Genomic DNA, 144,179 nt, shown 5'->3' with positions numbered 1-144,179 from the left:
ACTTGACAGGGTAAGAAAAAGAATAGTGCAGCCAATTCATATGGAAGCGCTTCTGTGACATATGTCCCCAAGTAGGACAGGAGACGAAAGTTCCAGTCTCCTTCTGACATGAACTTCATTTAGGGTCTGGAGTAAATCAAGACTGAAGTGCACATATTTATTAACCACTTGCTGTGGGTGAAGCACTCTGCTTGCTAAGTGCTAGAAGAAATGATAATAATAAAAAAACATCTAACGTATACATTATGTTTATCAGATTAGAAAACATTTTCTCATATCAGCTCATTCAGTCCCCATAATGTTCTTGAAAAGCAGATAAACTGATCACTGTTCTGCAGAAAACTGAGGTCATAAGAGGCTATGTGATATGTCCATGGTTACTCACCGAGTACCCAGCGGGGCCAAGACTTTAAGAGGATATGGTGATTCTATATTTATTACCCTTTCCAGGATGTGATGAACTGGTAAATGAACAATGTATAACAGAATCAATATATGCAGATGATAAAGGAAGGAAAAGATCGTGCAGTCTGATCGTGGGGTCTGGTTAGGCTTCTGGGATTCGGGCCGGGTTTAGAAGACTAGCCTGCCCACTGAGTGTGTCTGAGAGCCGCGGGCTGAGGGGCTGAGCAGCAGGGCTCCTCAAGGGCACTGAGACCTTCCTTCCATCTGAAGAGCAGGTTGGAAAGTCCTTGAGGCTTCGCATCCCCTGGACACTGCATCCTACAGATGAGCCAGGAGATGCTGTGATTATGCCCTTCCCACAGAGGAAGACCTGAGGCAGCAGGTCATCCAGAGCTGCACAGGTGGAGCCACCTGAGGCCCCTCCAGAATTCTGCCTCCCAAGCCATACTGCTACTTGCTGCATTTTCTTTCAGAAGTCCCAGGGCCTTAGTGATGCAGCCATGTTAAATACATGTTCTCCTTGTCCCTATGGAAGACTCTCCCAGGACACACTGCCTCTTGTACACCCAGCCAACATGTCTAATGGGAGGGGTAATGACTGTAGAAGGGGTAAGGGCTTAAAGTCAAATCCTTTGTGGCCATTTGATAACATAGCCATAAATTCTTTGACACTCATTCCATGGAGAGTGGGGTCTATGTAATATGGGACTGAGTTGTGACTGCTTCAACCAGTAGAGAGGAAGTGATGCTAGGTGACTTGTTAGGTCAGAAGAAACCTTGCAGCTCCTGCCTTGGTCCTTAGGAATGCTTGGTCTCCAACAGTCCCTCTTGGGACACTCCCTCCAGAAACCAAACACTCGTTGGGATAAGCCCGAGCTACATGCGGAGGCCACGTGTAGGTGCTCTTGGCAATAGTTCCGGCGAAACGAGCCTTCCAGATATGCCCCCAACCCAGAAGCACCTACAGTCATTGGAGTCTTTGGTGAAGTAGAGACAAGCCATCCCCCTGCCCTGTCCAAAGACCTGACCCACAGACTCTGTGAGCAGAGAATGAATGGAGGTCATTTTACAGCACTAGAAAATGATTTGGGGATGGTTTGTTACACAGCAAAAGAAAAACTGATGTCTCACCACTCGGTACTGACTGTGTGACTTTGGGAAAAATAGTTATCCTTTTTAAAGAGCCCTCTCTATATAATATTGATTTTAAAATAAAATTCTTCTTCACGTGATGTTGTCAGGAGTAAATGAGACAGAGAGTGTGGATCACTCGGCACAGTGCACATTACGGGGCCCGATGTTATGCGTGTGAGTTTCCATGTGAGGTGGAAAAGAGGCTTCAGTTTGTCCTGACAGGTGCACTGCATCTTCCCTCTCATCAGACAACCTCCCAGGGCTCAGACTACACAGGTTAGACCTTCCAAGCCCGCTTCCTCTCAGCCTCACTGCAGCTGATTGCCTGGTGGGATGAATGGACCCAGGGCAGAATGGAGGTTTTTTCATGTGTGACACCCTTCTTCTCTATGGAGAGTCTGATCTCGACAACTGTGGGGAGGGGGCTCCACACGGTGGCCTTTGCTGCAGCCCACCTGGCTCCCACAGCGACTCAGTGCAGGGTGGACGCCCACATTCATTATAATGACCAAGTAGGGGAGCTTTGGTGCCTCTTCAGCCAACACTTCTCTCCACGTTGAATCCTGCGTGAGTCTCATGATCAAAGTTCCAATATGTCAGGCATAAATGCACACAGAGTGTCACAGAACTAAGAAATAATTGTATGGGTCTCTTCCCTCCTGAGGGACCAGCATGAGGAAAGCCCTTTCAAGACGAGAGGAGTTTCCAAGCATCCTAGGAGGTGATAATTAACTTTCGGCCACCACAGGTCTGAGCCTATGAGAGAAGAGGGGAAGGGGAGCCCCGCTCCCTGTGTGACCAGATGGAACACCGCCACGCCCGCTACGAGAGAACACAGCTCACAATTCTTGAATGCAGTGCTGACGCATCCCACGCGCAAGTCTCTCACTCTTAGGGAAAAAAAAAATTAAACTTTTCTAAATCAGACTGATAACTAAATCAGAGATACTTTTTCTCCAAGACCAAAAAGAAAAAGCAAGAAACTGCAACTAAGAAGGGCCTGAGTCTGCATCTCCATGGTGACCGGCTTAATGCTGGGCTCTTCTGCTGTAGGATCAGGGTTAGAAGGTAGGGGGTTCCTTCCAAGAGACTGCTGCTCCTCCTGGAATGACGAAGGGCTGAGGAAGAGGTCCAGTTGTTCCCGTGGATCCAGTTACAGCAGCTTCATTACCAGAGTCAACTTCAACTTAACAAATGTTTATTAAGCAATTACTATGTGTTAGGCACTGCTCTGGAAGCTGGAAACAACTGAGTGGAACAAGCGCCGACTCTCAAAGACCTTACAGTCTAGAAATGGGACAGGCTGGAAGGGGTAAAGAGGAGAGGGCCATTGAAAGTCCTTGGCCTTGGGAGGGGTCCTCAGGAATGACCGGAGTCTTATTCCGCATTTTATTTTATTTTTTAATTTTTTTTATTTAATACAATTTTTTGAAGGTTACACTCCATTTACAGTTATTACAAAATATTGGCTCTCTTCCCCGTGTTGTATAGTACGTCCTTGTAACCTACCTCACACCCAGTAGTTTGTACCTCCCACTGCCCCACCTCTATTTATTCCACATTTTAGATGAAAAGTTTCTTGGCTCTGAGTTTCTGAATTTCCACAGATCCCAGTGTAGTGACATTCTACTCATGCCTGTAGCCTACCAGTTTCAAAATACCTCGTCTACACTAGTCATTTCTTAGAGCCCTTTTCAGAAATTTTCCACATGATTAATGTTCCATTTAAAAACCTCCGCTTTGCATAGGCTTGCGGTAGATGCCACAGAGCTGTAGCTGTCAGTGGGTCACGCTGTGTGATAAATTAGCCAAAACGGAGCTCTCGAAACACTGTCACTTTCCTCCATTAATGCAAGAGCCTCGGAGAGTCCCTGCATCGTTGCCGCTCCAGATTATACCGGAGATCAACAACAGGGCTCTGTGTACAGAGAATTCTGATCAGAGACCTACTGCTTGCTACCTCCATGGGTCAGTTATGTTGTTTCGGGATGTGGTGCCTCAGTGTCTCCATCTCTCAAACAAAAACATAAAAATCCCACTCCTTCCATTAAAAAATTCTCTCAAGACAACACCGTATAGCAGAGGTCCCCAACCCCCGGGCCGCTTAGCGGTACCGGTGGCCGCACGGCAGGAGGTGAGCGGCAGGAGAGCGAGCGAAGCTTCATCTGCTGCTCTCCATTGCTCCCCATCGCTCGCATTACCGCCTGAACCATCCCCCATCCCCAACCTACCCCCACCCCCCGCCAGTCTGTGGAAAAATTATCTTCCACGAAACTGGTCCCTGGTGCCAAAAAGGTTGGGGACCACTGTCGTGTAGGGTTCCAAGCACCGGGCAGAAGGTAGGAAAACATAGGGGTTTCCTCCCACCCCTATTCCTACTTGGCAGGATAATTGACCTCTCTGGCCACTATTTTCTTCTATATAAAAGGGAAGGTCTCTTAACTATTCTACTCTCTATGAATTTATAGGTGTGGAATGTGTACCTATTTTTGAGTTGAGGTCTTGTGTATTTTTTCAGAGTTGTTTTATAGGCATTGTAGTAAGTCCTTCCATTTAACACCTTAAAGAAAATTATGTTTGCAAAACATTCTGATAACATGTTTATAATTAGATGCACTTGTGAACACAATATGATCACAGCACTGAGACAAGATAATTTCTCCACTATTTCAATAATAGGAAACAATTATTTCCTATAGCACTAAAAAGTACAGTTTTATATCTCAAAATGCAAGTGCTTTAATGGACTAAAACAGATTGTCGCCCCTTGGACTCTACTACACATGTTAAATTATTATTATTCTGATTATCACACCATGATTATCATGTATTCCATTTAGCACTGTGGATTGTATTTGCTAAGTAGTTCTAGATCATTTATTACTTATCCACTCAGTGGTTCTTACACGGCACCTGAGCAAAGGTTAAGGACAAAATGTAAGCCTTTAGTCTAAATAGATTTAATTTTCAGTATTCAAAGCTGAGCCTCAGTCTGGCTGAACAGAGCTGGCATGGCTTAATTCCTTTTGTCACAGTCCCCCTGGATAATAATTCCTTAATTGCTTCTTAGATGGAAATATTAATCATGGGGCAGCCTTTAATAAGACCAAAACTATGGTGTTCTTTATCCCCAAAGGTTAACGGGGAAAAAAAATTATTCTTCTCTTCCTTTCTTCTCTTTCCTGATGCACAGCTTATGTGACACCGATCAGTTTGCCATTTGAATTCTACTTAAGCAAATGTGTCATCCTCAGAAATTCTGAGTTCCCTGAGCAAGGGAATGGTGTCTGATTCATGTCAGGATTTGCCACAGAATCTACATTCAATAAGTGAAATAGCCTGACTCTGTACAAACACAACTGATTCAAGTAAATTCGGGAAATTGCCTTAGCAATTGTGTCACTGCCTCTGTTTGATTGTGTGATAGTTGGTCAGTTTCATGGTTGGTCAGTAGGTCGTTTTGGGAAGAGAGAGAGGGGCTTAGGAAAGCTAATCACTCAATATAAATAATAATTAAACCTCAACCACGTGGTGGATTCTGTGCTCTGCACTGGCGATGTTTCCTGCACTCCAGGAACTCACAGTGTGCTGAGCAAGATAGACTTACAAAAAGATAGGGTGACAATTAACTTATCTATTAAACTATTAAACACTATATTAGAGGTAGAAACGCTGTGTTTGACCTGCAGATATTGCCCAGAATGGCTCTCTTGGTTTGACAAGTGTGTGAAGAGTGTACATTCATTGTCCCAGTGTAATGGTGTAAGAAACCCTTTTGTGAGCCTATCCAGCCTGTAGATGCTTAAGACCTCAGGTGTGAGAAGTTTGTTCACAGAGGAGGGAAGCAAATCTACTTGCATAATTGAGGTGAAAGTAAGACGGGTACCACACACAGAGACCTTTCAGGCAGAACTACGTCACGGTTCTTGGTTAAACATGGAAAGCAGCAGTCTGATCTACTATTGAGTTTAAGTTGGAGAAAGAAGATCTGTGACAGGGTTTTGTATGTTGCAGAGATTTCATTGAAACACAGGAAACACAGTTTTGGAGAAACTGATTTAGAGAATTATCTAAATAAAACAACTAATGTGAATTGCTGGGCAGGGGTAGGTCCTATAACACAGAAGTAAGAGATCAAGGTATGAAAGGAGGCAGCTGAAAGGAAAACAAAAGACAGCCAGGAGAGAGAAAATGTGTGTATGTATGGGGGAGGGAGGGGGGGAGTATGTGTATGTATGTATGTGTTAGAATTTAATATTCAACAAATATAAGAAGGGAAGAACTTGTCAAAACTTTGTGTTGGTTATGAATTTGGGAAAAAAATTAACTTTGAGTTTCTCCTTAAACCATATACTCAATAAACTTCTAAATGAATTACAGAGCTACATATTAAGATATTAAATTCCAATTATAGAAAAATTAGACTATAAAATTGAATATAAAGAATGTAAATTTAGAAGTAATAGAAGAAATCACAAAGAATAGATCATCAGACTTCATTACATACAATTAAAGTTTCTGCATAGTAAAAGAACCCAAAATAAAAAGGCAGATGAGAAAAGAAATGCTTCTGTAAATATGTTTTTAGAAAAAACAAAGAGGTAATGATTTTACTCTGTGAAGAACAAAGGAATATCAATTTTTAAAAGGAAAATAATTAAATAGTAGATGAATGCATAAAATATTCTCAATAAGATAAAAGGTATTTTATCACTATTCCACTGCTCTTTATTTTTATTAAATAACATTTAACAATGATTACTGCCTGGAATTATGTGAAGTGTTGAACATACATTGTTCTGAGACTTTCTTCTAAAAACTACTTGATAATGGATTTAATTCCCAAGAAATGATAAAAATAAAAAATCAGATATGAAAACTGCAGGGGTGATTATTTAATCTATTTGAATATGGAACTAAAACTAAACGGTTATGGAATTTAAAGACCAGAATGCAAATGTTATAAACCTTAACCAAGTAAAAGTAATAACATTACAAACAAAAATTAAGATGTGAAGACAATGGAGATGGGAAAAAATGAAAAGTGCTAGTTTTCTTTTTTATGCCCTGTAGTTTAAAGGATGTAATTTTAAAAGCTTAACTCCTACCTGTTAATATTTTATAAGCTGTTTCTTCTTAATTTCAGAAGGATCTTTTGGGAAAGGAACAATGGCATGTGATAAAGAAACATGTATCTGAAATTCAGTTCTTTCTTCTGTAATATTGAAGGAAAATTAATTTTAATGTTTTTAATCTAAAGATGGCAGCTTAAGAAGAGACCTCTGCTTTTCTCTACTCTTAAGAGTTATAGGACAGGCAGACAGGACAGGGTCTTCTCACAGGCAGCAAGCTGTCAGGGCAGCCCTTTCTGAAGAACAGTCTTCAAACAAAGGAATATATGGCATGGGGAAATTTTATGTAAAGCTGGAATTTTAAATTATTGAAGTGGCTAAAATAAACCCAGTAGTTCGAGAATAAAAGTAGGAGGTGAAGGAGAGGAATAGGAAAATAAAAGGGAAGGGAAAATTAATATTTCTTTTAAAATACAAAAGGGAGAAAGCAGTAGAGAAACATAAAGGCATATCAGACCTTCCTAATTAAAACAGGGGAATAGGAGAATAAAAATATATTATATCAACTCAGCAGAAATAAAGACCAGGAAAGAGAGGAAAGAGTGAAAGTAAATAATGGTAAACTTTAAATAAAATGAACAAGAATAAAATCAAGGCTAACACATATTATCCAGAATTTCCAAATCAATGAACAGCCTACTAGACTGTGTTAAAAAGAACACTTTATTCTGCGTTTTTTACAAAAAGGTACATTTTTACAAAAAGGTACATCTAGGGTAGAGTGACAAATGCTGAAAATGAGGGAGACACATAGAATACCAGCAAATGAAAATAAGCAAGCAAGCAGACCAAAAAAAAAAAAAAAGCAATAGCAATAGTCTCGATATCAGGCAAATCTCAAAAATTAAGGTCAAAAACATTTAACAGGGTAGATGGTGTGATGATAAAAGATATAATGAATGATGGCATTATGATAGTCATATACACTTTATACCAAATAACATAGCAGCCAAATAAAATTTCCTGTAATACAATGTAACTCGAGGCAAATACAATTTGAGTTTAAAATATGAATGCACTTTTAAAATTTTATAGATCAAGTTGGCAAAACATAACAAAGAATGAAGATTTAATTTAGGATATCAGCATTTATTGATTACTTGGTTGATTAACTCCATTCTTATAGGCAAGGAACTTTTCTAATATAATATTGATTACATCTTTAGCCAAGGAAAAAGCTTTGTCACATTCAAATATCTACAAGCTGCAGTCTGACCATGATTCAATTGTATTAAAAATCAACAATGACCCTTTTTCCCCCTTTTATTGCCCCTCCCCTCTTCCCTCTCCCCACTGGTAACAACTAGTTTGTTCTCTATATCTGTGAGTCTGCTTCTTTTTTATTTTATTCACTAGTTTGTTGTGTTTTTCAGATTCCACATATAAGTGATATCATACAGTATTTGTCTTTTTCTCTCTGACTTATTTCACTTAGCATAATGCCCTTCGAGTCCATCCATGTTGCTGCAAATGGCAGGACTTCATTCTTTTTTATGGCTGAGAAGAATTCCATTGTGTGTGTGTGTGTGTGTGTGTGTGTGTGTGTATCTTTATCCATTCAACTGTTGATGGACACATAGGTTGCTTCCATACCTTGGCAGTTGTAAATAGTGCTGCTGTGAACATTGAAGTGCAGATATCTTTTTGAAATATTGCTTTTGTTTTTTTCAGATATATGCCCAAGAGTGGAATTGCTGGGTCATATGATAGTTCTATTTTTAGTTTTTTGAGAAACCTCCATGCTGTTTTCCACAATGGCTGCACCAATTTACATTCCCACCAAAAGTGTACGAGGATTCCCTTTTCTCCACATCCTCACCAACATTTGTTATTTGTGTTCTTTTTGATGATAGCCATTCTGCTAGGTATAAGGTGATATCTCATTGTGATTTTTGATTTGCATTTCCCTGATGATTAGCAATATTGAGCATCTTTTAATGTTCCTGTTGGGTTATTATGGATTATATGAAATCAGGTGTGCGAAACTTTTGAAAATTGTAACGCACTATAGAATTTAAAGAATCATTCATTCAATAAAAAAAGTCAAAAAAATCACCAATGAAAATATTAAAAAATAGAGTTCTTAAAAATTAAGAAAGTCAGGCTAAATTAAAAAGGAAATCCAAATCAAAATTACAAATTATTTTTAAAAGAATGCAAAGAAGAACAGAACTCAATTGAACTGATGTGAGAGATAGTATTGTTTGATGCTGAGACAGACAGCCTGGAGCTGTGTGATTCTGGAAACACTACGTAACCTCTCTGTGCCTCAGGGTTCTCACCACTGCAAAATAGTGATAATAACAGCACTGCCCCAGAGGGATGTGGTGAAGGTTGAATAAGAATGCACATAAAACACCTAGAAGTCGGGCACATAATAAGGGTTCTTGAATGGTTTGTATCTAGTTGTCTTTATTCCTTCCTCTACTTACCTTCTTCCCTCATTCCTCTCCTTCCTCATTTTTTAAATTCTCTAAATGTGTTTCTATTACCTTTGTAATAAAAAATACGTTAAAATGTCTACTGGAGCTATTTCATGGCAAATGACATTATTAATGAAAGTCAAAGGAAAAAGACTTCAACTGAATAAGAAATATAATCATTCCTTAGGTCAGCATATTCTGATATTCATCCTCCTTTCTGCTGGTGGAGGTGTGTCTGAGTGGGGAGAGGGTGCAACTCAACACAGAACTATTTGATTTTGCCTATTGTAGACAGAAAAAATGACCCAGTTTCTGAGAAGGCTGTCTACTGGGACCTACCATAATTTCTACGAGGAGAGCTACAGTCTCCTTTGTCTCAGGGAGAGATGTAGCAGGATGGAAAACAAAGATGTAAGACTTACAGCCTTTTATTTCCAAAAGTCTAGTTTCAAAAGAAGGAAGAGAAGATACTGGTGTGGACTTTTCCCCAAACCTCTTGTGACCACCCCCAAACAGGAAACAGAGTCTGCAGAAGATGAACAGTGAGAGAGAAAGAAAGAGAGTGAGGGAGAACATGATCTGTGGGTCCCAAGACAGGAAGCATCCAGGCAGCATGTTCAGCAGCTGAGAAGATCCCAAAAAGAATTGTCTTGGGGCACACCAAGGCAGGGGCCAGAGTGGGCAGTGCCCAAGAGGACCCTATGCCCCAAGGGGCACATAGGTGTAAGGCAGAATGCAGGATCCAGAGGCCATGCCAAATGGAAAGGTCAGTATCCAGCAGTACCTGACCTCTAAGGACAGGGCATGTGAGGACCAGGTGGGCACCCATTACCGGACATTGGTCCTATGGAAGCCCTGGGATTTTGACACTATCTTGAGTGTCAGGAAACTCCAGGAAAGAGTGATATCAAAGCTTCCCAGTGGCCCAGCAGAACAAAGGCTCAAAATAAAAATTCATTTGGAAAATAAAGTATCGCTAATACTTTCTTGCACACCTGAGTTTATAGTGAAACTTACACCTGCCACATTACTCTTCCCTGCCTTCAAGGCAAACCCCTTGCCAAATCGTGGGCCCATGTGACATGCTACCTAGTCCTGATGTGAACTCTCCTCTGGGGTCCACAGTCAGCACTTCCTCAACAGGGATAATGGCTGGGTGGAAAAGGTGGGGCTTTCTCTCTAGCGTGTTTTGCAGCCCCTTCTAGGAGACAGACCTTGGAGGTTTATGATCGGTTTTGTTGCTCTGTGCTGTAATGTAAGACCACCACTGAGATCCTTCCATTTTCCTCCCCTTCCCCTTCTCCCACTTTACAGATGAGGAAATTGAGGATGAGCATAGCAATAACACCCCAAGGCCACACAGCTAGATAAAGTGGAGCTGTAGTTGCCCAGTGGGGCTCATGAATGAAGAGTCTTCTCTCTTCCCAGGGCAAGGCAAGATGTGCCTTCTCACACCCCTGGGAACTCAGCCTGCCTCACCCTCCCAGGAGCTGAGGTCACCAGCCCACAACACACCCTAGACTGCTGCATGGAACACTGCCCCGAAGACATGACTCCAAGCCCTTAATATGTTCAGGTCTTACTGCTGGTCCCCTGAGAGTAACCTGTTTGTTGCATTAAGCACAGCTCATGAGATGCAATCACAAAGAACCTTTCCCTCTCTCTCTTTTCTGTACACTATCATATCCTCTGAGCTGTCCTAGGGCTTGAAATATAGATTGTACTCAATATATTTTCACTGACACTGATTCTATTGATTTGTAATTATTACATTAACATGATAACGCAATAATTAGATTCACAATAGCATCTACAGTTTGTTATACAAAGCACTTTGTGTATGTCACCTCCAACCCAATGACCGTCTACAGGCATCATCACGGATGCTATACAGATGAGAACACCAAGACCCAAGGTTGCACAGCAAGCAGGATTTTGAATCCGCACTCTGTCTGAAAGCAAATCAAGACCTCACTGTACAAAATGGTGATTGCGTTCCCCTCACTAAAATCGTCTAATGCCCTTTAAATTTACTCCATGGGATTAGTTTTTTTCATCTGCCCCTAGGATTAATTTCCAGGACTTCCCTAGTTATTTCTGGTTATTCTAAAGTCCTGTAGTCATTTGAAGTCACAAAGCTCAGTCTTGACTATGAAATTAGAAGGTCTGACTCTGTGTAATAATCAACACTTCAATCTTAATTTGAAAATAAGATTTACCCGCTTCCTCGGCTAGGGTTTCCCACAGTTACAAAGCTTCTGTCTTCCTGCTCAACTCTTTTACCACTTGTTACCTGCTGTTTCTTCTAACTTTTTAACATTTTGAATATGGAAACTTCCAAGCTCACACAAATGTCAGAGTAGTATGATCAATCCATTACTCACCTTCAACAATTATCACCTCACCATCCCATGGCCAATCTTGTTGCAACTATAGCCCCACCCACCATTATCTGGCAGATGTGACAGCCCCACCCCCAGCGTTGGCCAATGGAGAAGCTTAAGGGAGGAGGAAAAGGTCTTACCTGAGTATCAGGTAAGCTCTTTTGTATTCTCTGGGCCTGGCAAGTGTTTGAAGCAGATATTTTCTTTTTTTCTTTTTTTTTTTTAATTAATTAATTTATTTATTTATGGCTGTGTTGGGTCTTCATTTCTGTGCGAGGGCTTTTCTCTAGTTGCGGCGAGCGGGGGCCACTCTTCATCGCGGTGCGCCGGCCTTTCACTGTCGCGGCCTCCCTTGTTGCGGAGCACAGGCTCCAGACGCGCAGGCTCAGTAGTTGTGGCTCACGGGCCTAGTTTCTCCGCGACACGTGGGATCTTCCCGGACCAGGGCTCGAACCCGTGTCCCCTGCATTGGCAGGCAGATTCTCAACCACTGCGCCACCAGGGAAGCCTGATATTTTCTTTAATGGGGGAGATTTGGTGGGTTCTCTAGAGAGTCCTGTAGGTATCTCCCTTGCTGCTCCCTGGATGTGAACAGACACATCTCTGTTTTGGTGAGTGGCTTAACCAGGAATCCGGTGGTCCATCCATCTCTAGGGATTTTTTCTGCTGAGGTCTCATCAGCCCTGCAGGCAACCCTATTACACGGGAATGAAGATGACCCAGACCCTCTCCCTCATCTCAGAGACTTCATCTGCTCAGTGGAAAACACTCAGGCCACCCTTGCCCTAATAAATTCCGGAAGCACAGGCAAGTGTCAGCCTGATCACCTCTCCTTCAGCTGGTCCATCCTGCTGCAAGCTTCTCTCCCATCCTTTAGGTTTTTCAGTGGGACTCTTACTAAGGTCACAGAGTAGTTCCATAGAAGTACCTCTTGTTATTCTTCATGTGAGGAACATAAATCAGTGTTGCTCAGAGTGTGGTCCTGGCAAACTAGATACAGAGTTTGTGCTGGATTGTAAATCAATGCACTGCTTCCTTCATCAAGAAAGTCTTGCTATTTAAAAAAAAATGTCAGCCAAACTAACAATCGACTATAGCAATGTACTCGATTTACTTTCTGGTTCAAGTTCCTTATGTCGTTATAGACTGCGAACAAACGGCTCATGGACTGGCTTGAACAGTTCTTGGCCATTTACTTTGGAATTTATCCACAGTGGAAGCATTGGAATAAAGCATTTGTTGTTGCTGCCAAAATCTGTTCCTCAATCAAAACTGAGGCAGGAAGAATCCTGTTAACAATCCTGAGGTGTATAAGAAAAGATCAAGGACTTGGACCTACACAGATAAATTACAAAGATCCAGATTCTAGAAAGATTTCATAGGCGTGGTTCCTGGTCTTGAGCTCCTGTTCCTCTGAGGTGGTCACTTGCAAATCCTGTGAAGTCATCTATTTCCAGTTTACAGCTAAAACAGACCACACAGCCACGTCCCTGGTTCTTACCTCTTCAGAGCGAGCGGGCCTGATTTCCAGCCTCAAGTGCTGTCTGCAGCCTTTCTCTCACCTAAGAGGCTACTTTGCTCTTCCAGCACAACAACAAATGACTGAGGGCTTCATATATAGATATTCTGTCTCACACTCTCCTGAAGGAGATCACTGTGAGATGCACATCCTGCAGTGGTGCTCAGAGTTTCCCAGTAAGGCACAGGCAAGCATTCACCACATCCTGAGAGCACAGGCAAACATTCGCCACATCCTGAGGGCTCTTCAAAGGGAAGATCCTTCCAGCTGCAACTTCTGGAAGGAAGCTCGCCAAGGAGCCTGTGATGCTGGCGCAGCTTGGCAACCAGGAAGCTCTGAGAGGAACATCGCGGGCAAGGTGTTGCCTTTGCTTGCCTGCCCTGTATCTGTTCCATCAACATGAAGGGCGTACTACAGGCAGAGGACCATCAGAAGCCAGACTGGGAGAGATCTGTCCCTCGGGTCATCATCATCTTTCCGAAAGGATTCAAAGTGGACAGTTAGAAACTGCTTACCCAGCTCTTCCTGGACCACCCACTTGGGCTTCCTATAATCCAAGATCCAGATCATTCATTGCTGACCAACAGTTCCAAAGAGCGTCGGAATTCTGGCTCTCACACCCCACCTTGCTGAGGCGATGAGTCACTCCACGGTGCGGGGACTGACCACGCTCTTCTACCCTCTGCTGAGTCTGGTCTCCCCCTCAGTGTGCCTGCCAGGTGCCAGGGGCTCCTGAGTGTCCTACTCAGGTGGGCAGCACAGGATTCAAGCGCTGTGTGCAAAGGCGACGAGGCAGAGGCCGTGAGTTAGAAAACTCATGATCTAGTGGGGAGACTGGTGAGAAGACAATCACAGGCAAATGTGGTTTCAAGGTTTCATGTCAGAACTTTAACTCTGCCAAGAAGGGACAGACCTCAGAAAATAAAACATAAAATGAAGCTAGGTGAGTTACCTTGGGAAAACCATTTCTTCTTTCTGAGCTTTCCATTTTCTCACCTTGAAAATTCAAACTCTAATCTTCTTCAGGGCGGGGGGTGGTGGGGTTTGAGGACTTAGTGAGCTGAGTTGTGAAAACATTTTGTAAAATGCAGAGTATGATAAAAGGAAAGGAGTGGGGTGATATTTGAATAAATGATATGCTCATATTCTGTCATTCTCATTACATGTTAATGGTTATACTAACTATATAACATTATCCTAACATTATATATTAAATTAATCACAAACCATGTCCAGTCTCTCAGTAAATCCTGCCAGTGATGACTTTGAAATATATCCAGAATCCCTCCATTTCTCGCCACTCCTGCTGGACATCCCTGGCCTCTCTGGTCCAAGCCTCCAGCCACGGCCTCCTCACTCTTTCCTCCCGCTGCCCAACATCATCAACCTTTTATCAACAGGCAGTTTTTTAAATTGTGGTAAAATAGCAGATGGTTCTTCCTAAACATAAATCAACCGTGTCACTCTGCTACGGGAACCCCAGTGATGCCCCCCAAGTCCTAGCAGGGCCGCCTGGTCCTGTATCACTGGTCCCTGCTCCCCTGTGACTACATCTCCCACCTCTCTGCCCTCTGCTCCCTCCGCTGCAGCACATTCATGCCTCAGAGTGCTTGCACTCGAATCTGCTGCCTGGAATGCTTTCCTCCAGAGAGCTAAGAGCTCACACACCTTTACCTCCTTCAGGATTCCTCTCAAACACCAGAGGCACTGCCCAAGCCCTGGTGTGAAAAGCATATTGCCAGCAGCACCCTGCTCCACGTCCTGTACCCGTGCCCTCCTTCATTTTTCTCCATTGCACTTACACCGTCCCACATGTTAGGTATCCGTCCGTTTTCCTAGAGCCTGCCTCCCCAACTAGACTGTCATCTCCTCGAAGGCATAGAAGTCTCCTTTGTTCACCTGAAGGGTGAGTGGTCCACAGCAGTTACCTAATACATGGCTGTGTGAATGAGTGCATGAACGACTGAATGACAAATTGATCAGTCAATCAAGTAGCCCACAATATACTCTCCATACCCCACAGAGTGTTTAGAACAGTCATAGGGGAAAATGGATACCGTGCACTTTGTAAAGTGAGGCTGATTCAGGCAGAAGCGCTGGAATGACCCAGGGAATCACAGTCTCACACAGTCTTACAGTGTGTCAGAAATAACTTCACCCAAACTGGAACCTTTATTCTTCTTCGCCTAGATGCTTAGACCTTGGCCTTCATTTTTTTTTCAAGCATCCTGAATGGCCGAGCTCCACGGTCCCTTCTGCTCCCACAAGGACTCCGCAACAGCAGGAATCCAGCTCCCCACCTCTCTGCTCTATTTATACTCCTTGATCCCTCTGTATGAAAGTTAAAGTCCTCAGAAGCTGAGAGAGGCACAAATGTGCAGATATCACTATTGATTTTTCCCCCCTGGGAGGGACGAAGCTGCCAAGTTGTATGGCTGCAAAGCAGCCGAAATGGCCTGGCAGGGGTCCCAGTCCCCTCCACCCCCCCCCCCCCGCACCCCCCCGCCACACACGGTTCTTCTCTGATCCCCACCTCCCACCACCGAAACCTACAAGACCCCTGTTTCTCCCGCCTGTGCTGTGGACCTTCCAGACCCAGAAGCCATCACAGCTGCGGTTAACGAGCCCAGCAGTTGGTTTCTGCCATTTTTATGTTTAGGCCCAAAGAGAAAATGAAAGCAAATAAAATTCAGGCCACTGCTGTTGATCTCCAGTCATTTCTGAATATTGCTACGGCAACCAACCGGGCCTTTGCAGCCACTCCATCCTTCCTCCCCACACCCTCCTCCACCTGACTGTGTGGCCCAGGAGCCAGGCCATCCAGACGGCATCAGCACAGTGTCCTGTCATGAAAAGGCTTCTGTCCACGGCTTTGGAGGAAAGAACCACCCAGGATCCAGGGCCAGGCAATCAGCTCTGTCCATGTGGCCCATTCCCTGACAGGCCAGCCCCACAGCCAGGCTGGGTCCTAAGATGACACACGGAGGGAGGCTGAGCAAGGAACCGATTGCTGTTAAACACTGTTGAAAATACAGGGAGAAGGAAAGGAAAGAGACCTACCTGCAGCATCTCAAGAGGTTTTACAGCCTGGACTTCCCCTGCTTCCGTCTGAGGAACTGGAAGACTTCAGCAGCCCACGTCATGCAGTCAGGGAGATGTGATTTTGGTGGCTCCGCCCCCTTCCCCTCCAGGCTTTTCACGGACCCCGTGTGTCCCCACCCCCCGCTCCATCCCACCAGGGACCTGGCTTCCTGCTCAGTCCAGCGCTATCATTTTCTTTCCCTGTGATGCATCCCAGAAGGAATGGAGTTAAAATGCATGTGCTTGAAAAGCTGCTCAACATCACTAATTATTAGAGAAATGCAAATCAAAACTACAAAGAGGTATCACCTCACACCAGTTAGAATGGGCATCGTCAGAAAATCTAGAAACAACAAATGCTGGAGAGGGTGCGGAGAAAAGGGAACCCTCTTGCACTGTTGGTGGGAATGTGAATTGATACAGCCACTATGGAGAACAGTATGGAGGTTCCTTAAAAAACTAAAAATAGAACTACCACACGACCCAGCAATCCCACTACTGGGCATATATCCAGAGAAAACCATAATTTGAAAAGACCCATGCACCCCAATGTTCATTGTAGCACTATTTACAATAGCCAGGTCATGGAAGCAACCTAAATGCCCATCGACAGACAAATGGCTAAAGAAGATGTGGTACATATATACAATGGAATATTACTCAGCCATAAAAAGGAACGAAATTGGGTCATTTGTAGAGATGTGGATGGATCTAGAGACTGTCATACAGAGTGAAGTAAGTCAGAAAGAGAAAAACAAATATTGTATATTAACGCATATATGTGGAACCTAGAAAAGTGGTACAGATGAACCGCTTTGCAGGGCAGAAGTTGAGACACAGATGTAGAGAACAAACGTATGGACACCAAGGGGGGAAAGCGGCGGGGGTGGGTGGTGGTGGTGTGATGAATTGGGAGATTGGGATTGACATGTATACACTAATATGTATAAAATAGATAACTAATAAGAACCTGCTGTATAAAAAAATATAAAATTCAGGAGAAGAAAATAAAATGCATGTGCTGAGTTACAGGTGACAGTAACATACGGGCCTGGGGTGGGGAGGGGGCACTCAAAGCTCAGCTCAGGTCAGCTCTGGGGGCTGCGGGGTCTGGAGCCTCAGCCCCTCACACGGCCTGCAGTCTAATAACAGTTGCAATCATGAGAACAGTGCCCATCCCTTCCAGCACACGTGGGTACAGTGGGTATTGACTAATACCCAGTCCTGTGTGAGCACAAGATGCTTAAACAGCAAAACCCTCAACTGCTGCTGGAGTGCATGGTGGAAGGCGCAAAGAACTTTATGGGGAATGTCTTCTAGGCAATAGGTGGCAAGTTCAGAGCTGTTCTATTTCCACCCGAATCAGAGTAGTCTGTAAAGCCCTTCACACGCCAGCAGCACAGGGAGTGGGAGGTGTTTGTAATAGGCAACCACTGTGGCCTTTCATGGCTGAGTGTGAAGGCTCCTGCAGTGTCCTGATCTCTGCAGCAGAAAATAGCCACAGATGCAGCTGGGCCTGCAGCGATGCAATTCGTGAAAATGCACAGCAACAGGGTCCCAGTGGCAGCCTGGTGCTGGCCCACTACCAAGTTCTCTCCACCCCTTTTACTTCTCTCCTCAGATCCCTCTAGTCGTGAGGTAAATCCTTCTCTCTCGCGTGTTTTGTCCAAGATGCTCTCCTTGTCTGCTTCCAATCTCCCCACCTCTTTGAGGCTTAGACCTTGAGAAATAAAACCATGAAGACTTCTGGCTATTTCTGCTTTCAGTTCTCCCTCACCCTTGCAGATCAGAGTCCAAGCATCCACTTAGCTGGAAGAAGGAGAAAAAAGAAACTGGGTTACTATAGGTTCTGCCACTAATCATTCTCATCATCACTGAGCTGATCCCAGGTTCACCAGTTCATACCCCACAGGAGCAGAGAACTGCCATGTTCCTTCCCGAATGCGTATGTGTCCTTAAGGCCAGAGACGATGTAGTTTGAGGTACGATGCAAATATAACATGTACTTAGTGATAAAAATTAATGCTTATTGAATAGTTCTAAGTACTGTAAGTATGAATAGTTATAACTGTTCCAGGTGCATTGCATGCATTGCTCAGTTCATCCTCATAGCATCTTGTAAGGGAAGCACTATTATTGTTCTTATTTTAGAAAGAAGTCGAGACACAGAGAAGGCAAGTGACTTTCCCAAAGTCACACAGCTTGGAATTGGTGGAATCATAACTCAAATTCAGGCAGGCTGAGAGCAGAGCCTCTGGCTCTTCACCACGAGGTTTTACCACCAGGCCCCATCCTGCCCCACCCTGTCTGAGATACACTCCAGATGCCGTGGGACTAAGATAATAATGCAGAGGTGAGGCAGTGCCTTCCTTCCCAGCCCTTCCCAGCTGCCTGCCCCTCTGGCCCCTCAGTGGGCCAGTGAGAGTCCGGTGACTACAGAGATGAAGAAGAAGGCGGCCAGGGCTGGGGCTCAGCTGAGTTACACAGGCACAGACATGGCTGGTTTGTTGAATTTGTATAATACTTCCAAGCTGACAGAAAGTCACTGCCCAGCCCCCTCCCTGAGAAATGCTCCTCTCCCCACCACTCAGGATCTAGCAATTAAGGGGTAACCCCTGGCCTGGTGTGGGACCTCTAGAAGGCACCCACTCATCAGGCTGCCGGGGCCCAGAGAGGCTGTTCCAGTTTATCCTATCAGCCCCACCTTGGCCCACCACTCTTCCTGAGTCAGGTGTTAGGGATGACAAAGGAGACTGAAGCCCTCAGTGGCCTCCTGAGTGCCCAGCTGAACCTCTTTGCCTGCCCTGGCCATGTGCGGCCTGACTGCTGACCAGCTTCGGTCTCTGGTTCCTGGTTTTTCCCAGCCCAGGCTGGTTGGCCAGGTTCCCAGGGGCATGGCTCCTGCCAGCCCTTCCCTTGAAGCTGAGCTCTATTCCTGTTTCTCAGGCGTGGATCCAGATGGGTGCCTCAGTCTGCTTCTGGCACCCCAGCTACAAGCTGCAGCTCTCAAACCTGCCCCCTCCCCCTCCCCCTCCCTCTCCCTCTCCCTCTCCCATCAACTCTTTTTCCCTAAGTCTTGGTGGCATGAATAGCAGGTCCCTCTTGGGAAGGGGAGTGGGCACCCCTGTGGCCCTCCAGCCACTAGTATGGACTGTCCCACTCCCCACTCCCTGCTAGCAGCTGTTTTTTCACCCGGTTAAATCCAGTTCAGCATTATTGGGAAGCCCCTGTGTGTCGGGTGTTAGTGTTACATGACCTAGTTGAGAAAACTGTCCTGTGCTCAACTGATGGTAGTAACTGCTTAGCTATAACAACTGTGCGTCTGACACTGTCCCCAAGTGCTTTAAGTTTATTAAACTTAATCCTCATGTTAAACTCATGAGATAAGAACTGTTACTAAAGAGGACTCTGAGGCACAGAGAAGTTAAGAAACTTCCCCAGGTCACACAGCAAGTCATGGAAGTGTCTGGATTTGAATCTAGCATCTGCAGCTGCAATTGCCATGCTGTGGCTGACGTTCAATAGCAAAAAGGGATAAGTACCAGGACAGGAAAGACCTAGGTTCTCCCCAGTCCTTTAGACAGATGAATTCAAATCCAAATGGACATACTTAGGAAAATGCTTAAAATTGATTGGTTTATCCCAAGACTTCTCACATCTCAAGGGTAGCTTCAGAGCAAATGGAATTGGCCAGCTGCTGGATGAGGAGCCAGGGTTTTCAGGGAGAATGTTCCTTTCTTGGTTACTAGGGAGCCTTTCACCCTGTTTCAGAGAGAGCTCCAGGCTGCTGGAGGAAAGCAGAGCATTCTGGTTAGCCCTGGAGCAGTGCCCGCTGGCCACCCCTGCCAGCAAACCCAGGGGCCGCACAGAACTTTTCCTTCTCTCCAGCGAGCCCACAGGTAGAGGCCAGATTTTCCAGGTGATCACAGATACCCTCTTCCTCATGCCCCAGGAGAGGGAGCCAGGACAGCACCCTCACGGTGCAGTGGCAGTTCCCGGGCAACCTGCAGTTTGGGAACACCTCCCGCAGACAGAGCCAGCTCTCTTCAGATAGCCGGCTAGATGGCGCCACCTGCTGGAGAAATGGAAAGTCTTCTCTCTGGCCACAGCATCAGCGAGCCCTGCTTCCTGTGGCCCCTTGCCCTGGTCCCTGCCTACCTCCTCTATCCCGACCCTGGCCAGAGGGAAGCCTTCAACAGAAAGCTCGTGCCAGGGACACAGGTGTCCACCTCTGGATCTTCCACTGGATCAGTCAGCACACTGTGCATTTCTGTATCTGCCCCGCTTTCTTCTTTCTGCTTCTCAGGGCTCTGACCGTCCTCCCAGACCATCCTCACTGTCACTCCGTGGTGAGGGACTCTAACTCCTTAAACTCCTTGAACCTCAGTTTCCTCATTTATTACGATGCAGGACTGTGGTGAACAAGATAGTGCATCTGTTCCAGGCACTCAGCAAGGTTGGAGGGGGGACCAGTGGTTGTCACTCATCTGCCTAAATGAAGCCATGTGCTGAACATACGTCATGGCAGGCTGGTGACAAATGGGAAACGTATGTGGGTAGATATTCTCAGGTTCTCAAATATTACTGGACGATACCATTTCCTCTGTAAAATGTCTACAGAAGAACAGAGCCCTTTTGAGATAAGGGTTCTGGACAGTTCATTAACTTAACTACCTATGGGCTTGCAGGGTGCAAGTCTCAAATCGTAGCCCCAGCAAGATAATAAATTACTAATAACGTTGGAGCCATAGAGGTTATACCTGGAACACTTAAGTTCTACTATTTCACTTAATAAACGTTATTTTTCTTCCTTTACTAGTTTGCTCCTTGTTCCCTGTAAGCTTAGTCTTTTCCATCTGTTAAGGGCTGAACTGTGTCTCCCTCTTCCACCCCCCCCCCCCAAAAAAAATCATATGTTGAAGCCCTAACCCCCACTATCTTAGAATGTGACTGTATTTAGCGATAATTACCTCTGTAAAGGCCCTAAGTTAAAATTAGGGTGGGTCCTAGTTCAATCTGACTGGTGTCCTCATAAGAAGAGAGAATTTGAAAACACAAAAGGAAGCCACAGACTGAAAACAATTTTTCAAAACGAAGAGCTTGTATTTAAATTAGTTAAAGAACTCTTATAGCTTAATTTTTAAAAAAAGGGAGAAAACCTAATAAAAAATGGGCAAAAGTTTGGGACAGACATTTCCCAAAAGAAGACATACAGGTGGCCAATAGCACATGAAAAGATGCCCAACATCGCTAGTCCCCAGAGAAGTGCTAATTAAAACCAGAACGTGTTACTGCTACACACGCACTAGAATGACTGAAGACATCAAGAACGAGTGTTGGTGAGGTGGCGAGGATGCGGAGCAACGGGAACTCTCGCCTACGTTGCCGGTGGGAATGCAAAATGTTACAGCCAGCTTGCAAAACGATAACGGCAGTATTGTATAATGTTAACATATTCATTTACCATACTGTCCAGCAATTCTATCCCTAGGTATTCACCTTAGAAAAATTAAAATATATGTCCCCATGAAAACATGTATGTGAATAATTACAGCATTATTCATAAAGGCCCCAAACTGGAAACAACATAAGTAATATAGACATACCATGGAATACTACAGAACATTGAAAAGAGACAAAATACTAAGACATGCGACAACATAAATGAAACTCAAAAACATTATGCTAAATAAAAGAAGTCAAACAGAAAAGACTGTGTACTAAATGATTCCATGCGTGACATTCTAGGAGAGGCAACACTATAGTGACAGAAAGCAGATCAGTGGCTGCCTGGGGCTGGGGTAGAGGAAGGGGATCGAGAGAAAATGGGCACAAGGCACATTTTTAGGGTAAAGGGACAGGGGTTTTTTTTTTTGGATTTTTATTTATCTATTATTGTACCTCTTTTATAAACATCTTTATTACATGTATTTTAAATTGAAATATATTTAATGTATAGCCTTGTATAAATTTAAGGTGTACCACATGTTAATTTGATACGTTTATACATTGTGATATGATTGCCACTGTAGTGATAATTAGCACCTCCAACACATTACATAATTATCCTTTCTTTTCATTGGTTGGAATCATTAAATTCTCATCTCTTAGCAAGTTTTATGATTATAATACAATATTGTTGTCTATATTCACTACACTGTGCATTTGATCTCTAGGTCTTATTTACTACTTATTGCAAGTTTGTACCCTTAAACAACCTCTTTCCTAAACACCCGCCTGAAGGATTTTTAAATTAATATTTTTAATCTTGAGATTTTAAACAAGGGGAAAGTGAATAAAAAATCGATTCCATTATATGTATCACATGCCTACAAAGGGTACAAAGAAATTAATAAACAGAGGCTACCTATGGGAAGGGGGGCTGGAGGAGATGATATATTTTTATATATACCCTTTAAAAATCTTTCATATTAGAAACTTTTGAATGTATTTCCTAAAGACAAAATAAGCTTTAAAATAAGCTTACCTTTTTTTATAAAAAAGGGGGGAGAATATGTAAAATTTAATTGTAACTGGAATCACGGGTGTACAAAGAATGCCACACGACACCTTGTTCTGATTCCTTAAAATCTACTTATTTAGAACACTTTTAGAATAGAAACATCCTTCAGTATATAGCAGCCTTCAATGTAACATTACTAAGAAAACAGAATCAAGGAGCGCTGAAGCTGAATATTCTATCATGAGCAGGCAGTGTTAGGTACAGCGAGAGCCTGCCTCTCCTCTCTGAGCTCTCAGCACGCTTTTCGTACCCTCTTTCACTCAGCTCCAGCCACAGTGGCCTTCTCCCCGTTCCTCAGTCCAGCCTCAGGGCCCTTACTCTGGTTGTAAAGGGACTATTGTTAATATTGATTAGGACGGAAGTAACAGGATTGTGTATACTCAGCAAGATTCGTTAAAGTGTATTTTTGAAATGGGTGAATATTATTATATACAACTATAACTATTTCCATAATAAACAAAAAGAGGACAAAAAAAGAGAGACACCAGGAGTGCGTGCACGGAGAAAAGACAGTGTAAGGACACTGCAAGAAGGCAGCCAGGGGCTTCCCTGGTGGCGCAGTGGTTGAGAATGGGCCTGCCAATGCAGGGGACGCGGGTTCGAGCCCTGGTCTGGGAGGATCCCACATGCCGCGGAGCAACTGGGCCCGTGAGCCACAACTACTGAGCCTGCGCGTCTGGAGCTTGTGCCCGGCAACAAGAGAGGCCGTGGCAGTGAAAGGCACGCGCACCGCGATGAGGAGTGGCCCCCGCTTGCCTCAACTGGAGAAAGCCCTTGTGCAGAAACAAAGACCCAACACAGCCAAAAATAAATAAATAAAAATAAGTAAATTTACAAAAATCACTCGCTTTAAAAAAAAAAAAAAAAAAAAAAAAGAAGGCAGCCATCTGCAAGCCAAGGAGAGGGACCTCAGGAGAAATCAAACCTGCTGACACCTTGATTTTGGACCTCTTCACCTCCAGAACTGCGAGACAATAGATTTCTGTTGATTAAGCCACCCAGGCTGTGGTGTTTCGCTATGGCAGCCCTAGCAGACTAAGACACCACCTTAGTACAATAAAGACAGCAGCTGCTCCGGGAGATAGGACTTCCATCCACGTGGAGATCAGCCAGGAGGCAGGACTCGGGCTGGGATGGACTCCCACTTACAGCCAGGCAGGGCCTGAGTACACTGGGCAGCCTGGCAGGACCGGCCCAAGGGCCCTGGAGGATGCCGGCCTGGATTTCTGCTTCTCTCTGTCCTTACTAGAGAGTCTCCGATTCCCCCTGCAGAGGAAACGACTCATAAACCACAGTGCCCCGCTTTGGGGGTCACAGCAGGGCAGGGTATCCCTTAAAAAAAGGAAAAAAACCTAATAAAAAATGGACAAAAGTTTGGGACAGACATTTCCCAAAAGAAGATATACAGGTGGCTCTAAAGAGAGGCTGAATTTTATGGCTGTGTGAGATGTTTACAACAGAAACATTTGTGTCTCAAACTGCTCTCAGGTTGCTGAACTAAGTTTCCTCTGAAGCTGAAAAGTACCCATCCATCTGCTTGATGGTGACTTCCCCAGAGGCAAAGAGAGCAGAGGCTTGGGCAGCTGGAATGGGGTTGGGCTGGGAAGGTGATGACAAGTCAAGCCAAGACTGAAGTGGTACTGTGGACGTCCCTCTACAGGCAAAGCAACTGTATATTTGATCAGAATATAGTTAAAAAAAAAAAAAAAATGTTAAAAATTGTCTCTGATTTGTGAATTCATTTGTATGAAAAGTTTTACAAAGATTTATAAAATCAGTAACAGTTAATTACACATTCAAAGCATTTTATTTTGAACATAGTATGTCATGAAAGTATACAAAATCATTTTTAAACTTTTATCAATTAAATCAAGAGTGTCAGGTCTCAGCTTGAGCCTAAGCTGGATCCGGATCTGTTCAAAAGAAGCTGGTGAACAAGGACTGGGGGCTTCCCGCTCAGCGAAGGGGAAATGGACCAGGACAGGCTTGACCCCGGATCAGAGAGAACGGTCCAGGGATGTGGGAGGAGTGACCACACAGATGTTGCAGAATCCGCCCACAGGCTGTCCCAGAAACTTGCTGGCTCCTAAAGGGAACAAAAATCAAATCAAAAAGCAGCCTTTCCCTTAAAAATGCTGAAGACCCAGGCGTGGGCAGCACCTGCCTTGGTCCCGAGGCGGGTTAGACCCCAAGCATTAATGGATTTGTTTTCTGTGTACTTCCTTCCTTTCCCCCAGTTACCCTGGGGGCACCCCAAGATAAAACAAAGACTCTGAGAGACAGACACTGATCTTGGTAAAAGAGAGCAAATCTCCAACGTGTTTTTCCCAAACCAGGAGCTTTGATTTTGCTCCCTGAATTTCATTTAAGAGTAAGGCTGGAGAGAAGGAAGGGAGAGGCTGATGGAGACAAGGACAGAGGAGAAATGTGGGTAGGAAGCAAAATGGGAAGGAAAAGAAAGACCAGCAAGCAGAAGATCCAGGAGCCAACTGAAAGGGCCCCTGCACAAGCTGTCCTCCAAGGCGACTCCCTCACCAGCCCGTCCTGTGGACAGCAGCCCTGGACTCCTGTAAACCCCTGTGAACAGGTGCTGTGGGCCTTGGGCAAAGCTGGTGGGGAGCGTGAAGAACAAACCTCGGCATGACCATCATGGAATATTCCTATGGTCCAGGGCAATGGGGGGCACAGTCCTGGTGTGACAATATTGTCTAGTGCCTGGTAGCCAAAAGGACAGGGAAGCACCCATCCCATCTTGCCACAAGGCACTGCAGCGCTGGCTGGCGTCACGAGGCCTTCAGAGCCCTAAGCATGGTATCTGGCAGAAGTGGACAGCCCCCAGTGGGAGATGCCGGTTCCTGGTGAGAGCTGGAGGGAGCAGAGAAGCAGAAAGGTCTGGCAGAAGCAGCTGCACAGCAGAAAATGGCCAGGAGCAGAACCAACCGTTCGTGAGCACCCTGGAACTCCAGGAGCGCCTAGATCAAGGAGGGAGGGCCCAGGCCCTGGGTGAGCAGGTAGGGCAGGTACCCTGAAATCAGATGACTCAGGTTAGTGTAACCCCATTTGTGCTCCCAGCCAGACTAGTGAGGAACTGGGCTGATCCAAGACACGGCTGAAAATGCAACTCCCATCTGGCAAAATCCGTTTGTCAAGTTTATGACATATCTGATGGAGAAAAAAGGATGACAGGTTCACCACAAATTATGCAAATAGAAAAGCAGTGTACAGTTTTTAACTCCAGGAAAATGAAAAGCTGTACAAGAAGGAAGATGTAATCATAGGACCAACTTGACCTTTAGTGAACAGTATTTTTCATTAAACTGAGAGGACTTGGGTGGTTGAGAAGACTGAAAAGAGGACTGGGGGCAGGAGACAGGACAGCTGACTCTACATCAATTATCTACATAGATAATTGCCTAACACTGAGAGGTCGAGAAACAGCAGTCTAATCTTGTAATTCAGAAAAATAAATACTAGGAAAAATAGCTGAAGAATTGAGGCAGGTTGTGTTTAGGGAGCCACACCGAGTGGCACAAAGGAAGGGGGAGCTGGGTCCTGCCGGGTCCTGCCTCCAGGCCTGTGAGTCATCTTGGACCCGTGAACTCTCCACTCTGGAACTCATTTTCCCCATTTGTATCATGGTGGTGCTGTGTAAGTGATCTCTAGTGGCCGTCCGGCTCTGGGGTGTGGGGTTCAAAGCATATGGCTTTATGGGAATGGATACACTGTGGGTACTGGGCGTGAGAATAAATGCATTTTTCATGATCATAATGACCTGAGGGTCACACAGAACTGGACCAGACCAGCCCCAGCGTGCGTCTCAGAATGGTGCTCAAACTACAACAGGCGGCCTCAGCACTTTCTCAGCTCAGCCAAAGGAAACTCTGCCCACCTGCTCCCAGGCTCAGGGCCCGGCCACAAGAAGGCACCTCTGGAGTCACTGAACCACATTCTTTATTGCAGATACTGACAGTCATCCCAGCAGGATCCATCTCTATCTCTGCAACCTCCTCTCCGCACTCTCAGCGCCCGCTTTGACCTCCTGCACCCCCTATCCCATAATTCATCCCCACCAACAGACCATATTAGCACCCTATCTGGTGAACAGGACATGCATCTACATGTAGAGAGAACGAATGAGTGAATGAATGAATGAAATCATATACTAACTCCCTGTGCATTGAATGTCTTTCCTATACTCCAGAATTGAAGGAATTACGGCAACGAAGAGATACAAAGCAGATGGAAACTGACATGCACACTCCACTCAGAGAGAAGAGGGAAATGACAGTGAAAAAGACATTAGATTCCTTGTATAAGTTTCCTCTAGAGGCAAAACTATTGTGGGAAAATGAGGGAAGCAGTCCCTGTAGAAAGTAACTTTCTACAAATCTTCCAAGAAATTTTCCAGGACCTGGTACCCAGCAAAGGTGCATGTGGCCATATGGCCAAATGACCCTTTCTTTTACACATAAGGCAAGTCAGGATGGAAAATGCTGGTTATCTTCGAGACTGAAGCTCTGAGGGGAGAAGAGAACTAGCATGTGTTTAGGACCTACTATACGTCACCAATTTTTATGTATTTCCTCATTTAATCCTGACAATGACCTTGTGAAGCAGGAATCATTACCCTGATTTACAAATGAAGAAACTGGACCTCTCAAAGCTAATTTATCTTCCTTTAGGTCACATAGCTAGTGAGTGTCAAAGCTGGGATTCAACCCAAAGGCCAGGTCATGACAAAACGCACTGTTCTCCCTTCTAAGTACCGACTTGCACAGACTTACTCCACGAGATTCTTGACCTGGCTGAGGAGGGGCATGCAGTGCCAGGCCCCAGGAGGGAATGTGTGTGCGGTGCCTTCTCTGTGCCTAGCTGCCACGTGCAGAGACTAAGCCACATTTTCCAGGCTGGGGTGTAGGTGGAAGGTCACAGAAGTTTGTTGGCCAGAGGGGGACCATGTTGAAAGGGGCGCAGGAGAGGGGAATTGGTGCAAGTGTATTCCTTCAACAAATGGGAGACTCAGTCACATCATATTAGCTCTATTCCCTACCAAATGGATCTCTCCGTTTTTTCCGTTTCCATGTATTCTAAATGCATTTAAATGAACTGATTATTTAACAGTTTCTATGGGTTTTCTGGTGTTTGTTTTTGAAATTTTTGTTTTTCTTTGACAGTGTTGAATCATCAAAATATTGTAAAGCATTCTGGCTCACTAATTGCTACACTCCTGCCTAATTGCCTGCTGTTTCATTTCTTCTTTGTTAAAATGACACAAGGTTTTCTGTTTTGTTGCTTCCCAAAAACAAACGGTGCTGCTTCACTACCCCTCCATCTGTGCCTTCACCAGGATAACAGCACACACAGCAAATTCCACAGACCATCGGTCCTGGGCAGGGGGTGGGGAGCAGGCACTGGGAAGGATGGGATGGGGAGCACAGTGGCCTGCCTCTTCCCTGCATTCCTGAAGCTCCTTCCCCAGCCCCCCTGGCTCACGTCATCCAATGGATCTGCTGACATCTTCAGCACCTCTTAGTTGCCTATACACTCAGGTGCCCTATGCCATGAAGCTGGTGGAACCTAGAAGCCCCTGCCTTTAGTTATAGAGACTCCACATGTAGCCCTATTTATCCATCCAGAAACTACAGCCTTAAACCAACCAGCCTCGCCTGTGCCACAGAACTGTGCTCCGCTGACACCTGAAGTATGGGTCCCACGTGACGCTCAGCACATGAACTCTTTGTAGCATCCTATGTTTCTGACCTCTCCCTGAGCCTCCCTTCCCCAATAGGAATGGGAATTGGGGATATGGATACATTTTTCTAAGCACACCTCTGCCCTTTCCATAGAACCTTGCCAAAACCAGTTGTTGGTTGGAAGCCAATATTATGATCCTGGCCTTCTATTATTGTGGAAGAGAAAATACTGAGGCCCAATGAGGGGAAGTAGAGTCCAAGGTCACAGTGTGAGTCAGTGGCAGAGCTGGGACCAGACCTGGGAGCTGGACTTCAAAACCAGTGCTATGCTAATTCCAGACTTTACTCCTGTGAAAGAAAACTCAACACCCTGATGTTCTTCTAAAGACCCGAGGATGCCTGGAAAAGTGGAGAATGATAGCTGGGAGACCTGGCTTGTCAGCAGCATTTGTGCAAGGGGTCAGGGGTTTGGGTGGCCTGGAAGGGTCTGTGAGTCAACACTATGATAAACCTGCTATAAAGTAACCAACAAATGTAGAATCAAAGTATTAATACACTATCTAATGTGACATATATATGTTATATATATATACTATACACACACACACACACACACACACACACACACACACACGTATACATTTAGCTTAACCAAATTTTGCTGCCAGAGTAAGGGACATGATCATCTTTCTTAACCTGACCCCACGTGGAGGGTTGTGTTCACTTTAAGAGGAAAATTGACAAACTGGAGCATTCCCAAAGAAAAGCAACCAAGAAGCCAAGCTAACTCAAAATAATAATAATAATGTGAGGAATTATGTATAAAAGCCGAAGAGAAGTTTAGTTTACAGAATTTACAGAAGACTAAACATGTATTGTATCTGACCTCAAATAGCTGAAAAATAATGTGAAAAAGAGAACAGAATTGTTCTGGTCATTTTGGAGAGCCAAGCTGGAAGCCAGGCTTTCTCTTTGGAGAAAGATAAAAGTGAATTTTAACCACTGGAACTCTTTAAAATATGAAGATTATCATGTAAAGTAGTGAGTTCCCCACCATTTCAGGTGTCCAAGCAGAGACGGCGTCTCCAGGGAGACACCAGAGGACTTACCGAGTGTGCTTTAGAAGGAATTCAAGCAACAGAGATGAGTTTGAACTAGATCAAGTGTATTCTGCCATCTGATAAAGTCTACATTCCTTTCCCTGAAGTTCAGAGCGAGGAGAGAAGAGGGAAGAAAGAGGAGAGGGTAGCGGAGCTGAGCCTCCGTTTGGAGGTAGGGTCAGAGAAGCTGAAAGTGTTTTCACCAGTCTGCGTACCTCTTAATATCCTTCTATATTAGCCAGGATCCCTCGGTTGCACAATATAGAAGCTCATGCATTTTTAGGCAAAATACAGATGTTTATTGTAAGAACACAGGGTGTCTTGTGAAAACTGGAAAACTCCCTCTCCTTCATCTCCACCTCTCCCAGAATATCGTCCATCCTCTCTTTCTGCAGACCACTTTATTGCATTCTCCAGAGTCTTAGGTGCATGAGTTTAGAATTTTCTTCTGCAGTTTTCTCAAGTTTACTTGAGGTTAAGAATCATCTGGGGTGCTTGTTTCAGAAATGGATTGCTGGTGCACAACATAGACATCCTGATTTGGAATTTCTGGGGGGGGGCGGGTAGTCCTGATATTCCAGTGACTCTTATCAGGGAAGTTTGAAAATCTTTGCAGAGGCAACTGGGAGTCATTGAAGGTTTGAGAGCAGAGTCGTGACATAAGTAGTCATGCTTCTGGGAGATTAATTAGGTGGCTCTGTAGAAGCCAGACTGTCAGTATCGAGCTGCAGAGAGCCCTGATGAGGGAGACCCGGGATGGTATCTCTAAGATCTGAGTGGAGGGACACGAAGCACAGGCCCTGTGGCCAAGTCTTCCTCTCATGATCCCACCTTCCTGGCCACTGTTGACAGGAACAGCATGCACACATGACATTGGTGGAGACAACTGGGATCCTCCCTCACAGGGGTTCAGAATGACAACTGAATGACCCTCTACCTCATCTCCCTGGTCCAATCCTTCTCAGGTCAAAGCCCACCCCTATACAGATGTCCTGAGCCAGGTGACACTTCACCCTCCATTGAGTACTCATGTCACCTGTCCTTGGCCTCTCTTCTGACCCTAATTACAATACTTCCTTCCATCCGACATCAAGGATGTACGTGTCCACTTCACCACCAGACTATAAACTCTATTAGGAATGAGGACTCTACTTCATGCATCTTTGTTCCTATCCAACATTCCTTACACATATACATCAGCCCGGGCATCAAAAAGTATTTTGCTAACTACTTGTTCCATGGAAATGGTGATTCCTCTCAATTTCCTTCTAGCCAGTTGTTGAAGTGGCCAGGAGGTTTCCCACATGAGTGCTGAGAATGAGACCTCAGAGCTACCATAAGGTATCTGCATTTTACCTCTTGTCCTCCAGCACCTTTTATGGGGATTTCTCCTTCCTTCACCCACTCAAAAAGTGAGGGCCACTACCCAGTGCCCAGCCAAGCCCAGTTGCTGCTCATTAGGCGTCAAAGCTCAATGCCAAGGGCACTAAAAGTCAATGTTGCTGCCATCCTAGATTCCAAATCTATCTGTGCCTTGTCTTTTCTGTGTCCCAAAGAAACACACTTAATACATTTATTCATTCAAAATATATTACTGTGGGTCTGCTTGGTACCAGGGCCACTGCTAGGTTGTAGAAGATCATTAAGATACAGCCCATTCAGATTCAGTTACTTTAAGGCTCAGACATCTGTCACAAGGGTCTGGGGTGAAGGATAGTCTTCCTGGGAATCTCACCTCACCTCTCCCATAGTGGCCCCTTGGCCTGCAGCCAGGCATGTGCACCACAATTCTGTCTTCCCCCCGGGGGACTTCATGTCAAGAGTGTTCCCAATGTCTTCCTCTGAATTAACGCAGGGTCAACTCCCACCTCCGTACAGTCCTCCAGACCATGCTGACTCCTAGAGTCGATACAGCTTAAACCCACACTAACAAATATCTGTTGAATATTGAATGACTGTCTTTCACATACAAATCCTCTATAGACAAACACACGCCCTCCGCTTTCCATTTGACCCTTCACACACATCCTTCTACATCCCAATAACTAAGAGGGCTTCGTGGCTCTTAAAGGACTTTCAACCATGTAAGTTGAGGGCCTCATAGCATTTGTGAGAAGTCACTGGAGAGGACAGTTGTACTAATTGTCCTACAATTATCTTAGAGATGAGGCACGTGAGCCTCAGACACTAAGAGCTTCTCGGAGCTGGAAGGATTGGCCGTGGCATTTGGGCCCAGGTTCTCTGCTCCTAGTTGCTGTCCTTCCAATCCAGCTTCTCTAGGAGGGGCAAAGAGTCACCTGTATTAAGCACCTACTATGTTGCAGGTATCTTCCATGCTTTACTTCATCTAATCCTTTCAGTGGCCCCATGAGGCAGATGGCATTGCCCCCATTTTACAAGTGAGGTGACTGAGATACAGGGAGGTCAAGGTCACCCAGCAAGTAAATGATGGGGGCAGGATTCCAACTCAGGTCACTTGGATCTAAAACCCATGCACTTGGCCCTCACCACATTGCCCCACCACATAGAAGACTCTATATCCTGTGACCGTCTCATTAGAAAACCAGCTGTCATGCTACTGCAGCTAAAGCAATCCTCATAAATAAATTACCTCCCTAATCAATCAAATAATGAACAGTAAAGGGTGTTTTAATTCCCAGACTTCCAACCAGCCGAGTAGAGCGCTATATGTAGTTGGTCTGTGCTGCCCCTGTGTAATGTCACAACACATTCCCAGCTGAATAACCACAAAACTGGAAAAGTCAACAAGTGCATTAGCCCAAACAAGGACATCTTGTTGCAGGACCGAATGCCCTTCCACATCATAAAAGCACCTAAAAAATTGCCAGAATTCTAGGATCTCGGTTGTAGCGTGAAATCCTATCTATAGAAGCTTTATTAAAACACAGATTACACACACTACAAACTAGGACTTTAGCTCATTTTTCAGATAGGCAATGGTACAGACTTCCTTAGATCTTCCTTCTGCCGTGTTCCTTTCCCCACCAATGTAGTGGCTTTCCCGTGGGAAGAGAATCGGGGCAGGGGAGGGTGGCAGGCGAGCCTGACTGGAGATCAGTGTGGGGCGCAGAGAGGCTGGACTGAGGGGCAGGAGAAGGCACGACCTCACCTGGGGACCACAGGACTCCTCCTGGGTGGTTCCTACCGGGCACTGCTTTGCCTTTATCCTCATGTTTCCACCTCTCATTCTTCCCACCCTGGGGCAAATACCCCCATCATTGTCCTGTGGGCCAAGTGGGACAGCGAGAAGGCATTGAGGACACCAGCCCACTTGGCTGCTCTTATGGAGAAATCACTTGTTCTGCTCCCAGAGTCAGCCTCCTCTGGGGTTGAACACTGGCCAGAGGGCTCCCGCCATTCCACAGCCGTCTCCTGCATGACTTTTGGCCATGGTTTCCTCCTTCCATCTGTCCCCACAGGCTTTCCATACTTCAGAGATTCAGCAGGTTTTGTCCACTGAGAATTCACTTACTCTCCCTGTAAGGAATTCCCTGAGGATCTGAGCCACCAAAACTCATGGTGTACTGATTCTGCCTTCTTCAACTCCTGTGCCATTTCCCCAACACTGCTGTCACTCCAGGCTTTCTTCTAATGCATGAAATACTTTCCCTAAATCGCCACATGTTTGAAAGTAAGCTGCTATTACGTGCCAACAACAGAGGCAGGTAAGCGACAGCGGGTTTCAAGAAGCACCCTATAAAAATCAAGACAAGATTTAAGTGGTGAGGAGAAGGTTTCTGAAAAGGCAGCATCACCTCAACAGGTCCCAAACTGAGCTCGTTGTCTTCCCCACCATCCTCTCTTTGTAGATGCTCTATCCTGATGACTGGCCTTCTCGTCCGTTCAGTCACTCACTCCAGAAAGTGGGAGTCAGCCCTGAAGTCCTATATCCAATCAGTAGGCAAGCACTGTCAATTTTGTCTCCTTGATCTGACTCAAACATGCCCCCTTCTCTCCATCCCTAAATGACGTTACCAGATTCCAGGCTTTACTGTCTCTCACGTGGATGATTGCGGTAGCTTCCTAACTAGTCTGCCTATCTGTGGTTTCCCCTGAATAACCCAATCCTCCCTCAACTCTGATGCCTCGGGGGTCTTTAGAAAATGCCTACTAAGATCTGAAAACACTGCTTGGTAGTGTCTGCCTGTACTTTCAGTCCATCCAACTCCGGAACTGCACAAACAGTAAGCATTTTCCTGGCTCTCCTCGACCAATTTAGAGCCACTTATAGGTGCACATGCAGGCCATGCTGTTTCACACTTACATTCCTCAGTGCACACTGTTCTCTCCATCTAGATGCTCCTTCCCAGGTCTACCTAGAACATCTCCAGTCTTCTACCAAGAAAATCCCTACTCTTCTCCAAACTCTTCCTCAGGTACAGTCTATGGTACCAACACTTACCTAACACTTCCAGTCTCCCTTTAGCACGTATTAGTTTTGCCTGTGTATTTTTTATATACTTTGGCAAACTTATTTACTTAATTTAATATTTTGACAACACATTTTGTTTTACTTCAGTCAAATCACAACACTTTCTTACTGCTGCAAAGTGCATCTACAATTTTCTATTACAGATCCACTTGTAAAAGGTTTCCTGTGACATTACAGCAAGCCTCTTCTCTCAAACAGAGAATATTCCCAAATTCATCCTCAAGTAAAAATAAAAACTCCAGAGGGCTGGTCCCACTGAATGAACTGAACTAAATTCTACCAAACTAATTCACTGCAGAAGACTTGAAGTTCATCACTTGTTTTAAAGAGTTTGAGTATGTATTTTTCTATCTTCCCTGGAAAATGATATTTAAGGTAATAGATCATGACATACTTTAAGTTAAGGTAAAATAAATCACTCCCATCCTAAGTATTGGCAAATGGCACAAGGTACCCTGAGACTAGCAGGAAAAAGAAAAGATCAAGAAAAGCTATTGTATGGGGCAGAAATCATGGGGCAAGTCACTCAGTGCCAAAATATAATAACTTTTATGGGGAATATTTTTGAGTGTTATTCTAAAGAGTAGGATATGATTCCTCGACAAAGAGGAAAATGATCAGAAAAATGCATCAAGTAGCTATCATATGACAACCATTTTGTTAAGCACTTTACAAACATTTAATCTCACAACAGCCATGCAAAATGTGTGTCATTAGCCATTTGTTAAAAAAAAAAAAAGAAAGGAAAAAGAAAAAAGAAATTAGGTTAAAAATAGAAGATATTCCTAATTTTATGCTAATAAATGACAAAACTAGAATTCAAACTCAAATCTGACTAATTCAAAGACCAGCTTCCCAGACAAAATTTTAAATCAAAATAAAGAGGATAATCTAATGATAATAAAAAATCCAAATGGGTCAAACTTACCAATTTAAAATGAGACTCCCACATTGGATTCATTAAACAATATCCATCAATATCTTGTCTTAGACACCTTTCAAACCAAAAAATAGAGAAAACCTTAAAAACATTCTAATGGGGGAAAGACACACCAAGCAAATATGAAGTCAAAGAAAGCTGGGAGAGCAATCTTAATACCTGATAGAATGGAATTCAAAACAAGAAGAGTAACAATGTTATATACTGATCAAAGGGAATAGCAAAATTAGAAAATACAATTAGGAATATTCGTGCACTTTACAATATAACTTCAAAATATACAAAGAAATAACTGACGGAACTGTGGGAAGAAACATATAAATCAACAGTTGCAGATGAGAAATTAATACCCCCTCCCAGAAATTGATAAATAAAGCAGTAAGAATTGAGCAAAAACACATTGGTTTGGCCATAAGTTCATTCAGGAAATAACCGAATGAACTTTTTGGCCAACCCAGTAGAATATCCGAATAATGCAATTATTGAATATAAAGGACTTCATACCCAATAAATATAAAGTATGCATTCTTTTTTAGTTGAACATTTAACGTACACCAAGAAATGAGCATGCATTAGGCCATGGAAGTGTCAATAAATTCTAAGGACTCACTATCACCAAGGAATGTTCTCTACTTATAATACAACATTATGACTTCTAAGAACATTTCCAGCTCTAAAAATATTCTCTGAATTTCTCCACCAAATCGGCACAGCTGGACTCTTAAATCCTCTTGCCCTTCCTTCTCCAGACTCCTGATTTTCAATTCCTCCACAGTCCTGCTGCAAATAAATAAAGCCCCCTAAGAGCCTCCAGCTTTCTTTCCACCCAGATCCCCCATGAGAAGATGTCTGTGCTTGAATACCCAGTGTGGGCTACAGAGGAAAAGCCGGGTGGTCACACACAGAAGCTTCTTTGCAGGTTACAGACTACGTTTCCATCCATATCCCCCCATTCATCTTTCGGCAAAATGCAGAGAGAGGATTAAGAATGAGGAGGATTCTGTCAAGTCAGGCAAAATTAATTAGCTGCAATTTCACTGCTGAGCTGCCAGGTAAATTTCACAGTGTGATCACGCTGAGCTTCTGCATTAACGCGACAATAACTTCTTACAAGCATTCAATATCCCATTTTACTCCATGCATGGGCAAGTCTAAGAATTAGGTACTAGCCCAGTTGCCATGCTTGGTTTGGAGCTGGGGATAATCAAATTTTATAGAATGTTTCTCAAAGAGAAACACAGTAGCTGCTGTCTCTATTTTTTCTCCTCCCACCTTTAAACGGGAATGATAATGTCTACCTCATTGGATTGTTGAGATACTTCTCACACAGCACCTGGCACATAATTAGTGCTCAGTATAGCTCTATGTGGCAACAAGCTCATGGCACGCACCCAACTGCAGTGAAGACATCAGAAGAAAAACTTTAGAGGGGTGAGGGATGGTGGTATTTGGGTTACACTTAATGATTCAGAAAGCGTGGAAGGAAACAAAGCTTGGAGCCCACATATGAGGAGCAGCAGGGTGAATTGGAGAAAGGACACACGTCCACCCTCTGTGAGCATGGCTCACCGGCATGCACACGTCCCACACCACCTGAGCCTGACTCAGAGATCCCTAGCCACTGGGAAGTCTTCTCTGTGTCAAATGAAATCTCAGTAAACCCAGGTGGACCCTAGCTCTTCCCTCTGCTGCTACATAGAGCAGTTTTACATCTACTTTCAAATGGTGGCCCTGCAAGAAAGCACCTCTTGTCCTCACTAAGGACCCCTCATTCCTTCCTCAGTCTCCAGTGCCCAGACTGAAGCTGTGTTGCCTTGTGCTTAATTGCAAGGGCTCTGAAGTCAGACAGATGTGGAGAGAATCTAGCTTGACCCTGGTCCAGTTATTGTACATTCGTCAGACTTAATGCCTCTTCTGTAAAATGGAGAAGTTAATAGAGAAGATACCTCATAGAGTCTTGTGCATAATTGAACACCAGTCTTAACTCATATTAAGCACTTACTAAATGTTAGTAATTTTCATAAGATGGAGAATTTAAAGGAGAAGATAGCTCAAAGAGTTTTGTGCACATTGCAAGCATAAGTCTTAATGCATATTAAGCATTCCATTAAATACTAGTAAATTATTCTTCCTTTAAACTCTCTTGTATTTATGATTCTGACACCTTTAACCATTTTGATAGGTAGGTAAGTAGGTAGGTAGGTAGATAGGTAGGTAGGTAGGTAGGTAGATAGATAGATAGATAGATAGATAGATAGATAGATAGATAGATAGATAGCTATACCAGAGGCTCTCTGAAAGTGTCTAGTTTTCTCCTACCTCACTGGCTGATACCAATTGGTGTCCTTTGTTAATTCAGGCTCTTTGGATACCTCCAAATGGTGGGTGCCCAGGCTTTGTTCAAGGCCCTCAAATTTCCCAGATCTACCCCTGGCTTTTAATAACATCCCTATGCTGAAGACCACCTCCCAACCATTTTAGCTCTAGCTCAGATATTTCTGTTGAGCTCCAGATTTGTATATCCAACTGTTTACTTCACATTTCCATTTGGATGTTTTGAAGTAAAGAATTTAACCTTGCCCCAAAAGAGGTCTAGCCTCTGCCCTTTGCTTCTGGGAGGTTATCTCTAAGCCTTTGACATGTCATGCCTGACAGGAGTGTCTTTATTTGCCTGAGAGTCTTGGATCATGCAAAATAGTCTAACAATGTGATTTAGGGTAGGGGATTTGAGTTACATGGTATCAGTGAACCACAGAGACTGGAAGTTAAGATCGGCCACATGAGCAATCGATCATGCCTACACAATTGATGCCAGTAAAGACTCCAAACACTGAGGCTCAGATGAGCTTCCCTGGTTGGCAAAACTCCATGCATATTGTTACACATTAATACCGGGTGACTAATGCTCTCCTGACTGCATGAGGAGAGGACAATGAAAGTTCCATGTTTTGGTATTTCTGGACTCTGCTATGAGCTTCTTCTCCTGGCTGATTTTAATCTGTATCCTTTCCTTGTAGCAAACCATAAATATGAGTATAACAGCTTTCAGTGAATTCTGTGAGTCCTTTTAGTGAATTATCAAACAAGGCAGTTTTTGAAGTCACTGAGCTTGCAACTGGTGTCAGAGTGAATGTGGTCTTATAGACTGTGCCTTCTAACTTCACGGTGGGCAAATTCTTGTGGAAGTCTAAATGGCCTCTCAAACTTAATGTATCCAAAAGGAATCTTGATCTGCCCTTCTAAAAAATAAACTAACGATATTTTTTAAACCTTCAAAACATGGCTCCTAATATCACCCACCTTGCTCATTTCCATCAAACCAGCGGAAGGAAAAAGGACATGGAGCAGGAATGGGGGATTTTCAGAGGCCAGGACCGGAAGGGGCGTCTATTACTTGCACTCATATTCTGTTGGCTGAAACGTAATCAGACAGTCACACCTAATGTCAAGGGTGGCTAGAAAATATACAGGACTTGGGCACCCAGAAGAAGAAAAAAGCTTGGTGAGTAGTTAGCCATCCCTGCCATATGTCCCATCAATAGGACTAAAGCTCAATTCCTTCTTTCTGCTCTTCAAACACACTAGGTTGATTCCTGCCTCAGGCTCTCCACTGCTGCTCCCTTCGCCTGGACCTCCACGACTGGTTCCTTCTTGTCATTCAGACGTCAGCTCAAATGTCACCTTCTCAAAGAGGGCTTTCCTGGCCACCCAATCCAAAGCAGCCTCCACCCACCAGTTACTTTCTGACATAGCCCCTGTTTCAGTTTCGTCACGCACTTATGTCAGCATCTGAATCAGTCTTGTCATTTCTGCGTTTGTTTATGATCAGTCTCTACATTAGGAAATCCATGAATGCCTGACCCTGGCAGATGCACACTAATATTTCTGAACGAATGAATGAACGAATGCTTCTCTATGCGTATTCCAATTGGCCAAACATCATCTCAACCATGCAACCTCCAGACGAGATCTCTGCAGAGCAAAAACACCCATCTTTTCTCTGGTTCTGCTGTTTCTCCTAGTAGAAACCATATGCTGTCATGAGCACTAAGACTAAAACCCTCCAGCCTTTCTGAGGCAGGTCCCAAAGCTCTGCCCCTTCTGACTTGTACTTGTCTACCCGATATTATGGTCCTAGCGGTGAACTCAGGAGTTATTCCTGTTAAAACTCATTTTCTTTTATCCAAATGATACAGTTTGTCTCAGGGAGTCTATTTAATGACCCGTTGTATTTGTTCTTCCATCCAAATTGCGTCAATACATGAATGGATGCCCCCCATAGAGAATGGGAAGCAAAGCGGTGTTCTTTCAGCTCCATCTATTAGCCTTGCCCCAAACTTCACATTTCAGATGCTGTCCTTTGTTCAACTAACTCCAGAAAAAATTAATAGGCCCTTGAGCCCACCTGTCCTTATTCATTGTGAGTCTCAGACTCTCAGGAGCTTTGTTATTACTGACACTGCCTGGCAAGGTTGGCGTCCTGCCTACGTGCTCCTCCTCCCACCTCTTCTGTATGCATGTGCCCTGAAGAGCCTCAGGAATTTCTTCAGAGCCTTTGGGTGTCAGCCACTGGGCTTTGCATCAGACATGCCAAGATCTTAAGCACGGCTCTTTCACTTACTAGCTGTATGACTCTGGGCCTCTATTTCCTCTTCTCTAAGATGGGGTGATCGTGCTCATTTGCAGGGCTGTGGTGAGGATTAAAGAAAATAAAATGTGTAAAGCACCGAGCCTAGCACAGAGCAGGACTCCGACAGAGAAAGTTCACATCCTCAAAATAAGATGCCCCTTATGGGTTCACCGGGTCCTTTATGGTCCTAGCCTCCAGCACAGCGTGTGTTGAGGAAGGACAGTCGACTGCCCCCTTCCTTAGAAAGGGTCCACGTTGGGCACACCTCAGCCAGCATCTGGTGCTCTCGCTACCTCAGACAGGGGCAGAGCACTTACACCCCAACAGGCACGGGCTTACGGTTCATGACAACGTCTAAAAACAGGGTTCAGGAGCCTCAGTCCCTGCCTGGGCCAGGGCCAGGGGTAAGGGCACGGAACAGACTGCTGACCCAGGAGTTCCTGCTGAACTCTTCACCCCTCTGTCCTATAGGCCTGACCAAAATCAGGTTCCGAAAGCTTCCATAGAGCGAACAAGAGAACCCGCCAGCCACCCAAGGCATGGTCCTACAGACAGGCCCATACCCCCCGTCCCTGGCTGGAGGGGGCCTGCCGTGCAGGGACATGAGCTGCTTTCTACTCACTGACTAGGAAGAGAGGTGAGAAGCCTGCAGGTGTGCGGGCTGATTAGGCACAGCCGGGGTGAAACCAGGTCAGGCCAGGAGTGGACATACAGCCGCCTCACATCCATCTCCCCCACCAGCTCGAGGTGTCTCTGTCCTGGGGGATTCCCTTCTGTACAGGTTGCAGAGAAAAGACCAACACAACAGTGGAAGAAAAGGCAGCTCGAAGGTATTCCCTCCAGGAATAAAAGGAGCTGGAAAAGAATAAAAGACAGAAATCTTATTCTTCTCACTGTGGCATTTTTTTTCTTCCCTTATAAATCCTTGTATGGGAAAGATCACTCTTCGAGGTTGATGGCTTTCATCAGAATGCGCTTTCTTAGCAGCCGCATAGCACAGGGAGATCAGCTCGCTGCTTTGTGACCACATAGAGGGGTGGGATAGGGAGGGTGGGAGGGAGGTGCAAGAGGGAGGGGATATGGGGATATATGTATACATATAGCTGACTCACTTTGTTATAAAGCAGAAACTAACACACCATTGTAAAGCAATTATACTCCAATAAAGATGTTAAAAAAAAAAAAGAATGCGCTTTCTTTCCACTCAGTCGTGGGGTCTGCAAGTCACAAGGTAGAATGGCTGACAAGGTGGCTACTCTTCTAAAATCTTAAGCTGCAACCATGTGAATAGCTAAAATAAAGCTTTCCGGGGCTCTGAGGTTCTGGCCTTTTTAAAAGTTGAATTTATAGGTTGCTCTGCTTCCAGATATCCCTTGCCAGTTCTAGCTTGCGAAAAGAACCATAAACCTTGAGTGAGAGGCTGGTATTCCAGAGCCTCTCAGGAGGCAGCGATTCTGGTTCATCCATCCATATACTCATCATGTATCCACCCACCCATCCATCCATCCATCTAGGCATTCATCTGTTCTTGCAACAGTGATTGGCTGAGTGCCAGCCTCTGGCCTGTAAAGTATCAGTATAGCAGGAAACTCACAGCCGTGGTCCCTGGTCCTGTGGAACTGGCATTGAAGGTAGATGGATGAGTAAACCAGTGTAGCAGGATGATTTGTTAGGAATACACTATAACCTTGTTTAGAAATAACTGTGTCTTATCCCCCTGAAGAGATAGCCAGGGCTTTCATTCCTGAAGTTTTAGGCTTCCTTTACCTATGGCTTTACCTATGGTTGGCTATGTACATGAATAAGCTTGTGTTTTAAAAATTCCAGGTGAATGGTCCCTCACTGGCCGCTGAGGGCCACCCTGCAGCCACTGTTTGCAGCCTGCACAAGGCTTTTAAAGACACTGGATCTGGGCAGGCGGGAGACCCCAAATAATCCTGTGTTGATGTTGACCACTCACCCTCTGCAGGCAACTGGGTTTGTGCATCTTCTCTATAGTCAGTAAAGAGAAATTGGGCTGGCAGTACTTCTCAATCTTGGCTGCAAGCCAGAGTCACCTGGAACCTTTAAAAATCACTATGCCCAGATTTTATCCAGACCAGTTAAGTCAGAGAAGCTGGAGGTGAGAGCCAGGCATCAGTCTTTAAATTTCCCCAGAGGCATCCAATGAGAACAGCTAGTCTCAGGTGAGGCGTTTTCTGCTTTGAACGTTGGGGGTTGAAAGGAGTCTCGTTTCAGCCCCTCAGGATGGGCCGCAGAAGGGGAGAGTCTGGGTTTCTGTCCCTAGTGGGAACCAGACCATCATCACAGGGTCCTTCCCAGGGAAGCAGTGACAGTCATTAGCAGAAGGAGCGGAGCAAAGGAAACGGGCAGCCACCGTGCTTCATGGAAGCATCAGGGCGCTTGTCCGAGGAGAACGCAGGAATGGCTGGGTGAGCAGGATCTCAGAGCTGGATTTTATATTGTTTAGAAGAACTAGGAAATGTGTCGCTTTTTGTACCTCAAGGATCACGTAAGTAATTCCTCCCTTTAGCCCACTCAGTGGTCACACAGGGTAGCAAGCGCTAAGAGTGAGACAGACCCCTGCTTGTGGTGGCAGAGGGTCACCAAGCTGGTTGGTACTTCTCTCCTTTTGCCAGCACCCCTCAGCCATCCACACCTGCCCCACTCGGCCCCCAGCCACGCCTCACTGGGTCATGCCCTCTGGGCACTTTAACTCCAAGGTAGAGGGAAGTGGTAGGTTGGGGACCTTAGGCTCCAGGCAGCCAAGTCCGCCTCAGACCGTGTTCGTCTTTCACCTGTGAATCTCAAGCGTGATGCTCTTCCTTGGGCTCCCTTCCTCCTGCCCACTTGCCTGCTGTCCCCCCACCCCCACCCCACGCTCCAGCCTCCTTCCCCCAACAAGGAGGGTAAAAGCATCTGAAATGATTGCCCAGCCCCTTTCCCTTGTGCAAAAAGACCTCTCTCCCACCCCTTTGAATCTCTCCTGAAGCATGTGGCTTTGAGAACCTTCCCTTGCATACTGTCGAGATCATTTACTGTATTTCATAGAAATAAAAAACTGTAAGCTTGTTCTCTCTGTTGGCACAGCCAACAAGGAACAGCTGGCAGCTTTGTAAATGACTCCATTAAATCCCAGCTCTGTAGTGGGGCAAAGACTTCCACAGCCCCGTGCTTCTCAACCTTGGCTGCAACTGGAATCACCTAGATGGATTTTTAAAAATAAGATGCCTGGGTCCACACCCCATCCCCATAGATTTTGTTTTAATGAGTCTGCAAGGGATGAGGAGGGCTGTACGTGAGGATTGACTTTTCAGCACCCCAGGTGATTCTACAGTGTGCCCCGGGTTGAGAACCCCTGCAGTGGAGCAGACCAATGTCTGCCAGGACTCCCGCTTCATCATCCAAGGGAGCATCTCTGAAGTGCTATGATCGGGGATGGGACATGATGAAATAAAGCCACATCCCTCATCCTCCAGGGGGCCTGCAGGTTCCCATCTGGTACTCTCACTGCCTCCAAACTCACCTCCAGTTGGTAAGGCACTAATGGGGGCACCCCATCTCTATGCAAGTATACTTTCCAGGATAAAATATCTTTGCCTGGTGTGCTTTTCAGTAGCAAACCTTTTCTGAGCATGTAGAATAAGATGGGTGCAGCACACATGAGACCCAAGTCTGGCCAACTGGGGAGATAAGCAGGTGACCAAAGGTGACCTGTACGCTAATGCCTGTAAATTCAAGGTGTACAGTGGACTTTCAGAGAAGGGACGACAGTGGGTGTTGTGGTGGAGACAGCTTCCGGGAGCAGGCAGGTCAAAGGTAGGGTAGAGAATAGAGAAGGGTAAGGCCAAAAGGAGGGCTTCCTAAGAAGAGGCAACAAAGTAAAGCCCGAGGACAAGAAAAGGTACAACAACGGGAGGAGATGATGGGAGAAACTGGGCGGAGAAAAATGGTTCTGTGGTTCATCCCTTCCCACTAACCTATCACCACCCCATGGACTGAGGCCATTGCCATTTCATCTTTGGATTTTTGCACCTGCCTCCTCCTTCCCTGTAGATCCCTCATGGTTGGGGGACATGGGTAATAGGAGAGGACCATTTGCTGAACCATAATCCAAACTATCGCTAGCTCACACCCAACCAATTAACAAAAATTCCTTAGTATCAACTGATTTCCAGACCACGTTCAAACGTCCCTACATGTTTCACAAATGTTCTTTTTACAGGTGATTGGTTCAAATGGAGATCCGGTGTCCACACATTGCATCTGGTTGATATGTCTCTTAAGTTTCTTTTCATCCAGAAGTTACTTTCCCACCCGTCTTATTTTTTTCATGCCTTTTCTTTTTCAAAGAAGTCAGGTCATTTGTCCTATAGAGTTTCCCTCATTCTGAATTTGGCTCTCTACATCCTCATTTGAGGTTTAATTTCAAAACACAGACAAACAAATACTTAGGCGGAGAATCACCAGCACAGGCGAGAGGCAGGGAAGCTTACCTAAGAAATACTCTCTAGAAAAAAAAGGAATAACCAAACCATTAGCTTCCATTTAGGTTAATGTCTCAATTTGTGGTTTGAAGTGAGAAGGAAAAGTAGGATTCAGCTATTGAAACCTACTCATAATTCCAGACTTTGGGAACGTGGTGAGAAAAACAGTGAATGGGAAGAAAGGACACATCAGATAGGAGGGAAATGGCACTGAGGTTTGAACCAGCTCAGAAAAGGTGAAGAAAAATTACAGCAGTGAAAGAAGTTTTTCTAGTCGCCCCATCCTCCGTGGAGACATTTTGGGGGCATATGAGAGCAAAGCCTTGCCCAGCCATAGCCAGTGGCCTGCATCACTCCCACCCCCCGGCAGGTTAAAATCCTTCAGCAGCAGCGATGGAATCTCACCCCCAATGGAATCTCAGCCCCAGTTTCCTCCAGAGCTTTGGATAAAGCAGGAGTGTAGCAACGGCTTCCAGGAATACTCTGCACGCTGACTCGTTAAGCAACCTGTCATGAAAGTATAAGACCCCCAGGTCTATCACCCCAGGAACATGTCCTACTGCACCTGGCACCAGAAGTAAATGGCGAACGGAGGAGATGCAAGGTTTAAGATGTACTGAGCCAGAAGTCAATCTGTGAAAAAGTCTTCAAGTCATCAAAGGTATACAATTGATGGTGGAGGCCAGAATTCTCATTGACATTTAGTCAAAATGGAAGTTCTCTCCTCTCAAGAATAGACTCAAGAATACAGTGCATAAAGTTATAAATGCACCATATATTTTCTCTGGGTTGATGGGAATTGGGTGAAATACAGTTTCTTCCGTTTTCCTGTTTGTATAGCACAATCCTGTAGCGAGACTATAGTATGTCTGTGTCTGAAGACATATGGTTTACACATCCCAAATATCAAGAATAAAACATAAATTTTGACCAACTCTGTTAGAGGAAACAATAGCTTATCTTTTTAATTCTTTGCTTGCAAAATATTATCAAATGACAATTTTACAGAGATATGATCAAAGAGTATGAAGCCAAAAATGTAGGAATTTGAAAGTACTATAGAGATGTGTTAGAGCGTTATTTAGTGAAAATATTATACCATCTTTCTGAATTTGAGGATGTTTGTGGTATTTGGCAACTTATTCAAATTTGTGTTTTGTTCTGATTTCTTTTCATATTTTAAATATTCACTTCTGTACCAGAAAAAAAATCTTAGGCAGAATAAAAGTGAAAGTTATAAAATAGATGAATTAAGGAGTGATAATTAGCTTTGCACAGTTTGATTTAACAAAATAATTCTTTTAAATAGAGAGGGTTCTCATGGGGCGTTTTAATTATGACTTAACAGAATGTTGCAGCTTGAATTGACCGTGAGGTGATCTTACGCACCTTATTCCTCAGATAGCTGAGGGAACTCAGCCTGAGAAAAGGAATCCAGGCCCAAAATCACACTGGGAGTTCGTGGCAAAGGCAGAATTAGAACCCAGACCCCCCCCCCCCTCATCCCCTGTCCACATGCTCCTGCGTCCATGCGTAGGTTTACAGGCCGCGGAGAGGTGCGTGGGCTTTTCCAAGCGGTTAGTGCCGTCACTTACCCCGAAACGCACGCGTTGACAAAAGCTCCCTCCATTTCTGGACCACAGAGCTAGGTCCCCCAGGCTAAGCAAGCAGAGAGTAAGGCTTTTTCACCGTAGTATGCCTACATTACACCCTCCCTATTGCCACGGTCTGAGCTTCCCACCTGTTTTTCCTGCTGCAGGGGACGCTGCCTAGGCAGATACTGCAGGTGCCCCCTGCTGGCCAAATCGAATATCACAGGCCAGTCCGCCCTCCCTTTTACAGATTCTGGTGCTGTCTCCAGTGGTTTAAAACCTGTTCATAGATATGGGGCTGGAGTAGAGCAATTCTCCACATAGAGGGGAAGGAAAATGCTCTCCTGTTCATGCTCAGTTGAGACTATGGCAATCAGAACTGCACCCACAAGATCCTGAAAGTATGAAGCCCAGGTAGTGAAGCCCAGAGCAGTGCCTTGAAATTTAATGTGCACAGACATCACCTGGGAATCTTGCTCAAATGCAAATTCTGATTAGCTGGGTCTAGGATGGAGCCTGGGATGCTGCATTACTAACAAGGTCCCAGGTCATGCCAATGCTGCTGGTCCAAGGACCACACTTTGAGTAGCAAGATTGTAGATGGAAGTGCATGGACTTTGGAGTCAGAATGGTCTGAACCCCAGGTTTTCCACTTACCAGCTGTATGATCTCAGACAAAGATGGTTAAGTCATCTTGCACCTTGAATTCTATGTCTGTAAAATGGGCATGCCCACGCCTACCTCACTGGGTCTTGCGTGGATTGTGTAAGTACCATATATACCTACCTAGGATGGTATGCAGTATGTCATGGATGTCCAGTAAATAGTGTCTATTACCATAATGTGAGTTTTCTCCCAATAGGTTCACGTCCTCAGCAGCTTACTGCTCGTGGGTACTGCTAAAAGGCTTTGATTTACACAAACATGTAAATCATAGCATCTCAAACTTATGGACGTCACAGTTTCATTTATTAGACCCTCACTGCCAAGGTTAGATCTACTTATACTTGTAAACCCTGAGGCTTTTGGTCAGTTAGAGCTGAATCCTTAACAGTCGTCTCAGGCGTCCCTGATGAATGTACATCTCTCACATCCAAACTGGAAAGATACAGAAGAAGTAAGATTGATGCCTCATCGCGACACTGGAGGTGAGCCGTATTTCACATGTGCTCTAGGCAGACACTGGAACGTGACCTGCAGATAAAATCTTCAGGGAAGTGTGTAAGAAGAGACTTAGTGCTGCGAGCTGGAGGGTCTTGGTTCACATACTAGCATCAGTGTTCCGTCACTGAGCCACCTCAGAAAACCCTCTAAGTTATAGGAGCCTTAGTTTCTTCATCTGTAAAATGAGGTGATGAAAATAATGCATCCAGATTAAACGCAGAATGTGAACTGCTTTGAAAAGGATCATCCCCCTTACCTTGGTTCCCCTTATGTGAGGGGAGTTAGAATTCAAGATAAACTGGGACCCTTTCTCCACAGTTAGTTCTGGACCCAAGGACTCAGGAATTTAGAGGCAGCAGATGTTACAGAAATATTTGTTTGTAATTAAAATATACTGTGGTTTATTTTACATCAAAGAGTTTAGGTCACGAAGTGTCAAAAGCCCATTCCCCCCATCTGGGTTACATTTTGAAGCAAAGAGTGATTGAACTAAGGTAACCCCATCTCCATAGCAGAGCCTGTAAAAGCCTTCTGCCCTGGCCCTCTCCATCCCACCCCTGACTCCATCCCCAATAACTCCAAACTCCCAGATCCTGGTGCCCTTTTATACCTCTGCACCTTTTCACGTGCCCCTCCCTTGTCCTTTTCCTCAATCCTCCCCAAACTTCTGACTCAAGAACCAGTCAAGGCTCTTGCTTTCAACAGAATGTTTCCCAGGGTGACGTAAGCAGTAAAATCACATATCAGAGGCTATCAGGGAGCTGGCAGAATCAGCTAGAAGGCTGGAGAGAGCAGCTGGGCAGGTGGAGGGAAATTGAGGAAATCACAGTCACAACCACAGCCAAGACTTCAGAGCAAAACAGCCAAGGGACGACCCCTCTGCTGCCACCACCAAGCACTGGAAGCCGTAGGTGTGTGCACCACCCATGCCACCCCCCTGGAAGGCTGGCCCTGCCCCCGCACTGCCGCCATCCCCGACCCAGGAAATGAAACTCAGCAGCTGCAGTGCAAGTCCCAGACAGATCTGTCCAGTTGGGTAAGTCTGGGGGACTTTGCCCTTCTTACCAGGAGGGCAGGAAATGGGGATATTGGGCTTTTCAACTTCTGTGGTGGAATCCTGCATTCCAGCCAGACACACTCAGGTAAAGAGCTCAGAAGCCAGGCAGCCAGATGGATAACAGATACAAGGCTACAAGTCTGGCATCACAGTGGTGCCAAAACTTCCCTGGCACGCTTTTCTCTGTGTCCCCGAGCTGTGCTCCCAGCACCCCTTAAACTTGATTGTGTGGTTTTATGATTTTCTGACTAGGTTTCTGTGACTGCCTTAGGACAGACTCCCAAAAAAGCAGCCCTTGGGAGGAGAAATCACGTACAAGTAATTTAGGAAGGAAGCTCTCCAGGGAAGATATGTGAGGGAGTGGGGAAACGGGACAGGAGGAAGAGAAAGCCAAGCAAGGGGGAGATCTTGGGCGAAAGTGAAGCGGATGGTGCCTTCAAGCTGAGCCCCACAGGGGACCTCAAGAGCATAAACTACACCTCAGAATTGGCTCAAACCAAGGCAAGGGGCTGGATTCCCACACCTGATGCCCAACAGGCATTAGTTGAAGGCAGCCAGGGTTGAAGAAGGAAGGTATAAATATAAATCCAAGGCACATCCTTGCAAAGTGGCTTCAGTTGCCCTAGCACAGCCCTCCAAGAAGAGCAGCAGGTGCGAGCTATTGAAAGCATGATGTTGACAGCAGCGACGGTAAAATGGGGTCTGAGGGGATGGGACGGAGCTCCAACGCTGCCTGCTCCAGTGACCCCACTAGACTGGGAGCCCCCTCGACAGCACTGCCTGTGACTGATTTGTCCCTACGTTCCCAGCACCCAACACAGGCAGGAGCTTAGGAGGCACCGAGGAAGTGTTCAAAGAGTGAATAAATGCTGGCTAGAAGGGGCATTTTGCTTTCGGGATGCAAAATGAAGCAAAGGGATGAGTGCAGACCCTGATGGGAGGCAAGCAGGCAAGGGTCCAGGAGTTCCAATCTGGGATTTATAATCCCTTCATTATCTTGCAAGTCCTGGCCACACTGTCTCAGACAAAGGAAAGAAAGAATTCATGGAGTTCGCAAGGTCAGAGGGCCTTCGTCGTCAGAAAGGATTCAATGTTGGGTGAGCACTTGTCTCTAGAAGGGGAACAAGCATTTGGAGTTCTCAGACACAGTGGCCCACAGCTACCCATCCCCCTGGGAAGAGGCTAGAAGCTGGAGCTGACACAGATGGCTTCTGAAGTCACGTATGATACCCAGAGGACATGGGCGATTTGCCATAGCAGCTCACTTCTTGTCGCCTACTAGCAGGGGGAAGGCAGGACTGGACAGGCTTGTAAGCCCCTGACAAATGCGCTTTCACAGTAGAGTCCCCAGAAGAATTCATCCAGGCTGACTCTGGAGAGAGGGCTATTTTTAATCCTATGCCTTTGAATTGTCTAACCTCAGAGAAAGAGCAGCAGAGCCAGTGGGGCGGGGTTGGGGGGGGGGGGGGGAAGGGGCAACCTCCCCCTCCCATTTTAGGATAAGAAGAGGGTGCAGTGATTTAGCAAAGGCTTGATTTGGGATGCTAGAGAGATCTGGGTCCTTCTAGTCTGAGGCATAGATGGTAGCCCCGGGAATGTGGCAGGGCACCAAGAGAAGGGACCACCAAGTAAGGCCCTCCCTTAGGGTCACCATGGCCCAGGTCATGTCATCAGCAGGCCAGTGCTTAACACCACCATTGGCCTCTGGAGTTAAGGGCCACTGTGATGGTTAATTTTATGTCAACTTGGCTGGGCCACAGTGCCCAGATATGTGGCCAAAGATTATTCTGGACCTTTTTGTCAGGGTGTTTTTGGATGAGATTAACATTTAAGTTGGTGGACCTTGAATAAAACTGGTTGTCCTCCATGATGTGGATGGGCCTCATCCAATGAGTTGAAGGCCTGGATCGAATAAAAGACTGACTTCCCCTGAGCAAGAGGGAATTCTGCAGCAGACGGTCTTTGGACTTGAACTGCAATATCAATTCTTCCCTGGGTCTCCAGCCTGATGGCCCACCTTGCAGATTCACATATATAAGTATAAAGGCTACATGGAAATGCCCAGAAGGATGGAGTCAGGCAGTGTCACAGTGTCTCCACCGACCTGGATAGAGAGAGTTCAGAAAGCAGACAAACGTTTTCCTGTGTGGCTTACCTAGAGGTGCTTTGAAGCCAGGGCAAGACTATCAGCAGGTACAGTGTGAATCTTATGGCTGGGAACTCAAAGGAAATTTCTGCCAGGGTCCAGCAGGAAGACAGGACAGACCTCAGAGGTAAGGTAGGTCTAGATGTACCAGTGGGTATTGACTAGGATGGAACATCTCCTGAAAGGTAGACCCCCAGCAGCCCCATCACACACCAGGGTAAGTCACAAATCCCTCAGTGCTGTAAATCCATCCTGGGAAGAAAAGGGATTGTGAATTGACTGACTTTAACCTGAAATAACCAAATTTTATTCAGAAAATGGGAACTTGATATAAACTAGGTTCAATTACAGAAAATTAAAGTGGCATCTCTTGCACAGCTACCTGAATTATGAAGATTATAAGTGTCATCCATCATCACAAAGACAGCATGTCCACACTGTCCTGTGCCCCACGGCGGGGGGGACACTTAACCTCAGCAACATGGACTCCATTTCCTTATAATAGACTAATGCAGAGGCCCCAGCCCAGACCCAGGTGTCAGCATCTCTAGAGTAGGAATACTATTGTCTACTTGTTTGTTTGTTTTTAAGATCCCTGGAAACTGCTTTAGATCTTCCTGTTCATTCCCAGCATGTAATTCTGTGCATAGACAATTTACTGGCTGGGCAGACATAAGAAGGTAATTGAGGTCCTTTCCCCTCTTTGCTAGTTTGTTTCCTTTTTGTTGTTGCAAAGTTTCAAATACAGTCAAGTTAGACTCTGCCTCAAGTCCAAGCTGTAGTTGGGCTTCACTGCTTCCTTCTAATCTGCCAGAAATTACACTAGAAATTTCATGCCATGCTCAGATTAACCAGTGAGGAAGTGACAGCAGTCATTTTGAATGGCCATCCCCTCGTTCTGCCGAAACCATAAAATAACTACACGGAGAAACTGGACAGAGCTGCCTGGTGGGTGGGACCCAAAGTCTCCACAGTATCCCAGCAGCAGAGCCCTGGCTTCCAGCCCCAGAAGGACCCGTGCAGGAATGCTGAGCCACAGGTTCAGGTGAAGAGCCCCTAGGGATGCCCAGAGTGTACTGACTCCCAAGTGTGTGCTTTTCTGATGAATCGCCCATGTCTCCTACTGTTACTTTGTCTTTGGAGACCCAAAAAAGGAGAAACTCTACACTGTGGGAAAAGTGAAGAAAGTTAGAAGAAGTGAAATAAACCTTTAACTAGAGACTTCAAATGATCACAGACAGAAATGTACCAAGAATGGGCTCATTGCTAAGAATGAAACTGAGATGCTGGAAAGTCCATCAAAAGCAGCATAACCAAGGAATGTCAGAACACAGAGGATGTCGAGATCCGCCATCCTGGGGTCCAGTGACCACCACCAGGCTGTCTGTCCCCTCAGGCACAGAGGGAAATGTGAGGGTCACCTCGTGATGGAGGCACTGAAACACTACAGCCAAGTTTAAAAGCTGGAGGTTGGGTAATGAGATATGGCTTCTGCCTTCAAAGCGAGAGAAAGAGGTCCATTAACAGACTTTGCAAATGGACCTAGAAAGGTGCCAGTGGTGGATGGAACAGGAGAGCAGGCAGAGACCCTATCTCTGAATATGTGAGAGGACCCATGGCTGGCAAGAAGAGCTGGGACACCCTCGGACTAACTTTGCCCCCAACCCAGTACACTCTTGGCCCTTCCACCTTGGGGGGCTGACTTGTGTAGATTTCACCAAGAGTTTCAGACCCTCTGGTTGTAGGCTGGTTCAGCCACTGGGGTGCCCAGCAGAGATTAGAAAGAAGGAGGAGGGTGAAGGCAGGGTATTTATTTCTTGCCCCAGCTGCCTCCCTGCAAGGTCACCTGAGGCTGGCTCTATCCCTGGACACAGTCCTGACCTGCTCAAAATGGCCATCTGTATGCGTATCTCCCTCCTCATGCTGTAACTGCTCTCCCCACTCCACCATCCTGAGGGCCTGTGGGGTAACAGCTGGGACGCCACCAAGCCACACACAGGCCACTGCACTTTCCACTGAGTCCCCTACACCCCCACCTTTGTGAATGAAACCTCATCAAATGGCCCTTTATTGAGGCCCCCTCTTCTTTCCTGTTGGGGCCCCAGCTAATATAGGCACCAACAGCCCCTCCATCTTTTCTTGGCCATTCTCAAGTGTCTGTGGAAAAAGACAAATTACAGATGCAATGGAACAAAAAAGAAAATGATTCCATCTGAAGAAGAAAAAGACAAGACAAAAAGCTTGTGAGAACCTATGAAATGTATCTCTAACTTTTTCTCCCTTTTAAGTTATCATTGTACTTGAGTACAATTGGTTAAAAATTAGTGTTCAGAGGCTTTTTAAATTGCTGGGAGAAACGGTACCTCCCTTAAACCAATAATTGAATTGCTTAATTGAGAACGTAAATCTCATTGTGAATACTGATCGTTTCTCTTAAGGGCTCTGTGTGCTACACCTACCAGCCTGGGCTCCATTGTTTTATAGATGTGTCAGGTAAGTGCTTTTAACACAAAGTATTCCTCCCTTGGTATTACTAAGTAATAAAAGTTAAGTTGTTCCTAAAATGATTTTTGCGTTTCTGCTTCAGCTATGAGTTAGCGTCTGCTTTCTAAGGTTAAGAATGTTTCTAATGCAGAGCATCATTAACTAGTTTTCCAGTGGTGCATATGTTCAGGGAGTCCATGCCTCTTGAACAAATTGCTAAGCGATTAATGGAAAATGATATTTTGTCAGGCAGACTTGGGGAAGTGTCTTGATTTATTCCTAAAGTAATGTGTTAGAGTCAGGCTCTGGGCTACTAAATCACAGACGTTTTTATGGATTTTAGTTATTTGTTTGAATACTAATTTTTGTATTCAGCGTACTATTTGGGTTGTTCTGCTTGTTTTTGTTTGCTTGTAAGCCATAAGTGGTCTTTACTTTTCAAGAGTCCTTAGAAACTGGAAATGAGGAGAGAGGTTCCATTAGCTCAAAGAACTTTCCGTAGTTCTGTTCAACAACCAACTACCAGTAGAAATACGAGGCTGGAAACAATACACATGCCACATATAAGGGGGTGGGCCCCCCACCTTATTAAATTGCCCAGCAGCTGCTCAGGGGGAAAAGAATCACTAAAGAACGGCAAAATGAAAGGCAATAATTACAGCCAGTCAGAGCAAGCCAAATGGAAAAACACACCAAAAATCCATGAAGATGTGAGAATAAAAAAGAAATTAACCAGAGTCATGCCAGCACAAACAGCAAGGTGTGATATTGATTAAGAGAGTCAAGAAAAGATAGATGAGGAACAAAACAAGTTATGGAAGGTCTAGGCAGAATTTTTGGGCAACACCCAAGTTATTGGTACAGACTGCTCTTGCCCCATAGGCTTGCAGGAGTGTCCAAGGCACTTGGCTGATGACTGAGAATCTGAGCAGAATGTGTCCCTTATGATGAATTTGGCTGTGCAAATGTTCAGTTTGTGTGATAAGGGAGGGGTAGATTACCGTATGCTAAAGAGCCCCCCCATACACACACAGCCCGAGTTTGGTTCTGAAGGACCCCGTGGATCATAGGGGCTTTTAAAGCTTTTTCCCTAGAACATACACACACACACACACACACACACACACACACACACACACACTTATGCACTTTCATGCCTCCATACCTTGGCTTGTGCGAATTTTTCCCTCTTCCTGGAAGCCTCTTCTATTCTTCTACAGTTTAAATTCAGATTCCTATTGGTGATCCCCATTGAGTTCCCCTTCCCTCTACACTCTGCTGCCACCTCCTGCCTGGGTGGGGGATGAAAGACGGGGTGTCCACAGAGGGGAGAAGCCCCTCGGTGAATGGGTTAAGGGTCCACCATAGACCAGCTCGGCTACCTCCTCCTTCTACAGACCATGGGTGCTCTTGAGGCCTTTCCTCCTTCAGCTCCCCTCTAGGGGGGGTCCCTTTGATTGCTGGTCCTTTGACATTGGTGCCCCCAGGATAACAAATTTCCCTTCAGAAGAGTAGCTGGCACGACCATTTTTGAGTCTGTCTCTGGCTCTGCAACCTCACCTTCCTCCACTTTACACAGCTTCCTGGAGTAAGAGCTCATAGCCCAGCAAGTCCACGAGCTTACCCTGTGGCATGACGTTATAAATGGACATGGAATATTGCCCGCAACAGGGACTCATAAAGCTGCTCTCAGCATGGTCAGTGGAAAGGAGACGTTCACCTCTTATTAAGTGTTTATTGTGGACCCCACGCTTTACAGGTATCATCTTTTTAAAGCCTACCAGCTAAAGCCCTCTTGGAACACACATATAACCAAAGTTAGATTTATTAGCTGGTTGAGGCAAGGGGGGACACATACCAGATAATCGTGGGAGCTAGGAAAGGTCACTTGTTGAGATGGGGGAGCTGAAGTTGATCACAGAATGACCTTGGCAGGGATTGGTCAGAATCTGTAAACTAGGGAGTTGCTGGAACACCCAGGAGTTCTTCAGAACACATGAGTCATGCAGACACGCACCCATGTTCGTAGCAGCGTTACTCACAACAGCCAAAAGGTGGAAGTAACCCAGGTGTCAATCAACAGAAGAATGGATAAACAAAATGTTGTGTACACATACAATGGGATATTATTCGGCCTTAAACAGGAAAAAATTCTGACACATGCCACAACATGCATGAACCTTGACGAAATTATGCTAAGTGGAATAAGCCAGGGACAAAAAGGCAAATACGATATGATTCCACTTACATGAGGTACCTAGAGTCATCACATTAATTCAGACAGAAAGTAGAATGGCGGTTGCCAGGGGCTGGAGGGAGGGGAGAATGGGGAGTTATTGTTTAATTGGTTCAGCTTGTCTATTTTGCAAGTTACAGAACAGTTTTGCCAAAATGTGATTTTTGTTTAAATCCTCAGTTCCCCCACTTCAGACTAGCTGTTAGCAGAGCTTTTTTGACTTTATCAGTCTCATCTGTTTGTTTGTTTATTCCTCTTAACAACTGAAAGTAGCAGATTCAGGATTCCAACCCAAAGTAGTCATGATGCTCAGCCTGGGCTTTTCAACCGTGGGGCTCCCCTAAAGGTGAAAGCAGCCCTTTGAAACTCACACAGCCCATTTGTCCCCAACCCGTAACAAGTGCGATTCGACAACACTGACTATTCCAGGCACCATAAAACACATAGGTAAATGGCATTACCTGGCCTCCAGGACCTCACAGGCTGAAGGGCAAAACAAATACATACGCAGTTAAGTGTAGGGAAGTATGGTACATTCTAGAAAGCAAAAGATCCTGCGCCCTTGTAAAGTATCTGTATAACCGTGCTAGTACTTGCTTACATTTGGTTAAAATTCTTTGACAAAGAAACCAGCCTCCTTTTTAATTACTAGAGATGAGATGAGTTTCAAATTTAAAATGGGAACATGTAACACATTCACTTAGGTTTCTCTGACATATAAATGATGGTGTCAAAATCTTTCCTAAGAGTAGAATTTAGATAAAGCAGAGAAAGAAAGCAAAAGAATCCCTCACCTATGCACCATAATTTAAAGCCAGGGTCGGCAAACTTTTTCTGTAAAGGGCCAGATAGTAAATATTTTAGGCTTTGCAGGCCATATGCAGCCAAAGACTACGTAAACAAATAGCAAAGCTGTAGTCCAATAAAACTTCACTGGTGAACGCTGAAATTTGAATTTAATGTAATTTTCACAGGTCATAAATTATTATTCTTCTTTTTAATTTTTTCCAACCATCTGAAAATGTAAAAACCACTCTTGGCTCTCAGGCTGTAGAAACACAGGCAGAGAGGCCGAATTTGGCCTGCAGCTCTAATTTGCAAGGCTTGCTTCTCGGATTGTAGCTGACAGTCAAGCAGCATCACAGCGCCCAGGAGCTTGTTAGAAATGCACAACTTCAAGCCCCACCCCAGAGCCGCTGAAGGACATTTTAAGAACATCAGCTGTGTTCGTTTGCACACCCCGGTTTGGAAAGCACTGGTGTTTAAGTTCTCTGCAGACTCCAAAGCCAGCCTGATGAATCCCAGTGCTGTAATACAACTTCCCAGAAAATTAAGTGGCCATGGGAAAGTTCTGGACTTCTCCCTGCCTCACTTTCCCCACAGGCAAGATGGAGATGATAGCATTGTCTCCCTCATGATAGTTGTGAGAATCACACACACGCGCCCCGCGCGCACACAAAGAACTGAAACAATATTTGTAGTTTAATCTCAATCTCATGTTATGGTATTTTCCCAGCCACACTCTGAGACAGGCATTGTGGAGAAACTGTGGCCCAGAGAATTGGAGACACTTACTTAGCATCACAGAACAAGAGTCTTTCTGCCTCCAAATTTATGCTGAGGATAATGAAGGATTTAAGGGTACAGGAGGGGGCATACTCCCCAGGCACTCAGGTCTTCCTGCCCCTGTGTCCCTTCTAAGGATCCCTTCTCAGTAGCCCTTTTCAGCCCGTGCTTCTTAGATATCCCCCCCACTCCCCAAGTGTGCAGGTCCAACTCTACCACACAGGGACCTCCCCGAATCTATACCCCAAGTTACCCTTTCGTCCCTTGAAATTTATCTTCCATTAAGTTGCACAGTGTTTTTTACACCTTCTCTTTCTAGTTATAGATTGTAAATTTTCCCTCTGCTGAGACTTGTAGCTGGCTGACTGTTTTTCATTATATTTGTAGGGCTCAGGGAAAAAAAAAAAAAAAAGACAATTCCTTTATTTGAGAATCCTGACATTTATTAGCATAATAAAACTCTCAAGATGAGATTGCAGTTTTCCAGACAGTAATTTCATTTGCAGGACAACAACTTACAAGGAATTTATTTTAAAGCCAGGTAAAAACCTAAAATCTATGAGACGTGCAGAAAGTGCAGGCCCCAAATAAAAGGAAATAAATGTATTAGGCATGGAAAACTCAGCTGTTGTCTCTCACATGTTAATTAGGGGTGACAGGAACAACAGCTTGGGGAATCAGGTTCTCAACCCATCTTGGTCTACTTTCAAAGCTGCTTTGGAGTGAGAACTTTCTTCTTGTTAGTTTCTTCTAACACCTTGAAAATCATCACATCGTATCCCCCTGACACGTCCCTGCTAAGCATGAAACTGTTGCTGCTGTTAAAGCGGTTGTCATCAGCGATACCCTCCATTTGACAGAGCTTTCGTATTTATCATTTAACTGACCTGCCAAAAGGCCTAGCGATGGCCGTATAGAAAATTCTCTCCTCAGTTATACTGAACTTTAGTGAGGTTAAATAACATGAACAAAGTCACATGGTTGGTTAAGTAGCAGCCAAAACTCTAATTTGATTCCTCTGAGTCTAATGGAAAGAAGGTAATTTTAACAATAATAATAATAATCAGATTTTAAAGCACTTTACAGTTCAGAAAGCAGGTTCCCTCCATCACTTTATTGCATTCATTCAGGGGCCCTGTGAGGCAGGTAGATAGGAGGGAGGACATGGAGTCAGCATGCAAATGGGATAGTATTGCGCACGTTTGTATGATGGGTCCTTACCCTGGCTTCCCCAAAAGGCTGAGCCTGCAGCAGACGCTTATGCGCTGCTGCTTCTCTCAGGAGCATAGTCCCAGGGGAGCAGGAGAGAGAGAAAGGGGACTGAAGCAGAGAAGGAGGAAGAACACCCAGGAGGGGGTGGTACTGATCTGGCCACTGCTTGGTTTCATCGTGACTAGTTGCCCAGTCTTGCAGGACTGTCTTGATACGTCTTGCATGTGAAGAACTGCCTCTCAGAACAGTCCCTCCAGAAGGGAAGAGGAAGGGAGAAGAATTGATCACCATCCTCTGTCTCCCATTGATCAAAGGTTCCCCTCATGCGGAGTTAACCTCCAGCCTCTCCTTGGCTGCACGGTGTCTTAATGCCTCTGCAATAACAGAAGAGTGGCCCACAGCACCACACGAGGCAAGGCACCATTGGCCGATCAACACGGTGGGGAAGAGCAGAGCCCATGCAGAACTGGTTTCAGCGGTGGCAACTGGAGTGAAACAAGTGGCCAAGGTGATCTGAGGAACAGGTGAGGCAAGGGGTGGAGTAGAACATAAGAGATGCTTGATACAACTATCAAGTAAGGTAACCAGTTCATTGATGGCCATAGAGTCCATTCATCCTTTTACTCCCACCAAATACAATGCTGCCAGCATTATTATACTAGTCAGCTTCAGGGTGAGATTTGAACCCAAGTCTTCTTGATTCTAGAGCTTAAAATAATCCTATGATAACATGCCATATACAAATATATATATACAAATATATATATATATATATATATATATATCTATAATCCGTAAATGTAAAATACGAGTATGCACAAATAGACACCATCGCTGAAAGTTATTGAGTTACTGGGAGAGTCTTCTTGTTAATATGAAGAACATACTCAGTATAAATGGACAGTAGAATCAAAATCAAAAGAAGTAGGAAGGCAGAGGTAATCATTTGAGTAACCTGCATAAACAGGACCACATCCTAGAAAGCAAAGGCCTTATCAGATGTCTACAAGCCATTCTTGAATTTATAATTCCCCCTGGGGCTTAGGCATAGCTGTAGGAATACAAGAAACCACTGCCTCAATATTGCAAAACCAGGGCCAAGATATGATTCCAAGACAGAGGAGGGATGGCAGAAGAAGAGGGAAATACGAAGGCAGGGCAGTATCAGTCATCTCTTCTGGAAGCTGGGGCCCAGAAGCCTTAGGTGATTCCAATGATAATATCAATGAGAGTGACAATGAATATCATTTAAAACACAGTATCTATGCCTTCCATATAAATCCTTTACAATATTTCTTCTGTAATCTCCATGACTTTATAAAAGTGACAAATAGAAAATAACTTACTAGAAATCGTTGCTGATGAGTGTTGGAAAACTTTCAGAAGAAGTGCAGTCATTCAACAAACATTTATTGAATGTCTACCATATGTTAAATTCAGAGTTCGGCACTGGAATTATTTGTATAATTAGGACATGATCCTTGTATTCTAGGAATTCAGTTTAGGGCAGCCATGACAAAAAGGCTTCATCGTCTGAGGTTGTATCTAAATTTTTCAGGAAAAAGTTGCGTCAGCTATTAGCAATTTCTGTCCTGGGCACTGGGTCAGGAACCAGCAGCACATACACCATATATTTCATATTCCTTGAAATATACTAATCTACTTGTCCCTCTGGATGGTGGTGGATCTTCCAGAAGGCCATAAGGATTTGAGCTGGGAAGTTCTTGAGTTCAAAAATAGGATGCCCCAGGGAGTCCAATTGAGAAGGGGGCAAAAAATCATTCAAACAACAGATGGTAGTCTGGTGGGCTGTCCCTCTGTCCACAGGGTTCCTGCAGCAACTCTCCCCCTGAAACAGTGATAATTTCCTCCTAAAAGGAAAAAAAAAGGAAAATTCACTTATAATCAAAAAAAGGAAATAAAGGTCCACCAGAGAGAGACCAGAGAGAGACCAGTTCGAGATAGAAAGAAAGACTAAGAATATGTACCTGCCTCCTCTGCATTCAAGTTTATAGAAATGGCAGGGAAAAAATTGCTTTTAAAAAGAAATAAATCCATAAAAGCATGGGAAAATAAGGAGGACCACCAACAGAGCAAAAATGTTGGAGAATACTTGAAAACCAAAGGCAATACAGGATGAAATTGTCAGAGGAGTGAATGTGGGGCAGGGGCAAGAGCAAGTGTCAGTGGGACAGGCTGGGGAACTCCAGGTGGCAGAGGTCTGTGCCTCAGGCAGGTCAGGAAGTGAGGAGAGGCACGCAGTTCCTTGGGAAACCAAAGAGATCCAACTAGTTCAGACATCTCCACGCCCAAAGATGAACTACTCACCGTCAACTCCATCCCTCATTTCATGAACAGACTGGATTTGGGAAACAGGGACTATATCCACGGATGGATAAACAGGAATTTCAAAGTTCAAAGATCCCCTCAAAGCCCCCAATTTATAAACATTTAAGGAAGATCATAACCATAAAAGAAAGATGCCAAACTCAACAATCGAAATGACTCCCAAGAAAATATCAGGTTTATAAAACAAACAGAAAGAGTCTTTAAGAGATGCGTATTAACCTCCTCACTGGAATAAGAAGATAAATCATCCATGAAACAAGAATGGACTATTATAAAATAAAAGAACCAGTTAAAAAACCTGGAAATGAAAGGGATGCCCATTTAAGTTAAAAAAATTTTTTCAGTAGAAGACCTGGAGAGCAGAATGGACGTAACTAAAGAGCAATTTAGTCGCCAGAAGAATTGACACATCAATAAGAAAGAGACATCTAAGTAGAAAAATGGACAAAAGACATTAACAGACAATTCACAGAAGAAATCCAACTGGCCATTAAACATATGAAAAAATCCTCAGCATCAGTGGTAATCAGAGGAATGCAAGCTAAACAACAGTGAGATACACTGTCTGCCCATCTTATGGGAAAAATTTTAAATGACTGATAATCCCCAGTATTGGCAGCAGTGTGGGGAAACAGCCTCATATAGTTTTGGAAGAAGCATGAATTGGCGCTACATTTCTGGAGGGCAATCTGGCCGATCTTTTCAAAATAAAATGTGCTTAGTCTTCTATCCAGCAATTCCAGTTTGAGGGATCCATCCTAGAGAAAGACTTGCACATGTGCCCAAAGTGACACGTGCAAGCAAGTCTCTGCAGCACTGTCTGTGATCACGAAAACCTGGAAGCTACATAAGTGACAAGCAAGAGGACGATGGATACCGAAATTGTAAGATACATCCATACCAAGGATGCGGTGCATGCATGGACATGAAAAGATCCCACAGACGTATTTCAATAACAGCCAGCATGTCCTGATAGCTTACAAATGTCAGGTATATTGTTTTAGTGCTTTACACAGTGATATCTTATTGAAACCTCCCAGTGACCCTGAGAGGTGAGTACTATTCTTAAACCTACCTTACTGAGGAGGAAACTAAGGTCCCAAATTTGAACAGTTGCCCAAAGTCACACACAGTAATGAAGTTGGGATTTAAAACTTGGCAGCCCGATTTCAGGGACCATGCTTTCAAAAAATACATTCTATGATATATTAAGCAAGTTTTAAAAAATCCAATTGCTAAGCTCTTGGTAAAGGATTATCCAATTTGTGTGAAAAATAACAAAACTATGGACATAAATTTTGTTATATACATAACAAAAAAATTCATGTACATAAATTTCTACATTAATGCCCAGGAAATACCTGGATAGGGATACAGCAGACTGGTAATTCAAGATGGAGGATAAAAATGGGGGTTTTGAAATGAACAAGACTTTCGCTTTGTATTGTATTTGATTTTTCTTAGAATGTAATCATAAATTAATTGTGTAATTAAAATGTTAATTTATAAAAGCTGACCACCAGATCTCCACAGGGGCATAGACAAGATCTCTCTTTAGTGTTAGAAACTCAGTTGCCAGCCTCAGACCCTGCATTTGGGAGAGGGTAAAGACCTCCAAAGACATCTGGTCTAGCCTTCCTATGCAGGAACCTGTCCATAGCATCTCTGAGAGACGGACACTCACCCTTCCAGGGACAAGGAGATCATCACTGCTCAAAGCAGCTTGTACTGGACAGAGAGAGCACACAGCGTGGTTTAGAGGAACAAGCATAAGCTTTAGAGGCAGACAGCCTGGCGCTTATCTCGTGGATCTAGCTGGTACCAGCCATGAAAACTTAGACAAGTTACTCAAACTCCCTGACCTTGGTTTCCTGATCTATGAAATGGGACTAATATGCCTCCCTCCCAGAACCATGGTGAAGATTAAATGAGAACATGGATGAGAGCTACAGGCACAGCGATCGACACAGAGAAGGTACCAATATCCACACACCCCTCCTTCTTCTTTCCTATAGTTGTTAGAAGGCTCTTCCTGATGCAAGTAGAAATCTGCCTTGATCCTGGTTAGCCTAGTTTTTCTGAGCAGTCCTCTCCTCTCAGCATCTAGGTATTTGTAATTGGGTGGTTTTCTATGTGCTTTACTTATAAGTTCAAGTTAAGAGCTGCCCTAGAGCCCTGGGGACATCCATGAAGAAAAAGTAATACAAATCCAAGAGTCTCTATTATAGCAAAAGCCCAGTGAGGCAGTCAAGTAATTCTGTGAACATTTCTACGCCTGCAAAGCTCAGGGAGATGGGGGACCCCTGAGCTGCCACAGCTCTGTCTCCCGGGATCCTGAGCCCCACCCTTCCGGGTCACCGAGCTTCACCTCTGGCTTTCTCCCAGTTACTACTAATGCCAACAGCCACGTTAACACAAAAGTGGTTTCTTTCTATAGACATCGTTTGGAAGAAAACATCTTTCGCAATGTGAGGTCCACGACAGGGGAACAAATAACAAAAAGAGTTGTGGGAAACAAGAACATGCATACCACTTCACAGTCACAGGGCGCTGTTAGGTACATCCCCCCGTTTAACACTCACAGGATCTGAGTTAAGTATTATTTACATCCATTTGCCCAGTTAGCAAACTAAAGCTCGGTGAGACTAAGGAAGCTGCCTGAGGTCACACACACACTAAATGGCAAAGCTATAGTTGGAACAAGAGGCATTGTAACTGAAAAGCTTCTCTAACCACAGGGTTGCCTGCCCAGCTTCAGCTAACTGGACGAAGCTGTCGGAGGCCTGCCTAGAATGTCCTCAAGAGGGACACCCTGGAAAAAGCTGGGGGTCAGACATGGGCTTGGACAGAAGGCAGGTCAACCAGCCCCTAAGTGTTGACAGTAGGGAGCTCTCAGGTACTCAAGGTGAGAAGCGGCTTGGAGACGAGGGTTGGAGGTGCCCGCATGAGTAGAGGGTCAGCCAGAGAAGAGCAGTGGCCCCAGAGCCTGGTCTAGACAACCTCTTGTCTCTTCTACCAGCACGGTCTAGATCCCTGTGACCCTAAGGACCTTCTGGGGCTGCTTGCTCACTCTCCATCCCCATCTCTTAGAATGCCCACAGCCTGCCTCTCCCTGCCCACCCCGCATCAGCACCCCTAAGAGGGATACCTTGTGGAAATCAATGAGATCCGTGAGCGTTGCATGGCGATTGGGGTCCACTCCCAAGAAGCTGTAAAAATCCGCAGAGGCATCCACAAGAAAATGCTTGAACCCTTTCTGCAGGCGGTAGGAGAGGGTGTAACCCCAGATTTTCTCACTGACCCGGACCAGAAATGCACCCTCAGTCATATTCTCAAGGAGATCTTCGGCATCTTCTCGGCTGATAATTCCTGTTTTTAAAAAAAAAAGAAAAAAAGAAAAAAGTCAGCAGATTCTGCAACCCCTTCCCCAGCCAGCCACCCTCCCTAGATCATTCCTGCCCCTCAGCCTTGGTCAAAGGTCTAGAGAAGGGAGGGGCCTCAGGAGCTGTCCAGCACTTGACTTATTCTACTGAGGAGACACCTTGGCCCAGAGCAACTAGCAGTGAGCCTGGGGGCAGAGCTGCTACTCGGACCCCAATTTAGCACGCTTTCCCCCAAATTAAGCCACACTAATTTGGATTAATTGGGTAAAATTGGGTAAGCAAAGAATTAGTAATGAGCTGGAATTATAGCATCTATCGATTACAAATACAAGTCAACAAGAATTGCCCTGTGGAGAGCCTTAAGAGTACTGCTTTAATGACCAGACCAGAATGACTTACGATTACTGCCTCAGTTATCTCTCTGGTACCCATGAGTGAGCACCTGAAAACAGTATTTCCTCTTAAGAAGTAAAAAGACTTCCTCTGTCTACCTGTGGACACCAGGCAAACAGTTTCTTAATAGGCGCACATAATTAAGCTCCACTTCAGCTCAAAGAACAAAACGTTCTCAGGTTCTGCAGTCCTACACAATGTGGTTTCACCACAGTATGAGAGTCAGGTCTGGCCTTGGAGGTGTTTGTACGTCAGTGTCAATCCCCCAAAAGGCTCTTCAGGAGCCACTCTCCTCTAGGGAGTGAACGAGAGGCCATGTGTCTGGTAGGTCAGGCTCTGGAGGGGGCAGCGGTGGGAAGAGGAGGGGGAGTCAGGAGACCTCGATGACCTGCCCACCTCTGCCCTCACCTGTGTATGGGACCTTCAGCCAAGCCCTCAACTTCCCCCGTGTCCTTTGATGTTTAAGTGACAATCTTAACCTACCTACTTCAAGGGTGCATTACGACTTTCAAGTGAGACCAAGAATTGAAAATAATTGCATAAACAGAAGAGCTATAGAAATGTGGGCTCCTGCTCTCATCTGTTATTTGGGGGAAAGGTAAATTGCAGCACAATGTCCTCTTACACACCCACCTGTTTACCATCTACATTCATTCAGCAGGATTATTTATTGCCAGTCACATAGCAGAGGGTAGAAGGTAGATGGGCTGCTCATCACCATGACCCTGAAGGCACTGCACGCTGTGACCTCCCCCCACTGCACCCCTGGTGCCATTGCCATGCTTCACTCTAGGGACACTCCCTTCCCATGTCTTTCCTACTTAACAGGAGGTGTGGCAGGACTTCCTTGTGCCCAAAGCGGAGGACACAGAAGCAACCACACTGTCACATGTCCCCCTTTTAAGACAGCCAACACAAATGGGGGCCACCTCTTTCCTCCTTGCCAAGGACTTATCAAGAGGCAATCAAGCCAGCCACGCCCTCCCCAACCAGGCTGTATAAGCAGAAAACCAGGGAGAGAGAAGGAGAGAAGAGGGTGGGAAGCACTCCCACCGCAGGGTGCCCGAAGAATCACACATACATACCATGCGGGAGGGAGAATGCTCCTTGGATGGCCTTGGTGGGTTCAGCCAGAGAAGCAGGGACAGCCAAAAGAGGACCAACCGAAAGGGCACGCCCAGGATTTGTCAGAAGACTCAGCAGTGTCCCTCACCCACCTCCCGGGCCCAATACCAGAGGACCTAGACCCTAAAGGTGTCCAGGGCAAGGAGGTAAGTAAGGGGAAACAGAGACTGAGCCAAGGGCTGGGAGGAAGAAGGACCAGAAGATGTCACCTCTGTCCCAACTCCAAGTACCTCAAGCTGAAGCCCAGCCTAGACTTGGGAGTTGGAGAGGAGGGGAGTGTTACAATGGGTGGGAGACTGAACAAACTTAAATATGACTTGACTTTTTAATATGCAAAAGTGACCAGTAACCCCAAAATGACAATGCCATGCATCTCTGCCATCTAAAACCCTTGAAGGGCTTCCCACTGACCTCCGTCTGGCAGAGTCTGGCTCAGGAACAATGGACACCGAGCTGTGAATGCCCGATCTGTCCCAGCTGACCCTGAATCCTCATTGAAGGATTCCTCTTTTCTCGCAGGAATCACAGGCTGCTGGTCACCTACACTCTACCTTTGTGTGGGTTAGAAAAAGATGTCCCTCTGGGTGGTTGAACTAGAAAAAGGTGCCTCTCTGGGCCAACATGGCTAAGCTCACTTTTCTGTATTTCAATCCGTTCTCCCCCAAACTAGCCCCCTTGGCTTCCCTTTATTCAGTGTACAACTTGCTTAACTCCATCAGGAAATCATTTTTGTCCCAGGAGGCTGCTAGAACGTCCCACCTTTGGACTTTCATAATCTTCTGTCCAGACTCTACGGTATATTAGTAAAGTGGCTGGGAATAGCTCAAGGACAGAGCCTGTGATGGCCGTGGGAGTGTCCTGCTCAGCCTCCCTTACAGAGAGACCCTGCTTCAACGAGCAGCAATGCTGGTGAGCTGACAGCCTCCAGCTGCTGGCCCTTCAGGATCCACTGTGCACAGGGGGTACTCTGTGCCTGACTCGGGCAAGGGGTACGATGACGGAGCCCATGGGGTACCAGAGCTGCCATGCCTACCCGACGTGGGACTCCTCTAGCAAGTAGTCTTTCCTCAGGGGCTCCCCATCAGCCTGACCAAGATGTTCTCTGAGCTGCACTCCCATATCAGGCTCTTCCTCCCAATAATCTGTCCTTCCTTCCCTCTGCTCCTTCACAGGTGTCAGACCTGTACCATGTTCAGAAGACTCTCCCCATCTGTCCTGCTCTGTCTCCCCTTTATCCTTCACAGACATTTCCTCCAATAAAGCTCTTGGACTTCTGCTTCTGGAAGACCTGAACAGACACAGAAATCTTATCTTTGTATTCCAAGTGCCTGGAATGTTGGGGGCTTGTCTGGAGCAGTGATCATGCACATGGGCTAAAATCACAGCTCAAGGACTTGATCAATAGGTGGCCTTGGGCAGGTCACTTAAGCCCCTCTGAAACCCAGTTCAGTATCCTCATCTATTAAGTGGTACTGATTATAACACCTACATCATACGGTTGTTTGAGAATTCATTACGTTAAGGCATGAATGTGCTTATCACACATGTGAATGTGCCTGAGAACATAATGACTACCCGATACAATGTAACTCATTTGCACGGGATACACTGAGTACACTACACACATGCTAGTGTTGGATGTTACCTTGAGCTGGTAGCAGCAATGGTCATAGTACTGCCAAGCTGTGCTACCCACACCCCGCACACAGAGTCCTCTCCAACAGAGGCTGCTGAAGGTGACTTCCTCTGAAGGGGACCACTTGGGCCCCTGGGCCCCAGCCTGGGATATTCCTGGGAGACTCTCCAGGTATCTCAAATAGTAAGCATCTGTCAACTCTGCCCCCTCTTCGATACCTACCTGGGAATCAAAATTGTAATTTGGCCCAAGACCAAAGGTGATACAGCCTCATAGTTCAGGATGGCAAAGAATTTCACAGAAAACCTGACTCCTAAGAGAATTAACTGGTGGCTGAGGGCCGTGCAGGATGATTGTGAGGAGAGGCTGTTAGGTTTTCCTGCCCCATTCACTCTGCTCTCCAGCGGTCTCTCTCTCCTGGATCACCTCGAAGCCAAGTGTACTAGGAATTAGCATTAATCATATCCCATCCCATCCCACCTCCTCTCTGAAATACTCTACAACCTCCTGGCCAAGGAAAGAGGGGAGGGCCTCACCTCACCACTTCTGGCTGGGGAGTGAGCTCACCGTTGGGATCACGGAAACTTTCTAACTCTGCTAATGACTAGGATCTTCTGCTGAGGGATATGGCCTTACCAGACGATGTTCCAGGGTAAGTTGCTCTGGAATGATTACAGGAGTATGCAGCTACACGTTCTTTCTGAGCCAATTCTCACCCCCAGACAATAGGAAATGTAGTTTTTCCTGTAGTTTTTCCAGAAACACTTTCTCTCCTTCCTTCCTTCCTCTTTTCCTTTTGCCTTCCTCCCTTCAATAAATATTTATCAAGAACTCTCGGGCTTCCCTGGTGGCGCAGTGGTTGAGAATCCGCCTGCCAATGCAGGGGACACGGGTTCGAGCCCTGGTCTGGGAAGATCCCACATGCCGCGGAGCAACTAGGCCCGTGCGCCACAACTACTGAGCCTGCGCGTCTGGAGCCTGTGCTCCGCAACAAGAGAGGCCGCGATAGTGAGAGGCCCGCGCACCGCGATGAAGAGTGGCCCCCACTTGCCGCAACTAGAGAAAGCCCTCGCACAGAAACGAAGACCCAACACAGCCAATAAATAAATAAATAAATAAAATTTAAAAAAAAAAAAAAAAAAGAACTCTCTAGGAACCAGGTCCCATGCTGGGCACCTGGGAGTCAGTATTAAATGAGAAAGAATTCCTGCCTTCCAGAATCTCTGATTCTGGACTGAAATCAAGATTAGCAGAATTTTTTTAAGGGCGGGGGTGGGGGGGGGGAGGGGTGGTGCTCGCTGTAACCGGTGGCGATAAAGGCTATAGGGCGTGGGCTCAGGGAGGCGACCCACCCAGCCCTGGAGCCCAGGGATAGAAGCGCCAGTTAGACTGAAAACAGAAAGGTTAAAACAGAGAGGCAAGGAAAGGAGGGCAGTTTGCAAAAGGAATGAGCACAGGATTCTTTGTGGCTGGAGGGAGGGCTAAAGTAGGAGCTGGGGGGAATTCCCTGGCAGTCCAGTGGTTAGGTCTCTGCACTTTCACTGCTGAGGGCGCCGGTTCAATCCCTGGTTGGGGAACTAAGATCCCGCAAGCTGCACAGCGCAGCCAAAAATCAACTTATTAATTATTTTAAAAAGTAGGAGCTGGGCAGCGGCAAGATGTGTAGAGGCTGGCAGGGGTCAGGCCCCAAAGTGCTCTCCATGCCATTAAAAAGGATTATGGACTTAATTCTGAGGGCAATGGGGAGCTACTGATCTTTCCTAAACAGAAGAATGTGAGAATGTTCAAGGGTGGAAAATGGATTGAAAGGTATGGGTTGGAGTCATACAAGCCAGGGATTTCAACTCACTAAGGGCTTTTTCACCTAAGTGTTGCTTCACAGCTCCCATTTCCACAGTTGTAACATTGGTATCCAGCTCCCAAGCCACTAGTCTACCAGAAACGGCTTCCATTTTGAGGCAGAAAGGCAAAAGGATACACCAAGGGTCACATGAGAAGCCTTCTATCAAAGCCAGCACTGGGCAGTATCTGGGGACTCAGTGGCCCTCATCTCATTTAGCCTTCCTAACAGCCCTACCATCGTCAGTTCCTAGCTGAGGACACTGAAGGTCAGCAAGAGAAGTGACTTACCCAAGGTCACAGAGCTATTAAGTGGTGGAGCCAGAATTTGAACTCAAATCCTCGGACTCCAAGTCCAGTGCTCTTTGCTCTACACCAAGTTATCTCATGCAGAGGACAGCAAGTGCTGTGAAAGACACAAGGAGGAGGAAATTAATGAGGCCTGTAGAAGTCAGGGCAGGATTTATAGAGGCAATGAAGGGGGATGGGAAGTGCACCTTGAAGGCTGGGTAGATGCTAGGTGAGCAGAAAGGAGTGACGAGGTGAAAGGAGAGAAGAAGGGGTAAGTGAGTGAAGCGTCACAGTGAAGACCAAGAATGACACAACCATGGGACATTTATATAAATGTGACATAAGTTTAATCTACGTCTCAGGAGGTTAAGAGACACGGAGAATGGAATGAAAGGTCTAACACATGTATAAGCTGAATCCCAAAAAAGAGAGAGGAGAATGAAGAGGAGGGAATATTTCAAGAGTGAATGCTGAGAATCAGTCAAAGACACATAACAGTGAAATGGCACAAAGCTACTCAATGTCTCATTTTGTCAATCAGAGAGAAAAGGCAAAGAATACAAAATTAAACTGACGGTTGACTTCTCCGTTGCAACAATAGAAGCCAGAGGACAATGAGATAATATTTTCAGAGTGCAGAGGACAAAATAATGGTGTTTAATGAAACTCTTTCAAGGTGAAGGGAAAAATAAAGACATCTTCAGAAAAAAAAAAATTTGAGATTTGACTACTAAGAAAATTCTAGAGGATATACTTCAATTAGAAGAAATATAATCCTAGACAGTGAATCTGAGATGCTAGAAGGAATGATGAGCATGGCTACTGTAGGTCAATTAAAAAATATATATTGACTTACATTAAAATTGTAAGTTCAACATTAGTGTATCTATAATTATAATTGGTAAAGTCAAGATTATACATGGTGTGAACAGAATGCTGTATAGAAACTATATGTAAATTATTTGTCAGCATTTCATGCAAGTGTGATTATTTTCTAAGGCCCTTCTAGCTCTGGTTTTATGAAATACGTGAATGTAGTATTTTCATCAATAAAGTTTAATACGCTAAGCATTAGTTTAAAATTTGAATGAGAACAATGTTAGGTAGATAAGAAGTTATTTACCACATGTTGTAATGATCATGTTTTGAATTTATTTCAATATGCAGTATTTGAAAAATGTCAATACGTAAAGAAAAGAAAATGAGTACAATTAAGTCAATATATTTTTAAAGCAATTTTTGTAATTTAGCAGACATTGCATCTTAATATAACTATTAAAATCGTGCCCTTGTGAAAAAAAATAAAAATAAAAATATATATTGGCTTACAAAATAATAATAATAATGGGTAATTTGAGGGTTTGAATAAGATAGAACTATAATACTGGACAACATCTTATCAGTTGAGAGAAGGGTGCTTGGAGTTTAAAAAATCTGTTTAGGAAGAGGGTAAAGATATATATTAACTTTATAATATATTAAGTACGCATGTTAAACCACCTGAATTAACCACTAAAAGATAGGCATTGTTGTTCTGTTGTTCTCCAAACAACAGAAGTGGGAAAGTGCAATGAGAAAAAAAAATTTTTTTTCAATGAAGTGTGAAACAAGCTAATAACTGAAAAATAAATACACTATAGTTCCATTTATATTAAATTGAAAAACTCACCAAGCTAAACACTCTAGTGTTTGGAGATCAATATATAAACAATACATGAAGCAAAGAAATGAAGGACAAAATACTGAGGATAGGGATCGTATCTGGTGGAAGGAAGAGGGCTGCCCTGGTGAGAAGCACACAGGGGCTTCCAAGGATTGGTGATGTTTCCACTCCTGAAGTTTTCATTCTGCCCTGCTTTTCACCAGGGTCAGCGGCAGAAGCAAACAGAGGTGTAACCTGGAAACTGAGGCAGAATCCCAGCATACAGATGGAGGCCCTTGATGGGGACTAAGGGGAACAGGGCACTGGACCTGAGCGGGCCCACAGGTCCCTGATGTGCCCAAGGCTTCTCGGGAGGTCAGAGGCAAGCCGACTAACTGCAGTGCCCTCCGTGGGGACACTGCCCAAAAAGACAGGGCCAAGGTCAGGGGACAGAGGCCCTTCAGGGCAGCAGCCCCCTTCCCCACGGTTGCATCAGGTGAGGGTGAAAGTACGCTGGCACAGCAAAGAAGCCCAGGCTCCCATCACCCCCGCATTAACATCACAGGCAGGAGTCTGCAGCCAGCACACCTGTGAAGTGAAGCCAGCTGCTCCTGACTCCTGTCTGTTACTGCACCTCGAGCACAATTCCCGAGCATTCTTCCTGCCGCCTCGCCTAATCATCTCCCTGGATTCCACGCAGATGCTCTCAAACGCCAACTACTCCACGTTCGCTATCAAAATATTCAATATTTGCTCCATCGGTGCTAACCGGTGGCAGCCCTAGGAAAGGAAAGGCACTTTAAGCATACTTGCAAAAGACCCTCTGCTCCAATGGACCCATAAATCCACATGTTAGCAAATCCTAAAGCAGACCCGGGATTCAGTACCCAACCCCTCCGCCACCTCCGTACCTCCATCCCTGAAATCGTTAGCTTGGAATTGAACCTCAGTAACCAAATGAGCTCCTTTTATTTCTGTTAGAGCTTCTCCCTGAAAAGAAAGGCAGGCAGGCCAGACAGGACGTTTTACTTTTTATGGGTCTCAATTTATCTGACATGCGTATTTCTTAAAGCTTTCACCAAAGCTACACCTCACCGGCCAACAACTCCTCCATTACCTTCCTCATTCAATTTTGTGACTTTCCTTTCTTATTGCCGTACTTTCCATTAAGGGGGCTGGAATTATTAATCGCTTCATTCTGGACAGTTTCTCAGAGCATCCTAAAGCCACAGAGATTGTGATGAATGAGTTCAAATGCCTTCATTTTTTATAACTCCAGATGAAATTTAGCCACAGTTAACTGCTGAGACAAGTGTTTCTCTGGACAAGCATCTTGGTTCCAGATATATTATGCACAAGAGGCCCCATTCCACGCCCATGACTGCCTGCTCCAAGCTGACATGCCAGGTTCAAATCACTGGTGCCGCTGTTCATGACATGGTTGCAACCACCCAGCAAAACGACTTCTGAAACTGGCTACACAAGGGTCCTGTGTAGCACTAACCTCAACTGGAAGCATAAATTCATTATTTGATTCATGCCAGTCTCGCTTACTGTGAGTTCCACTAGGCCAGTTATTTTCCTCGATATGGTGGACATCAATTGCTCTTGCCCACTCAGGACCATTTGCCCTTCTTCTGGCAAGAGAATGGTGAGCTTCCTTTGGGAGGCCACACCATCCCACTCGGTCTATACAGTTGCAATGGGATGGACTCGTCCCTGCTCTGGGGATGGTCGTGTGACTCAAGCCTAGCCAATCAGAGAGCTCATCCCTCTGCCCATGGTGACTGGTTCAGGAGTGGGCATGTGACCAAACCAGAGCCAACAAGGCAGAATATTGGGACTAATACCAGAAATTATTTGAGAGAAAAGTATGCCCTATCCTCTGCCGGATTTGAACCTAGGAGAATGAATGCACACATGCAACCACAGGCTGATGCATTGCTTGAGAATAAAAACAACATGGAGAGCAACAGAGTTGAGAGATGGAGAGAGGCCAGTTGCTAAAAACTTAAGCTCCCTGGATCAAGCGAAGCCTGAAGCTGGCCTGATGTTTGGGTTTTTCCAGTCACATAAGCCAATAAATTCTCTTTTGAGCATATCAGTACAATATTTTTTCTGTTAATTGCAAGTGAATGTAAGTGCCATGAGGGGAGGGAAGTTAGTTTTGTTCACCACCACATGCCCTGTACTTAGTACAGTGTCTCACAGACAACAGGAGCTTAATATGAATAATCAACAAATGATTTAACTGCCTTACACAGGGAGCCTGCTCCCTGGTGCCCCTGCCCAGGGAATTCAACAACCCCAAACTCTGACAACTCCCTGTTTTACTCCATTCACTGCATTTACTCCATGAGGACTCCATTTATTGCATTTATGGTGGAGACTGGGATAGCATCCTTCAGGAATTCTATGGGAGGTGGCCCCAGCTGCAGGAGGAGCAGACACTTGCCCCAGCCAAGAATAAGGCATGGCAGCTGCAACAGCTGGCCCCACGGCCCAGAGATGGCTGGATGTCTCCTAAAGGAACAGCCATCTCTTCATCCTCAAGGAGACATCCTGGACTGGGAAGGAACTGACTCTCCTGGGCACTGCGTGCCCCAGGGCGGTTTCTTAACCTTTGGAGCCTCTAGTTCCTTACGTTGAGATGGCAGCAAGGCCACAGTGCGTCACAGGTAGGAGCGTGGACTGTGGAGCCAGACCACCAGGGTTTGAATCCCACCACCCCCACTTACTAACAGTGAACCGCAGGCAAGTGGCCTCAGTTCTCTATGCCTCAGTTTCCTCATCTGTGAAATGGGGCTAATGCTAGTAGCAAGCACACAGTGTTATTATGAGCATCAAAGAAGTTAGGGCTTCCCTGGTGGCGCAGTGGTTGAGAATCTGCCTGCCAATGCAGGGGACACGGGTTCGAGCCCTGGTCTGGGAAGATCCCACGTGCCACGGAGCAACTGGGCCCGTGAGCCACAATTACTGAGCCTGCGCGTCTGGAGCCTGTGCTCCGCAACAAGAGAAGTCGCGATAGTGAGAGGCCCGCGCACCGCGATGAAGAGTGGTCCCCACCTGCCACAACTAGAGAAAGCCCTCGCACAGAGACGAAGACCCAACACAGTCATAAATAAATAAATAAATAAAATAAAAGAACGTGAATTTCTAAAAAAAAAAAAAAAAAAGAAGTTAAAGTATGTGATGTGCTTAGAAGAGGGCCCCACATACTGTAAGCACCATGGACCTAACTGCTAGTATTATTACCTCTTCCAGAAAGTTGTGCAAAGGGTAAATGAGATACTGGATGTTCGATATTTACTGGACACAAAGCTAGCACAAAGGAAATGGTCACTAAATTACCAGGTAAAACATAAAAGCCAGTGTGAGCCCACACATGAGGCCAACCAACCACACCTCGGGGATACAGACCAGTGCACACCTGACGGAGGAGCGGTACCAGGTCAGGTACCCCCTTCCCAGGGATGCCATCAGTCCAAGTGGTGCCTCTGGGCACCTCCAGATAGACACAGCCCCATGCAGAGGACACGGCCTGGAAGCAGGGAAGAAGGGGTTGGTGATAACTTCACGAGATCAGAGAAATTATAGAAAAATAAAAGTGCATTTTCTTTGTACACTTAAATAAACTTGAAATGTGGCTACAGAAATGTTGGTAATGCCTTACTGTCTGCAGGGGGCTGACAGTGTATTTGTGATGATTACAGGAGAAAACACACGTTAATTGCAAGCCACGTTGATCCCCTGCAGGAAGTGTTTCCAGGAGGTTGAATCCTAAAGCAGGGGACACCCTCCTGCCTCGTGCACTCCTGGGGGCTGATGTGGGGGACTGTGAATCACAACACCCAAAAGCAGCATCACTATTTTAAACGAAAGCTGTAAGCAAGTGACGCTGACATGTGAATGTAAACTAAACAGAAGGTAATTTGGGTCTAATAAACTTTTAATAATTAAGCATAAGTGTTACATAAGTCATTTCCAGAAAGCTCCTCAACTACTGTAGTGACCGTACTTTATTCTCTAGCAAATGTCAAAGCCGCCATATTTGTTTCTCAGATAAACAGAGAAAGAAGAGCTCACAGTGGGAAGGTGGGGGGAGAAAAGTCATGTAATCTGATCTAATCCCCATCAGACTGGACAACCCACGCTTTCACTGTCTTGACTGAAGAGCCATCTGGCCTCTGTTTACACATCCCAGCAGTGGGTGCTCCCAGCTCCTGGAGGTAGTTTATTCCATCTCAGAACAGCTAACTGCTAAAAAGATGATCAGACTGAACCAAAGTCAGCACCTTGTGATTTGATTTTCACCAGGTGCTCCATTTCTTGAGGCCACTGACCTTGAGGACATTAGTGGTTTGAAGACAGCAGCTGTGCCACCCACCCCAAGTCTTCCACCTCAACCCCATGCCTGTCATGACAAAAATGTGAGGCCAAGGGCTCTGGCATGAGCTGGAGCCCTGGGTGCCAGGGCTGGGATGAGCTGGGGGCTGGGGATTGGTGGGAAAGTAGCCTACAGGTCCCAGAGCAAAAAAAACCTAAAGGCAGTTTCCTGGGTCTAACCTATGATAGAAACTTCCCGGAGTTAGCAAGGTAGGAGGAACCTCTTGTAACCACCAGAAATATGATGAGACTGTCAGAAGTATATTAAATCAATTACATCAACAGAAATCAAGTTGATTGTCACTCTGTGCTTCTATTCAATCCCGATAGAAAATAAAAAATCACTTCTATCAAATCCAAGCCATCTAGGTCCCCCAACCCCTGTCCCTTCCCACACAGTTTAGTTACCCACACCTGTGCATCAGAAAACAATCTCAGCAAAACATCCAAACTAAAAGTGTTAGGTAGACAAGACACAAAGGGTCTGAAATCAGAAACATGGAATTATAGAGAGCAGAAAGGAAAGAGTTACAATCTTGGGGACACCATTACAGTCAATGCTTTCCTAAAGCAAAAAAATAATTTCGCTCTTCTCTGTAATCTTTTTTTGATACCCTATAGCCAGTGCACAATCCTTTTAAAAAAGAAGGAAAAAGATTCCTTTATTTCTTAGTTGGAACAGCTTAAACAAGAACTTAAGAGAAAAGTAGGTCAACTGACCTACTTTTTTTATTCTTTAGAAATGTTTGCATTTGGGATCAGATTTGGTGGAAATTTTCCATTCCAAATTCTGCTCAGGAAAGGAAAATTAGCAATCTGACTTGACGAGATGGATCGTGACATGCTAACCGTCCTTCCAAATGACCCATGTGTTACCCCTCACAGCTTTTAAAAAAATTTCAAGATGGGTATCATATTTATAATGAAAAAAATTCAGACTTTTACTTTTTTGTGGGGAAGGCTAAATATGTACCATCTTCCTTTTGTGAACAGTCATTTGATGTCATCTTTCTCTTTACTTCCAAGTGATAGCAGTGGCATACCCTAAGGGTATGAAGCCACATTTACATGCTTCAAATCCCAGTATGCATCTCCAAAGGCTACCATGTTTATTTATTCCATATAACAAGTGGAAGCATTTACTGCAAGTTCTAAACACTTTATAAATATTATACATGTAACCCTTATAACACCACCACTACTTTCTCTTACCCCTGGTTTCTTCAGTCCTTGCTTCACATGGATTTGGTGCCTGGGTCCACACCACCCGGGTCCCCCACTCTGGCTGCCACCTCTCAACAGGTTCCAAAGCCTCACGTAGTTTCCTATCCTTCCACTGATCTTGAAAGCCGAGGACAAGAGCCTAACTGGCTCACTCCCTCCATCGCAGCCCCAGACACTCTAGCTCCTGAGAGTGACCCCAAAGACCAAACAGGGCACTCCCAGATTTTCCCTCAAGCTGGGCCAGGAGACCAGTGGCAGCTCTGCTCTGGAAGGCCCACGGATTGAGGAGGGGTGAGATTTAAAAGAAAGAACTCGGGCCGTGCGTAACAGAAGTTCAAGTGAATATACAGTAAGAGATTGTGAATCCAGAGGAGGCACTTTTTCGCCCCAATCTCCCTGCCTGGCTAGCGGCATATTCAAGGGGCCACCAGAATGGAGGAAGAAAAACTGGGGTCCAGAAGCCCTGCATCTTGTCCCAGCTCCCGTGCTTCCTGCTGGGTGAATAAGGGTGATTTCTCAAGCTTTCTGGTCATCAGCGTCATCATCTGTAAAGGGCTAACCATGACCAGCTCAAGGAGAGGTTGAGAGTACCTGTGAGCTGGTGCACGTCAAACCGCTCCGCACGTCTACACAGCCAGGCAAACACGCAAGACTTCACGTGTGCTGTCCCAGGGCATGCAGTTGTGGGGGACCGGGGTGGGGGGCGCAGCGAGCGAGACCCCATTCCCACTCAGCCCCGGCCTCCCCAGGCACAATCCTTCCCACCTCCTAGGGGCAGCCGCCCTGCAGGACTCCCGGAAGGGTCATCCAGATGGGGTGCCCACTGCTGTGCCTCAGTTCCTGGACCACAAACAACATCACTAACAGAGACACAAATAAGGCGAAGAAGCACAACAGTCACTGGGAGAAGAACACCTCACTCCACAGCCCGCAGACTCCCGCCCGGGCGCCTGCTCTGTGGCCAGCCTCACACCCTGGCCAGCCTTCCCCATTCTCTTGACCGCCTGACAAAACTTTGGAGGTCCTGGGGCAATGCCAGCAGAATCACACTGCATCCCAGATGCTAGGGAGAGAAAGCTCTCAAGGGCCGTCGGGCCACCCATCTGAGGAGTCCAATAGCCATCCTGCTGCCCAATAATAGCTGCAACCATCTTTCTTCTATTGAAGTGAAATGTGTCTCTTTAGAACTCCCAGCCCCCAAGCCCCTTTAATAATCTCCCTTTCTCCAGACAGGACTCCAGAGATTGGGGAGTAGTGGCTCTCTTCCCCCCTTTTGCAAGACAAACATTTCCCCAAATAATCACTAAAAATGACTGCTATGACTTCTACATCCTCCCCCCCCGCCCCGGCCCCCTTCAAAGACATTCGGATGCGCTGTGGTCACGAGCAAGGTGGACAAGGAGGCCGAAGGGAGGGACCCGTCCTAGAACCCTGCAGCCCTGGGACCTTCAACACTCCTCTCCTCCACGTGTGCCCTGAAGTCGCAGCATGGGAAGGTAGGAAGCAGTGCCCATTCCACTTAGGAGCTCTGCTTTGCACGGAAAGCCACCCCCAGCTGCTGGACCCCCGCAGGCTGCACCACCTACATGGTGCTTGTCAGAAAAGGCGTGATGTGAACACCCCACCTGAATGCAGGACAGGCCATCAGGAGATCCACTCCGGAGCCCCAGCTCCACCATCCACTGCGCAGCCGCAGTCCCCGCCAAGCCCTACAGTCGCAGACAGCCAGTGGGTTGCTGCCAGGACAATGAACCACGGACCAAGTGTGACTGTTTTCTAGACTGTTGTCTTTTCTCAGGAAAAGAAATGGGTTCTGACTGAGCCAGTGTTCAGACAGGGGGTATTCTTAATAGTTTTAGATACATGTTGAAGTCCAAAAATAGATATTTTTTTCCCCCCAAAGCCAAGCTTATATGCACTAGCTTTTCTCAGGAGTAATTTTGTATACCAGAAGTCTGGAACATAATAATGAACCGAGGAGAAACGAGGAATGACTTTAGCATTTTCTCTCTCTTTTTAACAGTGGGGACTTTATCAAGAACCCCATGGTCCCCGCGGGAAGCCAGTTCCTCCTTCCCTCCCGCTCTGTGCTCTGAGCCCACTTCCCCAAACTGTCTCCCCAGGGAGGTGGGGGTCTCTAGTGGCCCACCTCAGTGCATCAGCACTCATGCCAACGGCTCGTTATGGTGGACAGAGCACATTTGTTGGCTTGATCTTCATACGTATCCTGTGGAGTCAATGTTATCATCACAGATGGGGAATTTAAAGGACATACCCAAGGTCACAGAGCTGCTAGGTTCTAGGGGGGGGCCCCAGATCTTCAGACTCCTTGTCTATATCATTCTTTGGATTAGACCTTGACACATCCAAATATGTTTGATAGAAGGGAAGAAAATAGAGGTCACAGTAGTCCTTTTCAACCTGCATCTAAAATCCATCTAAATTAACTAGGAATGCTTTCCCCAAGAAAGAAAAGATTTATATTGGGATTGCGATCGATTGCATTATTGGCTCAAATTCTCCTCCCCTCCCTGTCTTCATACCCTTTGACGCATGGCTTTGCAGTTCCTCACACGAAAGGAGCAGAATATTTTTCCCAGCGCCTCAACTCTGTGACATATTGTGGCCAATGGCATGAGGTGAAAGTGACAGCGTGCTGGTTCGGAGGCTAGACTTCTGGAGCCTAGCGTGCTGCCGCGTGCTGTCTGGTTCCTGAGAAGAGCACGCCTGGGCTACCCTGCCAGTCCCAGGAGAAGCCTGAGAGCTACACGGAGCAGAGCCGCCCCAGCGAAGATGCCCAGCCAAGACCAGCTGGGAGCAGAGCCCCAGCCAACTTGCAGCAGACTCCCTGACAATTAGCCTGTGGGGCAGGAGGTTTCTTCTCTTGTACAGATCAACATGGGGGAGTCCCACCAAGGATGCTGTAGGGAATTGCTACGTTGGAAGAGAAGTTGGACCATACCAGGAGTTCCAGACTTTGGGATTTTAGGTATAAGTAAAAAGTGTGGAAACCAACATGGGGCTGCTCCCTTTTTGCTTTTCTGAGCAAAGGCAATATATAAAAAAAAACTACTGCTTACTATCACCATCAATTCATAAGACACAGGACATTTTAACACTAAAACTGAGGAGAGGATATCATCTTCGAGTACAACACAGTCCTTTCCAAGCAAAGATAGTTGGCCACCCTCCACACGTGAGCCTTTTCCTTTCATCTTGTCACAGATCAGTGAAAACTTTGACACATAGCTCTGGTCCGCGGATTAGCAACGTTCCTGCATGCTTTATGGTGGAACTGTCAGAAGAACACGAAATCAGTTACGTAAATTTCGAGACTTAAACCATGGCTCTGTTTCTTCTGTGACAATATAAAAATTACATGTCTTTTTCATCAGGATAGAAAATAAAGCTAAAGATAAATGTAAGCACCTCTGCCGTGCCTTCTCCGTTGGCTGCCACAAGTACAGCAGAGCAGCCTGTGGTTCTGACAAACCCCAACCGTGACAGAACTATTAAGGTGCACTACGCAGGTGCCCAAGATGCTAGTTTTGTGCTTCCATGATTATGATAATATACGAATGAAAAGGAAAGCAGTGATGCAAATGGAACCTCTCACAGGGGCTACAGGGACACATAACAGGGACAGAGGTCAGAGGCAGGGAATCCCCGGGACACACCGCTAGGCCACACATGAACGTCGACTGTCGACTTTCTGAGCCATAAAGAGCCACCCCATCCTTCTGTTAGATTTGTGGAGGCCCAGGAGAAGGAAGGGGTCTGAAAGTGGATGGTGGTCCTAACAGGTTCTATTATCATTCCAAACTGTCCACACCACAGATGCCAGGCTGGCTCTGGCCAGAGAAATGTGAGCAAAAATGGCATACGTCAGTTGCAGGCAGAAGCTCCGGGAGCCCGTGTGTCGCTGGCCATGCCCCTCTTTTTCCCTCTGTCATGAGGTCACTGGCGTTTCCAGTAGAGGCAACTCCTTCTGTCTGAGGCCCAGATTAAAGTTCACGACCAACTCCCACTGGGCATGTTACATGGGTAAGAAATGAGTCTTGGCTGGCAGACGTCACTGAGACTTTGGGATCATTTCTCACTGTAGCATAACTAAGCACAATCTGACTGACACAATGGGGATGTTATTGAGGTGAAGAACTCAACATCAGTGGCAACAGAGAAAGAGGGTACATTTGTCTTGGATGCGTTTCTCTACCTGATCCCTGAGCAGGTAAGAAGCAGAGGTGAGGGCCGAATACAGAGATGCCTAAGACACAGGGCCCTGGCCCCTTTGAGCCCTCGGCTAACCGGAAAGGCTAGCGTCCCCTCTCGTGTGGCTGGGTTTTCTCATTGCTCGCAGGTTAACCTCACTCATCAGGCCCTGAGGGGCCTCACACACCTACCAGGCCCCACGCGGAGACCGGAGATGCCGCTGAGGAGCCCTGGACGGCCAAGGAGGCTGCGCGGTGAGGGCAGTGGGCAAGGGTCATGTTCCTCCCTTCCCAGCAGAGGGCAGTGCACGTCCAGAGCCCTGGGGCCTGCAGTCCCCTGCACTCCCGCTCACAGACGTTGTGCTTGGTCCCTGACCATCTCCACAAAGGTCACTCGGTGTTTCAGCACACGCCCTGGGGAAATCAAAGCTTGTGCCTTGAGCTCAACACACTCAACGAGCAAAGACAGGACAGACATGGGACCTCTCTCTACTCCACTCCCAGCAGGTGAGCCAGGAGCGCTGAGCCTTAGCCTTGGGAGACCGGCCAGTCTTTGCGGGGCCGGAGTGGAATTAGCAGAGTCTAAAGTCCTTGACTCCTCTGATTGTGGCGGCCCTTCAGGACCCCGCACCGCCCCCAGAGGGAGGCTGAGACGTGGAAATGATCTGCCCCGGGGATCCAGAAAGCCACCCTACCGTGGAACCAGGGGGCGATGGCTTTGGTGCTCCTCTCAAAGCCAGCTCGGCGAGGCAGCTGCTCCTCCTTAAACCAGCGGACGATGACTTCTCTGGAGACAGGACACAGGGGCCGCTCCCAAGTCCTGCGGAGACAGAGACCCAGTGTGGGAGAGTCAGGGAGAGAGCGGAGGGCGAGAGAGGGGAAAGAAGGAGGGGGAGGGAGTGGGGAAGACCACTGTGAGAGTGAACAATCCCGACGCCCACACTCACGCCTGTGGAGAGGATTAAATGAGTCCAGGTACTTGAAGGCACTTTGCAGATTATAATGTACCAGCTGTTATTGTTTTTCCCAAAAGAAAACTGTTGTCACTTAGCTTGAAGAAAAGCCACGCAGGTGCAAGTGCGAAATAGGATAGGAGGGGATGTCTGAGGGAGAGAAAAGGCATATTTGCCCTCTAGAATGGCCAGGGCATAGACATCAGCATCTATGAAGAAGGATCGTAACGTAATAGGAGCAAAATTATTAATATGTGCGTGTCCTCCGCCCTCCCCAAACCCGCGCTGAAGAGAACTCTGGTTTTGCCCCTCCCCGTCTCACCCACCCCTGCCGTCTAAGGGGACACCTGGCTTGGCCAGCTAGCCTTCCATGTTTTATGAGGCAGAACCAGGACAGTGAAGAGCCTCAGTCTGCTCTGGAAACGGCTGAGCTTCACCACCAAGAAGTAAGAGGCAAGAGGACAGAGGAAAGGGAGAGGGGAGGAAAAGAGTCGCTGCCCGGGCTGACTTTTGTTGGAGGAGCGGGTGTGGAATTGAAGATCCTGGGAGGGAGATGAACGGGGGCACTTGAAGAAGGTCTGAGTAAGAAAGTAGATGCTTTTTGACATTTTCTCATAAGCAAGCCCAGATTTTAATTGTTATACTGTGGCTTCTGAACGTATACAGAGACGGGGCCAAGTGAGACCCCGCTGTACTAGAGCCACACTAACATGAAGCCCAGTAAGGGTTTGACAGCACGTGCCCCATAACAACACACACCACTGTGTGTTGAGGTGATATGCAGCAAGATCACATGGCACTGCTGCGTGGGATGAAAATAGAGCTTCAGCAGACTTTGGGCCCAGCTTGAACAACCACAGCTTTTTCACCCTTCCACCTGAGTGACAGCAGCCTGGCAAATTCTCACACTGTCATCGCTGTCTGTCCACCTAATAGCACTGGCATTTAGAATTCACCACCACTGTCATCGTCGCTTATGAAATAAACGTCAGCACGAAGTCACGACGTCTTTGCATTTCCCCTGCACCGACAAACACTTTGATGCTGAGCCCAGCGCTTCCTGGCAAACCCCAGAATGAGCTCCTATTTTTACTTGCCCTAACATGAATCCACATACACACACACAGTAGTGAACAATGTAGATTTTAGAAAAGATGCAATAAGAAAGACAGAGGGTGAGGTTCCATTGAACAGCTTAAAGCCATCATCAGTGGAGCCGGTGCTCCAAACCCCTTGCTTCCCACTGCCACCTCTGCAGGCTTTTTTTAACCCCCCACCAGCCAGCTTTGCTCCTCTGTATCCGCCCTTGAGGGTTTCCCTCTTGTCAGGAACCTCAGGTGCTCTGCCTCTTTCTTTATGAAGCAGCACACTGCAGCCCTGCCCCAGCCTCTTCCTTCACACTTGCATTCCCCGATAAACAACTGTGCTCAGGGGGAAAAAAATATCCTCTGGTTTCTAGGACTCATCCTCCTTAGAAGGCAAGAGGAGGTCATAAATAACAGCAAGGAAAATTCGTTCACTCTTGTCCCTCTGTTTCTAAGCAGAGAATCTGATTCCCCAGAATATCAATGCTAGGACCAAGTGCTCCAAGAGGCGACCTGGTCAGAAGCCTCACGCCTGCACCTGGAACTCTCTCCCATCAACAATGTGTCTGCCCCCAGCATAACTGGGCGAGCGTGGGCCGGCCGCCGGTGCCAGCACCCCAGTGCTGAGAGCAGTGAGGCCACGGGGACCTGTTCCATGGGGCAGCCGCAGGAAGGAGGTTGGTGCATGGCTTCTGGTGCCTGGGTCTGCCGCTGCCATCTGCGTGGTCCCTGGTCCCCCTGCTCCACCCAAGGCGGCACACTGTGGGTGTCACTTCTCCTCTACTGACAGCCACACACAGCGAGCCTGGAGCCAGACTGCAACACAGTTCACGCAGCTCTGTCTTCTGGGCCTGAAGGACAAATTATATGTCTCCTTTAAAAAAAAAAAAAAAGCACAAGAGGAAGAAGGCTTTTCTAACTATGTCTCCAAATCCAGGAAACATAAAAGAAAATCTGACCTCATAAAAATCAAGAACTCCTGCATGACAGAAAACATCATCATAAAAGTCAAAAGACAAATGACAAACTGAGGGGAAAAAATGTTTATCACAAAGAAAACATCCCTAATATTTTCCCTAATATTTAAGGAGTTCCTAGAAACAGATGGCGAAAGGACCAATAACACAATGAAGAGGCAGGAAGGGAAATGAACAGACAGATAGAGAAATACCAAAGGCCCTTAAACATATATAGAATACTTCATCTCACACATAAATAGAAATGAAAATTTAAATTTTCACTGAGATATTATTTCTCACACAAAACAACAGTCTGACAACATACTGTTGGCAAGGCTAAAGGATGAGAGTATTCATTGGTACCACCCCTGTGGAGGGCAAGTTGATGGTAACTATCAATACTATAAGTGCACGTAGCCCTTAACCCAGTGGTCCCACTTTTGGGAATCTCTCTTGTGGATAATAGTAGCATGTGTATAAAATTAATGTCTACAAGGTTACTCATTAAGGGCACTGTTGGTAATAACCAAAGATTTCAAACAACACCAGTGTCCATTAATAGAGGTTTTGAAAAATAAATTAGAGCACAGCCATGCAGTGGAATACTATGCAGCTGTAAAAAGAAAACTAAATAAAAATCATCAGGTAAGAATCGATATGTAAAGACCTCCAAAATTTATAGTTAAATGGAAAAAAAATCAAGATGCAGAACCATGTGTATGATAGGCAAACTTTTATGCAAAAAAAAAAAAAAAAAGAGGGAGATACAACTTTTCACCTTGGCAGTTGCGAAAAGGAACTGGGAGGACACACAAACTAAGAACAGTGGTTCCCTGTGCAGGGAAGAGGGAACTGAGTAGATGGACGGCAAGGATGGGAGTCAGCCTTTTCTCCATGTATCTTTTTAAACTTTCTGGTTTGTGAATCATATAAATGACAAGGAAGGAGGGAAGGAAGGGAGGGAAGGAAGGAAGAAACGCAGATGTGGTCAGTTCTCCCTGGGCTGCAGGGAGAGGGAGAGGGGGTTTTATGAATAATCCTAAATCCCAATTAAAGCAAAACCCAGACCACCCTCTATCATCTGGGGCTGAATGGACTCTTCTGCAGGTTTACTGTGGTTCAGGGAGCAGCAGGAACTCACCATCCAGCCTCTGAGCCCTCAGTGGGGCAGCAGACAATCAGCAATAATGAGGAGGGGAACCAGCCTTAGGGCTGGCCTGAGGTGAGCACAGGCGGCAGGTGGAGAGGCTCCAGGCAACCTCCTGATCCTCGGTCCCAGCAATCATGGGCAGTCAGTCACCTGAGTGCCCTTGCCAAACCACTCATCAGCCCAGCGTGTAAGGACCCTCCTGCACTCAACTGCGTTCATCTGCAACCGGCTATCAGAACCCGGGATGCACCAGCATTGCCTGTGGTTACAAAAAGCAGCAGCCAGTTCTGGTTCCAGGCTGCTGGGCCACATTTAACCCATTTGAGGTCTTATATTACAAGTTCTTAACCTGGGGTCTACGGATCTTTAAGAACTGGAAATTATATGCAAACATTTTGGGGTATTTACATATGTGCATTTCGCAGAGAAGAGGGTACACGGCTTTCTTTAGATTCTCAAAGGAATCCTAGACCCCAAAGAGATGAAGCCTCCCAGAGCTCCAGAGTTGCTAGAAATCTCCAACCCCGACTCCTCTCCCCCACTCCTGCCCCATTACACAGACTAGGGCACTGAGGCCGACAGAGGGGAGATGACTAGCCCCAAATTTCACAGCAAGTCGGAGGCAGAGCCGGACTGGATCCCTGGTGCCCTACGCCCCAGCCGAGGCCCTCCCCCCAGACACACCGCGGATGCGGATGCGGGATGCGAGGTCCGCGACCCACCTGCCAGGCACGGCCAGGGGTGAAGGCGGCCCCGGGCCCAGGAGGTGGTGGCAGAGTCTCGCCTCCTGCTCGTGGCTCTGGCCGAGCTCTCGGAACCTGGAGCTGAGGCCAGCGACCGTGCCCTTCTGGATGGCGCGGAGGGAGTGGCGCCGGTACTCGTCCCGGGCGCGCTGGGCTCGGCGCCTCCGCTCCTCGTCAGCCGCCTTGGACCGACGCACTGGAAAGGAATAGAGAGCGTGTTCACCCAGACCCGCAGCGCAGGCCATGCACTGAGCAAGCCAGTACATGGCCAGGAGCCCTGGGACTCACCCGGAGTCCCGGGATTCATCCGGATGCACCCACGTGCGCTGCGTGGAGGCTTGGCACCCGGCAATGGCAGGCCCGACCTGAGCCAGCAGCCCTGGGTTAGCCTGTCCCTGTGGGGATAAAGACACTCATGACAGTTTGGGGTGGTCCAGCTGTTCCTGTGGCCCTGTTCCAGAATGAGCAAGCAACTTTTGGATGGAAATTTACATCTCCATGTGTAGCTCTTCCTGGAGTGCCCTGCTCAGAGCAGCTTCTCAAACCCCGTGCCCCGCCCGCCCCAAGGACACCTGTCGAAGGGGTTAGCATCTCAAATACCACTGCCACCACCCATGCTGATTACAGCTTTCTCTGTGCCAAGCCCTGAGCTCCGGGCCCTCCCTGCAATATCGCATTATAGACACTTCCTCCAGCCACCCAGGGAGGAGGGCACATCACTACGTTTGCACAGAAACCCAGCCTCCGGGAGGTTAAGCAACTTGTCCGAGGTTAAATAGCTAATAAGGGGCAGAGCCAGGGTCGGAACCCAGGTGTGTCTGGCTCTGAAACCCATGCAGCTCTCTACACCACTCTACCCCACTTCTTAAGCGTCCTTCCATTTTAAAATCAGGTGTATCTGACACCAGAGCCCTGCTCTTTCCTAGAAAAAGCCACAAGAGCATTTAAGACCATCCCATCCAACCTCCTCATGTTATTCATGTGGAAACTGCTTTCCAAGGAAGGACGCCGACTTGCCCAGCTGGGTCAGTGGCCAAGCCTGGCCGGCAACCACCCTGTCTGCTACCACAGGATGAGTTGTTGGAAACTCTGGAGTCCCAGTTACGGTGCCCTTTCTCCTTGGTGTCCTGTGGCCTTGACAGCTGGTGGGTGAGTGCGTTGGAGGGAAGGGAGAGGATCCTTGGACAGCTCTGTCACACCACAGGTTCCAGAATGCCACGAGGCCCCTCTCTCTAGCCTCTGTCTTTTCATGTTCCTCAAGGCAGGGTGGACATTTGCAAGTTGCTGCTTCTAAAACTCAAAAGGGAGTCCTGGGGCTGGGAAAGTGCCAAGAGAGGGAACAAAACCTGTTGCAGGCACGGTCTAGGATTAAAACCAATTATTTTGCAGTCTGATTGCATCGTGTCAGGCCCCTGTCTGCCTCTAAAATCCAGTCCTTTTGTAGAGAACTCGTGGAGCTGGCCGTGTTCTTCTCGTTGTGCAAGACCAGGGATTGCCCTGGCCCAAGCAGGTCACCCACACCCCCCGGGAGTAAAATCTTACCCATAGTCTAATTCTACTCCAATCTCCATCCAATACCTGTGTAGCAAGCACCTACAACCTACCAGTCAGGGAACTGTGTTCTGTTAGCATTTGGAGGATACAAAGCACATGGCCCTCATGCGGAAAGAAAGCGCTTCTCCTTCTCAAGTTGTCAAAGTCCACTCTCGAAACATAACATCCCCCAGATCTGAGGAAGGCAGCAGGAAGTCTGTCCCTCAGAAGGTATTTATGGATGTGGAAGTCACATGCAGAGGATCTAATAAGCTGAGAGCTCCAGGGCAGGAGGGGAATTTTCTTTGGTCTATTCACGGATGCATTCATATGCATATGAATACATATGTATTCAGTCAGCAGGTGATAATATGCTTGGATGGCTGTGCCCAATTAAGTACTTAACTCTGCCAGGCCCTGAGCTGGATATAGAGGCAGCAAAGACCAGACGTCTTCCCTCAAGGCACTCAGAGCCTAGCTGGGAAAAGAAGACAAATAAATATCTCTAGCGCAAGGAGAACAGGGACTGATGAAGTACTGTCAGAGTTTAGGGGCTGCGGGGCTCACATTCTGTGAGGAAGCCAGGGGCCACCATAGGAGATGGAGCGTCCCACTGGGTCTGGAAAGGTCAATAGGAGTTTTTCCAGAAAAAGAAGAGGGAGGAATCCACCCCAGGGGGAAAAAACCCCTATATTTCCACTCCAGGTACTAAAAACACCATAGTGCCTGCTACCACGAGGCTCAAACAAGGCCAGGTTCCCCAGCACAGGCTTTGCGGTCACTAGACTACAGACTAAACACAGAAGCTTGTGCCCTATAAGGGCCAGTGACCTTTGAGTGTTGACAGCCCCTGAGAGACAGTCACACTCAGTGACAGAAGGAAGTCACATGCAAACTAGGAAGACAGATTTTTGGAACTTGGCTAGGAGAGTGCACAAGCTGTGGGTCACAGAGGGACTAAACCCAGCCTCCTAAAACCCAGCTCTAGCTTTGCCATTGTCTTCCTCGGAAGCCTTCAGTGGCTCCCAATGCACACAGGACAAAGGGCAAACCCCTTGGCCCTTAAGGAGCATCCTGCCCGCCCCACTTTCTTTCCCAGCCCAGTGGGCCTCTGAGCTCCTGCCCACACTCTGCGTTCGGGCGCCACCAAGCTCCCCACCATTCTGCGAACTCTCCTCTGTGCAGCTGTGTCCACCGACTCAGACCAGCTGTGATGCCCAGGCAGCGGCCTGGAGGGCACTCGGAGGTGAGGATACAGCTGAGGCTGCAACAGGAAGCCAGCCCTGCCGCCCAGCCCCGACTATGGAAAAGGGACTGATGTGGAGTCAGACAGGGTTAACGGCAGCTCCGAGAGGGCTCTCTTGGGTCTTTTTCTTTTCTCGTGTTCTTTTTTTGAGACATAACTGACATATGTAAGCTTAAGGTGTACTATGTGCTGACGTGATACACTTAATATATTACAAAATGATTACCACCATAGCATTAGCTAACACCTCCGTCAGGTCCCATAGTTAATTTTGTGTGGTGAGAACATTTAAGATCTAGTCTTGGCAACTTTGAAGCATGTAACATATTATTGTTGACTGTAATCCCTAGGCTGTGCATTAGATCCCCAGAATTTATTCATCTTCTAACTGCAAGTTTGTACCCTTTGACCAACATCTCCCTAACTCCTCCCCACCTCCCCCTTCAACCGCCCCCCCGCCCCCTGGCCCCTGGTAACCACCATTCTACTCTGTTTCTGCAAGTTCGGCTTTTTTAGATTTCACATATAAGTGATATCGTGTAGTATTTTTCTCTGTCTGACTTTTTTCAGTTAGCATAATGCCCTGAAGGTCCATGTTTGTTGTTGCAAATGGCAGGATTTCCTTCATTCTCATGGTCTTTATCCAATCATCCGTTGACAGATGTTCATGTTGTTTCTATAGCTTGGCTATTGTGAATAATGTTGCAATAATCATGGGAGTACAGATATCTCTTTAATAGCCTGATTTCATTTCCTTTGGAAATATACCCAGAAGGGGGATTGCTGGGTCATATGGTAGCTTTATTTTTAATTTTTTGAGGAACCTCCATACCGTTTGCCATAGTGGCTGCACCATTTGACATTCCCACCAACAGTGCACAGGGTTCCCTTTTCTCCCATCCTCATCAACACTCCATGCCAGCTTTCTTAAGAAAGTCCCTGGATGCCTCTAGGCCTCACTTTACACCTCTGTCAAAATGAGAAGGACATGAACGTCTGCCACACTGAGTTATTATGAAGATTAAATGAAACATAAAATTCTATAAACTATGAAGTACTTTTTTTAAAGCAATGTCTTACTAAATCAGGCCTCTGACCTTGATCCTTTCTTCAGATTTCCCAAAGCCTGATTCTGGAACCTAGCTGCCTGGGTTCAGATCTCAACTTCATTTACCAGCTGTGTGACACTGGACAAGTTACTTAATCACCCTGGGCCTCCGTTTCCTCAAAAGTAAAATGGATGTAATAAGAGTCCCTACCTCATAAAGTTGTTATGAAGTTGTTAAGAGAGCTAATAATATAAACCACTTAGACCTGTGTCAGGTACATTTTAAGCACCATGGTAAGTGTTAGCTAAAACTTTTATTTTCATTAGCCCTGGCATTGCCATGTTCAAAATATAGCCATAAACAATTCTTGGCCAGTCCAGGAGCGGGCACCCTTGATGATCGGTCACATGGAATCTGGGTCTGTTTACAAGCAGTGCGGGATCTTAGCTCCCCGACCAGGGATTGAACCCGGGGCCACGGCAGTGAAAGTGCCAAGCCCTAACCACTGGACTGCCAGGTACTCCCAGCTTACCCTAAATTAAGCTTTGAAATCTTAAAAGGTTGCTTCTGTTCCTTCTCTGAATCCGGGATAGATTCGAACTGTATCATATGACTCTGCCATGGAAACCCTCAGCCAGAATTCAAAGTTTTTTCTTCTATCCCATTGAAAACAACCATAAGCATCTTGTGCCCTGAAGCAGCAAGTATCGGACAGTCCTTGTCCCCGGAGGACGCACTGCAGAGACGAGGGCCCCAACCGAGTCACCCGCTTCCTCCCACGGCCCAAGTTCCCAGGGCCTGCATTGCACGCAGAACAAAGCGGGGCCAGGGCCATTCCCACTTCTAAGGTAGGTTCCAGGGTCTCCTTTCTCCATCTGTTAAGAGGGAGAATGAACCTCATCTCTCAGAAATACATAAAGACAGCTGAGCAGCGTGAAAACACTGAGGACCAGAAGAAAAGATGAATTTAGAGACTGAAAAAATGGACCAACCACAATGAGATTCCTCTTCACACCTATTTGGATAGCTATTATTTTTTAAATTTTTTAAATTAAAAAAAAAAATGTGAAAATAACAAGTATTGGCAAGGACATGGAGAAATTGGAACCCTTAGGCATCGTTGGTGGGAATGTGAAATGGTGCAGCTGCTGTGGAAAATAGTACAGCAATTCCATAAAAAATTAAACATACAATTACCATACGATCCAGCAATGCCAATTCTGGATATATACCCAAAAGAATTGAAAGCAGGAATTCAAACAAATATTTGTACAGCCATGTTCATAACAGCATGATTAACAACAGCCAAAAGGTGGAAATAACCCAAATGTCCATCGATGGATAAATAAAGAAAATATAGTTTACACATACAAGTAACAGTATCCAGCCTTCAAAATGGGAGGAAGTTCTGACACATGCTACAACATGGATGAATCTTAAAGACATTATGCTAAGTGACTAAGCCAGCCACAAAAGGACAAACATTGTATGATTTCACTTATATTCCACTTATTGCACTTAGAGTAGTTAAATTCACGGAGTAGAAAGTGGCGGCTGCCAGGGGCTACAGGAAGGGTGAAATGAGTTACAGTTTAATGGGGACAGAGTTTCAGTGTGGGAAGATAACCAATGTTGGAGGTGGGTGGTGGTAATGGTAGCACAACACTATGAATGTACTCAATGCCACTGAACTACACACCTAAAAATGGTTAAAATGGTCAATTTTAAGTTGTATACTTTACCACAATTTATTTGGGTTTTTTTTACCTTTTTGAGGGGGAGGGCTGTGCCATACAGGATGCGGGATCTTAGTTCCCTGACCAGGGATCGAACCTGCACCCCTGCATTGGGAGCACGGAATCTTAACCACTGGACCACCAGGGAAGTCCCCTACCACAATTAAAATGAAAAAAAAAAAAAAAAGGACATTCTGGCTTGGGGAGCAGCGAGCTGAGAATGAAGAGGCCAGAGCACAGCAGGGTGTCACCATTAGCTAGAAATGTCCCCAGCTGTGTCCCTGCTGCCATCCCTCCGTTCTCTCACCTGCAGATCAGGGGGAAAGATCCCTTCCATCTCTGCTCTCCTAGCACGAGGATGCACCCACATCTGCCCAGCGTGGGACCACCTCCCAGAGCTAAGACACCACCCTCCAGGACTGCCTGGCCTGCAGCCCTCCTGCTCAAAAGAAACCAAATCCCACAGTCTGGGGAGTCCGGCCACACCCATGCCAGAGATGGGAGTTTCAGCTGTCCCAGGCTCGGGGGTGGGGAGACAGCTGAGCATTCTGCTTGGCTTTGCTCCTAACTCTCTGTCTAGCCCAGGACAAGTTTTCATCTCTCTGGGTCTTAGTGTTCCCTCCATGGAAAATAGAGACCATCCCCCCCCTTCGTCCAAGGGCTGCCAAAACTGCCAGGCTGCTCTGGAATCACGACCCTGCCTGTGCCCTAGCCTTCCGCTCAGTTCTCCAGTGCTGAAGAGAAACAGCAGGACTTGGGTTTCCTCTTGGCAGCATCTCTGGGAGCAGTTACAGGCTTCCAGAAATATGGCCAGGCCAGTCATTGCAAGAGGCAGGGTTCTTAACACTTTAAATAACACATTCGGGCACTAAAAACACATTTATTCAGCGCGTGTGTATAGTGCCTCCCTGTGCCAGCTCCATGCTGTGCAGGCCCGAGCTGTGCATTGCACAACTCCAGGGGGCGCAGTCGCCCATGACCATCACTGATATGTACAGATGTTGTAACAAGTTCCTGGTAGATGGCAGCGTAGCGTCCTAAAGAATCGGCGCCTTTTTCTAGTTTTCACAAGGTCGCCATGTCAGCTGGCTGCCTGGCTCCTGCTAGGAGATGTGGACAGAGCAACCAGCAAGACACAGTCCACGCCCTTGGAGAGCTTACTGCCTGGGAGAGGAAACACGCCAGCAAATGGTGAATGGAGCTGTGTGGGGTGTGCACAGGGTGCCGCGGGGCCCCGGAGAGGGGGCACCTCATCCAGGCAGAGAAATCCTCTGGAGAAGGACATCTAAGCTGATGCCCGGTGGACACACAGGATTCAACAAAGAGAGGCCAAGGAGAGGCAATTCTAGGCAGAGGAAGCTCAGGGGCAGAGGCCCAGAGGCAAGAGGGAGTTGGAGCATCCCTCTTAGAATGGCTGGGGGAAGCTCCTGTGGGGAGGCGACAAGAGGTGAAGATGCAAAAGCAGAAAAGGCTATTTAGGAGACCAATAAATACCAGCTAATGAATTTTAGTGCTTTACCAAAGGGTGATGGACGCCCCTGAAAGGCTTCAAGCAGGAGAGCAGGATGCCCGTTTGCACTTTTCAAAGACTGACTTGGCTATGGTGTTGGAAATGAATCTGACAGGAACAAGAATAGAGGCTTGGAAACCAGAAACCTAGGCAAAGGGCAATGGGGGTTAATGTCAGGACAATGGGAAGGAGGGGAGTAAATTCAAAGAATACTGAGGAGGTCAAATCTTTACAACTTGGTGGTTTGGGGATTGGTAGTGAGCAAAAAAGAGAGACCAGAATGACAGCCAAGTTTCTGCCTCTGACAGTCAGGTGATGAAGCAGGTGGGGGAAGAGGAGGATGGAGTGTTGGATGTGTGGAGGGAGAGGTGCCTGTGGGATTCAGGGGGGAAGGTCCAGGGGCCACAAGGTTCCGGAAGATCATTAACTGTTGCTCTTCATGAGACCCGTCTCTAGAGCACTTGCCCATGGTTCTCCCTACCTCTGCCCAGATAGAAAAGACTCAGTGCTGAATAGAATTCAGATGAGCCAGTTACAGCCTGCCAAGAAACCAAATGCTTCAAAGCAACATCAATTTGTAGTAACCCCTTGGGTAAATAGCATAATGTCTCTGAAAATTAGTGAATAATCCTATATACAGGAAAAGGCACCAATAAAGATTTAAATTGTGTATGTGTGTAGATGTGTTTAAATTCTGCTCCGTTTCCTGATGCATGGGAACCTTGGACAACTTGAATTACTATACCTACACTTTATTTCCTCATCTGTAAAATGAGGGCCTCGTAGGGTTACTTTGAGACATCAGTGAGATTGTACATAGATGGGGCTTGGACAGTTCCAGGCAAATGGAGGAGGCTCATTAAATATTATCTATTGTTGTTGTTATGATTATGTTGACTGTGAGAGAAGGGGACTGGAATACCACCTTTAGGATGGGTCCAGCCCTGTTAAGGCACAAAGGGGTGAAGGTGGGGAAGTGGTGTAAGAATGGGGGCTGGGTAGAGTCAGGAGCTCTTGTCAGGGAAATGGGAAAAATGAAACTTTGTGAGAAGGGTACATTTCCTGACCCCTGGGAGAAGGGAAACAGGTGGTCCGGATGCTGAAGGATATACATACAGGCCTCTGGTGACTCAACCTGCTGGAGCAGCCGTCACCTGGGGAGAGGACGGGTTTGGTGCCAAGACAGTGAGCTCTGATGAGCCTCGGGGAAACCCAGTGAGGCTCACCAACAGCTAAACAAGGCCAAAGGAAGGGGCTCTCTCTACCTGGACCCCGAGGCTTCTGAGGTCACCTGCCAACCCTCCTTGTTCTGCTTGCAATCCTGATTGCTGCCAACAGTGACCCCCTGTGGCCACCAGGAGGAACTTCAGGGGTTCCTTAAGACCAGAATGCTCCCCATGCCAGCGAGAAGGTCAGAAAGACTTCACTTTGGGGACAAAATAAAGCGCCCAGGGATTCCTGAGTAATTCAAGAGGGGAGAGAACCCTAAGCAGGACATGAATCAGGCATGTGGGGACTCAACGCTGGCATCATTCTGAGCTGTAAAGCCAAAAATATACGGCACCTGGAGTTTGGGGATCAGTTCAAACTTATGTCCAAGGAGCAACTACACAATTTCCCACCCCATCAGCAGAGAGAAAAAAAAATCCTTCCGTGCTATCCTTCAGCTTTCCTTCAAGCCCAAAACTCTTCTTTGCCCACCCCGTCGGCAGACCCACACCCCATCTCCACAGGCCCCTTCAAGCTCTGCCTGTGTCAAGCGCACAGCATTTTAGAATCACTGACTTTAAACCCAGCCTCCAGAGCACGTGCCCTTTTAGGAGCGAAGAGAACAGAACCAGCATAACTGGACTCCCCACTGGGCCCGAGCACATATTTTCTCAGCTCTGACCGAAACCCCACAAGGCGTGTGACACTAGAGTGCTAGTTATGGGTGGGGGGGGGGGGCCACAACCGGGATCACACAGCTCAAAGAGGGAGGGGAGGAGTGAACAGTCACACAGATCCAATTTTTGTAAATGATACCGTTAACCAAGTCAGGCCGGCTCATCTCTAAATCTCCGGGTGACTAAAGGTTACCTAACTCACACTCTTCCAAATTCACAGTTGAGAAATTATTAAGTGAATTTCTGCCTGATATATTCAGAGCTTCTCAGAAGCCAGAGCCTGCTCTGCTGTTTGAACTGAATAACTAACTCTGTATTCAAGTGATATTAAAGGGAACAATTCCCTTTTTTTCTAACTTGGAGAATTTAATTTAGGTGTTTCATCGAAAACTGCTGCTCCCAGTAGATTAATGGCCCACTATATCTTTCATATTAAGTTAATTGAGTGCAGAATGGCTTTGCTGGATTTGAATGACAGCCTCCAGAGTTTAGCTCATCATTCTTTAAGAAAGCATAAAATGAGGAACCAAAATCATGGGCCTGAATGATCACATCTTTTCTCTGTTCAGGGTAGCTTTTTCCATTTTCGGTTGCCACACAGTACATTAATTAGCAATCAGCCAGCACTGGGGCCAAATGATTTCCATCCTCCATCACCAGTGAAACGCCAGCCCAGCCCATAACTTTCCATCTCATTGTGTAGCTACAAAAAAGAGGGACACTTCGTGAGTGACAGCCCTTCACAGCTCAGAGAGCACCTGTGCTTCCTCCCTCTCATTTCACCCTCAGCTCTCCGTGATTACCCTCATCTTACAAATGAAGAAACTGAGAAACGGCGCAGAGAGAGAACTTGCTCGAGGTCACACACTAGGAAGCGGCAGAGCTAGGACAGGGCTCCCAGCCCAGTGCTCCTTCCCCAGACCACAGTAGCCTCGCGTGACTTCACTCTGTGATCCTTCACTATTTTTTTCAGTATAAATTTTGTCCAGCCTTCTTTTTTCACCCATCTCTTCATCCATTCCAAATTTAAACAAATGAATTCTTCGTTAGCTCTTGCCCATCTTATCTTTCTAGCCTCATTTCCATCATTACCCACCATGAACCCCAGGCTGCAACCACATCAAAGCATGTGCCGTGTTCTATGCACATAACGACCTTGCTTTTGCTCAGTACTGTTCCCTCGTCTGCGATGCCCTTGCCCGCCTTATTTACCTCCCCACTTTTCCCAAACCAAATGCCATTTCCTCCATGGGGCCTTTCCGAATGTACAAATATTTTGTAGCAAAATATTACAGGATTCTTGCAGCTATGTTTATCAAGAGTACTGGCTTGTAATTTTCTTTGCTTGTATTGTCTCCATCTGGCTTTGGTATGAGATGATGCTGGCCTCCTAAAATGAGTTGGGAAGTGTTCCCTCCTCTTCAATTTTTTGGAATATTTCGAGAAAGATTTGTATTAATTCCTTTTTAAATGTTCAGTAGAATTCATCAGTGAAGCCATCTGCTCCTGGACTTTTCTTTGTTGGCAGATTTTTTATGACCGATTCAATATTCTTTTTTTGTTTTTTTCCAAGGCCAGTATGTTTCTTTTATTATTATTATTTTTGTTTGACTTAAGATGGTTGAATGATTTCATTTTCATTTATAAGCATTACAATGATTCCCATGCAAAAACCAAGACCGTATATGCCTAATTTCAATCGGCCAAAATCCAACCCGTGAGACTGGACATTCAAGATCAAAATCAAAATGTGGCTTGACGTTTCCAATAGTAGACATCACGGTCATCCTTTGAGAGATTGGCAGGCCCCTGACCTCCCAAACACTACAGTTTGCCATGAGTTCATACCAAAACAGGGAGCCGATGGATGACTTGCAGCACCTAAACCTGGCAAGTAATTTCATTCATGAAGACAGGACACCTCTACACCAAGGCTGCCACCCACAGTTATCTCCTGGTTCCTGCTCTATAGAAAAACCTGCTTTTGAACAGGCATGGTATCTTCTATTTGGGGACTGATATTAATTTTTCCTTCCAGTTTTCCTCAAACCTCTCAGTAGAAGCAAAGAGACTTTACAAAAAAGCTTACCTCTATAATGTCAAAAGAAATACAGTTGACCCATGAATAATGCGGGGTCAGCGGCACCGACCCCTGTGAGGTTGAATATCCATATATAACTTTATGATTCAATATTCTTATTAGTAACTGGACGGTTCAGATTTTCTATTTCTTCATAATTCGCTCTTGGTAGGTTGTATATTTCTAGAAAGTTGTTCATTTCTTCTAGGTTATCTAATTTGTTGGAAAATAATTGTTCATAATAGTTTCTTAGGATCCTCAGTATTTTTGTGGCAGTCGTTAGGTAGATGCAAATCAAAATCACGATGAGGTAGCCCTTCATACCCATTAGGATGGCTATAAAGCAAAACACCATGAAAAACAAGTGCTGACAAGGATATGAAGAAATTGGAACCCTCACACATTGCTTACAGAAATGTAAAATGGTACAGTCACTTTGGAAAACAGTATGGCAGTTTCTCAAAATGTTAAACATAGAGTTATCATATGACCCAGAAATTCCACTCCTGGATATATATCCAAGAGAAATGAAAATATATGTTCACACAAAAACATACACAAATACTCAGAGCAACATCATTTATAATAGCCAAAGAGTGGAACAACCCAAATGTCCATCAACTGATAAATGGTTAAACAGAAATGTGGTATATGCACACATGAGAATTTTATTCAGTCATAAAAAAGAATGAATGACTGATCCATGCTACAATGTGGATGGACCTTGAAAACATGCTAAATGAAAGAAGTCAGACACAAAAGGTCACATAATGTATGATGCTATTTATATGAAATGTCCATAACAGGCAAATCCATAGGGACAGAAATTAGATCAATGGTTTCCAGGGGTGTGGTGGGGGGAGAAGTAACTGCCAGCGGGCAGAGTTTCTTTCTCTGGTGATGAAAATACTCTAGAATTAGATAGTGGTGATGGTTGCACAACTTTGTGAGTATACTAGAAACCACTGAATTGAGCACTGAATTGTATTTTATGGTATGTGAATGATATCTCAATTTTTTTAAGTCTGTCTAATGAAGCTGGCAGATGACTAAGAAGTGCTGAGGACCAGAATGCTGGCCGGCAGAAGGCATCTCACATCTCTGCTCTCCCTGCTGTGGCCCTAGTTCTCTAAAGTGAACCATTGCAGCAGCTTCCTCCTAGCTCTCACTCCCAAACCCAGCCTGAATCATGTCACTCACCTTTAGAAGCTTCCAGTGTCCACCCATATTAATCATGCCTTTTTATTTTCTGTATTTTTCGAAGTTTTGACATCTGGGGCCTTGCTGATTCTTCAGAGGCTGCCCTTCCAAGAGCGAGCCAATTCCTAAAGCTAGTAAAGGACTCACCTGCAAGTGTGCCTTTCAAATGCAAACTAACCCATGCAAAGCCCACATTCCAACCACCTCTTTTATCTAGTTCTTACACACCACAATCTATCCATCTGCCGTAATCACCCCAGGGCCAGGTACCAGAGAATTAGAGACAGCCCCTGTACCCCAGAGCCTGCTGAAATGATTCATACTAGCCAATCCTAAGCCTGTTTACCCTGCCCTACCTTACCTTTTCCAAAGAAACCACAATGAAGGCTCTTGCCCACTTTTTCCCCTTTCTCCCTCTGTCTCCTGACTCACCCTCGTGCTTCCCCACGTGGCCCTGCCTGGCATGCCATGCTCTCCAGGTCTAGGAATCTGTGAGAAAAAAACTTCTTCCTGCAAGACAGTCATTTCCATGTCTGAACGTCTAACCATACCTGATTAAAGCAAATCTCAAGAACATACTAAAACACCACCCTTCAAACCTGGTTCCACCCTCTCTTTCCCACCTAACTTCTTACCACCCCTGACACTCTCCAAGTTTAAGAGCCACCCCATACATCTCTAACTTCCTAAGCACACCACATTCCTTTGTCACATTCTGGGTGCTCCTTCCCAAGGGCCCTCTCCAGCTTCTTTGTCTGTTATCCCTACGCCGCCACCAAGCCTCACTTTATAACTCCTCAACTGGAACGCCACCAGGATATAGCCACCAAGTGCTCCAACAGAACATGTGCTTTTTCCCTCACAGCCCTTAGCCTGTGTGTCTATCTCCTGTCTGGCCAGTGAGTTCCCCCAAGATAAGGACCGTGATCGCTCATCTCTGGATCCCCAGGGCTTAGCACAGAGTCAGAAAATTATCGGTAACTCAGTAAACGTAGGGTTTTATTCTTTAGTATGAGAAACCTCCCCAACAGGCAAGTAAGTTCCTTGAGGATGGAGCCCTTACCCCCTGGGCCCTTAGCAGGACCACATACATGGTTGACCCCAGGCAAAGGCTGCTGGGCTGACTGAGTGAACTGGAATGATGACTGAGCAGATAGACAGGTGGGAGGAGAGCGGGTGAAGAAGACAGGCCGGCCTCCCGGTCCCCAGGAAACAAGCTGTACTCACGCTGTTCTTCCCACTCGCGCTCCTCCTTCTCGCTGGGGCGGCTCTGCAGCTGGGCCTGCTTCAGGGTCCAGTAGAGTTCCTTCGCCCTCTGCTCTTCCTGGAGGCGAATCTGCTCTTCTCCTCGCTTCCTCTCCTCCTCCTCTTTCCTCTAAGATATCACGGGGACAGGATGATGTTAGGTGACGGTAACAGGGCACGGGCAGGGAAGGGCTGAGCTGTCAGGTGAAGAGGCGGGCCAGTGGTGCCCCTCCAGGCTCTGTCTCTACACACGTGAAATGGTGATACTTACACCTAATCAGGCCACAGTAAGGATCAAATGGCCTGAAATATGTGAACGATTTGTAGACTCTAAAGCTTTCTGCAATAGTAAGAGGACTTTGGGCCACCCTTGGTCACACTTCCATTCTGGGGCAAGAGGGAGGGTAGGCATGGGGAGGGGCTCCTGGTCTTCCTGGAGGCCAGTTAAGCAGGATATGATTATATCTTAACCTTATTTTCAGAGAAGATATTTCAGAGAGAGAGCAGGTTTGGGGGCCCCAAATCTCCAATTATTGTCCTGCTTTCAAGCTCCAAAAGGGCCGTGTGTGTATTATCCTCTACCTTTGTTTAATCAAAGCAACATGCACACACATGTCAATCGTGCATTATATGCCAAAAGGCTTGTTATAAAAAAAATCAGTTCTCCAAACCACTTCACCCCAACCTACCCCACCCTCATCTACTGCCCAGAGGTCACCATCCTCAATTATTTTAGCTTTCCTTCATGTGGTTACATCCATGTCTGAATAATGCCGCTAATTCTTGATTTATCAATTCTAGACATTAACTACTACCTTTCTTTTTTGGTACATGAGTATTTAGCACTTATATTTCCCACACAGGTACGTACCCATACTTTTCCTCTCCTTACCCTCACAATAGATTTACATCACAATTTGTGGTTAAATCAAAGATGGGTGCAGAACTAAATATAGTTCACTGTAACGCCAAATAGGGTGCTATTTCCACCAATTCTAAGAATTACATTTTTTAACTTTCTAATATCTCTAAAATATGTATGTCTTACAAGTTACTACTTGCCTTTTTCATAGCCAACAGTTTTTTTCTTTCTTCTTAAAATAATCATAGATTTTACAATTAATGGCATCTGAAATTCAGTAAAACATGGCAGTGTGATGACTTTTTCTTTCGAATAATTTTCTTTCCTGAGTTACTAGTTGCTTTTTCTTGAAGTAGAGTGTTGAATTTTTGCCAAACTTCTCTAAGATCTGCAGTAAATCTTTCTCTGTGTTTAACCAAGTGCTTTTTTTATAACAGACAATACAGCAGTGATCTTTTCCAAGGGACGCCCGCCCCCTAGATGCATCTCTCCTTCCCCATCTCAGCTGGCTGCCATCTAGGTCTCCTGTCCGTCTGTCCTCTCAGGACTCGCCTCTCAGCCTCCCGTGAGTTGAAGCCCCTGTTTCTTTGTTCCATGTTTTCTTTCTTGTCCACGTCCTCATTTTGCAGCAACATAGTTCACAACACCTCTCAGAAAAGGATGCACAGAGAGACACTTGTCTGAAAATATCTGTATTTATATATATATATGTATCTATTTATCTATATATATCTATAGATAGATCTATATATAATCTATATATCTATATAGAGTCTTGTCTGAAAATATCTATATGCTACCATCGCATGTAACTTCTAGCTAAGCATAGAATCTGATTAAAAATAATTTTCCTGCAGAAGTTGGAAGACTTTACTATCTTGTCTTCCAGCATCCAGTACTGCACTCGGATTCTCATTCTTCTGCATAAGGCACTAATTTTTCCCTTTATCACTGAATTCTGAAACTTTTTTTTTTTTTGGCTGCGTTGGGTCTTCATTGCTGTGCGCAGGCTTTCTCTAGTTGTGGCAAGCAGGGGCTACTCTTCATTGCGGTGCGCGGGCTTCTCATTACAGTGGCTTCTCTTGTGGCAGAGCACAGGCTCTAGGTGTGCGGTCTTCAGTAGTTGCAGCGCGTGGGCTCAGTAGTTTTGGCGCACGGGCTCTAGGGCATGCAGGCTTCAGCAGCTGTGGCTTGCGGGCTCTAGAGCGCAGGCTCAGTAGTTGTGGTGCATGGGCTTAGTTGCTCCGCAGTATGTGGGATCTTCCTGGACCAGGGGTCGAACCCATGTCCCCTGCATTGGCAGGCGGATTCTTAACCACTGCACCACCAGGGAAGTCCCTGAACCTTTTTAATAGATGTGCCTTGGTGTGGATTTTCTTTCATTGATTGTGTTAGGCACTCAGGATGCTTTCGATTGGAGTTTCAGGTCCTTCTAGTCTAATACATCTCTGCCTAGAATTTTTGTGATAATTTCTTCTCCTCTCATTTTGCTTTTTTCTTTCTAGAACTCCTATGTGTCAGCTGCTGGACTGCGTGATTTGACCCTATAAGTGCCTTATCATTTCTCTTTTATTTTCCGTCTCTTGTCTTTTTGTTCTACTTCCTGGCTGATTTCACTGACTTTATCCCCCAAACCTTCTACTGAATTTTTTATTTCAGCTAGCACATTTGTAATTCCCAAGCCCTCTTTCATATTCTTTGATTGTTTCTTTTTGCTTCGTTGTACCCTGAAATTGTGTCATGAATGCAATAGCTCATCTCTGAGGATTTTAGAGATTTTTCTCCCCCATATTCTGATTTAGATCTATTTCCTCTGTTCTTTGCTTTTTTGTTTTCTTCTAAGTTTGTTTGATTTGGCACCTGTCATTTGTTTTGGAGGCTTTCCTCTGAAGTCTGATGTTCCCTGACTGCTCACATTCAAGAGAGAAAGTAAGTATGTATCTGAAACAGAGACTCAGAGTGTGTAGTCAAGGTTTCCTTGAGAGGTGGGCTTAACTCCAGGAAGACTGGATGAAGGATCAGCCATTTCACTGAGGACCCTCAAATGTAAGTATCTGGAGGTCCTTCCTCTGAGATTATTCAGTGTCTTCTCTGTCCTACCTGGGTGGTATGAGACCACCAGCATCCCAGGAGTCTGTGTGGGAATGCAGGCTGCAGGTAGAACAGCCCTTAGACTCAAGCAAGCAGGACCCCTAGCCTAAGCCCCACACTTCATGGGAAACCGATGCTTTGAGGTGCCTTTTTGCAAACTTCCCTTGCAAGTTCCCCCGAGACTGGCCAGAAATAGTGCCCCCAGGACTGCCAGGGACAGCAGTGTGGTCCAGGTGAGATGCCCTAAGCCCAGACCAGGTCCCACATGAGTCCTAGTGCCTGCTTCTCCCCTTCAAGGTGCTCTCTGACCCTCTCCTCCACGCAAGGAATTAACCAAGTGCCCCAAGGAGCTCCAGGATTCATATTTATGGAGTCATCCTGGGGCCCAGTGGCCAGGCCCTGGTTCCAGAAGGGTGGCCCAGCAAGCAGATGAATCCTACTGGCCAACACAATATTTTTATCATAGGATCACTTGAGATTGGGCCACCAGAACAGAGCTAATAGACTGATTTTATGTAGTCCAAATTGTTAATTTGCTATAGACAAAAACACGACCAAAAAAAAAAGTTGCCAGCCCTGTACACCCTACAGGCAACCCTGGCTGCAGGTCCCACTGTTCAGAGTTCAGACCTTTGCTTGCTCCCCGTTTCCCACTTGCCCCCCATCTGCTCTCTCCACTCAGCCTGATACGCTGAGCCCCAACCTTGCCCTTGCAACTCCCCATCTCCTCCTGGTTAGAGGAAGGGATGAAGTAGCCTGGAAGAAACAGGTGAAAGCAGGCACCTGAGGGTCCAGCCACTCCACAGAGAAACTTGCCACCAATCCCACATTCTCAGCACCATCCTTCATGTATCTGCTGCCCCCAAGTCCCGAGCCTGTGGGAACTCTGGACTGAGTCAGCTCAGTGCCACCAGCCCTCTTCCTGCAGGAGCCCCGCTGACCCCCGCACCACTCTCTCTCTGTCTTCCAGAAACCAAACTTCTGTGGACATTTTCTCATCTGTTCTTCCCTCCTCTCATTTTCTCTGTTTTTGTGGCTTATAACTTTTTCAGTCCATTGATATTTTAATGGATCGAAAAAAAAAAAGAAGACAGTAACTGTGAGTTTTGAGTCCCTCATTAAAAAAAAAAAAAGGCAAGGATTTTGTTGCCTCTGAAATGGCACAGATTGAGGACTTTTCTCCAATCCAATGACCATTTTTTTAAATTCTAAAACATAGACAAAATTCCAACTTCCTATTGACCCACTCTCTAGGAGTCAGGAATTAAGGGCTAAAGAAGTTGAGTGGCTTCATCAGATCATTCACCAAATCCTTACTGAGCATCTAGGAGGCTCGGCCTGCTCCAGGCACTGGGGATGTAGCCATGAACAAGGCAGACACAGCCCCACTCTCTCGGAGCTTGCCTTCCAATGACGGAAAAATACGCATCAAGTAAAATTAAAAATATATCAGAAATAATAAAGCATGCAGAGAATTAAAACAGGGTAAGTGATAGAGTCTGGGAGGCTACTGTAGGCTGCGTGACCAGAAGTCCTCTCAAAAGGGACTGATCTGAGACCTAAATAATAAGAAGGCTGATGAGTGAGTCTCAGGGAGAAGAAATTTCCAGAGCAAGGGAACCACAGGTGCAGTGGCCCCAGCACTGGAAACAGGTTTGGCATGTTTGAGTAGAGAATTATCCACTGTGGCTGGAAGGAAAACAAACAAAATTCTGTCTTCAATGAGTTTGAGACGCCATCTGACATCCAAGAGGCCTGCCGTGGGCAGTGGGATGCGTGATCCCAGGACTTGAGGGTGAGTGCAGGCTGCAGATGCTGACTGAGAGGTCCTCTGCTCGGGGGTGATGTTTCTCAGTCATGGAATTGATGTTATCAATGCAAGAAAGAATGTAGATCAAGAGAAAATAGCCAGGGCGTCTTGGGGCGCTGAGCCATTTAAAAGTTGGGAGAAAGAGCTGGAGCCAGGAAAGGAGACTGAGAAGGCAGACCAAGGGGTAAGATAAAAAACCAGAAGGGGCGACGTCCATGGGGGAAGCCAAGAGAGGAAAGCATTTCAAGTAAAAAGGGAGTCGTAAGCTGAGCTCAGGCTGCTGAGACATCACAAAAGATAAGGACAGAGAAGCAACAAGGGACAGCAGGACATGGTCTCAGGACGTGATGGGAGATCTTGTCAACAGCAGCCCTAGTGGCGCGATGGGCAGCCATCCAGGCAGCGTGGCGGAGGCAGGGGAGTGACCGCAGACAACCCTTTCAAGACATTTCCTGTAAAAAAGGAGCAGAGACAGGAAGTGGCAGCCGGAGGGGAACGTGGGGTTAAGACAGAAATGGGGAGGGAGGGTGTGTTGGTTGGCTGGTTTTAAGATGGGAAATACTAGAACAGAGAGTTAATGACTGATGCAAAAGTGGAACCAAGGTCTGTCTGACTCCAAAGCAGAAGTTGAATCTTACCCCAAGGCTGTATTTCACCTTCATCAGTCACTAGCATCTCAGAAGCACAAAAATGAAGCGTCGCACTGGCACAGCACTTCACAGTTTACACAGTGGGTTTCTATTCCTCCCCCAGGAATCCCTAATCTGACTGTGGTCACCACATCACACAAAACACAGGGCACCAACCAAGACAGCTTCCACCCGGGGACTCCAGATCCATCATCTGCCCCCAGGAGTCTTCCAGACAGGAGTGGATCTCAGGGAAAATCCAGGCAGTCAAGGCATGTCAAAGCCAGAGGGGCTTCAACCCCCTAGTCCTACTCCCTTCTAAGGATAAGGGGTGTACTAGCTCACCCGGCTGCCATAACAAAGTACCATAACAAAGCTGCCATAACAAAGTACTTGTAGATGGCCATCTTCTCCCTGTGTCTTCACATGGTCTTTCCTCTGTGTTCATACATGTCTGTGTCCAAATTTCCTCTTCTTATAAGGATACCAATCATAGGGAATTAGGGCCCGCCCTAAAGACCTCATTTTAACTTAATTTCCTCTTTAAAGACCTTAGCTCCAGGGGCTTCCCTGGTGGCGCAGTGGTTGAGAATCTGCCTGCCAATGCAAGAGACACGGGTTCGAGCCCTGGTCTGGGAAGATCCCACATGCCGCGGAGCAACTAGGCCCGTGAGCCACAACTACTGAGCCTGCGCGTCTGGAGCCTTTGCTCCACAACAAGAGAGGCCACGATAGTGAGAGGCCCGCGCACCGCAATGAAGAGTGGCTCCCACTTGCCGCAACTAGAGAAAGCCCTCGCACAGAAACGAAGACCCAACACAGCCATAAATAAATAAACAAAATAAAAATTAAAAAAAAAAAAAGGACCTTAGCTCCAAATATAGTTACATTCTAAGATACCAGAGGTTGGGACTTCAACATATGTATTTTAAGTGGACACAATTTAGCCCATCACAAGGACACTGAAGGGTCATGACTGGCGTACCACAGATAAATAGCATTTGACCAACCACCTCAAATTAAATGCAGTGTTCCTACTCCAACCAGCTGTGGTGACATGAAGCAGCAAGGTAAATGGCAGTGCCCACCCCCCCGACCCCAACCCGGCAACCTCCATTCTACTCTCTGCTTCTACAAGTTCGACTTCGTTAGACTCCACATTTAAGTGAGATCATGCAACATCTGGCTTTCTGTGTCTAGCTTATTTCACTTAGCGTAATGTTCCCCAAGTTCATCCGTGTCGTCACAACTGGCAGGATTTCCTTCTTTTTTAAGACTGAATAATATTCCACTGTACATACATATATACTACTTCTTTTATCTATTCTTCTGTCTATAGATACTTAAGCTGTGTTTGATGAAAAGGCACAAAGTTTCAGTTATGCAGCATGAATAAATTCTGGACATCTAATGCACAGCATGAGGACTATAAATTAACACTGTATTGTATATTTGAAATATTCTCAGGGTAAATCTTAAGTGTTCTCATCACACACACAAAAAGTAACTAGGTGAAGCGATGGATATGTTAATTAGCTTGATTGGGCAATCATTTCACAATGTACATGTATATCAAAACCTCACACTGTACACTTTAAACACATACGATTTTGATTTGTCAATTACACCTCAATAAAGATGGGAAAAAATTACTACCAATAAATAAATAAATAGACAGATAGCTAGACGGATGGCAGAGCCACTGTTCACTCAATCCTTTTCTCCTGAGATTGAGACAACACCTAAGAGCCAGAAACCTGCATCAACCTCCATCTCAAAGGAAAACAACTGGTCACTTACTGGGACAAAGGCAAGCTCTTCACAGGGATGAGTCGACAAAAGAAAACGCTTTCAATTACAAATAAAGAGTACTACCTTATTCTCGCCCTGGTTTTGCTAAAATGCTCAACCTTCACAGCTAAAATTGCCTGAAAACTTTCACTGTTGCTACTTTCAGAGTCATCTGGCCCATCTGTGATGACTGAGGAAAAGGCCATCTTTCTTAGGCTTAGCAGCCAAAGGCCAAGGCAGCCGAAAGGCAGATAGGCAAAAACACTCGCCTTCCACCTTAGGAGTCGATTGCTTTTTTCTGGCAAGCCCAAAGCCCTCTGAGCTGTCCAGCTTATTCAATCCCCCTTCTCCTGATAACCCATCAGTCACAGCACACCGCAGGAGCCCACAGAGGCCTGGCCCGTCTCACCCCAATGGAAAATGTCACGGAGACAGATGCTTTTTCTGGAAGGCATAGTTGTTTTTGTTTTCAGCCTGGCCCCAATGATACCATTGTGCCTTGTGGGATGATGTACTCCCAAACGACAGGGCCAGGCCTGTGTCGTTTATTCCTCCATCGCCAGTTCCCAGCACAGGGCCTAGCAGATACTGGGTGCTCCGTAACACTGACCGAAAGAGTGAGTGAATGAACGAATTGATGATGAGAGGGTTTGTGATGATCTGTGATGGGGAAAGGGTAAACCACACCACACTGTCTTGTTGATGCCAGCCTTGTCCAAGAGAAACTCAGATAAAGCCTACAATTTTCGAGAGAAAATGGAAAGTGGAAGGTTTTCCCACCGGTTATAACCTGATTGGGAATAAGGCAGCGATAGTTTCTCTAGTTGTGGAGGATGTCATGAGGTGGCCAAAATGAACTCCAGCCTTAAAGGAGAAAAAGCAAAAAGAGAGTGGCCTTGAATAGAAAACAGAGAAAAATGAGGGACTTCCCTGGTGGTGCAGTGGTTAGGACTCCACGCTCCCAATGCAGGGGCCCCGGGTTCAATCCCTGGTCAGGGAACTAGATCCCACATGCATGCCGCAACTAAGAGTTTGCGTGCCACAACTAAGGAGCAGGTGAGCCACAATTAAGGAGCCCACATGCGGCAACTAAGGAGCCAGCAAGCCACAAGTAAGACCTGACACAACCAAATAAAAATAAATAAATAAATATTAAATAGAAAACAGAGAAAAATGAAAGGACAACTTAGCTGTACCGTGTCTTCCTCATCAGGGAAACTGGGAGGAGGCGGGAGGGGGCAGGAGACTTGGAGGTGGGGAAAGGAGGTCACAGGCCCTGAGGGAGAGAGAGAGGGCAGGATCCTTAGCCCATGTTCTGTGGTCGGAAGCAGAGGGAGAAGCATCCAAAATCAGTTTTATGAGTTAAGAAAGCAGGGGAAAAAAAGCAAATTTTATCTGGCCTCATGATCTCCTTTTTTCTAAAAAAAAAAAAAAAAAAAAAAAACTTCTGTGTAAATCTCATTCAAATGGTGCCAGCCACAACAGAATGGTTTTTAAAAACATGTTTTTAGCTGTCTGTATCTTCTATTTTGAAGTTCCCTCTTTAACCCACACAAGGTTCTGGGATTTTTTTCCCCCCATTTTCTAAAAGGAATTTCCTATGACCAGGAGAATTCGCAGAACGCGCCTACATCCTCAACACAGGCTGCCCAAAGTGAGCCCAGCCAACCTCCCTCCACCACCAGGCTTCTCATCCAGGTTCTCTCCTCTCCTCTAGCCCCCACCCCCTCCCCCTTCTGGGTGGTAAAAAACAAAAATAAAACAAACAAGCAACAACAAAAAAAACCCTCAGCACAGCCATTCCAAGCACATTCTCTCTCCTCCAAGTCTGCCCCTCCTTCCCAGGTACCCACGGTTAGAGGGTGGTGCCCTCTACCCATCCCTCAGCCTGGGGCTCAGACGCTTAGCTCTCTGCTCTCCCTCATCCCGACATCTAATTGATGCCAAGCCTTGTTGATTTCACCACCACCGTTTCTCTCTGTCCATCCCCTTCTATCTCTCCATACTCACAGACTCTGTCCAGACCCTTATTTCCCACTTTGACCACTGCAAAGATCTCCTAACTGGCCTCTCTCTCCCTGCAAACTTTCATAACTTGAATCACACCCTCCCCACCAGTTATCCTCGTAAAACTTGATCCAACCATGGCCCTCTGTATCCTCACAGGTCTGCTTTGCCCACAGAAAACAGTCCACCTCCTTAGCGTAGCATCCAAGGGCTCCACAGCCTACCTTTCCAGGTTTACATCTGGCTCCACCCATCGTGTGCTTTTTTCTCTGCCCCCAGCGGACCATTCATCGTTCCACAGATCTCCTTTCCATTTCCTGTCTTTGCTCGTGCAAGACTCCTGGAGGGACCTTCGCCCTCTATGGTCCCCTGAGCGTGGTTAGGGCTGAGGGCTGCTCATAGAGTTGTCTCTCCCCTGGCACCCTGTAAGCTTTTTGAGAGCGGGGAGTTTACTACTACCACCACCACCCTCCCCCAAACAACCTGCACTTAGGTTCTCAGGGGGAAAAAAAAGTATTAAATTAGATGAATGTTATCGCTGCATTGCTGCATGCAAGACTCACATTATGTTAGAATCTTGGTGTTGAAAGACACAGTAAAAATTATCTAAACCAATTTCTAGCCCGATGCATAAATCCCTTTGGCAAAGCTGTTGCAGTTATCTATTGCTAAGTAACAACAAGCTATCAGCAAATTTAGTGGCTTAAAACACAACCGTTATATGTGCTTGTGATTCTGTGGACTATTAATTCGGGCGGGGCTTGACTGGGTGGCCCTTCAGCCCCACATTGTGTCAGCCAAGGTCAATCACTTGGTTGAGGTCATTGACTGGAAGAACCACGAAGGCTTCACTCACGTGCCTGGTGCCTCGGTGTTCCTCCACGTAGCCTCTGTTTGGCTCTAGCCTGGGTGTCCTTGCAACCTGGGAGTCTAGGGCAAGGAGGGCTTCTCATGAGGCAGCTTCCAAAAGTGAGCATTGCCAGAGGGGCAAAGGTAGAAGCTACAAATCTCTTACAGCCCGTCCTCAGAAGTTACACAGAGTCACTTCCATTGCATCCTACAGACCAAAGCTCGCCACAAGGCCGGCGGAGACTCAGAGTACGGGAAGCAGACCCCACTTCTCAAAGGGAGGTGAGGCCAAAAACTTACCGAGAGGCATATTTAATCCACCACAGAAACCTTTTCAGATACTTTCAGCCTACGCGTAACCATTTCCTGTGATGAAGAGCTCGTCACAATGCAAGGGTAGTTCATTTACGGACAGCTCTGACAGAAAATATCCCAGCTCATAAACATGGACTGTCCAATGCCAGAGTCTGATCTGATGTTCCTTAATGAGCCCCTCCAGGGCCTCAAAGATGCTACCTGCATTTCTGAGCCTCCTCAAAATGCAGACATATCCATCAGGGTTACTATGTATATTAAACACATATTAAACACATCCACACTTAGAAAATTAATTTTTAAAACACAAACAAACACATAATAACGATAACCTTCTTTGGAAATAAGACCAAAGGCTGCATTTGGGTCCCTCAGTGAACCTGATGCCTGGCCACATAGTTTTATGATCCTTCCATGAACCCCGACACAGAGCCAGCCCACAATTTATATCCGTCGATCACTGAGGTCCTCAAGGAGAACATCAACCAGAAAATCTCCACTGGGAACTGAGCCCCAAGACCCCAGCTCCACTGAGCTACCCTCCCAGCATCTGGTACTCAGCTCACCTCTAGGGAGGAGGGAGTCCAGAGATTGGAACAGGTGACTTTCGCTGTTGGAGACATATAAAAAGTATTGTTTTTCTTCCCCAGCAGATTTAAATAATCATATGCAAAATCCAACAATACAAACTAAATACCTCTCCACTGTGGATTAGATGTGAGTTACTATTATGGAATCATGATGTTAATTTCAATCAGTGTGATAATGATTATCGTGGCTATGACAGGAAATGTCCTTTTTCATGGAAGATCCTAGCTGAAGGATTAGGGTTTGATCAGGAGGCGGCAAACTGAGGCTCCCAGGCCAAACCTGGCTGACATGCATTATTAAAAGTCTCACTGGACCACGCCACACCCTTTTGTTTACATATTGTCTGTGGCTGCTTTTGTGTTACGATGGTCTGGGTGAGTAGTTGGGACAGAGGCAGTATGACCCAAAAAGCCCAAAATATTGATTATCTGGTCCTTTACAGAAAATAGTTTGCTAACCCTTGGGTTAGAGTTGCTATGCCTGTCACTTTCTCTCAAATTGTTCAGCAAAATGACAGCAACCAAAAAGTGCATACATGTATCTGTATGTGTGTGTGTGCCTGCACGCATGGAGAGAGAAGGAGAGTGAAAATGTGGCAAAATATTAATAATTGGTAAATTTAAGTGGATAATATGTGAGTATTCATTTTATTATTCTTTCCACTTTTCTTCAAGTTTGAATCTTTTTTTAAATAAAGTGTTTTAGAGTAAATATTGCTTCACTTAAAAACTCAAAAGATGGGAATTCCCTGACGGTCCAGTGGTTAGGACTCCGTGCTCTCACTGCTGAGGGCCCGGGTTCAATCCCTCGTCGGGGAACTAAAATCCCACAAGCCGTATGGTGCAGCCAAAAAAAAAAAAAAACACTCAAAAGAATCTCCTAGAAAAAAATGCAACTCATAGGAAACTTAACTGAGGAGACCAGTAACAATATAAATATATAACTAGCAATTGCAATAAGTTTAAAAATAATGAGCACAATCACAATAGCAATAAAAAATATTAAACCTAAAGTTTAATCAGAAAAGAAATGTAGAGCACCTAAATAAAAGAATAAATTTTAGCAAAGTCCAAAAAATAGAAGCCCACAGGTACGTATGTCATTGAGAATGTTTGGGATTGGGTGGCCAGTGCATTTACAGGTGTTAAAAAAAAAACCTATATCAAAGACAAAAAAGAAGCTTTGAATAAAAGGAAGAAAACACCACATTCCTGAACAAGAAGATTTAATTGTTCATATTATAAAAATGTTCATCCTCCACAAATACGGCAATAGCATTGATGCAATTCCAATAAAAACCACCACGTTTTTTTTTTGATGTTGCAGGGAGGAGGATAGTGAGAAAATATTTCAGAAGTATCTCTAATAGGAAAAAATGGATGAGATTAGCCAAGGACATTTTAGAAATGAAGAATAATGATAGACTCTGACTTTAATAGATGGTAAAATTTATGTTAAAGCTGCATATAATTAAACAATTAAATCTGGCTCAGGAATAATCAGTCAAAGAAGAAAAATCCAAGAAAAGATCCAAAAGTAAGTAAGAAGTAAGAATCGAGGCAGCAAATCTAGTGAGAGGAGAGAGGATGGTTTACATAGTAAATGATGTTAGGATAACGGGCTAGCCATTTGGAAGAAAATAAAGTAAGAGCCACACATCATACCACACTCCAGAGTGAAGGAAAATTAAGTGCAAAGAAATGAAATGAGGAAAGATACATAAAACAATGTAGATTAGTATTTTTATAAGCTTGTGATGGCACAGATCTTTCTATGCATAAAACAAATAATAAAGAAAATGATATAGTTGGCTAATAAAAATTTTAACCTTCTGTACATCCCAAACCACTGTAACGAAAATTAAGAAAATAGCAACAACAACACTGAGAAAAAATATTTGCAGTAGAAATGATATTAAGGGGTCAATGTCCCCATTATCTAATCATTATGGGGGGAAAAGTTTTTAAAACTTCAAAAATGAGCAAATGCCATTAATATACAATTCACAAAATAATACAATTGTTGAGATTCAGCATGATTATCATTTTTTTCTTTTTGTTTATAGTATTTTCTGAGCTTTCTATCCCCCCAAAATGTATTATTCCTGTAGAAAAAAAAAAAAAATCTCAAAATAGGAACGAGGAAAAAAATTTTTTCCTTTTCAGGAAACCTAAGCTTCTTGCCAGAGGACAGTAAACCTCCTTTAACAGCTCCAAACTCTCTCAGAATGAGTAGATATGCAAGGTTACAAACAACCTCCTATCCTGGGCAAAAAATATACATTTTTCATCTCCTCGAATCCTCCAAAAATCTCAGGTAGGGTGTTGTTACTACCCTAATATTACAGACAAGAAAGTGAAGACTCAGAGAAGTTCAGCAAGCTTCCTAAGGTCACACAGCAGTAAGCAATAGATTTGGAACTGGATCCCAGGCTGGTCTGACCACAAACTCAGCTCTTTTCAGGCCTCGTTTCAGGACCCTTGGGTTGGGATGCAGCGGCCTGAGTTCTGATCCTGGCTCTGTCCCCAACCACCAGTACACACAGCCTTGGCAAGTCTCTTCCCCTGTCTGACCCTGATTTCCTCATCTGTTCAAGGGGAAGTGGATTGGCCCTAATGGTGTGTCAAGTTCCCTCCTGCTCAGACATGCCAGATTTTTGTTCTCATAAAGCACTCATTAGCCCAAGGACTGGTCCAAACCAGAGATCAACCCCAGGGGCCTGGGGGCTGGAGCAGGTGGCCTCACACAGATGCCCAGGCACTGGCCCACCTTGAATTCCTCATGGATGCGCTCCTCCAGGACTTTGGCAGCCTTGCGGTCCTCCATCTCCACTTTCCACTTCTCCACCAGGATCCGGGCTTTCTCATTGGCCAGAGCATCCCGGAACTTCTTGGTGATCTCTGCCTCCTTCTGTCTCCTTCCAAGAGAACACCAGCAGGTATCAGGAGGTATGGGAAACTGAAGGACCACATGCCAACAGAACTTCAAATAAAAACCATGCGCAATGATTCTTGGTCTATCAGAACGGCAAATATCTGAGGTTCACAAAACTCAGTGTTAAAAAAAAAAAAAAAAAAAAACTCAATGTTAGCAAAGGTGGGGAGTATAAATCACCAGAATTGCTCTGGAAGCCAGAAAATAGAACCTCAGAAACCCCATTTCTCACTCAAGTTTACAGAGGTGTAGGGAGAAGCTCATCAGAGGGTTTTTATAACATAAAAAGTGGCAAACAACCCAAATGTCCCTCAACAAGACCAATAAATTGGGTTTCTCACATAATGGGATACTATGCAGTAATCTTAAATAACACTGTGGATCTATATTAATCAATTTATGAAGGTGTGAATAAAGCAGTTTACAAAGCATGTATTGCCCAAATGCTCACCATGGTTATCTCAGGTGGTGGGTATTGAGTTGTTATTTAATTGATTCTTTACAGTTTTCAATGTTGTTTACACGTTAAAATTTTATGATTAAAACACTGTCATTAAAAACTGGGGGAAAAATGTTGGAGCCGACCTCATACAAATTTCCAAGTCTGGCAAAAAATATGTTAAATGTGGTTTATGAAAGAAGTCTGACCCCCCAGTATCAGTAGGGGCTCAACTGTCCATCTTGCGTGAGAAATGGAGGTAACACGACGAGGAACAAGCAGATTTTAAAAGTGAATTCAAATGGCTCTGCTGTCCTCGGGACAACTCAGTGAGGAAAGAGGCAGAAGGATATCACATGCGTTATCTCAGTAAATCCAACTACATCCATACAGAAAAGGTGTTGTGATGCCCAAACCACAGATGTGAAAACTGAGGCCCTGGATCAGCTCACCACGAATTAGTGGAGCCAGGATTTGAACCCACAAGGTCTGCCTGATGTAAGACTAGTGCTTTGGTCCCCTAATCTTAGCAGAGCTCCACACAGCCAGCCAGCTGCCTGGCACCTCCTCCCTCCCACCCATAACCTATTGTCCTTGATTTGAACCCACCCCAAGCCTCCGTGTTCAGGACCCGCCCCAGTACCCATTGGCATCTCTCACCAGAGCTCCTCCGCCTCCCTCTGTGCCTGCAGCCGCGCCCTCTCTGCAATCAGCTCCTCAGAAATCTCTTCATAGGGCTTGTCTCCAGGGCCTTCTCCCATGACCCAGACCCAGACTTCGCCATCTGCCCCCAGGAGCCACTGGATGTGCTTGTCACTCGCTGCCTCACAACACAAGAAGAGCAAGGAAGGAAGGAAAATCAGGTCTGAGTTGTACTGAGTCAGGAATGACCTGGGCTGGCCAGGGGTGCACAACCATCACGCCACCCTACAAAACGTGGTCATCTGCAAAGAGGATGCCAGAGAGACATTGACCTGAGTGCAGGTCCATGGCCATCTCCCTCTCCCAGTCCCTCTAGGGAGCAATATGTCAGCCAAGTCAGCCTGCTGAGCCGGTGTTCAAAGCTGGAACTGGTATCCGAAGCCCAGAGACCCTGAAATCTTCAGCACAGAAGACATCAGGTGACAGCACTCGCTGAAGGAAGACTTGTGTCACTGCCAAGCCAAGGCAGTTAGGAGCCCGGAGTCTTCTCTCCTCTCTCTCTCTCTCCCTCTCCCTCCTTCCCTCTGTCTGTCTATCTCTGTCTCTATCTCTATCTCTATCTCTCCTGTCCATTGGCTGAAAATAAGGAATTGGAGATGGTGGCATTGCAAGATGAAGCAGCTGACCCCTGAGTCTCCCTGACCCACATCAGCCTGTAACCTGAGCAAGAAATAAACCTGTGTTGGATGAAGTCACTGAGATTTTTCAGTTTGCCTGTTCTAACAGATTCCATTGATAACCATGACTAAAATGGAAATCTAAAGTGGGGTACTGGCTGAAACAGGAATATCAACTAAGTGTCACTGCCTTACCAGTGATGTTTAGCAGGCTGAATGGCTGGAGATCCACGTGATGCAGGAGCAAAGCATCTGGTAAAGTTATCAGACACTATCACTTAAGAGGCAGACCCTCCTGCCTTCTGAACCCGTCCCCCCTAAGGGAAGATATTGGAAAATAGAACTTTGGTAGCGGGTTGGTTGCTAGGAGCTGTGTTTGGCAAGATGTTAAGTTCAAGGAAGAATTGAGCACTTTGCAAGTAGAAATGAAAGGGAATAAAGAGAATATAGAAATCTGGGACTTTGTAGGTTTGGAAGAGCCATCTCTTTCTAGGGCCCAAATTGCAAGAGATGGGATTTTTAAAGGTTTTGCATGACTGGCCCAGTAAAACTTTTAAGGTGAGGAAAGGGCCCTAGGACACAGATCTCGGTGATGGTCATGAGGATGTGCTCCACGGACATCCCACAACAGGGAGCGTAACTGACTGTGCACTCCAGCTCCTATGCCCTTGTGTTTGCCCAAGGCCACGCTTCCAGAGGAGGCGCCCAGCCTTTGACTGAGCACGGCGGGCTGGTTCCTGGGAGACATGGGACTCCTCTGATGGGCAACTTCCCGGAGGCCTTGACAAACCTTCCCTGGGCTGCGTGGCTGCCTGGAACACCTCCACCCCACCTGCCCTTCCCCTCTCCTTCACTCAAGGTCACGCCGGCACTGCAGTGTGATGCCTCTCCCAGCCTCCTCCAGCTCCCTGCCCTTCTTCTCTCACAGGCGTTTCCTGAACAAAACCCTTGTGTGATTTTCTCCCAACCTTGTCTCTGCTCCTCACAAGCACACTCAGAGTGCAAGCTCTCACACTTAGTTTGCAAAGAGCCTAACGTAGATGACCTTCAGTCGAAAGCTAGAGGCATCAGGGTAAAGAGGCAAAGAAAAACAGGCAATCTGCGAAATATGTCCAGAGAAGACTCTTAGATGGAAGCAAACAGATCAGAAGCCTCCTAAGTCTCTGAGTCGGGACTAAAAAAGCCTCTGATTGTTCAAGACCTAAACAACCGTTGGGCACCCAACCTCGATGACCAGGGGGCAGGTTTCAAAGGCTATACTGGTCCAAGGAGCGTGTGACCCTCAGCACTCACTCTGGATGTGGCCAAGGGGAATCATGAACAAGAGGAGCCTCCAGGGCACAGACAGCACCCATTCAAGGCCATCCCTTCACCGCCAGGGCAGGGGGACCTCGCAGAGCCTGACCTGGAGGATTTCAGGATGCTATAGACTAGCGACTGAGTGGGGCTCACACGCCCCCCTTTTCCATAGCGGATATTCTGACCCTGCTCCCCCACTGTATATCGTGTCTTAAAGGTGGGCCGTGTTAGGATGACATGTCTTTTTAGCCATATCAGGACCTTAGAGTGGCTAACGCAGAACATGTGTAGACTGCGAACTTTGGGTTGATGCAGTGACCAGGTGAGACGTACGGGCATCCCCTTAAGGAGGTGGTGAGTGTATTTATGCAGAGAAGAACAACACAAGTGAGTAACCAGAAGGACAGTTTGTGACAGTGACCACACTATGTCCAGCACCCCAGCTCCACTCCCTGAGCCCACCAGATGACCACTCTTCTCAGGTTCCCTTCAATTCCACGGGGCCACATGACTGAATTCTAGTCTGTGGAACGTCAGGGGAAGTGATTTGTGCCACTTTCAGGCTGAGGCTGGTTGCAATCTGAGTGCCTTTTCCACATTCTCTCTCCCATCCCTTCAGTGGGAGATAAACGACTCCAAGATGGTGGAGAAAAAAGCAACCTGATCAATGAGTCAGTGTTCGAAAGCAAGCCAGGCAGACAGCTACCTAATCCACATCAAACCGCGACTTAATCAGAAGTAAACCTTCATTATGTTAACCCACTGAAATTCCAGCGTTTACCTATTGCAGAAGGCAGCATTAATTCCCCCGGCATTGGTAAATTTTTAGTATGTTAAAGCAATATAGTAATAGAGGAATATAAGTTTAATTATGACTGATAGAACCAGGGAAGCAACCACTACTAGAATTGTAGAACTTCCAAATTAATAGTGGGCAAAAGTAAATATAAGAGGCTTACCAATCCTGCAAAAATACTTAAAGGGGAAAGAGAAAACAACAGAAAATGTGCAGTTATTATAGCAGGCACTGCCAGTTACCTCCTCATCGCCCATTCCAGCCACCTTCCTGCCTTACTAAAAAACCCCAGTTTGTTCTGGGGAGTAACAGAGATCCCTTGGTTTCAGAAGAGGCAGGTTTCTACCCCAGCCTCAAAGGACAAATAAAATTAGTCTAAACCCATCATGTAAATTTATTCTCATTGGCAAGTAATCGATCTAGGAGTGACCAGACATCCCCGTTCTTGACAAAGGAGATGCAGGCGGAAGTCCCAATGACGGGGACTCATTCTCTGAACAAAAGGTGAAGACTTCTTAAGGTTGCAGACAAATACTGTTTGATTCCACTCATACAAGGTACCCAGAATAGTCAAATTCATTGAGTCAGCAAGTACATTGGTAGATGCCAGGGGCCGGGGGAGGGGGGGGTAGGAGGAGTGGGGAGTTAGTGTTTAATGGGGACAGAGTTTCAGTTTAGGAAGGTGAAAAATTCAGGAGATGGATGATGATGAGAGTTGCATAACAATGTGAATGTACTTAGTGCCACTGAACTGTACAGTTAAATATGGTTAAAATAGTATGTTTTATATTATGTGACTTTTACCACAATAAAAAAACATTAGGGCTTCCCTGGTGGCGCAGTGGTTGAGAATCTGCCTGCTAATGCAGGGGACAGGGGTTCGAGCCTTGGTCTGGGAGGATCCCACATGCCGCGGAGCAACTAGGCCCGTGAGCCACAACTACTGAGCCTGCGCGTCTGGAGCCTGTGCTCCGCAACAAGAGAGGCCGCGATAGTGAGAGGCCCGCGCACCGCAATGAAGAGTGGCCCCCGCTTGCCGCAAATAGAGAGAGCCCTCGCACAGAAAACGAAGACCCAACACAGCCAAAAATAAAAATTAATTAATTAATTAATTTAAAAAAAAAAAAAAAGAGGTGAAGACTTCTTAGGAGAAGCCCGTTCACTCTTTACTCATTTACCTCACCTCCTTCTTCCTGCCTGGAATGAAGAAGTGATGCCAGGAGCTGCTGGAGGACTTTTGCAGCCATGAGAAAGAAAGCCACATGCTAAGGATGAGTAAGTGGAAGGACTGAAGGAGATGGGGCCTTGATGATCTTGCTGAGCAGCTAAACTAATCTATCCATTGCAGTACACTTCCAGAACTCTTATCATTTGAGAAAAATAAGGAACTCCAAGGAATAAAGTTCTGTAATTATTAAATGAAATGTGGTAATATAAATAAATATGAAAGATTTATTTAATTAGGCAACTATTAATCGTGCATTCTGTTACTTACGGCCAAGCACATCCCTAACTGATACAGATAACAAATGAAAAATAACACAGAAGCCCTAAACCCTAAGTATATTCATTAACACAAAAATGGGAACAGAATTAATTTCCCTATTAAAGATCTGAGACTGTCAGATGTAAATAAAAAGTAAAAGACAAACACTGCTTTGGGAAAGACCCTAGGTATTCTCCTTACTGGCTGCAAATAATAAATCCTTCCTTGGGGGTGGTGGGATGAATTGGGAGATTGGGATTGACATATATACACTAATAAGTATAAAATAAATAACTGATAAGAACCTGCTGTATAAAAAAAATTAAATAAAATAAAATTCAAAAAAAAAAAAAGGAAAGAAAGAAAAAACCCACTATTTAATGTCATTAATTAAGTCATCACTTTTTGACCCTACTTCCAACAAAGCATATTTCATTATAGCTTCAATGCCAATTTTCTCTTCTTTTACTAAATTAAAATTCCACTGGACTGGTCACTAAATTAAATTTCTACTGGTGAACATTCTAACCCTGTAATTCTGGGCATAAGGGTGTTTCACATGAGAGCTGTCCTTAGAAAATGCTGCCAGTTATGTTTTTGAATTTAGGTTAGATAAAGTATTCCCAAGTTTTCCCCATCATGGAAAAACAATAATAATAATAATAATAAATCCTTCCTTCTCCTGATGGGGAAAAAAAAGTAAAATCCAATTCTGTACTATTTAAATAAAACACACATGTAAAAAAGAAAAAGTTTAAAAATAAAGAGCTGGTTAACAATAGACCATACAAAGGTAAGCAAAAAGAAAGCAGAAGTGGCAATGTCAGACAAAGTAAATTCAAGGACAAATGTGTTAAACAAGACAAAAAAGAATATTATGTAATTATAAAAGATGCAACCCACAAAGAAGACATAACAGTCATAAAACTTTATACAACAAACAACATAGCAGACAACTGCATAAAACAAAAACTGCTAACAGCACAATGAGAATTTGAAAATGTATATATACTCATGGTGGAGAGTTTCACTATATTTATTTAAGAGGCTGGTAGACCAAATAGATTTTAAAAATTAATAATATAGAGGATTTGAATAATATAGTCAACAAATTTTACTTAACAACTACAGAACTTTACTCCTTAAACACTGACAATATACTTTTCTTCTTCTGATCTTGCAATTATGAGAAAATTTTATAGACCGCATCCTCAAATAATAATACAAAACTTAGAAATCAATGGGGTAAAATAGTCATCAAGAAAGTATCTCTTAGAGAACCCATGGATCTTAGGGGAAATCAAAACTGAAATTACACATTATCTAGGGGGAAAATTGTAGCAAAAAATATGGGCACAGATAACAGTAAGCTCAAAAGAAAAATTATAAGCTTAAAGGCTTTTCTTTTTGATGTCCCCGTGAAGATAAAATTCTCTTCTCCAAACACAATATAGATGCCTCCATTGACTCTATTCCAAACAGAAGTGTGAAACAGTGAGCAGGGTGGATGCTCCCATGTGGGTCCTGAAGCAAATAGTGGTCACCAGAAATGAGACTCCTACAGGGTAGAGGGGAATCAAAGTTCTCCAGGTGAGACTGGGACCTGAGTAGGATTGAGGTCAGATGCTGGTAATGTGCTTGGCAAGTTCATGAAACAGCAAGGAGACCACTGTGGCTGCAGCAGAGGGAGCAAGAAGGGAAACTGGAAATGCAGCTGGAGAAGCAGCAGCTTTAATTCATTCAGTGTGGGAAACAGGGGACAAGAAAATCTGTAGGCCAGTGAGCATTTGTAATAGTCCAGGGGACAGACAATCATTTCTTGGACGAAGATGGTCCTGGTGGAGGAGGTATAAAGTGGTTAAGATTTAGGATATATTCTGAAGGAAAAAGCAATATTTGCTTAAATTTTGGATATGAGTTGTGAAAGAAAAAGAGCAAGAAAACTCTAACTTTTCAGCTTAAGCAATGGAATGGATGGTCATATTACTGAAAAGAGTAACATGAAAGAAACTGCTTGGATAAATCAACATTTCTGTTTGGGCCAAATTAAGTTTGAGACGTCTATTAGACATCCAATAGGCAGTTGAATAAAACAGAGTTCAGAGGAGAGGCTGGAACTAAAATATCATTTTTTGGAGGCATCAGTGTATAGATATTTAAAGCCACAAAACTGGACGAGAGCAGGTAGAGAGTGAGTGTAGAAAGAAAACAGATGAGGTCGAAGGACTGAAGGCCAGCACACTCCAACACCTAGATAGGAGGAGGACCCCCAAGGAGATGAGGACAAAGAAAGCTTCGAGGCAGGACAACAACCAAAAGACAGCAGTATCCCAGAAGCCAAGTGGAGAAAGAATTTCAGGAATTAAAGGGAGGTCAACTGTGTCAAAGGCTACTGATGGGTCATTGGGATGAAGACTTGAGAATTGACCATTGGATTCAACAGCATGGAAGTCACCAATGACCTTGATAAAGGTGGTTTTATGAGTCTGTGAAAAGGAACATTTGGACGCTTGGAAACTTTTAGAGGAAAATATAAATGCATATCATTATTACTTTGGGGAAGGGAAGGATTTCTTCTATGAGACATAAAAAGAATAAACTATGAGAGACAATGTTGATATATTTGAATACAGATTAAAGCTTAAAATTTCTACACATAAAAAATACCATAAAGACAATTAAAAATCAAGTCACCAACTGAGAGAAGATACTTGAATACACATAACTGTCAAACGACTGCACCAATTAATAAAAGCAATAGTAACAGCTAACATCTACAGAAGGCTTATCTGCTAATCATGGTTCAACATATTTTACATGTATTAACTTATTAATGTCTAGAACAATCTTTCTCTACTAGGGTCCTGTGAGAGAAATAAGCCCTATAAAACATAATTTGAATGGCCATTTTTTTTCTCAGTTCTCCCAAGAATGGTATATAGATAGTACTAGTCTAGATGCATTGTAGAAAAGCTAACTCATTGCATACAATGTATCCTTTAAAGCATCTGTTATCAAATAATTTGCTCTCAAGACCCCTTTATAGTCTTTAAAAATATCGAGTATCTCAAAGAATTTTTGTTTATGTGGGTTATATCTATCAATATTTATCATATTCAAAATTAAAACTGAGAAAAATTTTTATATATATTTATTTAAAATAATAGCAACTTGGGACTTCCCTGGCGGTCCAGTGGTTACAACTCCGCACTTCCACTGAAGGAGACGTGGGTTCAATCCCTGGTCGAGGAACTAAGGTCTCACATGCCACAGGGCGTGGCCTAAAAAAAAAGTTACTTCAAAATAAAAAGTTTAAAGATTTTTAAGCAAAATAAAATTAAAACCCATTGGTTTATTTTGCACTTTGAATGGATCTTTTACTCATGTGTGATTTTGCAACATTCCTCATTGGTCCTTGGAAAATATTGGTTCACTGAATCAAGCAGATCTTCTAAATGTGGACCCGTTTTATTTTACAATATCATAAAATTGTTTGTTAATATTACTATGAACCTCAGAGAAAAGCCTTTATGTATTGGGAATCTAATAAGTTCATTGTAGCTGATACAAGTTTTCCAAAAATTCTAATTTTTGCTTGAAACCTGGAATTTTATCACTGGAATAAATTTTATCCGTTGTTTTCCTTGAAGTGACAGATTCACTTTATTCATTTGCAAATACCCAAGTCTGAAAAAAGACATAGTTTGTCAGTCTTCTTTCAAGTAAAAATGGCATTCCATGAATAAAGAGGCTAGTTCAGCACATAACTCAAAAAATCACACAGTGCCTTTCCTCAAGACACCCATCATACTTCAGAAATGCTTTATGCATCCTTCCATTTTGTCATACAATAAAATGAATAAGGTTTACTGTTTCATCAAGGAGTGAAACCATCATTAATTTTACTGTGAGTGTATGATGATGAAAAAATACAGTCATTTCACTCCTACAAGACTGGAAAGAATAAAAAAGTGTGATGACAAATTCTGATTGTTGAAAAGGATATGGAGCAATGATAATTCTTATAAACTGTTGATGGCTGAAGGCACTGATACAACCACTTTGAAGATATTTGGCAAATATTTAGTAAAGTTGAACATGCTACACATTATTACCAAGGAATAGCACTTCCAAGTACACACGTGCCCAGAGAAACCTGAACAAGAAGGTTCATGGAAACATTGTCCAAAATATTAAAAATCAGGAACAACATAAATGACTAATCAAGGAAAACAGATAAATAAATTATAGTATGTTCTTATAATGCAGTACTCTATAGCAAGAAAAATAAATAGGTTTGAACAACACAGACATATCTCCTTAAAAAATGCAGAACCAATAAATTAAATTAAATTCAGATTGCATACAGTATAATGTCATTCATATAATGATTAAGCAGCATGCTGCTTACAAAATATATATTATAGTATGGAAAAGATATAAGGATGATACGTGTTGAATTTATAATAGGCTTGCATATGGGGAGGGAGATGGGGAGTGAAATTTTAGAAAGGCATTAAAGTGGGTCTCAACTGTATATGAAGTACTTAAATAAAAACAAAGAAGGCACTAAGTTAACACTTAATAAAGACATGATGGGTCCATAAGTACTTATTATATTATTTTCCATTTTACCTATATGTTTAAGTATTTTATAATGAGAAATTTTAAAAGCTTTATTTAAAAAAAGATGTGGGACTTCCCTGGTAGTCCAGTGGTTAAGACTCCATGCTCCCAAGGCAGGGGGCCTGGGTTCGATCCCTGGTCAGGGAACTAGATCCTGCATGCATGCTGCAACTAAGACCCGGCGCAGCCAAATAAAATAAATAAATAAATAAATATTTTTTTAAATATGAAATAAAAATTTTTAAAAAGATGTAACATGAATAAACTAAGTTCTCAATCTAAGACATAAAAAAAAGAACAATAAAATAAAAGCAGGAGAAAATAATTAATGAAAAAACCTAATATTAGTGAATGCAAAGCATATATATTATAAACACAACCAAACATTTGTTCTTTGAAAAATGTAATAAAGTAGGAAACCACCCAGCATGCTTAAATTAAAACATATATATATGTTATATGTTATATATATGCCATACATATGTTTTTATATATATATATGGACTATGTATACAGTATATATAATATATATGGCATTAGGAATAAGACAATATAAAACAAGAACTGATTAAAAGAGAATATCATGTGCTATTCTGTGTTAATAAATTTGAAAATATAGATATAGGTATAAATCTTCATGACCTTAAATTAGACAATGGTTTCTTAGATATGATACCAAAAGCACAAACAACAAAGAAAATATATATCAATACAATTTGGACTTCATCAAAATTTGAAATTTAAAACTTTTGTGTTTCAAAGGATGCCATCAAGAAAGTAAAAGGGCAATCCAAAGAGTGGGAGTAAATATTTACAGATCATATATCTGATAAGGAACTTGTGCCTGGAGTGTATAAAAATTCTTACAGCTCAATAATAAAAAGACAACTCAGTCAAAAAATGGGCAAAGGATCTAAATATACATTTCTCCAAAGAAGATATATGGATGTCCAATAAGCACAAGAAAAGATGCTCAAAATCTTTACTCATCAGGGAAATGCAAATCAAAACCACAATGACATAACACTTCACATCTCCCAGGATGGATTTAACCAAAAACATAGATAATAACAAGTACTGATGAGAATGTGGAGAAATTGGAACTCTCATACACTGCTGGTGGGAAGGTAAAACAGTGCAACTGCTTTGGAAAACAATCTGCCAATTCTTCAAGTTATTAAAGTTATCAAATGATCCAGCAATTCCACTCATAGGTACACACCCAATAGAAATGAAAACATAGGGCTTCCCTGGTGGCGCAGTGGTTGAGAGTCTGCCTGCCGGTGCAGGGCACACGGGTTCGAGCCCTGGTCTGGGAGGATCCCACATGCCGGGGAGCAACTGGGCCCGTGAGCCACAGTTGCTGAGCCTGCGCGTCTGGAGCCTGTGCCCCGCAACAAGAGAGGCCGCGAAACTGAGAGGCCCGCGCACCGCGATGAAGAGTGGCCCCCGCACGCTGCAAGTCGAAAAAGCCCTCGCACAGAAACGAAGACCCAATGCAGCCAAAAATAAAATAATTAATTAATTAATTAAAAGAAAAAAAAAATTTAAAAAAAAAAAAAGAAAGAAATGAAAACATACATCCACACAAAAACTTGTACGTGTGTTTATAGAAGCATTATTCATAATAGCCAAAAGTGAAAACAACCCAAATGTCCATTAAGAGATAAATGGACAACCAAATGTGGTACATCCATATAATGGAATATTATTCGGCCATAAAAAAAAGAATGATACTGATACATGCTACATTGTGGATGGACCTTGAAAACATTATGCTAAATGCAAGAAGCCAGTCACAAAAGTCTAATATTGTATTATTCCACTCATATGAAAGTCCAGAATAGGGAGACCCATAGAGACATAAAGTAGATTAGCAGTGGACTTCCCTGGTGGCGCAGTGGTTAAGAATCCACCTGCCAATGCAGGGGACATGGGTTCAATCCCTGGTCCAGGAAGATCCCATATGCCACGGAGCAACTAAGCCTGCCTGCCACAGCTACTGAAGCCCATGTGCCACAACTACTGAAGCCCGCACGCCTACAGCCCGTGCTCCACAACAAGAGAAGCCACCATAATGAGAAGCTTGCACATCGCAACAAAGAGCAGCCCCCGCTTGACGCAACTAGAGGAAGCCCACTCGAAGCAATGAAGACCCAGTGCAGAAAAAAAAAAAAAACGTAGATGAGTGGTTGCTAAGGGCTGGAGCAGGGAGAAAGGGGTCTGGCAGTTACTACTTAAAGTGTACGGGTTTTCTTGAGGTGATGAAAATATTCCAAAATTGATTGTGGTGATGGCTGCACATCTCTGTGAATATATTAAAAACCATTTAGTTGTACACATTAAATGGGTGACTTGTGTACACTTTAAATGGGTGACTTGTATGGTATATGAATTACATCTCAATAAAGTTGTTTGTGACACAAAAACTCTCCTCGTAATTTATATGATAAGGTAATTTATAGGGAAAAAAATCAGTTAGGGTATAGAGGTCTAAACAACATACTGACCAACTTAACCTAACTGACGCCTATAGAACACTCCACACTACAGCAGAATACTTTCTTTATCAAGTGCACACAGAAACAAGGTTGACTACCTTCTCAGCCATTAAATTTCAAATGTTTGAAATCATTTATGTATGTACTGAGAACCCAACCGTGGTGGCCAGATAATAAGCACATCTGTGAGATGATAGGATAAAAATAAATGCTCCCTGAGGCCCTGTCATTTTGAAAGGACATGAGGGAAACCGGTGTGGAAATGTACCCAAAGAATTTAAACCCCCAAGGTTGAATGCAAACTCTGGTTCCAAATGCAAGAATCCTAGGAAGCTGTGCTAGTTTTTACGTGAGAAAAACCTGGAAAGCAGCGATGCTACTAGCCACTGGGAGAGATAACAGAGGGGCCGGCAGCCGCCTGCAACCTGCTACTTCAGCCCGGCTCCCCTGAGTGGGGCTGAGACCTGGCGTCAGGTTACAGGGAGTCAGGAGATAACCAGCTGGTGGCCTTTCTCAGAAACTGCCCCTGCTGACCTCCAGGTGCAAAGGGAAGCAGTGAGGTGGACAGTTAGGGAAGGAGGGAGGTGGCAGGCATGATCACCCCTGAAGCAAGGGGAGGAAATTACACCCGGCCAGCTCAGCCCAGCATCCCCAGCTGGGGCCTTGCAACAGGCAGGAGAAGGGCCTCCCTCCAGCCAGAGCTGAGCAAAACTCCATCTGTTTAAAGAGCCCATGGGCTGTAGAAAACAAACTTATGGTTACCAGGGGGGAAAGGGGGAGAGGAGTAAATTGGGAGATTGGGATTGACATATACACACTACTATATATAAAATAGATAACTAATAAGGACCTACTGTATAGCACAGGGAACTCTACTCAATACTCTGTGATGATCTATATGGGAAAAGAATCTAAAAAAGAGCGGATATAAGTATAACTGATTCACTTTGCTGCACACCTGAAACTAACACAACATTGTAAACCATCCATACTCCAATAAAAATTTTTTAAAAATAATAATACACAGCCCATGGGCTTTTGGCAGCAGCCGGGAGAAAGTTGCAGGGACAGGAGAACCCCATCCCCGTGGGCCCAAGCTCCTCGGGAACCTGCAGAAAATCTGTCCCTCCACAGCCACGCAGGAGAGAGAGTATCTCTTTCTCTGGATCCCCATCAACATTACTACTAGCAAACTTCTTTAACTTTTGCTAGTATTATTGTTTAAATTTGCAGTGATGTACTGATTGTTCGCTAGTGAGGATGAACACCTTTCCACATGGTCATTGTGACTCCAAGTTGCACTCCTGTGAATGGCTTGTTCATGTCTATTCCCCATTTTTCTACTGTCTGTCTTCTGCTAACTGATTTAGGAAGTTTCTTTATTCTCTGGATACAAGTCCTTTGCCTGTTATAAATGTTGCAGATATTTTTCTCTCATTTATCTCCTGCTTTGTTCTCTTTTTAAACTCCGTTTGGTATCTTTTATCAAGAAGATTTTTAAAATCTAGTCATATTTATCTTTATTTTTCCTTTTATTTTTCTTGTGGTATCTTATTTTAAGAACACCTTCGCTCTCCCCACTATTCTCTCATATTTTCTTTGATTACTTCTATGATTTTGTTTTTGCTTTTTCTGCACTGGTCTTTAATCACCTGGAATATGTCATTTCACCATGGGAGCAGCTGTGAGGAGGAGGAAGATGTGTGCACTGCAGTGGGGGGAACTGGAGCCCCAGCAGGCCTGGACCCGATTCCAACTCCACCTCGACTCAAACGGAGATAATAACATATTTCATTAATTTGAAGACACACACCTTAACATTTCTGAAATCAGGATGTATCTTACAAACAATGGTGTATCGTGGTTTAATTTACAGCTTTCTTAGTAATATATAAAAACAGTGTGTCTTTCAAGCTATGGCATCTTAGATTTCATGAAATACAAAGGACCCAACCTCAGGTCCCTAAGGGGGTGGGATAAACAGGCACTTAAAGGGCCCAGGACAGGTCAGACACACAGGAGGCAAGGCGTTCCATCTGGGTGAGTTCTCCTTCGTTCCAAAGAATGCAGCTGCTCTGACGCTTCATTCTTCCTGCAGCCCTGGCCCTTCCCCCTTAGCTTCCAGAACCCGAGCCTACTCTCTGGGAACCCCTCCAGGCTCCCCTACCAAAGGCCTTCAGCTGGACAAGGCCACACCTTCAGTTCTCTCCTTCTAGATACAGGATGCTCAGAGCTGACAGTTAAGGCTGATCTCCCTCCACAGCCAAGAAAACGGCACTCTCACCCCTGGGGACACCCACACCTGCTGGGCACCAAGAGCCCCACATGCTCTCATGGCAGCTTCTGCCTGGCTCCTCCCACTGCCCGCCTGGTGAGTCTGGGGCTTTGCAGCTTCTGCAAATGCTGGCACTGGAGACGGGGAGCCGTGTATGCTGGCAGAGCTGCCTCGGCCAGAACCACAGCGCCGGCTGGGGGAAGGCAGGGAGGAAAGGGAGTGAGCTGGTGGGCTGCAGAGGCCCCCAGCCAGGGCCAGCGTGGGAACTTTGCACAGTGGCTCCTTCAGCCTTACAGCCACCCAGAAAGCCCTTCCCTCTTCACGGAAGAAGGAACTGAGCTGCAGGGAAGCAGAGTGACGCCCCTCAGCGATGCTGAGACTGTACCACGGAGGACCTCGCTCACCAGCACTGCGGCCCCACCTTTCTGTCCACCATATGGAGGCCCAACAGGGCTGAGGAGGCAGAAAGTGGGCTCTCCCCCTCAAGGTCAATTCCACACACCTGGGCAGAGCACCAACTGCAATGGAAGGCCCACCCTGGGTCTCAGAGTCCAGGCGGGGGTAGTGGTCTGGCCCCTAGCCCCTCTCTCCATGCCCTAAGGGGTCCCACACCCAGCTGCACAGTCACAACCAGGGTGGTCCCAGGCCATACACTATGCGATTCCCCACGGACTAGTCCTCCCACCCACCATAATGCCACATCTTTGCTTCACCTGTAGGAAAGCTTACCAGCATCCAAGAACCAAGAGTCTCCTTTTACTAGAATAACTGAATTTCTTCCAAATTACCCTAAGAAGTAACCACACAAGGAGTAATGATTCGACAGACACAGGAAAAGTTCCATCCCCGCCCTCATCCCTGAGACTCCAGAAAAACTGAGGTTGGCCAAGCAGTGGTGGAGCTGGGCCCACAGCCTGGGTCCCATGGGAACATTCAGGAAGAGGCTGAACAAGTTCCAAGGGCATCTGCCACCAGAGGCAGACGGAGGCAGTGAGGAAAGGAAGGAGGTGGACATGGCTTGGCTCTTATGTGCCCCACATGGTGGCGGGAGCTTTCCCACTTGCTGAAGAAGCTTTTTGAACCCTGCCAACAACTGCTGGGGAAGGGTTATTATTCCCATTGCACAGGTGATGTTCCAAGGTCAACCCAGTAGGCCAAAGATGAAAATCCAGGGGACTTGGTTCTATTCCACCACGCTAGAGACATGCTGAAAATGGCATCAACCCAACCAAAAGGCGGAGACGTGATCTGTGACACTGTCATTTCCCACCCTCGAGCCCCTCAGGAAATGAGCTAATGGAGCATCCCTTCGGGTCTGGAAGTCTGGAAGAGCAGGCAGGATCTGCCTGCCCCCCACATACACCCTGAGAGCTGCAGTGCCTATCTACAGGTGACGGGCGCTAGGACGCCTCTCTGGGGTCAGCTGGATGGCCTGGTGTCACCACAGATACACTTCTCATGACGTTCCTCTTGCCCGACTCCAGGGCTCTCGCTGGGAAGCTGGCAGCACCCCCCTTGCTCATCTGTTGCCTTCACTGGTCCCTCGGACCCACACTCAGCCCCAACTTACCAATTATCGTCCCACAGGGGACTTTTTACCTCTTGTCCACCTTGCACAGGACTCTGGACACCCTCCCGCACCGCCAGACACCTCTTTTTCTCTCCCCATCACATATACTCTGTGAAAAAGATCATTCTCCCTCCCCACAGAATTGTTCTTTGAATATCTGCATATGGACAGGAAACACCTTCTTAACAGAAGGGATGGGACACGACTGGTGGATAATCCGGCACCGTAAGAAACCAGGGGGGGCTAGATTCCCCAGCCCCCTCCCCCATGGCACTGTCCTAGAAGCACTGTCCCACTGTGCCCAGGAAAGGGGCCATGAGCAACAGCTCCAAAGAGCTACAGTCCGGAAATCCAGGGCATCCATGCCCCTGATTCCCCAGTGTTCCTACACAGTCACCACCCTCTAAGTGGATCTACTGGAAAACTGTTGGAACTAACAGAAAAATTCACAAAGAGAGTTGAAGAAAATCAGCATGCCTACCACCATATGACAGCAAGAACAGGGACGGTGCAGGAGACGGCTTCAAATGTGGATTTCCTTTCATGTTTAATAACTTCTGTGTGACATGCTGAGAATCCGAACAGCAAGGGGTGTGCTGCTGGGTTGGCCAAAGCATTTGTACAAGGGGGCAAAGGGGGAATGCAATGTTCATCACTTTCCCCTCAGAGGGAAAAATGTGGGGTACGAGTAATACAAAGTGGAGTTAGTGTCCAAATAATTATTGCTATTATGATTTGATTATGAAACCACTGTTGGCATAAAAAATAAGTCTTGAAAGATAAGTAAACAAAAAAATCTAAGATTCTTGATTATGCCAACAAAATCATGGAGATGGATATTAAAATATCCTTAAGTTTCTCATCTTCAGTAGATAATGATTCATTCCTGATAAAGATAAAGAAAATGGGTTCAACTATATCTTTAAAATAAGTTCTAAACTAACATATGCCATTTAATATACATGTTTCAATAGACTCCCTTAAAACAAAATGGTATCGAAAGGCGGGAGGGGGGGAAGAAGAGATACAGGGAAATGTACACTAAGTGGATGCAAAGGAAAAAAGTAGCATTGGTCAAACTAAAAATCTAAGTCAAAATCCTAAAACAAGAAATGAAAAAGAAATGAGTTGTAAGTATGAATGACAAGGTGACAGAATTGCCATTACTTATATATTATAGATTGTAGTTCAGCTTCTACAATATATCCCAAAACACAAGCATACTGGGATTTTTAGACTTTTACTGAAGATTTTCAAGGTCTAGGGAAGGGGTCACACTGCACAGCTCACAGTCTTCTACTCAAAAGGGAAATCCTTTGATACCCGTCTCTTCTATCAAGCCCCACTGACACACCACGCATGCAACGGTCTTAGCAGCTCCCTGCCCACAGCTGCCCCCCAACCATATCCCTCAGCCTTGTTCCAGACGCTGGGATGGAGGCAAAGCCGCCGCAGCCATGGTGTCATGGCACGTGCAGACTAACGGAGGAGATAGACCATAAACAAGCAAACAGATACATGAAAAAAGAGGAAGATGACGAAGACAAAGGCAAATCCATAGAGACAGAAAGCACATCAGTGGTTGCCAGGGGCTGGGGGAGGAGAGGATGCAGAGTGACCGCTTAAAGGATACGGGCTTTCCTTTTGGGGTGATGGAAATGATAGAGGTGGTGGTTGCACAACGTTTTGAATGTACCAAATGTCACTGGATCGCACGCTTTAAAATGGTTAAAATGGTAAATTTTATGTTGTGTTTTCTTACCACAAACAAACAACAACAACAACAACAAAATGATACTTTCAGATGTGGTAAGTGCTTTGAAGGAAATCAGGCCAGATGTTGTAAGAGAGAGAGACTGGGGTGGGGTCCTTGAGAGCGGGTAGTCAGTGAAGAGCTCAACATTTCACTGAGAAATGAATGAGGGGGAGGACCCAGCCTCATGAGGATTTGGGAAAAGAGCATTCCACACAGAGGGACCCAAAAGGGTGGAAATTGGGTTGGAAAGTAGGCAGAGGCCCCCGAAAAGCATTCGTGTTTCTTTGAGTGCAATGGAAGCCCCGGAGGCAGGGAGATGCCTGAGCTAATCAGTGTGTTAAAAGGACACTTTGGCTGCTCTGGGGAGAAAAGTCGTAGGGCGTGAGCCTGAGGCAGGGGGCCACTGAGAACATGGGTGCACCGGGAATGTCTGCAGGCGAGTACTGCTTCCACGCCCGGAAAGGAAACACACCGAGGCTCGGAGGGCCTGGGCCCAGCAGGCAAGGTTGCCATGGTTACTGGATGGTTCCCAGGAAACAGAGAGAAGGCAGATGCCCAGTGAGAAGGACTGTGTCACACAGCTTTCATTAGAGCACGGACCAGGCCCACCTGGGCACCCAGTCCAGGGCAGACGCGCAGCGGGAGTGGCTGAGAGCTGAGACAGGATGCTGGATCGGGTGTCTCCCTCCAGCCCCAGGTCAGGGCTGCTTGTGGGAGCGCCACAGGCTGGGCGGGCAGAGAGAGGCGGGCCTAGCAGGTGGGAGGTGCCTCTTGACCCCAGCTGTGGGGAATGGAAGCAGTGAGGGCTGGACAGCTGGACTTAGAGCCCTCCACAGGCTGGACTGGGGCCGGCACAGGGCTGGCTGTGAGGGTGAGAATAAGGCACCTCCATGAGGCTGCAGGTTTGGTTTGTGGCGTGGCCAGTGTCAGCCACGTGAGAGAAGAAAGCAGGAAGGAGGGTGGGGAAAGAGGTCTTGTTCCCAGGCAGATGACATCCAGATGGATAAGGAGATGGTCACCGAGGAACCAATTTAACACTGACAGAAACTGCCAATCACAGCAGAACCAGCGAGACCAGGTAGGGAAGCTTCCTGGGTCACAACAGCAGTAGGAACACATGTGTCCTGAGTCCTGTGTCCCAGGCGACACCCAGCTCCAGCCCCAAAAAACTGGGATAACTGGGCCAGCCCAGAAGGGGCCAAGGGTTGTAAAGGCTGCAGCTCCTCACACAGGGTGTGGGTTCCTGCGGTGGCAAAAGGGCATGAAAAGGGGAAACAATGTGGAAGGTCATGGTAATGCTGGATGGGCGTGGCTTAAATCTAGCGAGAATGTAACGTGATAACCGCCTTCCCAGAGTCTCAACAAACAACACAAATTCCCGCTGGACCTCAAGTTTTGTCAGAAATGTGACAAACAGCAAACATGACGGCAGATGGGAAAACAATGTAAGCTGAGGGTCTGTATCTTCCATGACAGGGCAGAACACCAGAAGCTTCTCAGCAAAATATAAAGTGAAAGCAAAAAGACACACCTGCATGGTCGGGGGAGTGACGTGTGCCCAGCCACGACCGTCATCTTTCACCCCACCTTACTTCTGTGGACCCCAAATGTGTGTCCCAGGACCAATACAACCCCTGAGGTTCTGTAAACTGGAATAATCCCTATCACCCATGTTTACACCTACCCTCTGCAGGAGAAGCAGAGAAGTTCTCAGGGACAGGGTGCACCTCACCCTGCTGGGCCCTCAGGACAGCAAGGTCAGGCCCGCTGGGGGCTGGGAAGTGTCCTCAGAAGAGAGAGGGTGGGAGGGAGGTCTCGGGGGACAAGCAGGACTGGGGAGATGGATGGGCAGGAGGAGGTGCAAGGTCATTCCAGTCTGACCGCAACCGAGTAAGCTGTGCTCAGGGATCCCAAGGGGCTGGCACATACAACGGGACACAGCAGATGCTTCCTTCAGGACAGATTGGAGGGAGGGAGGCAAAAGCTGGGAAGGAAGTGCCTGTGAAAGGAAGGAAGAGAAACGATCCAGCCAGTGGAGTCCGTCCCCACACACCCTGTCCTGAGCTGCTGTGCGGCTGCTTTGCCCCAGGCCACCTTCCTGGCACTCCCGTTGGCATGTTCCCTGGGATCTGATCTGTCTACCCATGGACTCGAGGGTCAAAGCTCTGTCCAGTTCACCATGGTCAGCGCTTAGTAATGTTGACTAAGGGATTGAATGAATAAATGAATGAATGAACAAATGAACACATGAACAGATCATCCATTGAATGGAAGTCCCAAGTTCAGAAGTGAATGAGTAGAAAAACATCAGCCAGTGGACCAAGGTCAAAGTCACAGGGTGTACATCCCGTCTCCAATCTTAGCAGCTAGGTGACTTTGGATGGATTGTGTCACCTCTGTGAGCAGTGGCTTCCTCGTCTGAGATGGGGTCACGGGGCTATGGGGGCATTCAGTGAGGACAGGCACATGGTAAATATTAAAGGTCACAGACCAGGTGGAGGGTTGTTCATTGAGATCCTAGGACAGGAAGCAGGCACTGTGCACCCCAGGCCCACAGTAAGAAGCTCTTCAGCCTCTGGGGCCGCGCCTGCCCCTCAGGGCTTCCCCATCTGCCCAGACTGCTCCACACCAGGACTGAAGCAAAGAGCTGAGATCTGAGCGGGATCCTGACCTGGAGTACACACATTCCTCCTCTCATCCATGCTTTATAAATCAGAAAATTAATTATCTGGAAAAGAGTCTTCTGCACCAGAGACCCAAATGAGTTTAATGTATAATTTATACACGACAACGTAGATGTCAATGTGTGACAACGTGCCGTAAAAACATTTTTGCAGTTAAAGCTTTAGGCGTCTGTCCTCCTCTCGGAGGAGCCACCTTACAGACAACATGAGGCCCCAGGGCTCAGGCCGGGTGGGGCAGGAAAGGCAGCCTGTCATTTTCAGTGATGCAGCTGCCAGGGCAGCCCCACCCTTGGTACCAGCCACATGCAGTCAAGTCATAGCTCTCCCTCCTTGGGGTCCTACCGTGTCTTGTTCAAAAGGGGATTTCACGCTCTGTGCCAGCTCTGTGCTAGACCCAAGGATGGAAGACAGAATGGAGGATGTGCTCACTCCTGTGGCTTTGAGTCCCCTGGGAGAGCCAGGCAAGCAGACGATGAATGACACTGACAGTGTGGCAAGCGCTAGGGCAAAGACGGGTCCTATGTGCCGAGGAGCAGGTACTTCCCTATGCCAGGAGAATCCCCAAGAGACTCCAAGAGGCAGGGGCTAGAACTGAAGGAGTTTGTCAGGAGGATGAAGGCGGGAGAACATTCCCAATGGGAAGAATCATATGTGTAAAGACAGAGGCTAGAGCAAGACGTCCAGATGGGTGCCAGCGTGGCCTATGGCACATGGCAGGGGCTGTCTAGCAGTGAGCCTGGAGTAGAGAGAGGGAGCCAGGTCACCAAGGGGCCTGTATGTCCAGTCCAGAAACAGGACTTTGTCCTGGACTGAAAACTTACAAACAGATCAAGTCTGCACTTCACTCTGGTCAACAGTATGGAGACCAAGAGGAGAGCTGTTGTGGGGAGTGAACGAGAGAGAAGATGAATGGGCTTTGCAAACTGTGAAGTGCAGCATCCACATAAAGTGCCCTCCCCAGCAGGATCTTGAGTCCTGCAACAACTCAGCAGCCTGCCTGCTTCAGGTGCCTTCACTCACAGGCGCCCCAGTGACGGCCTTGACCGGCACGTCACCGCAGAGTAACCACCTGAAACGTGGGTTGAACCCTTGCTTCTTGTCTGCAGTTGTTATTGCCATTGGGCTTGGTCACTCTTAGCGCAGGACATTCCCTGACACCCTCTCTCCAGAGGCCCACTGGGGCTCCAGCACAACCCAGAGCATCCTCTCACACAAGGACAGGGAGGAGGGGCACGGGTACTGTGCTGGAACCACTATGCCGCACACGCAAGTGAGGGAGGGGCAATGTGTCTTTGTTGCACCCTGGCCCTCTGTCCAGAACCACTGGTGAGGTTCAAGAACATGGCCTCTCCCCACCAGGCAGTCACCAACAGGGTCTGAGAACAATCTGAGATCCCAGTGGTGTCTTCCCAGAACCTGGGCCCTCCACAACAAGACAAAGAAGTCCCCATGCCCCAGTGCCATCAGGGTCCCCAGGCAGTTCCCTGTGCAGCCTTGGAGCCCTACAGACCTGGTCAAAAGATAGACGCCCAGGCTAATGGGACGGGATGCTCACAGAACAAGGGTTTCAAGCCCCCAGCCCTCATCACACCGGCGCCCATTTTAAAGAAGAACATAGCCTGACATCGACAACTCTTCTACCTCCCGGGAGGCCAGGGGTCTGCCCCTTGGTGACTCCCACCCACATACCTCGCTTGACCTTGGGGGGCCTGAGGCCCTCGACCTGGGCCAGGGCCTCCCAAGCCTCACGCTCCCTCCAGCGTCTCAGCTGCTCCTCTCGCATTTTGTAGAAGAGGATGTGCTTCTGCACATCACTGAGCTCGGCCAGGAGCTCGGGGTCGATGTACATGTCGTGCAGGATCTGCTGCAGCATGGTGTCACCTGGGATGCACACGTCAGGAGGGACACCCCAGGCCACTCCTCGCCCCTGGCTCCTCACGCCAGGGTCACTCCCAGAGCCCCTTCTCCGTGAAGCACCATCGCTCTGCCTCAGCTCCCAGCCAGCAACGAATTCATCTCCTCTGCCCAGGACAGCCACAGGGATCAGGCAGCAGGAAGCAAAGAGGCAGCCAGGACCTGCAAGGGGGATCCAGCACCAGGAGCTGTCCAGTCCTTCTACTGGGTCACCAAGAGCCACATCCCAGCAAAGCCTGTGTCTTGACCTCCCCTGGGCTCTGGGACAATGGGAGAGTGAAAGCCTCCAGCTCTGCGGGCAAAGCCCAGGCCTGGCCCTTCCTGGCCCTGGCAGGTGTCGAGTGATCTGTTCGTGGAAGGTAACGATGACACCAGCTATATCAATGACACTGCCCCAGCCAACCGGGAACTGATCTCTCCTCCACAGGTAAGAGGAGGAGGAGGAGGCAGCTTTGCCTATTAATTCCATGTCTTTTGAGCCAACGTCAAACAGGCCAGAGGAGCCAGCCAGGAGCTTCTAGGCTGCCCGGCCTCTCGCTCTACCTGCTCCGTCATTGCCAATCTTCCTCTTTTCCAGGATGTTGGGCTACTGAGGTAATGCTTCTAACACTCGGCCTTGGAGGAGAAAAGAGCTGTCCTTCTTTCTGTGTTGCAGCCAAGGAAGAAAGCAAAATAGAATCAGTAGGGACACCCGAGGGGCTTGATCATGGAATTCAAGGACATGAAGGAGGCAGACATCCTCTGCCTTTTCCCTATAATGGGGTTCTAAGGCTATGCATGTGCTGACAGATTAACCCTCAATTTGGGGTCAATTTTGGTCGTTGCTTATCTTTGTTTTGTTGTTGCAAGTACCTGGAGATGATCACAAACAAAGAATGCAAGTGTGTCTTCTCTGTCCTCTCCATGCCCTGAATGTGAAGCACCCTGGACAGAGCAGGATGTTGCTTTCCGCTTGGAGGGAACCCACCTGTCTTTGGCCGTGAGGATGGGTAGGTGCTGCTCATGCTAAGACCCAAAGTTCACCCTAACAGCTGCTCAGAGCTACTCCCAGCTGCCCCTGTATTCAAACTGGGGTTCAAAGAAGGTAAGCAACTTGCCTATAGCTATCCACCCTGGGACTCCATCCAACTTTCAAATATGACAACCACTGGATACTGTGAATCTTTTGATGGTTTGTAGCACTGTGGCCTAGTTGGGCTGGTGACCTTCATGTCCCCTTGCCTCCCCATGAGGACTAAAGGTGGATCAGGCACCCAAAAGTGATGGAACCCAGGTGTGAGTGGGCGGCGGTCTTCTCCTGCAAGGTTGACCCACAACAGTAAGGATTAAGCGGGTTCAGATGAGCTTTAGTCCCATGGGGGTCACAAGAAGTGCGGAGGGCCAGGCTGCCCCTCCCCCAGGTCTGGCTGGCTTGTCCCCGTGTGACCCAGACCTTGGAGGCTCCACGCAGAGGCTCTTGCCATGCAGCACTGTGGCCCTGGACCCCACCCGCCCTCTTCTCTCTCCTCCCCACCGAAGACCTTTCAGGGCTCCGTGTCCCGGCTCGCGCAGTTTCTTAGACCGAGGCCATCCCAGCCTCCGGCACAGCTCTTATCTCCCTTGTCCTAACTGTGGCTGGGTGGGAGCACGGCGTCCAGAGAGGAAACAAGGTGAGGAAGGGCACGAAGGGAGTCTAGCCTCCCGCCGGCAGCTTCTTACTTTCTGGGTCCACCAAACGCCTACAAGAAGAGGGGAGAGACAGCACAGTACGGGGCCGTGGGGATGGGCTGGCTGCTGTGGGCGTGAGGTCCAGTCCTCTGGCTGAGCGGTGATGGTGTCATCCTTGCGGGGGTGACACCGTTGAGAGAGGGTGGGTGGCGGCCGGATGGGAAGGGCCCCGCTAGCTGCCCGTTTTGTGCCGCAGCCGGCGGAGCGCTCCCTGGCAATCCCAGGTCAGTGGGGCAGGAGGCCGAGCGCGCAGCGCAGCCGCGGGGCGGGCTAGATCCGGTTTCCGGAAAGACGCTCTCGAGCCGGCGCGGGTGGGAGCTGCCTGGCCCTGATTGGCGCCACCTCTGGGCTGGTGTCCGCCCACCCATCGCCCTCCCCCGGCGGAGGAGGCCGCTCAGCCGGGCCTGTGGCACCCCCTGGCGGCCGATCCGAGCGGGAGCGGCAGCACGTGGGAGAGGCGGGCGCCGGGAGCAGCACAAGGGCGGCTACGCCCGCCGGGATGCGCTGGGATCCGGGTGCGGGAGGACCCGTTCCCGCCATCCCCGCGGTGCGGCGGGTACACGATGGCAGTCCAGGGCCCGGACCCCAGCCCGGGAGCCGCGCAGACCAAAGGAGCCCGCGGCGGTTCCGGCCCAGGCAGCTTCCGGAGACTGGAAACGAACGAGATGAGGGGGCCCCGGGGTACTCACACACGGTTTTCTGCCGCCTTCCAACTGGTTTTATTTTGTTTTCATTTTTTATTGGCCGATGTGATGTGTTTAACTTTATATGCTAACGCAGTTCCCTCTGGGGGCGGGGTACACGCACGCAATGTTGTTATGAAAGTGACTGGAAACCACCTGAATGTCCCTCAGTGGGGTGGGGCGGGGAGGGCGCCTGGGGAGGAACAGTAACATTTGTCACAGAGAATGAAGTCCATCTGTCTGCTTTGGCCGGGGGAAATGTCCAGGGCAGAAAAATGAAAAGGCGACACGCAGAATATTGTGCACGGTGTAATCCATTTTTTAAATTCTATGTTTGATTATTTTTGTATGGGCAAAGGAAAAAATATGAAAGAACACACACATGGTTTCTTCCTTCTTGGAAGGGGGAGGAAACCCACTTTAGACAATTCTGTATTGCTTTATGCAGTGACTAAGATACATAATTCATGTGGCTGAAATAAATGTATTTCAGAAGTTCTAAAATGTGACCCAAGAAAATTGGCCTCTGGAGTTCAGTACTCATGGGGCAGGATGTGCACAGCCTTGTCCACACTGGCACCCACCCCCAGAGAGGGACACGCAGACAAAGCCAGACCTCCGTAGCCTGGGAGGCTAGAAGGTTGGCAGGGATAAACCGTTCATGTTGCCAGAGTTCCTAAGCTGGAGAAGGACTTGGAGATATTTCTCCGAGACAGAGGAGCAGGAGGCGGGGAGAAGAGTCAGTAGAGTTTGGCCAGAGGCTAGGAGGGAGGTGATGAGGACTGTAGCGGCATTGCCAGTGGGGACCGAGAGGGCAGAATTGGGGGACATTTCCTTATCCCAGAGCCTCCTATCAGGTGTCTCTGCTTCCATCTAAAATCATTTTAAAACTTAGATCATGTTATTCCTCTGCTCAAAACCCTACAGTGGCTCCCATTTTACTCAGAGAAGCCCAAGGCTCACAGGATCTGCCTTCCACCCTCCCTCCCACCCCCTCAGATAGCCCCTGGCACCACCACTCCCACTTCCTTGTGCCGGCTGTCCCTCGGCCCAGAACCCGGCTAGCTCGTTCACCCCCTTCGAGTCTTTGCTCAAACTTTTAACTCCTCCATAGTCCTGATCCCCCATTATTCGGCTCTATTTCTTCCCGTATCACTCACTTTGTAAAATACCATTTTACAGTTTGTTTGGTTTTGTCTCTCTCTCTCCCAACTTGTAACAAGCACCACAAGGGCAGGTGCTTCACTGATGTCTACAAGAGCACTGTTTGGCCTGCAGCAGGTGCTGGATAAATACTGTAGCTACTGGAAACAAGAATGGATGAAGGAACGTTCATACCAGAGTTGACCAGAGCCTGTGCAAATGCTGGGGAGGCGTCCAGAATAGGGCTCTGGAGAGAGGTTGCTGGAGACTCGTACCTGGAAGTCGTGGGCAGATGGGCTAAGTCTGTGGGGCATTTGGTGGACTGGCCCGGCCACAGGCCGCCTCCCCTGGCTGTCCCCCCATGCCCTGACCACAGGGCTCTCTCGAAGGTAGGGTCACGTGTTGGCCAGAGGACCCTGTCACCTCGGCCTCAGGCAGCCCCGAGCACAGGCACCACGAAAAGATAGGCCGCTGGAAGGCCCTCCTTACATTCCCCCCGCCTCCCCGGCACACAGTCACTTGAGGAAGCTGGTCCCAAGAGCACATTTAGTATCTTACCTGGTCTCAGTTTTGCGATCCAAGGGCTCAGTGAAAGTCTAGAGGAATTTCTGCTTTGTCACCCGTTAAGCTCCACGGAAGAATCATGGCCATAAAAATCAATAGTGTCCCTGTATGAGTGCAACAACTACTTAGAAAATACAATGTAAAAGAGATCCCATTCACAGTAGGAACCAGATATAAAACTCTGGGAATAAATTTGATAAATATTGTGGGGGACCTATATGAAGAAAAGTAAAAATCCTCACTGAGAGCATACCTAAGATTTAAGTTGATATAGAGACACACCACATTCACAATCAGGAAGACCTAGTACCATAACATGTTCAATTCGCCTCTGTGTTACTAGCCTCCAAGACGGTTCCCGATAATCCCCGCCACCTGTTATCTGTGACCTAGCGTGGCCGCTCTCACACATATCCGTGTTGGTCTGTATGATCAATAGGATACGCCAGAAGTGATGATCTGTCACTTCTGAGATTAGGTTATAAAAGACTTTTCTGCTTCCCCCTCGGGTTCTCTCTCTCCCTCTCTCTCTTCCCCTCTCTCTCTATCTTTCTTTCGTCATTCACTCTGGGGAGACCATGTCATGAGACCCACATGTCAAGGAACTGAAGCCTCCTTGCTAACAGTTACATGAGTGCGGTTGGCACAAGACCTGGTCAGGGGAGACTGCGGCCCCAGCCAGCAGTTTCAGTGCAACCTCGTGAGAGACCCTGAGCCAGAATCCCCCAGCCAAGCTGTTCCTAGATTCCTGAGCCTCAGAAAGGGTGTGAGATGTATATGTGCTGTTTCAAGCTGCTAAACTTTGGGGTAATGTGTCATGCAGCAATGCATAACTAATACAATCTCAAAGAATTCATCCGTTTAATACAATTTAGAGCCAAACCTGAAATTTAATTGGGACGTGGAGGAGAGACTCAATAAAATGATCCACAAGTTAGCTGAAAGAATGAACAGATGAGAACAGCCGAGAAAATATCGTGGAATATTGAACTCTATACTGCCAGTATTCAGACTTCTAAAACAAACATTTTGGTTCTGACAAAAACAGGTAGATTGAAGTGAGAAAGTCCAGACAGTGAGCCAAATACATATGTAATTATTTCGTATGTGATCAAAAGAAAGTTAATAATGGGGTGGGGAAGAATGGATATTTGTTCAATAAACAGAGTTGGGTTAATTAGCTAGATCCTTGCCTATTACTTGTGATTCTACTATACAGCCATTAGAATTAACGTTGAGAATATCCGTTGGCATAAAAGTGTACTCATGATGTATTACTGGGGGGAAAGCGTGTGTAGGATAGTCCCAGTTTTACGTATCAGGAAAAAGAGTATTTTAACCCTCGCTGCCTTCTAAGGAGAGTAAGCAGGTCCTATTGAAAGAAAAGGCCTGTGAACTTCTGCAAACCATGCTAGGTTTGGGTTTGCACATTTAGGAGGCCAAGCTGGGGTGAGCTGCGTTACTCCATGTAACACAGGACTGAAAATCAGGGTTCCTGAGCCCAGAGATGGCAGTGGAAGAAGCGAGGGGCACGGCCACACAGCCGAGACTGTGGACCACCCTGCCCCAGGTCTTTATCAAAATGATTTAACTCACAAAACGCTTGCTGTGAGGTTTCTTATTTAGAAAAGAAAAAAAGTGAACTTTATCCAGTTCTGCCAGGACAGACGAGGGACATAAAAGGGACCATTAAGGGACACAGGAGTGGGAGGCACAGGGGCACGAGTGCCAGGAATTAGCAGAGTTCGTGGGAGAGGGCTTGGGGCTTTCCCCACCATGGAATTGCTGGGATTGGAGTACCTGTGCAGGGTGAGGACACCAATGCTGACATTTGTAAACAAAAAGACAAGAGCACAAACACGTGAGTTTATGAGCTCAGCTTCAGAGCCCAGGGTTGCAGCCAGCCAGGCCTGACCTCCTGGGCAGAGCTTCTCAAGTAATCAGGGCGCTGCACAGGGCTTTTGTCAGTCATCTGGCCAGGCTCACAGTAGATGACAGTGGGAGTTGTTTCCTGCTCCTTAATATGGGACCTGCTTCCTCACTAACTTGGTGAATCAATATATTAGGCAGGGGTTGTGGGTGTTGGTAGCTAGTTCTGTGTCCCCAGACTCCTTCTGGTTTAAAGGAAAAAGTCCTGAGTCCCGCACAATCCCTGGGCCAGGGATTGATACACAAACACTGGCAGAAATCGGCTGATTTTCTACTACAGTTCTAACTTGGGGCTGCTGGTACTTGCGTCTCCCCACAGGGGTGAGGGTCTGTGTGTAGTAGGGGAGATGGGCCAACCTGAAGAGAGGCGGAGACACTGATGGACAGAAAAAAACACTGGGCAGTGTGAAGTCTGTTCCAGCCCCCAAGGCCCCGCTCCCATCTGTGACTGTCCCACCCTCCCTCCCTGTCACAGGAGTCCCCTTCTGCTTAACCTTGTCTGAGTTACGGTCATTGCAACCGGTGTGTCCTGACCACCGCAGTGGCTTGGCTCGCCCTCCATTTGTCTTGCCAAGGATGCTGCGGAAGTGGACAGGACGTGACACTAAGGACCTGGGCCAGACCCTGTCTCAGGGCCCCTCCTGCTGGCCCATTTCCCACAGGAGGTCCTCCTGGGCCCCGATCTCTCTCTGATTGCAGCCACCCCATCTCCTTGCTGCCCAACACCCCTTCCATCGCCTCCCCGAGGAAGCCAGTGACACAGCAAAGAAAAGGCGGTTTCCAGAGAAGGCCAGTCCTCTGCTCACAGGATGCCGAGTCCTTTGGCCTGCACACAGCTGGTGCAGTAGGCAGCTCCGGGTCCTCAGGTGGAGGGACTATTGAGCCAGCCGCCCCCCTCTCCATCAGCCGGCCCTCTGATGCAGACAGATGACCTATACTCGCCTGCACCCCTGTCTCCAAAACCTCTCCAGGAGCCCCAGTCCTGCTAATTAGAAAATACTCTACTCCATCCAAATTCCCCTGGAACCAGGCCACTCAGCACAAGTATAACAGATTGACTCAGTCTCAGCCCAGGACGGATCCTTATTAACTCAAAGGGCAGGAGGAAACTCTGAGGCTGCAGATGGCAAACAGGCTTCGATACTGGCAGCCGCCCACACAGCCCTCCCCAGGTCCCCTGGCGCCTACTAAAGACCACACAGTCGGCCAGCCCTGCCTGCTGCCCCTCTCAGCCTCAGAGTCACCTCCAGACCACAGGCCCAGCCCCAGCAGGCTCCAAGGCTGTCCTGCCCGGTAGAGAGGAGAAGCAGTGCCCTTGCCCTGTAAGCAGCTGAGAACTCCAGTGAGCCCTGGGTCCCCCCATCCCCAGGCCCTCCTCAGAAGAACAACCAGAGATTACTGCTATTATTTCCTACACACCCACCGTGAGGCAGCAGGCACTGCGCCAAGGGCTTTCTTCGGCTAGCTTACTTAATTCTCAGAACAAGATTATGAAGCAGGCAATTTTATTATCCCAAGGTCAATTTTATTGTCAAGGTCAAACACCTGCTAATGCTCCAGGACTTAAACCCAAGTCTTACTGAGCCCTAACAGGTTCCTGCCCTCCCATCCTCCACTCCCACCCCGTGGACTCTTGTTCTGAGCTGGACAGTCCTTCTGGGGCCATGCAGCGGTGCCTTACCTCCCCAGTGGTCACACCTGGAGGACACAGACAGGAGTTCGTGTGCCGTCTGCCCCCTCATCTGCTCACAGACCACATCTCTAGCCCCGCGGGATCCCACACACCCACCCAGCTTGATGAGGTGGCCTCCGCCTTCAGGCTGCTCTTGGGAGCAGTGAGGAGGCTGAGTGGAGGCTGTGAGACAGGCAAACAGCCCACCACAGGCTGAGCCCTCAGTTCCCTGCAAAGGGGAACTCCAGCCCCAGTCCTCACTTCCCTAAGCTGCGGATCTCGGGGCACAGACCCCTGGTGTCCTCCGATACCTGGCCTCGCCTCTTCTTCCTGGACACACAGCGAGACCTTTTCCAGCCCTGGTAGTGTGACGTGGCTTCTGAGTTCTGGCCACTAGAACGTGAGCACAAGTGATGTGCAAGCCATCCAGGCCTCTTTCCTAAGATTCTCCCTCCCGGCATCTTCACCCTCTTCCCCAGCCACCAGATGACTAGACTAGAGACTTCAAAGACCTATCAGAGGGTGGAGTCACAAAATGGAGGGAGTCTGGGTCCCTGAAAGACTGCGCAGAGTGTTTGCCAACCCAGCCCCTCAGCCTTCCACCGGAGACTGTGATGTAAGCAAAAAAGATTTATTTTTCAAAGCCATCAAAGTTTAGGGGACATTTGCTATAATGGTTAGTCTATCCTGACTCTAATGCAATGGTCCTCTAACTTGAGCTTGCATTCAGATCATCAAAGGGCTGGTTCAAACAGAGATTGCTGAGCTCCCTTCCCGAGTTTTTGATTCCACGGGCCCGGAGTGGGACCACAGAATTTGCATGTTTAACAAGTTCCCAGGTGACACGGTGGCTGCCGGTCCAGGGAGCCGCACATTGAGAACCACTGCACTCTTAACCAAGCTGCAGTGTAAGAATCACTGTCCCCACTTTACAGAGGAAACAGTCCCAGGTTCCTGGCTCTCTCACTAGCACTGTGCTGCCTTCACACTGTGCCACCTCAGTGCATGTCCCCCCCCACACCTGCCCGCTTCTGTGCTCACTGATTGTGTCTTTGGAGTGAGTATCCTCAGAGGGAGAGAGAACAGTCCTTGGAGTAGATATCCTGGGCTGTAAACCCAGCTCTGCCCCTCACCAGCTGTGTGGCACCAGGCAAGTCCAGTTTCCCCTCGTGTCAAAAATACCACCCCCCCTGCCCAGCAGTGTTGCCCACAGTAGGTTTTTTATGAGGCTGTCTGACTGTCGCACTTCAGTAGCAGATACTTGGAACAGCAGGAACAAATGTGGGTCCTAGATGAGCCCATTCCAGCCTCACCTGTATTGCTGGCTCCAAGGCCAGTGGCTGACATCTATCCTGGTACAGCCTTGGGGTGGAGGAAGTGGGAGGGGGGGTGTAGGAAAAAAAAAAAATAAGCCACAATCGAAAACTTTAAATGCACCTTTGCCGGGTGTAAGAATTGTGTTGCAGGGAGGAAGGAGGGGAGTTCACCAGCTGGGGGCTGGGCCGCACACCCTAGTTTCTTAGAACATCATTACAGATTCATTTTTATATGAGAATCCTACAAAGACCCCCAGCCCCTGCAGCTTCCAAGAATGGTTTTGAGATCTGCAGAGAGGGGAGGTAAGCTCACTTCAAAATGCAGTTATTCGAATGCACATGAGAGGTTTAACCTTTAGAAGAGGTGACCAGACGTTTTGTTGACTGTGGAGGAGCCGATTTCATC

The 144,179-nt window shown here is 46.2% G+C and overlaps 1 protein-coding gene across 2 annotated transcripts; it reads right to left on the bottom strand.

Moving 5' to 3' along the window:
- Positions 1–56,647: 56,647 nt before the first annotated feature.
- Positions 56,648–136,695, bottom strand: SH2D4B (SH2 domain containing 4B). Of its 2 annotated transcripts, XR_011074493.1 has the most exons (9): positions 134,535–136,695; positions 113,194–113,353; positions 111,930–112,077; positions 98,198–98,345; positions 84,710–84,926; positions 80,536–80,660; positions 62,859–63,079; positions 58,708–59,232; positions 56,648–57,846 (listed from the first exon to the last, which is right to left on the bottom strand). XR_011074493.1 is itself a non-coding variant. In XM_068547996.1 (8 exons), exons 1-8 carry the CDS (start codon positions 135,226–135,228, stop codon positions 59,140–59,142), a joined length of 1,806 nt encoding a protein of 601 aa, XP_068404097.1. In that variant the 5' UTR covers positions 135,229–136,695; the 3' UTR covers positions 58,183–59,139. The 2 variants fall into 2 exon arrangements, 1 of the variants encoding a protein (XP_068404097.1); XM_068547996.1 differs by lacking the exon at positions 56,648–57,846 and having other exon boundaries at positions 58,183–59,232.
- Between the last annotated feature and the right edge of the window lie 7,484 nt (positions 136,696–144,179).

This window comes from Eschrichtius robustus, chromosome 7 (assembly GCF_028021215.1).
Source record: "Eschrichtius robustus isolate mEscRob2 chromosome 7, mEscRob2.pri, whole genome shotgun sequence".
NCBI classification, from domain to species: domain Eukaryota; kingdom Metazoa; phylum Chordata; class Mammalia; order Artiodactyla; family Eschrichtiidae; genus Eschrichtius; species Eschrichtius robustus.
Note: the sequence above shows the minus strand (reverse complement) of the source record. Positions and strands in the feature narration are given on the sequence as shown.

What these genes read in the sequence shown, in the direction of transcription:
- SH2D4B (XM_068547996.1), bottom strand. Translation starts at nt 135,228, where the DNA reads ATGGAATTAATAGGCAAAGCTGCCTCCTCCTCCTCCTCTTACCTGTGG. An exon ending in GCCCCCCAAGGTCAAGCGAG is followed by an intron (nt 113,354 to 134,534) that starts GTATGTGGGTGG and finishes GTTGTGAGGCAG; the next exon opens with CGAGTGACAAGCACATCCAG. An exon ending in CATCGCCCCCTGGTTCCACG is followed by an intron (nt 63,080 to 80,535) that starts GTAGGGTGGCTT and finishes TTTTAAAAACAG; the next exon opens with GAATTATCAGCCGAGAAGAT.